Source organism: Engystomops pustulosus, chromosome 6, assembly GCF_040894005.1.
Source record: "Engystomops pustulosus chromosome 6, aEngPut4.maternal, whole genome shotgun sequence".
Taxonomy (NCBI): domain Eukaryota; kingdom Metazoa; phylum Chordata; class Amphibia; order Anura; family Leptodactylidae; genus Engystomops; species Engystomops pustulosus.
This window is the reverse complement of record NC_092416.1, coordinates 37,037,692-37,181,870: the sequence shown is the minus strand read 5'-3', so window position 1 is coordinate 37,181,870 and position 144,179 is coordinate 37,037,692. Positions and strand designations below refer to the sequence as shown.

The following is a 144,179-nucleotide window of genomic DNA, read 5'->3' as shown; positions in this document are numbered from 1 at the left end:
ATTAGTCCTTTGCCTGGAGCTTAAACATCTGATTGCTTGTATAATACACCATTACCAGAATTGCCAATAAGCAGCCTATCAGGCAATTGGTGACCTGGGGATTTCCATTATGCATCCAGCAGCCCCGCAATAAAGACGGAACATAACAATGTCGGGTGCCGGCAGAGGTAAGTGAAACATTATGCAACTCATTGGGGTAGATTTATCAGGGTTTGTGTGCCAGTTTTTGGTGTACAAGCTCTGACATCATTGCAATTACTGGGAAACTGCCAATATTTGCGATTATTTCCACCTTTACGCTACCTCCATGCCAAGTGAACGTTGAAGGGTATGAAAAGGACACAGCCAGAGTGGACCGGCGCGTTTCTGGACCCATGTCTTCACACTTACTATAACCTGCAAAATGTATGCCAGAGCATGCGGCGTATGATAAGATCCCCCCATTGTCGTTATGACTGCAGCATTGTCGAACCACTGGTTTTGATCTCCTAAGAGGCCCCATGCATTCTTCTAGCTTAGGACTAGCAGCGGTAGACTGGAAACAGAGGAAAAATTAAGAGCTACCTATTCACATCTTAGGAGGTTTGAGATCAGCTTACTGGGACATAGATAGGCAACAGTGGTGCCCAAAGGTGAAAGCCACATGTATATACATAAGAGAGCTTCTTCATCAGTATATAAACCATCATACCGCAGGTTCCCTTTAAGACCCATATTTTAGTGAATAATCCGATCTTGTTTGGAATTCAGATATAGAAATCTAAAAACTTAATTACCTAAGTAAATTCCTTATTGCATTCCACAGCTATAGGCAGGAAGTCACCAATGTTGTTGCCCGTCACCATTACAGGTAATCCTTGATCCTCATACCAGAAGATTGGCTTTTTTTAACATGTTTCCTTTGTACAATGAAACATCCATTTCCATAATACCGCTGTATGCAGCTTTTAATGGTTACATTAAATGAGAAGCCTTCAATTGGATCTTCTAGAAACCTGCAAGAGTGGAATGTGAATGTCATCTATGTAACACTATGTTTACCCACAGAACATTCATTAAGTAAGATATTCATAATAATAATATGGCTGTGGGTTTATAGTTATATACACTGAGAAATTACTCAGTAGTTGAGTAGCAGTGGTGTAACTTAAAGCTGATAGGCCCCAGTGCAAAGTCTATGCAAGGCCCACACTATAATGTACGGTTTATAGAACCAGCCTTCCCCATCCTTGGACCCGGTCGCGACCACACCCTCTACATCCCCTCAAGGTATGCCACTGTGGAGTAGTTATTATGTAGTATTGAGAAGTTATTCAGTTAATAAATTATGCCTCTGCCCTAAGTTTATTGTGACCTGTGCTGGGGCCCACCGGAGGATACTCCGATCCTCCGGTGGGCCAGTCCGATGCAGTACAGCACCATAGCAGAAAAAGTAAGGCAAACTTATTAACCCTGACTGTAGTAAAGTATGCCAGATGGAGTATGTATGTGGAGTTTGTATAAGGGGATACTAGTTTAGGCATAGATAGGGCAATACTCCACTCGTTATCTGTCTGTTTGCCCGCATTGTTAGAAGACAACAATTCTTTACATGATTTTTACTAAAGGCACCCCCTTATATGTACACAAATGGCTGGTACAGTTTGGGGCTTTTGCAAAGCAGGAATATGACAAATAGACTATCGTTGTGTAACACTTGGCCTTGTCAGTCCTCTGGAACACAAAGGTTAACAATATTTATAGCAGTGATGGGATATATGACGTCCAGCTATTAATTCTTCTGTCAGATTGTAGGCTCTCCAGCTCAGGAAGGCTGAACATATGTCATTTATGTTTGCTCTAACCTTTTCTATGTACAAGATGACAATCAGGAACACAACACAATTCCAGAGTGTATTACTCTCAGTCAGGTCATGCAAGGTGAAAAGAAGTAAGTTTATGAGGTTTAATAAATATCAAAGGTGAATCAGGCATTTTTTATAAGGTTCCCACCGGGCTGATGTATGATTAAAGTGTCTGGAAGGAAACCTCATGGCAGATCTTCATATTAACCTTAGTCCAATATCTTCATCCTCTAGTGAATGTAGACCCAATGCATTGAATATATAAACTCAGCACAGTTTGGAATGACAGCAAGTGTACGAGACCCTGGAGATGATATGATGCCGTGACAGTCTGTTTATGACAGGATGTAAATGAATATAATTGTACCTATGCATCACTGGCCAAAATATACATTTATAGTCATAAGTTGGCTGTATTCTCACAGGGGAGCTGGCGTTTTAGTCACCTACCTACATGCCCACTTTTACCTTTCGAAAAGATTTTGACAAGGACTCCATTTTGTAGTGTGGAAATAGAGGTTGCAGCAGTCTCAATCGCGACTGGGCCCCTGAGCGATACCAAAATCTGCTGTACTTGCTGAAGCAGGTGCCTCCAAATTTTCACAGAAGAGACATGCTATTGTATTTGTGATTAGAAAAACATTGATTACATGAGTGTAACATCACAGAGGCCATGGTCATTTGTGACCATGGTATCTTAGAGGTCATTATAAAGGCTAAGCTAAGCTAAGCTAAGTGACTGAAAAGAGTTTTACTTAAATGGTCAATAAATTTTAAATAAACCTTCAAGTAAATACAGGAATGCAACTCTGCAACATCCTCACCGGGGGGCGACATTGTACATGGGCAGCTGTAGACTAGGCTTAGCCGCAGGTGTCACGGTAGCTCAGTCTTAATGTATGCCTCATTCACACCCATCATGGGGAACCATGTGAAGCAAGAGGTGGTGAAGGCTGAGTTACACTAAGTGTCTGATCTCGGGCAGTTGCTAAGAACGAGGCCATTGATGGTAGTGGGTAGCCAGGGATGCCCACAGAAAGCAGATATAATATTCATACTCACGGTACCTTCATTAGGAGAACTCTAACAGCAACAGCTAACAGGCTGGTAAAAGCTCTTTCCTCTGAGGCCAAGCAGGGCTCTTATTTGGCTGGCTGTGGCAATCAGTTGGCAGGAACAGTGGCAGTACCTCACCCTGGATTAGTGGTCAGCTTGGCTGGAATTAGTCTCCAAGTATCAGCTCTGAATCATCATCACAGAATCAGTAAGCAGTGTGTAGTTCTCAGTACAATCTCAAGACAGAAACCCAGGTCCCCAGAATAATCTTGTATATATAGACTTCTGCACAGTCTGGAATGTTCTGAGCCTGCCAACCAATCACAGCTTGTTATATCTCAGGAAAGTTACATTTTATTGTAAACAAAACCATTAACCCTTTACATATACAAACATACAAATGATGCACATTGCAAATATATATTTGTGCCACTTGGTGGTGTTGTACCATGTAGCCGAATCAGGGGATCATATATGATGTATTAGAACCTGGAGGAGTATGAGTTGGAGCCTAAAATTAAGTGGTAACTGGGGTCACAGGCGCACCTGGCCCCTCTCTGTTCCCCAGGACCCCGACTGGCTCACTCAACTCGCCTCGATCCCTGCCCTAGGAGGCGGTGACGTGCGCAAACCTGTTTCTAAAGATTTAAAGGGCTAGCGCTGGGCAGTCACCCATTCTGTTTAAATTCCAGCCCCTTCCTGTATCACCTGATGGATCTTTGTGCTTCTATGCCTGAGAGTAAGCTTTCTTCCATGCCCTTTGTGATTATCATGTTTTCCCGTTTTGACCTCGATTCCATATCTGACTTCGCTCCCGTGCTGCCTGTCCTGACCTTTCGCTACGTCCCTGACTTTGATCCCGTGCTGCCTGTCTCGACCTTCTGCCTGTCCCTGACCACACTTCTGCCTCACGACTGACTTTTTTTTACCAGCGACCTGGTGGCACCACGCCGCAACAAGTCCAACCCGCTTTGCGTCGGGCTCTGGTGAAAACTGGGTGCCACTTAGACTCCAATATCAGGTGTCGGCTTACGTTATTGTCCGAGGTGGTCCAGAGGGTCCACTACCCCTGGTGCCTGACAGAAATAATTTTACTCCTCTTTTACTCTTGGATTTATTCAAATGTAAATAAAAGGTTAAGTATAATTTTATATTGTTAAAACACAAAACTATTATGTTCTATTGAATAGCTACACATAAACAATTATATAAAGTATATAATTCAACAACTGTAATATAAAAGACTAATACAACCATATAAATTTGACATGTATAAACTAAATCACAGATAAACCAAATTAAACAATTTTCCAATATACTTTCCTACAAGCCTTTGGCAGGTTCCCTTTAACATTGAATACACTTCTTATTTTGTATTGTATGTGAAATTAAAGTCAGCCATACACAGAAGGTGGTTGATCATTTATTTGTCGAGAGCTGTTCCCCCTGGTATGTTGAGCATACCGTAGGAAAAGAAGAGTAAGGACTTGGCAGATACATGTGGACACTCCCATTGACATTAGATCACTTCTGCCAAACTAGTGGGTTAAACCCACTATTCATACAGTTCAAATGGTCACCTAAAACCCTCCATACACATTTGAGGGAAATTTGATTTTGATTCTCACATAGCATTTTCTATTCTGGGCTAAAAACTATTTTCCTAAAAGGTTTTCTTTAAAATTTATGCTCAGTTTACCTGTTATCAATGCTTCTTCTATCACTCACTGCAGGCTGATTCTTCCCTTGTGCAGAAGAATCCAGCAGAGAAGTAGTCTTTTATCTTCCCTCTCATAAGTGGTTGGAAACACTCATTTAAGCTATATCCACACATGAGCTTAGTTGAGTGTTTCTAACTACTTAGTAGAAAAGATAAACACTGGGGATGGCAGGCTGCTTCTCTGATGGATTTCACTGCACTGCGACCTGACAAATCTACAGAAAGTGTGAGAGAAACATGTACAAAAGAGAAACCAAGCCCAATTCGTAAGGAATTTTATTGAATTTACTACGTAATGAATGAAAACTTATTGGGGAGATGATTTTAGCTGATAATAGAAGCAATGTAGGAATGGAAAACCAAAAAAACACAAAACCTTTGACACATTTTGGAAATTAGATGTAATGCTGTATAATGAATGCATAGTATGTCACTCTCTTATCCTTTTATTAGTTTAATTTTTCATTATTTTATTTAGATCGATAAATATTGTTAAATACTGAAGAATATTTAACTAAATGATAATACTATAAATCCACCTTAGGAAATAGGTGGCCTCCGAGAAGCTTGGAGAATATGCAGTCTAATTGAATCATTATTACATGGTGCCTCAAGCACATTTTAACAAATAGATTAGGCTGCATTGTCGTCTTCGGGAGAGCTTCATACTATTTTGCCAGCTTTGAATTACAATTATATACAGAGTGAGATTCTTCTTTATTTAGAGACAAAATCCCCCTCTGCTTTGATGCTAGGCAGACTTCAAAGCCAGGAGGATGTTGGATTATTATTCAGGAGCGCCCTCTACAGGTCAGGTTTACTTACACTACCCAAGAAATGTTATAGATTATTGTGGATTCCTCTTGAACTGTATTTGTGAAATAAAATAAGAAAAACACTTAGATGAAAATCATAGTCCATTTTGAAACGTTGCGGTCAGATGAGTCAGCGAGATGTAGTTTAGTAGATCGTCTTCATTATACATTGCTGGAAGAGTCTACAATGACAGATATACAGGCAGGATAGAAAAGTATTACACTGTTAGGCACAGAAGAACAAAGAGAAGCTGGACGTTTGCCCTTCAAGAAGTCAAGGATGAAAATGTAAACAGTTACTAAATGTTTTTGTAATAACATCAAAAGTCTATTAAAAAATCTATAACTTAAAGTAAGTTTAAATGGTAGATGAAAGAACCTCCTGTTCACACCCGCAAGAACTGAGGGGGTCTCAAGTCCATATCTACTGTCAGACATCTGGAGTAGTGGACCCACTGGACCACTCCGGACGATGACATAAGCCGATACATGGGACCGGAGTCTAAGGGGTACCCGGTTTTCACCAGAGCCCGCCGCAGCCAATTTGGTTGGACTTGCTGCGGTGTGGTACCACCAGGTCGTTCCACATGCGCAACTTTGTCCGCGGTGGCAGCCAAGGCGAGGTATACAGACGTTAGGCAGAATCGTAGTCGGGGACAGGCAGGAGGTCAGGACGGGCAGCGTGGGATCAGAGTCAGGGACGTAGCAACAGGTCAAGGCAGGCGGAACAGGATCAAAGTCAAACACAACTAGGCAAGAGTACAAGCTTTTTCAACTGCAAAGAGCATGGAGATCCGGCAGGGAATTCTGGGAGAGGCTGGCTTTTAACTATTTTCTGACATGGCCAGCACCAATCAGCGGTATGCTGGCCCTATAAATCTTCAGGAGCCAGCGTGTGCGCCCCATAGGAGTCAGGGATACGCGCACACAGCTGTGTCAGCCGGAACAGGAACAGGCACAGGTGAGTGGCATGAGTGGCTGGCAGAGCAAGAGGGGCACAGGAGCACCTGTGACATCTACACTGAGATGAGAGAAAGATAGCAGATAGATAGATACAGTGGGTACGCAAAGTATTCAGACACCTTTTAATTTTTTTTTTCACTCTTTGTTTCACTGCAGCCAATTGGTAAGCTCAAAAAAGATATTTATTTTTGCTCATCAATGTACACTCACCCCAACAAGAAAAACTGAAATACCACATGGTGCTGGTGCAGCCAGGAGTCTTCTTGGGAAGATGCTAGAAGTTTCTCACCCTTGGATTTGGGGATCCTCTGCCTCTTCTTTGCTGATCCTCTCCAGTTCCCTCAGGTTGGATGGTGAATGTAGGTGCAATCCATTCTTAAGTCTCTCCAGAGATCCTCAATTTGGTTGAGGTCCGGGCTCTGGCTGGTCCAGTCAGGAATGGTCACAGAGATGTTAGAAAGCCTCTGGTTTGTTATTTTAGCTGTGTGCTTAGAGTCATTGGGGTACATTTACTTATCCGGGCCTGTCACGATCCAGTGGCGCGTTCTCCATCGAGGAGTAAATGACCCCCATTGTCTTGTTGGAAGGTGAACCTGCAGCCCAGTCTGAGGTCCAGAGCTCTGCAAGAGGTTTTCATCCAGGATATCTCTGTACTTGGCCGCATTTATCTTTCCTTCCATTACAACCAGTGGTTCTGTCCCTGTCCTCATAGCATGATGCTGCCCCCACCATGTGTCACAGCTGGGATTGTATTTGGCAGGTGATGAGCAGCGCCTGGTTTTCACCACACATACTGCTTAGAATTAATACCAAAAAGTTCAATCTTCATCTCATCAGACCATAGAATCTTATTTCTCATAGTCTGGGAGTCCTTCCTGTGTTTGGCACACTGTATATGTACACTCATATGTCTTGCACTGAGGAGAGGCTTCCATCACCACACTCTGCCATAAAGCCCCGACTGGTGGAGGCTGCAGTGATCTTTGTGGAACTTTCTCCCATCTCCCTACTGCATCTCTGGAGCTCAACCAGGTGTTTAACCCCTTAAATGCCACAGTCCCTTGAGAAAGGCTTGGGTTCGTAAGAGCCGAAACATTGCCAGTTATAGATTAAAAAACACAGTTTTTTTCAACTTTATTTTTATTATTAGATAGATATGAGACAGATAGATAGATAGATAGATAGATAGATAGATAGATAGATAGATAGATAGACAGCAAAACAGATTTCAAATGAAAATTTTGGGAGAGGGAGTTTTGTATAGCCAGGCAATATTCTTAGTAAAGAAATCTCTTTCAAAGTATCTAATATCGGTCTATTACCCGCAGCATCTATCCCATTACATACATGAAACATTTGAAAGTGGCTGCGGAGTTATTTACTTGCTGTGCGGAGATGAAGTGACCCATCTGGGTGACCTCGAATATCACCCCTTATCTGGGTCACCTTTTTGCTGCACCAGATCAGTGCTCTCCTCATTTATTTCCTAGCAACAGGAATTGAGATTGGCTCAAAATGAAAGCGGCCTAATACGTCCGCCATGGGGATAAAAATGGGAAATGGAAGTTTGACAGGGCGCTGATATGGCAAATCATTGTTTGGAAAATCATATTTAATTTGTGATATTTTGAAGTGAGGTCTGGATTGGAGAGGTGTTCCTTATAATTTTTGGATTTGTAGGATGTGACAGAATGTAAGGGGCATTATACTGAGATATTATGTATTGTCACATTAGACAAAGTACCAAGAACACATCAGCGAAAGCTTCATTTAAGCTGAAGAAAAAATTACAGACCGATCTACAGAGCAACCGTATGCAGAAACAATGAAAATACTTCGAGAAAATAGAGAAAAATGTTATTCTATAGTTTACTATATGACATCTAAATTTTTACTTAAGTTTTTTGAAGATAATTATAGAGGCAAGCATTTTTGAGATGATGACAGAGGTCATTGTGCAGAGAGGGTGAGGTTGGGAGCTATGACCATCACCGATTGTGAAGTGTGAATTCTGTACATAGTTGTTATTTTGCAATGTAATTTTGCATATGATAATAGTGAGATGACACACTGGGGCTCATTTACTAAGGGTGGCACTGCTCACTTTCGTTGGACTGTGCACCGTTTTCGGGGATTACCTGGCTTGGACAGGTATTTAACAGGTGTCTGGGATTTTGGCGCACCTGACCCTTTTGTGTCGCAGCTGATTCGGACTGAGCGAGGGATTTAACTTTCAAATTGTGTCACAAGTCCAAGCACTAACATGCACCAGGAAAAAGAAGGTGAACACTGTCAGACCTGAGCGGGGAAGCGACACATTCATATTAGGCGCACGATCTTAGTGTATAGCTGCACGGTGTATTATAGTCGGACAATGCACTTTCAGTGAACTACAGCAGCCGGGTATGTAAATGAACCCATAGGGGGTCATTTACAATTCGCATTTTCCCGACGTGTTACCCGAATATTTCCGATTTGCGACGATTTTCCCTGAATTGCCCCGGGATTTTGGCGCGCGCGATCGGATTGTGGCGCATCGGCGCTGGCATGCACGCAACGGAAATTGGGGGCGTGGCCGAAAAAAAACCCGACGGATTCGGAAAAACCGCTGCATTTAAAAAAAAAAAGTGTCGCGGGACTCGCGCTTACCTTTACTCGGTCCGACTTGGTGAAGATCAGTGCGTACCGGGGAACTTCAGCGCAGCAGCGCCACCTGGTGGACGTCGGAGGAACTGCCTTAGTGAATCCCGACCGGACCCGAATCCACCGTAGAGAATGCGCCGCTGGATCGCGAATGGACCGGGTAAGTAAATCTGCCCCATTGGGTCTCATTCACTAAAAACAGGGCTAAATGTACTATGTCCAATTTGCCTGTGCAGGGGGCGCCAGATTCAGGATTTCTGGCTCCTGTTCTACATGAATCTGGCGTCCCCTGCACAACTTTTTTTTTTAGTGCATCTTTAACATGGAGCGCACAATACATTTCCGTTGGACTTTGCATGTTAAATTTGTCGCACGGTCTGACTGAGCCACATTCAGCGCAGAAATTTGTGTCGCATGATGACTAGTGCAGCCACGACACAAAATGGTTATGTGTGACACACACATAAATAACTGTGCAAGCAGTTTGCATTAGAAAGAACGTGCAAAGTCAGACCGAAAACTGGCGATGGGGCTTTAGTAAATCTGGGCCATTATCTTCTATGGAAGATGTGGGCATAATCCTTGAACCAAACAAAGGTCTTTGTGGAGTTGGTAACTATTACCATCACCTGTTGTAAAGTGTGGATGCTGTCTTATCTGTATCTGTATCTGACAGTTGTTATGTGACAATTTCATTTTCACTTATTAGCTTCTATGAGTGTTGAGGGCATGCTCTGTGACCCATGCAAAGGTGCAGGGAGTGAGAGGTTGGGGGCTGAACAGGGTGGGTACAGGGATCTGAACCCCCATGCTGGCACCAATCTCAGCTGTTGACCCTTTAAATGCTGGCAGAAGAGTTCACTATTCCCATGATTGGTGCTGACAGTGATCCCAGACAGCATTTAAATGCATTTAACACTTCTATGAACGGTATGGGGCAGATTTATCGCTGTTTTTGTTGGTGGTGTTTTTACAACTGTTCATTCTTTTCATGCATTTTTGCACCTAAACTGTGCCTTAAAGGGAACCTGTCACCGCTGTTTGAAAAAAATTAAGTTGCGGGCAGGTTCCCATAGAGCTCTTATATCATAAGGGCAACCTTTCTTCAGCTAATAAAATTGCTGTGCAAAAAAGGAAAAAATAACATTTATTCTCTGCCAGTCAGAGAGTCTAGCGAGTCGAGGTGGGCGGATACATACGTGCGAGTCTAGCGGCTTGCTCTCACCTGCTTTCCCTACACCATCTAACTGTCCACTGAATTATAAGACAAATGCCTACGTCGCATGTGCGGCTTTACTGCTTAGCTTAGCTTCCTGCTTCTGTGCATGGCAGCAGTAGCCATATGTGTTATAATTCAGCCGACAGCCAGATGACGTAGGGAAAGGAGGTGTGAGCATGCTGCGTGACTCGCACATATGTATACGCCCACCTCGACTCCCTAGACCAGTGGTGGCGAACCTATGGCACGGGTGCCAGAGGCGGCACTCCGAGCTCTCTCTGTGGGCACCCGGGCCATCACCCCAGCACACCAGACAGGACTCATAGAATTTTCCTGTAGTTCCAAGCAAAGATGCTGTTTTCAGTGATATTTTAAAGTGACTTGCTTGGCTACTTGGGACTGTAGGAAGAAGGAGAATGTGTAGACAGGGCCGAATTATCTCTGAAGGACTTCCTGCTAGCCCCATGATTCTTTGTGTACAGAGGGACACTAGAACGAGGCTACAAGGAGGCAAATTTTCCCTCCTTCTCTCTACTGTGTTGGTGTCCTCAGGAGACCAGTAAGATTGAACGTTGTTGAAGAACAGGGAGCAATAAGATACTGCTCTAATTTTGGTTGGCACCTCGCGATAAATGAAGGGGATTTAGGTTTGCAGTTTGGGCACTCGGTCGCTAAAAGGTTCGCCATCACTGCCCTAGACTCTCTGCCTGGTTACCAGCCAGAGAATAAATGTTATTTTTTTCCTTTTCTGCGCAGCGATTTTATTAGCTGAAGAAAGCTAGTCCTTATGCAATAAGGGCTCTAAGGGAACTTGCCCACAACTTAAAAACGTTGTGCTGCTCCAAAGTGACTGAAACCCTCCAGCACCAGGTTGTCCAGATGAAGGCTAAGGAGTGACTATATCAGCTATAGCAAGAATAGTTGGTCGTTCCAAGTCTGTGATCTGAAGAATATTCCTTCTTTACTACATCACAAACTCATTCCAGTCTTCCAAGTAGGTTGATCGGCCTCAAAAGACAAATTCAAGAGAGGACAGAATAATGCTGAAAATCTCCACGGGTAATCATTTTAACACTGCAGCTGGAATTGCTCGACAATTCAACACTGAGCAGGTAAGGATCTGTCTCCTCATGGAGTGTCTCAATGTTTCAGAGCATTTGGACAGAAAGCCTACTCTGCAGTCACCAAACCTCTCACTTGCAGAAAGAATCAAAAGGTTAGACTCCCTTTAGCTGAGGAGCACGTTGTGAGGACAGTGACAAGAGAAGTGGCCCATCGTTCATTATAGTGATGAAAGCAAATTTCATTTATTTGGATCTGATGGGAAACATTATGATTGTCGACAAACTAGGGAAACACTGAAACCAAAGTGTATAAAGAAGTCAGTGAAAGGTGGTGGAGAAGTGTCATAGTTTGGTGAATGTTTTCAGCAGCAGAGGTTGGGCCTCTCGTACAGCTACATAGCAGAGTGAATACAAGTGTGTATCAGAACCTTTTTCAACAACATGTGGTTCCTTCCTTGTGTTCTTCGCTCAATAAGCCAGCAGGTTTCATGCAGGACAATGCCCATAGTCACACAGCAGAAAGGGTAAAGCAGTTCCTTGAAACAGAAAACATTGAAGCAATGCCCATAGTCCTAATGTAAACCTAATAGGACCAGGCGTAGAAATAAGTGTTGCCCTGCGCACCCGCAGGATACATCAAGAGGCCAGAGCTGGCTGTGTCTGGAGGTTTGGCAGAAAATAAATTCTCCGCTTTATGTTTTAATACTTTGGTAATGTTGAAAAAAAAATGTTCCGGCGGTATGGTGACCCCTTACAAAAAATCCTTCAAATGCTTATCAATGAAGATGATATTATTTCCAAAACAAATCAAGTGATCACACATTGGGGAACATTTACTAAGGACCGTGCGCCACTTTTCTGTTGAACTTTGCACGCTCTTTTTAGTGCAAACTGCTTGCACAGGTATTTAAGGACTACCCAAGACACACTTGTGTCGCACGTGACCCTTTTGTGGCGCGGCTGCACTAGGCATCATGCAACACAAATTTCTGCACTGAAGGGGGCGTTCCGGTGCACAGACGGACCGTGCACCAGATTTAACATGCAAAGTCCAACAGAAATGTGTCGCACCACCGATGTTATAGGCGCACCAAAAAAAAAAGTGTTGCCCTCTGATGGGAAGTTCCGGGGGCGCGAGATTCATGCAGAAAGGGTACCAGAAATCCTGAATCTGGTGTCCCCTGCACAGGACACTGCACATAGTATAGACTGCACTGTTCTTAGTAAATGTGTGCCATTGTTCTCTAATTTAGATCTCAGGTATTTATATATATATGCATTGAAAAATGTGTCCAACACCGAAACGTTGCCATTTGCCTCAATAAAGATCACCAACTTTTGAATTCTACCTCTGGAGTGCTGCTCCCTTCTTCCAATTTGTATATATATATGTAGAGAGAGTCTGACTGCTTATGTATATACTGTTTGTGTGTGGCTATATATTGTATGTACTGTTTATGTGTGTTTGTGGTGTATATAAGTGTGTATATATAGAGGGTCTGACTATGTATATATGTGTATGTGTGTGACTATATATTGTATGCAACATTTATGTTTAATATAAATATATATATATATATATATATATATATATATATATATATATATATATATATAGGGTCTGCCTGTTTATGTATATACTGTACATGTGTGTGTATAGGGCCTGGTCCTGTGTATACATAGGTGAGTATGTAGGAGGAATGCTGCGGCCTGTAGGTGTCCTCCATGGCTGCTGTTTGGAGGGTGGAGTGTTACTAGGCAGCACAGGCTTTGTCTCTGTACACACAGCTATGCAGTCGTGTCATCTCTATTGGATTCTCCTCCCCTACACACTGAATTAAGTAACTACTGCTCCCATGGTCTTCATACAGTGAACACGAAGATCCATTCAAGCCCATGACACCACATCAATGGTCGGTAGACGCGTTTTTCGTGATTTGTGCTGTCGCCAGGTCTTGCATGCCCTCTCTCTCTCTCTCTCTCTCTCTCTCTCCCTCTCTTCTCTCTCTATCTACAGAATAGATTAGGAGGCTTCATTGAGATCTAGTGCTGCAATGTGTGGGCTGAGGGACCTACCTGCCTGTACATGGCCTCCTATCAATCATATCCAAAATATTACACATCAGGCACCTAAATATGAGGGGGGTCCCCCTCCTCTGCTCCCCCTCCACCCCATTACATGAAGCAGAGATATGGATCATGCAGCAGCGACATGATCTGTGCTAAGATCCAGCTTCAGGTAATGGAGGTTAGGAGGTGCTCATGATGGGGAACACCTCCTTAGGGGACAGCAGGGGGGGGGGGGGACCTTACCATTTGTATTTGATTCTGTTGATTTTATTTATTTTTGTGATTTTTTTGTATCACTTTGTGTCCTCATACAGAGCGATGGCTTCTTGTACTATCTCATGCATGTGATTCTGTACATGTAGATATTTGGCTTTGGTGATGATACAGTGAACTTTGTATGAGAAGATTCTGACATTCATCTGTTTAAATATTCTTTATTTTCATCTTATATTGGGTTGAGGGCAGCTCAATAATAGCTTATGGTGTAGAAGTAAGGGGAGGCAATTTCTGCTCCCATGTGCTCATCTACAGAGGCAAAATATAGGAGCCCCATGCATATCATTAGGAAAAGTGGGATTTAGGCTAAAAACATTATCCTGGGCCATATGTGATATTATACAATACAGAATGTAGTCGTACAAATTGGTTATTTTTTGATAATGAAACCTACCATTGAAACCTACCATTTGATTTGATGCAGTATGAAGCAAACATACCTTGAGAATGCTGTAGCTACACTGATGCAGGATCATATCTTGGTTAATCCCTGAGATGAGTGGTTTTCCTGAAAAAACAATTATACCATTCAGGACCATGGGAAAGCTGGGACAGACTGGCTTAGACATTATGGCTGCTAAGTAAAGTATGACTAGTCAAGCACTAATCAACCTGAGCTGGATCACTCATACACAGCAGCTGGGGGGGGGGTGCAGCAATTGATTATTCTGTCTGGCAGGAAGGGAACTGCAGGAGATGATCATGTAATCAGAGAGAAACTCTCCTGCTATGAGAAGCGGGAAAGCAAGCGGCAGAGCAGAGGTAAAAGGGATTGAGCTTCATTATGATAATGTTATATCTGTTTTATCAGCAAAACCACTCAGCTACAGGATTCTCAAGGTATGTTTGCTTCATAATGCATCAAATCAAATGGTAGGTTTCCTTTAAGGACACCCGATACAGACGACCCCTAGGTACAGACGGTCCCCTCTGCCCCCTGTGACCAGGGGGGCTGCAATGATCATCTGTAAGGTGTCTGTAATGAAGCTTTATTGATAATGCTTGTTCTCATGACAGCAAAAAAATTTTAAACTCCAATTGGGACAAAAAAATTTTGTCTGGAGCTACAATGATAAAATATACAGTTCTGACTTACCGTATTTTCCGGGCCATTAGGCGCACCGGAATATAAGGCGCAACAGTCCGATGCGCCTTATATATGTAATAATTCCATATATAAGGCGCATCGGACTATAAGGCGCAGGGTCGGGGGCGTGGCGGAGGTCCGGGGGCAGAGCGGAGACCCGACGGGACGAGACGCGACGCGACGCCGAGACGAGACGCAGAACGCGGGGAAGGTGAGCGGGGAAGGTGAGGGGGAGGTAAAGAATAGAATACTTACATAGATCCCCGCTACCGGAGACAGCAGATCTCCAGCGGGAACTGCAGACCACGCGGCAGAAGTTGTTCGTGCCGCATGGTCTGCAGTTCCCGCTGGAGATCTGCTGTCTCCGGTAGCGGGGACCTATGTAAGTAGGGTCCGCTGCCTCATATAGGGCGCACCGGACTATAAGGCGCACTTTGGATTTCCAAGGAAATCCAAGGCTTTTAAGTGCGCCTTATAGTCCGGAAAATACGGTACATACAAATTCAACTTGAGAAGAAACCTAAGGGATCTATCTTGTATGTCACCTGGGGACTGCCTGTGGCACTATTCACCTATGTACATACATGGCAAACTTTACTATGACACTAACTGCATCAAAAGGTTTGTACCAAGTCTGATTGATAATTCCTATCCATGGGATAGCAATCTATCAATCTGATCCATTGGGTGAGACTACTGGGATCACAACCTACCACAAGAATAGGGGTATCATTCTTACTAGTTGATGGAGTGACATGTCGAGCATGGACCCTACCTCTCCATTCACTACTAAGGGAGTGTCCAACATTGATAAGCACAGCATTCGGCTATCTCCAGCGCTCCAGTAGACAGTGATCAGTAGTGCCAGAGATATTTAAAGAGGTATTGCCACGATGACAAGTTTCCCAAATGTACTCAGGATAACAAAATATGGAGCTGATTTATTTACCCTGTCCCGAGAGATCACAGAAAGTGCATTGTCCGACGATAATACCCTGTGCCGCAATTCACTAAGATCGTGTGCTCGATATCCTGCATGTGTCGCTTCCCCGCTCAGGTCCGACAGAGTTCACCATCTTTTTAGTGGTGTGTGTAAGTGCATTGTCGAATCAGTCGGAGCGTCCGTCGGCATGCCCCCCAGCCCCCGACTTGTGTCGTACGGAAGCCAGCGCAGCTGAGCCACAAAAAGGGTCGCATGCAGCACGATCGCAACACACCTGCTACTTAAATACCTGTGCAAGCCGTTTTAGCCCACAAAGGTGCACATGCGACCCTTAGTAATTGAGCCCCAATCTTTAATTCAATGGGGGGGGATTTACTAATTGTGGCGCAATGACGACTGTCTGCATTGACGATCAGTCTCCAGAAACCACAGCCTGATGTATTTAAAGTGGCTGTTAGTGATTACTGGAGACGGGACTAATCAGTCGTGCGCCAGAAAAATGGTGACAGTAATGAAGTGTGCGCCCAAATCTTACATGCACTGCACCTTATTTTTGCTCTATGACCAATTTTTTCCTTGTCTATTCTGCGCCTAAATTTACGCCTAAAAATGCCAGCAAAATACACATAAATGTGAAAAAGTTAGGCCACCTCCACTTGCGCAAAAAAAAAGGAGGAGTCGGGATAGTCGGAAACATCTGTTCTTTCTGGCGCAAACTCATTATAAATGATCCGCAACAATTATGCGTAAACATAACAAAAAAGCGTAAAATCCCGGCATTTTTTGGGTGCAGATACGATAATACAAATCCACCAATGTTATTAACAAAAATACAGCATTTCACAGATATAAATCCAACCTGTCTCTATCAGTCCTGCTGTACAAAATTTTGGTTGCCCCTAGACCCAACCCTGGATTTTCTGAGTTCAGGTCGGGTAGACAAATTGTTCTCCTGTCTGATACTGCACTGAGCTGCTCTCTGCCTCTAGCCGCCAACCTTGTATTCCAGTGGATGCAGGATAACAATCACACTTTTTACAATTCCCTTAAATACCATACCATAATGTGTTGTGGACTGTGCCACCTAATTAGTTTAGCTTTGGCCTAACCCCATGGGTGTTATTCAGGTCTCCACATTGTTCTCCCCTTTTAACAACTATGCAGAGATCAGGACCCTGTTGTGTCGAGGACACAAGGCCTCTACATCTTAAAGTCGTCCTAGCAGGGGTGTAACTAGGAGAGGTAGTACCCCATAGCGGACTTCTGAATGGGGCCCACTTAGCCCCTCAGAAAAAAAAAATATATATATATATATATATATATATATATATATATATATATATATATATATATACTCACACATTTGTACACTTACACACATACACATATCTTAACACTTATGCACACACACTTATGCACTTACATATACATTTATATACATTTATACACTTAAACAAATACGTGCAAAAGAACAGGTAAAAATACACAATCTTTATTTCATATTTTAAAATACAGTATATACATACGTACATAACACAAACTGGAAAACTTCAAAAAAAGCAAAGCAAAACATGAGTTGGGGTTTTGCACACCACCCACTCCACCTTGGTCGGTATTTTTATGGTTTTCTTTATGTACCTGCATAAGTCTTGCTCCTACTTCCCTTTGAGTTGTATATTATGATGTGCAAAACTATCATGTGGTCTGTTTACTAGTTACTATGTGAGGTTTGGGGGGTGTACAAATTTCTTTCTACGGCATGATATGTATGTATTTTAAGACATGAAATGCAGATTGCATATTTTGTACCTTTATTTTGTATATATTTACTGTTTTGGGTTTTTTGGTTAGATAATGGTTATCTTTTTGTGTTTTGGTCTGGCTTGGGTACCATATTATTGGGACCCACCCTAAACATATCCATGAAGTAGTTTGTGCCATCCCTACTACTTTGGCTCCTACTGAAAATAATGTGGAAGTCCCAGTTTAGTATCAACCTTTGACCCCACGATGACACTGACATAACCTATCCTGTTCTTCTTACAAGGCCCCAAACAGCTGATCGGAGTAGGAGCCAATAGCCACTAAAAAGTTATTTAGCAAAAGAATTCTTACTGTTTTAATATAAGAATTCCATGAGTATACAGGCGGTCCCCTACTTGAACACTTGACCCCCAGTTACAAACGGACCTCTGGTAATTGGTAATTTACTGTACTTTAGCTCAAGGCTATCTTGGACGTAACCCGGGGACTGCCTGCATAGTTTGCTGGACATTTTGTTCTAAAACTTGATAAATACATCACTTATAACCCACATTTTGGATTGGTCCAGCCTTGTGGAATAATTTTGCAGACAATCTCCTGTAAATGCTACTAAAAGAGCGGAGCTATTTTGTTTCTGTCACCCACAGACCGAGCAGTCAGCGGGCAGGGATGAAAAGTGTAACTTTTGCTGATATTTATAACAGTTTCAGTGGTTACATAGTGTACGGCTCTCCCCCTGACAGACGCTGATGGAAGCCGCTGTTTTCCTGATGGCTATGTGACAGAAGTGGTAATGTTGATTTCATGTCACATAGACTCGCTGACTCGCTGGCATGTTTGCCTCTTTTTGCTTTTTGAGTGGATGACCGCTGGTATAGAGAGACAAATACACTCTGTACATTTGTTTGTCTTTTTAATGTCTTTTCAACTTCAAAATATGAACATTATTACATTAAGATGATGGAGAATTTTACAGAATCAAAAAATGTGCCGATTATTGAGCTGAAATTGCAGCAATAAACTGCAACATTTGTAGGAATTAGGGTACTTTATTCTATAAGTGCATAATACACCATTGCCAGAAATAGTACAAAACCCTTGTAGAAATCCATATTTGAGTGTGTGCAAATGCACAGGAGTATGTAGAGAAATATTACTACCATTTTATTGCTTGTATTCTGCCTTATTTAGCAGTTTTCTCCTCTACCGGCTCTATGGGGCACATTTCCTTAGAACAGTGCAGTTTGTACTATGTGCAGTTGCCAGTGTATAGTGCAGGGGGCGCCAGATTCAGGATTTCTGGTGCATATTCTTCATGAATCTGGGGCCCCCTGCACTACTCTGCCACTTTTTATTGGTGCACCTTTATCACAATTTTGTCAGACTATGCATGTTAAATCTGGTGCACGGTCCACCAAGCACCGGAACACCCCCTTCCGTGCAGAAATTTGTCCCATCGGTATAGTGTAGCCACGCCACAAAAGGGTCACGTGTGACACAAATATGGTGCAGACTTCTTAAATACCTGTGCAAGAAGTTTGCACCTAAAATAAAGTGCAAAGTATGACAGAAAACTGGTGCACGGACCTTAGTAAATGTGCCCAAATGTCTGACTCCCAGATGCCGGAGTGCTGGTGGTAGAGACTAGCTGTTATGATGTCTCCTATACACTGCACACAGAAAGAAAAGGAGAATCGGCTTCAGAATTCTCTCTCAAACACACACAAGTCAATGCTGATGTGAATTAAACACTTTGGGGGATGATCATCAGCGCTGGGAGTAGAGGGGTGCAGGCGCAGTGGACTGGGGTGGGGTGTTCTTGTCCCGTACCTGCGCACTTTCTAAAAAACTTGCAAAAATTCACCGCTGAATAATCACAGGTTTTTACGCAAAACTGCACCAGGTCAGACCTGCTATAGTTTTGTCCGCCAGTGCAGCACATCCATCAGATATATCAAGAGGTCTATGCTTCATGATGTATCCACCAACGGGAACGGGGCTTTATCAAATGCCAGCGCACAGAGTGTCAGCGTACAATAAATCTCCTCTTTTCTTGAGATAAAAACCTACTTTTATCTCCTACTACTCTTTTACTTTGCTTCTTGTTCATTCATCCCTCTTCCTTTCCATAGATTTTTATTTTATCAGTTACCTCTTTGAGCTGCAGTCTAGGCTTAGGCTACATGGAAGTCTGGGTCACATGACATAAAGATTGCAATTTCTCAACATAATAATAATTCCCTTATTTATATAGTGCCTACAGATTACGCATTGCTGCACAGAGCTTGCCAAATCAGTCCCTGTTCCCAACGGAGCTCACAATCTAATAAACCTACCAGTATGTTTTGGAGTGTGGGAGGAAACCAGAGGACCTGGAGGAAACCCACACAGACATGGAGAGAACATACAAACTCTTTGCAGATGTTAACCCTGGGACTTGAACCCAGGTCCCAGCACTACAAGGCTGTAATGCTAACCACTGAGCCACCGTGCTGCCCACATTTCATTGGCATTCCATTGGGAGTATGGACCAGTGAACACACACTTGTCTAAGAGTAGGGGAAAAATTTGCGGAAATAGGGGAAAGCTGTGAGGAAAATAGGAGATGAATCTATTGTAGTAGATTAGGTAATAAAGACACAGGTCCTTCACATTCAACCTATAAATCTACAGCATCAGTCCAGAGGAAGGTAAAAACCCAATCCACAGGAAGGTAAGGTCTATGGAAATTTGCCCGTATTGGGAGGAAAAAGATTAGAGATGAGCGAACATGCTCGTCCGAGCTTGATGCTCGTTCGAGCATTAAGGTACTCGAGACGGCTCGTTGCTCGGACGAGTATTTCCCCTGCTCGAGATCGAGCATTTAATTAAAAAAACACAGTGAAGAACAATGAAGAATAGAATAAAAACAGTGAACACAGTGAACACAGGATCATTTAAGTGAAAAACACAGTGAAGAACACAGTGAAGAATAGATTACAGATGTTCGGCACATCTGCTTACTTGTCGGAAGATACGCGCGGAACGGTGCGAACAAAATAGTATGTGAAGAACAATATATATGTGTGAAGAAGACATTGCAGAACACGGTGAGCAGGACGGAGACACAAGGGAGCAGCACAGAGACAGCGGGGAGCAGCACAGAGACATCGGGCAGCGGCACGGAGACATCGGGGAGCGGCACGGAGACATCGGGGCACGGAGACATCGAGGCACGGAGACATATGGGCACGGAGACATATGGGCACGGAGACATCGGGGCACGGAGACATCGGGGCACGGAGACATATGGGCACGGAGACATATGGGCACGGAGACATATGGGCACGGAGACATCGGGGCACGGAGACATATGGGCACGGAGACATCGGGGCACGGAGACATCGGGGCACGGAGACATATGGGCACGGAGACATCGGGGCACGGAGACATCGGGGCACGGAGACATATGGGCACGGAGACATATGGGCACGGAGACATCGGGGCACGGAGACATCGGGGCACGGAGACATATGGGCACGGAGACATATGGGCACGGAGACATATGGGCACGGAGACATCGGGGCACGGAGACATATGGGCACGGAGACATATGGGCACGGAGACATATGGGCACGGAGACATCGGGGCACGGAGACATATGGGCACGGAGACATCGGGGCACGGAGACATCGGGGCACGGAGACATATGGGCACGGAGACATCGGGGCACGGAGACATATGGGCACGGAGACATCGGGGCACGGAGACATATGGGCACGGAGACATCGGGGCACGGAGACATATGGGCACGGAGACATATGGGCACGGAGACATCGGGGCACGGAGACATATGGGCACGGAGACATCGGGGCACGGAGACATCGGGGCACGGAGACATATGGGCACGGAGACATCGGGGCACGGAGACATATGGGCACGGAGACATCGGGGCACGGAGACATATGGGCACGGAGACATATGGGCACGGAGACATATGGGCATGGAGACATCGGGGCACGGAGACATATGGGCACGGAGACATCGGGGCACGGAGACATATGGGCACGGAGACATATGGGCACGGAGACATCGGGGCACGGAGACATATGGGCACGGAGACATATGGGCACGGAGACATATGGGCACGGAGACATAGGGGCACGGAGACATCGGGGCACGGAGACATCGGGGAGACTTCAGTGGAAGAAGAGCAGCGGATCCCGGGACAGCGTATCTCCCGACAAGTAAGCAGATGTGCAGAACATCTGCAATCTATTCTTCACTGTGTTTTTCACTTAAATGATCATGTGGTCACTGTTTTTATTCTAGTCTTCACTGTTCTTCACATCTGTTAACTTGTCGGGAGATAATATACGCGCGGAACAGTGAAGAATAGATTGCAGATGTTTGCATACATCTGATAACTTATCAGAAGACATTCTTTTTCAATTAATTAACACATTTTATTCCCGAACCATGGTCCCTTTGAAAAATGCTCGAGTCTCCCATTGACTTCAATGGGGCTCGTTATTCGAGACGAGCACTCGAGCATCTGGAAAAGTTCGTCTCGAATAACGAGCACTCGAGCATTTTAGTGCTCGCTCATCTCTAAAAAAGATCTTTCCAATGCCAATAAATCAAGGAAAAATACACTTCAGATTTTTTTACTTCTATAAAAGACAACTGCACTAACTTTCTATTTTTTTTCCATTGTAGAAATAAGACAATGGCCACAATAAAATCAAGTAGGACCTGGGCGGACATCCAGGAGAGGTAATTGATTCATTTATGTAGATATCATACAATTTCCTGTTTTTCTGTCTGGCCAAGTGAAAAAAATGTTCAAAATTATTTATGTCTTATAATGTGGGTGATAAGTTATCTTTCAATATTTAATCTGCTATTGGAAGGAAGTCACGGGAGCCGCACTGGCTTATGTAGCTGAAGCCGTCAGACTGTGTTCACACTTGCATTGGAGGTTCCGTCAAAAATCATAATGAGACACCATGACCATGACAAGCCCAAATATAGTCATTGGGGTCCATTAGGTTTTGTTGATGTCAGTCATAACCAGAACTGCCTTGATTTCACCTATAACCTTATAGGAACCTTAGTTTAACATTTGTAATAGAATTTCCAATTTTTTTATATTGATGAGCTATCCATGAGACAGCAGCCAGTCCCCCTCCTCCAAATAACCAGTAATGCTGCTGATAGGGGATGTACAGCCAAAGGAAAATTTAAGAGAAGGCACAAACGGTAAATCCTCGTGGTAGACTCACCCAGCTGTCCCTACACACTGGCTGATCCATCCTTAGATTGTAGGCAACAACTGGGCCACTGTGCAAAAGCAAAACACGGAGACAACAGCAGGACAAAACAAAAACCAGAAGAAAGGTTGTACTAATACAGTGATGGGCAACCTTTTGAGCTTGGTGTGTCAAAATTCGCCAAAAAAACGAGCATAACTCGGGTGGTGTGTCACCTTGACAAAAAAAAACATAATTTTGTGATATTTATAGTTTAAATAACAAATATGTATATTTAACTTCTAGGGTACTTTAACCCTAGGTTGTGTGATTTATAGTATCATATACTGCCATACTACAATATGGCAGTATATGAGGATTTTCCACATCTATTACTATTTGCAATTTGCACATTGTAATAGATCGGTTACAATCAGACACGTGTGGAATTGCTTAGTAACCTGCAAACTTTCCGTCATGAAAGTTCACAGGTTATAGCAAGGGCGCAGGCGCCGCTGTCTGCATCTCCCTCATGATCTCTTGGCATGGAGCAGCCGTGAGGAGCAAAATAATCGCAATGTCTGGCAATTTGCAAGACGTTGCGATTATTTCAGGGCTTGTATGTCACAAAACTGACACACAAGCCCTGATGACTGTCTTCTATCATACAGTCACTGACATAACTCACTGTAAGATGGAAGTGGTTGTCCTCCCTGGTCCCTGATGTGGATATGCTCAGTGTAGAGGTGGCAGAGGTACATTGACATTACTCACTGTATGATGGGAGTGGTTGTCCTCCATGGTCCCTGCTGTGGATATGCTCAGTGTAGAGGTGGCAGAGGTACATTGACATTACTCACCGTATGATGGGAGTGGTTGTCCTCCCTGGTCCCTGCTCTGGAGCTGGTCAGTGTAGAGGTGGCAGCTGCTGGGACATTACACAGGGCCCGGGAGAGGAGGGGGAATGCTGGGAGCTCACTGCAATCTCTCAGCCTCCCGCTGTGTAGAATGTAACTTCTCACTCGGCAGCCGTGTGTCAGTGAATATGGCTACGCGTGTCAGCAATGACACGCGTGTCATAGGTTCGCCATCACTGTACTAATATGTAACAAAGATGACTACTCAGAACAGGAAAAGAGTCAAATAGGTTATCGGGAAAAAACATTTGTTTAATGCTTAAAGGTTAGACTTGATGGACTTTTTTCCAGTCACATATACCATGGTACTACTATGAAGGTAAAGTGGGGAGAAAGATCTGAAAAACCAAAATAAAGCAATACAGACTCAAATAAAGACTTATAGCAAACACTAGGAAGAGGGCAATTGATCTTATTATGGGAGGAACGTGAATGGAGAAAGCATCTGTCTTTCTCAACTAGTTTAACCGTCTGCAGCCCAGAACAAAATCAGCAGGAGACAGACAAGTGTTGTGGAATTCAATCACGGAGTGAAATAGGGCAGCATTCAGACTAGTGCAGGACAGAATGCAAAATGAGGGCAAAATCAAAGTCGATAAAGCTCCCTCTGCTATACTTTATGGACTGAGAATAGTGCTGAATTCAAATGTTACATCGCTTGAATCTGAGCTGCAGTTGGCTCTCCATCCACTACACAGAAAATGGAGCAGTTCTTTTGATTCACTGCATGTACAGGTCTGTCTTCTGAAGTTAAGATCTTTGTACTTTACAGCCTCAGCCGTGTGCGCCAACAATATGGCCTCTTACCTCGAGCGGAGTGGGATGATCTCATTGCCATGACCTCCTATGAAAAAGCTATGTCAGCAAAACACAAGAACAAGAGTCTGCCAAGGCAATATCTTCCAAGGTAAGAAACAATTAGCCATATATCGTCTTCATTCCGATTTAGCAAACTTTTATAAAGAAGCTTTGTAATATATATTATGAAAGCGAAGTGGTTCCTTGTCCACTTACTTTATTATTCCCATCTTTCATTGCCTATAAGTTTTCAAGATTTGAATGCTTTAACAAGAGACACTGAAGGTGATTGAGGCGTAACATAGCAGTTCTATGGAGAAGGGAGGGGGGAGTAGTGAGTCAAAGCTGCTAGGTCTTCACCCACCAATGCCAACCAAAAGTCACACATAGAGCCCGCAGAAGGGTACACAGAGTATGGAATAGTGTTATTCTTCATGCCCAAACATAGCTCCATTCATTTATATAAAGTAGAAGGTGAGATATTTGTTACATTCACATTAAAAAAAAACACTTACATCTTTTAATCAATCGAATAAATATGTTAACTGTAGACCCTGTTGTTCCCATAGGAAATTATGGTGGTTCAACAAGGTGGACATGCACTTTATGGTCCTTTATGTTTTGTTTTTAAAAGTTAGGGGAGTTTTAAAGGAAAACTGTCAGCAGGATTTAACATATTAGGTTAATAGCATGCAGCATGTTTCATTATACACAACACAAACATGTGTTTGACTAAGGATCTGGTTTGTTTTTGAGAAATCACATTTCGAAAATGTATCTATGTCTATTCAACTTTTGGAGCAAGAGTCATGTGGGCGTGTTTTCAATGGTGACTCCTTGGCCCACCCACATGGCATAGGTGCCAGAAGTTGAAGAGCGATTCTATATATGAGTTAAAAAAAAGACCTATAGATATCTTGATCAAATACATTTTTGTTTTAGGTATAATGTGACCTTCAGCCACTATGTGAAATATATAAAATCCTGCCGACAGGCTCCCTTTAACTTGAGTTTTTCCCTTACTATGTGCGCACAGCTTTCCAGATTAACTACTACAGCAGGGTGACATTGTAAGGTGGTAATATTATATATATTTATTAGTATTTGAAAGCATGTGTCAGTCGTAGAACAGATTTAGTAACAGATGATAAATGAAGCAGCCCTTTCTTAGCTTACCACAGCAATAAGTAACAGTAATACCTGCTGGACAGCAGCACAGGTCAAGACTAGTCCAGTCTGTCAAATCCAGACTTGAAAGAGAGTCTACCACCTCCTCAAATATTACAATATGCTAGTAGCATGTTGTAGAAAAAAGCGTCCCAGCATACATGTATCATTTCTGTGCAGAGAAATTCCCATTTTAATCTGTATGCTAATGAGGCAGATGGTGCACCTGAGATGTGTGCACTGAGGTTGCTACTATTCCTACCCAAATCCCTTTCCACACAATCTCCTTCTAATTTGATGGAGTGTGTGGGGGGAGGTCAAGGAAGCAAAAGGATTTCTCCGGGTGCTGAGGATACCCTGGATGCACCAACTGCCTCATTAACATACAAATTAAAAAGGATGTTTCTCAAAAATGACATAAAGGACAGAAATAATAAAGTATTTTGGAAATCTTCTTTCATTTTTTTCACTACAACATGCTGACTACAGGTTATAATGCTTGATGATGGTGGTAGACTCCCTTTCAAGGGAACCTGTCATTAGGAATGTGATTTTTAGCTGGTGACAGGTTTCAATAGCCTACGCTTTACTGATTTTTCAGCATTTTTAATCATTTTAGTAGTTTATAAAAGTTTATTTCACATTACCTGGCTCTCTGACAACAGTGAGTGGTGAGTCTCCAGGAAGGAGGCAGCTGCAGCCTGTGTGTCAGTCTCCTCTCCTCCGTACAAATCCAGCTCCCTCAAGCTTCACCACTCCCTTGAGCATGTATGGGAGGAAGGCTGTAGAGAGGGGAAGAATGGAGTCACAGGCTGCCATCCTCCCCCACTGCTGCTGGCAGAGAGCCAGGTAATGTGAAACAAACTTTTATAAAATACTAAAATGATTCAGAATGCTGACAAACGCAATTATAAAATCAGCATAGCATAGGCTATTGGAACCGGTCATCAGCTAAAAATGACATTCCTGTTGACCGGTTCCCTTTAAGCTTAGAAAGTTTAGAAGACACCCACACCTGCACTTGATATGACATATACAATGCTACAGAAGGGCAACAATCGCTTTAGTTGGAAAGAGAGGGAAAGAGATGTTCTTTTCTTCCGCCCCAAAACAGGTAATTGATGGGTGGACTTCTGATAAGTCAGCGCATCCTAATACTCAGTATTGCTACTTTTTGATGTAAAACCTTTCAAGCAGTTATCACAGAGTCCTGGACGGAACATAAACATTGGTTTGAGTCTGGATATATCCTTCAAATGTGGATCTGGGTTTGATATTTTGCAAAGTTTCCCCCCCCTGCTGTTTTTCTATGCAGTAGTGAACTTTGAAGAGAAAATGTATTTTATTTGTATTACTAAGCTGTCTGAGTGCGTCTTGTCTGCACATTGACATCTGCGGAGAAGCGCGCTGCCTCCCTCGTCTGACATTTTCATTATAGGGGCTTTCATATTGTGTAATTCTTTTACGCAGCGGCTCCTTGTTCTACCTTTGTTAACTTCTTGGGGACTGTATTTATTTTCGGGAAATTATACATCACAAAGACCATACGATAAGCGGAGTGCCCTGACATAGTAAATAGATGGCGAATAATGACAGTAATACAGGCAGATTGCTAATTCCTTCATTCTTATGTGTCTGCATGTTACAATGAATCCTTTCTCCAACCATTCGTTACAAATTACATGCTTGTTTCACATAAGTATTGTTGTCTAGACGCGCCGCGCGCAGATTTGCTCAATTTCCATCATTTGCTAAATGAAGAAGTTTGCAAGAATGATGAGAGCTGAGTGAAAAGCTGCTGAATGCTACATATGTGCTACAGTGGCTTCTTGTATGGCTTATATTGAGGCGGATTAATTATCTATTTAGGAAGGATGTCCCCCAGGGGTCAGGATAACAAAAAACTATTGAAGAGGCCCTTACCTCATGGATTCCTGCTTCCCTGTTTTCATCCCTTTCACTTTCATTCTGGTCTCTACTTCATGGCCCCTCCAGAAAGCCGATAGAGGCAATAAGGATGTTGTTATGTATATGCTGCCTGCAGACAGGACACTATGTACAATCTGCTCAGTACCTCCTGCTCTATAACATACAGTCGTTGGTGAAAAAATCAGGACCAATAATCGCGCTTCTCAGTGTTGATAAGGCTTTTATTTAAAGGAAACCTACCACCACAAATCTACCTATAAAGGTAGATCGGGTGGTAGGTGAATCAATGGGACGTGAGGATAGCCCTTTTAAGGGCTAATCCTCGCATCCCCGCACTTTTTTGGAAACTTTTATTACCCGAATATGTAAATTTTGTTATGCGGCTACAGGGCGTGGAGTAGCCGCATCTGAGGTTACACGAGGCGGCTACTCCACGCCCCGGTAGCCACTTTACCCCTCCTACTCACCATCTTCGTCCGACGATCCTGCCGTCTGCGCATGCGCAGAACAGCATTCCCGCGCCTGCGCGGTCACTGCTCCGAAGCCGGGGCTGCACAGGCGCGGGCCTGCTGTTCTGCGCATGCGCAGACGGCAGGATCGTCGGACGAGGGCGCGCAGCTACGAGCAGCTGCGCGCCGAAGATGGTGAGTAGGAGGGGTAAAGTGGCTACCGGGGCGTGGAGTAGCCGCCTCGTGTAACCTCAGATGCGGCTACTCCACGCCCCAGTAGCCGCATAATAAAATTTACATATTAGGGTAATAAAAGTTTCCAAAAAAGTGCGGGGACGCGAGGATTAGCCCTTAAAAGGGCTATCCTCACGTCCCATTGATCCACCTACCACCCGATCTACCTTTATAGGTAGATTTGTGGTGGTAGGTGCCCTTTAAAGGCATGCGAGGACGACGCATATCGGGAGCGTACCGTTCCCTTCCTCAGGTCCGTCCATCGTCCTCGCATGCCTTTAAATAAAAGCCTTATCAACACTGAGAAGCGCGATTATTGGTCCTGATTTTTTCACCAACGACTGTATATTTCCATTCCCGACCCGACCAGATCGGGAAACTAAGCTAAGTCTCAGCCGACGTATATCACCAATACTACTTGTTTTTTCACTGTGATTTATATTATCTGTTTTTTCTGGAACTCTGTTCTTTTTACTGTTTATCCACTAACTGCTCTATAACATGCTGCCTGCAGACAGGACACTATGTACAATCTGCTGAGCTCCTCCTGCTCTATAACATGCTGCCTGCAGATAGGACACTATATACAATCTGCTCAGCTCCTCCTGCTCTATAACATTCTGCCTGCAGACAGGACACTATGTACAATCTGCTTAGCTCCTCCTGCTCTATAACATGCTGCCTGCAGATATGACACTATATACATTCTGATCAGCTCCTCCTGCTCTATATTATGCTGCCTGCAGATAAGGTACTGTACAGAAACTGCTCAGCAGGAAGATAAATGTGTAGTAGTTAAAGACTGTGAAGTCTACTTCAGACCAACTAGTAGTTGATATTTTTTAGGACAGAATTTTCTGGCACACGGGATAGATATTTTTACTAATTTATTAAACAGGAAAAACAGAAATATCACATGGACATAAGTATGTAGACTCTTTGCTGTGACACTCACATGCTGTCCATTTCCATCTGATCCTCCTTCAGATGGTTCTACTCCTTCATTGGAGTCCAGTTGTGTTTAATTAAAATGATTGGACTTGATTAGGAAAGGCACACACCTGTCTATATAAGACCTCACAGCTCACAGTGCATGTCAGAGCACAAGAGAATCATGAGGTGTTAGGAACTGCCCAAGGAGCTTAGAGATAGTATTGTGATAAGGCACAGATGTGGCCAAGGTTACATTATTTTTTAAGCACTCAAGGTTCCTAAGAGCACAGGGGCCTCCATAATCCTTAAATGGAAGAAGTTTGGGACGACCACAACTCTTCCTTCACCCGCCCATCCAGCCAAACTAAGCAACTGTGGGAGAAGAACCTCGGTGATGGAGGTAAAGAAGATTCCAAAGATCACCGTGGCTGAGCTCCAGAGATACAATAGAGAGATGGGAGAAAGTTCCACAAAGTCACCGATCACTGCAGCCTCCACCAGTAGGGGCTTTATGGCAGAGTGTGGCGATGAAAGCTTCTCCTCAGTACTAGACTTATGAAAGCTGCATACAGTGTGCAAAACACATGAAGGACTCCCAGACTATGAGAAATAAGATTCTCTGGTCTGATGAGACGAAGATTTAACTTTTTGATGTTAATTCTAAGTGGTAAGAGAAAACCAGGCGCTGCTCATCACCCGCCAAATACAATCCCAGCCATGTTACATGGTGGGGGCAGCGTCATGCTATGGTGGGGGACATGACCACTGGTTGTAATTGAAGGAAAGATGAATGTGGCCAAGTACAGAGATATCCTGGATGAAAACCTCTTCCAGAGCTCTGGACCTCAGACTGGGCAGAAGTTTCACCTTCCATTAAGACAATTACCCTAAGCACACAACTAAAATAACAAAGAGTCTTCAGAACTTCTCTGTGACCATTTCTGATGGGCCCAGCCAGAGCCCTGACCTAAACCCAATGGGGCATCTCTGGAGAGACGTGAAAATGTCCTCCCCCAATGTTCACCATACAACCTGAGGGAACTGGAGAGGATCAGCAAGGAAGAGGCAGAGGATCCCCAAATCCAGGTGTGAAAAACGTGTTGCATCTTCCCAAGAAAACTTCTGTCTGTACTAGCGCCAAAGCTGCTTCTACTCAACACTGAGCAAAGGGGCTGAATACTTATCACCATGTGGTATTTCGGTTTTCAGAGGACTTGTATTTTGCTATTATTCATCGTGACTTTGGATTTTATACAAATGATACTAAATATATATATATTATATGTGACTCTATGTTTCAGCCTTACATCCAAATCTAACTGGGATCTGAGAAGAGCAGAGATGGAATACGCTGACGCAAAGAGACATAAACAGCAGGAGGGGTAAGTGGTGGGGTAAATGCTGCATCACAAGCTGGAGGTATGGAGACTATGAGGGATCCGGCACAGAAGTTTAACCACAACAGAAGCATTACATGAAATACTTCATATTTAATGCAAAATCTTAATAACAAAACCATCTTTACATGGAGTGTGTGTCAGAGGAACTATTGGGTGTGGACCATCTCACGTAGCACTTCGTACTGCGTATATAGTTATCAAAAAGAAATTACAGCAAAGAAAAACAGTCACAATACAGAGATAATACACACAGTGATGTCACAGTACAGGGATAATACACACAGTGATGTCACAGTACAGGGATAATACACACAGTGATGTCACAGTATAGAGATAATACACACAGTGATGTCACAGTACAGGGATAATACACACAGTGATGTCACAGTACAGTGATAATACACACAGTGATGTCACAGTACAGGGATAATACACACAGTGATGTCACAGTATAGAGATAATACACACAGTGATGTCACAGTACAGGGATAATACACACAGTGATGTCACAGTATAGAGATAATACACACAGTGATGTCACAGTACAGGGATAATACACACAGTGATATCACAGTACAGAGATAATACACACAGTGATGTCACAGTACAGGGATAATACACACAGTGATGTCACAGTACAGGGATAATACACACAGTGATGTCACAGTACATGGATAATACACACAGAAATGTTACAGTACAGGGATAATACACACAGTGAAGTCACAGTACAGGGATAATGCACACAGTGATGTCACAGTACAGAGATAATACACACAGTGATGTCACAGAACAGGGATAATACACACAGTGATGTCACAGTATAGAGATAATACACACAATGGTGTCACAGTACAGGGATAATACACACAGTGATGTCACAGTACAGAGATCCTACACACAGTGATGTCACAGTACAGAGATCCTACACACAGTGATGTCACAGTACAGAGATAATACACACAGTGATGTCACAGTACAGTGATAATACACAAAGTGATATCACAGTACAGATATAATACACACAGTGATGTCACAGTACAAGGATAATACACACAGTGATGTCACAGTACAGGGGTAATACACACAGTGATGTCACAGTACATGAATAATACACACAGTGAGATCACAGTACAGAGATAATACACACAGTGATGTCACAGTACAGAGATAATACACACAGTGATGTCACAGTACAGTGATAATACACACAGTGATATCACAGTACAGATATAATACACACAGTGATGTCACAGTACAAGGATAATACACACAGTGATGTCACATTACAGGGATAATACACACAGTGATGTCACAGTACATGAATAATACACACAGTGAGATCACAGTACAGGGATAATACACACAGTGATGTAACAGTACAGGGATAATACACACAGTGATGTCACAGTACAAGGATAATACACACAGTGATGTCACAGTACAGGGATAATACACACAGTGATGTCACAGTACAGGAATAATACACACAGTGATATCACAGTACAGAGATAATACACACAGTGATGTCACAGTACAGGGATAATACACACAGTGATGTCACAGTACAGAGATCCTACACACAGTGATGTCACAGTACAGGGATAATACACACAGTGATGTCACAGTACAGGGATAATACACACAGTGATGTCACAGTATAGAGATAATACACACAGTGATGTCACAGCACAGATATAATAAACACAGTGATGTCACAGTACAGAGATAATACACACAGTGATGTCACAGTGTAGAGCTAATACACACAGTGATGTCACAGTATAGAGATAATACACACAGTGATGTCACAGTACAGGGATAATACACACAGTGATGTCACAGTACAGAGATAATACACACAGTGATGTCACAGCACAGATATAATAAACACAGTGATGTCACAGTACAGAGATAATACACACAGTGATGTCACAGCACAGATATAATAAACACAGTGATGTCACAGTACAGGGATAATACACACAGTGATGACACAGTACAGAGATAATACACACAGTGATGTCACAGTACAGAGATAATACACACAGTGATGTCACAGTATAGAGATAATACACACAGTGATGTCGCAGTACAGAGATAATACACACAATGATGTTACAGTACAGGACTAAAACATACAGTGATGTCACAGTACAGAGAAAATACACACAGTGATATCACAGTAGAGAGATAATACACACAGTGATGTCACAGTACAGGGATAATACACACTGTGATGTCACAGTACAGAGATCCTACACACAGTGATGTCACAGTACAGAGATAATACACACAGTGATGACACAGTACAGAGATAATACACACAGTGATGTCACAGCACAGATATAATAAACACAGTGATGTCACAGTACAGGGATAATACACACAGTGATGACACAGTACAGAGATCCTACACACAGTGATGTCACAGTACAGAGATAATACACACAGTGATGACACAGTACAGAGATAATACACACAGTGATGTCACAGTACAGAGATAATACACACAGTGATGGCACAGTACAGAGATGATACACACAATGAAGTTACAGTACAGGACTAATACATACAGTGATGTCACAGTACAGGAATAATACACACAGTGATATCACAGTAGAGAAATAATACACACAGTGATGTCACAGTACAGGGATAATACACACTGTGATGTCACAGTACAGAGATCCTACACACAGTGATGTCACAGTACAGAGATAATACACACAGTAATGTCACAGTACAGGGATAATACACACAGTGATGTCACAGTATAGAGATAATACACACAGTGATGTCACAGTACAGGGATAATACACACAGTGATGTCACAGAACAGAGACCCTACACACAGTGATGTCACAGTACAGAGATAATACACACAGTGATGACACAGTACAGAGATAATGCACACAGTGATGTCACAGTACAGAGATAATACACACAATGATGTTACAGTACAGGACTAATACATACAGTGATGTCACAGTATAGGAATAATACACACAGTGATATCACAGTAGAGAGATAATACACACAGTGATGTCACAGTACAGGGATAATACACACTGTGATGTCACAGTACAGAGATCCTACACACAGTGATGTCACAGTACAGAGATAATACACACAGTGATGTCACAGTACAGGGATAATACACACAGTGATGTCACAGTATAGAGATAATACACACAGTGATGTCACAGTACAGGGATAATACACACAGTGATGTCACAGAACAGAGACCCTACACACAGTGATGTCACAGTACAGAGATAATACACACAGTGATGTCACAGTACAGGGATAATACACACAGTGATGTCACAGTACAGGGATAATACACACAGTGATGTCACAGTGTAGAGATAATACACACAGTGATGTCACAGTATAGAGATAATACACACAGTGATGTCACAGTACAGGGATAATTCACACAGTGATGTCACGGTACAGAGATAATACACACAGTGATGTCATAGTACAGAGATAATACACACAGTGATGTCACAGCACAGATATAATAAACACAGTGATGTCACAGTACAGGGATAATACACACAGTGGTGTCACAGTACAGAGATAATACACACAGTGATGTCACAGTACAGGGATAATACACACAGTGATGACACAGTACAGGGATAATACACACAGTGATGTCACAGTACAGAGATAATACACACAGTGATGTCACAGTATAGAGATAATACACACAGTGATGTCACAGTACAGACATAATACACACAATGATGTTACAGTACAGGACTAATACATACAGTGATGTCACAGTACAGGGATAATACACACAGTGATGTCACAGTACAGGGATAATACACACAGTGATGTCACAGTACAGGGATAATACACACAGTTATGTTACAGTACAGGGATAATACACACAGTGATGTCACGGTACAGGGATAATACACACAGTAATGTCACAGTACAGGATAATACACACAGTGATGTCACAGTACAGGGATAATACACACAGTAATGTCACAGTACAGGATAATACACACAGTGATGTCACAGTACAGGGATAATACACACAGTGATGTCACAGTACAGGATAATACACACAGTGATGTCACAGTACAGGGATAATACACACAGTGATGTCACAGTACAGGGATAATACACACAGTGATGTCACAGTACAGGGATAATACACACAGTGATGTCACAGTACAGGGATAATACACCCGCAGTATAAATAAATAAGAGTGATCCAGTAGATAATTACACATCCCTGGACTATACAGATGTATTTATATTCCAGGATTGTAGCCTACCAAGTGCAAGAGGATGTGTCCTCACACTGTTGTCTTCTGTGTCTGTGCCTTTGGCTCTCTACAGCCTCTTCCCTCCGGTAGGCTCTGGGTTAAATGCTGCTGCAGTCAATCAGCACAGTGCGGAGGGACTATGGAGCAGCTACATCCACAGGACTAAGAGCACAGCAGGGGTTGCAGAGGTTGCGGTCGCACCCGGGCCCAAGAGGTTTAGGGGGCCCTTATGGTCTTACTTTCCCATATGAGAAGACTATTACTATAAACCATACATTATAGTCGGGGGCCTGGCACAGACTTTGCACTGGGGCCCATCAGCTTCTAGTTACGCCACTGGACTCATCCAATTGCACTTAGGATGCTACAGTCCTAGTATTTACATCAATTTATCACATTCATGTTGTAAGAAGTACAAACATAAAGATATGTTACACAGATCTCCAGAGCTGCGACCCCACACTGTGTGCAGCCTCGTATGATCAGACTCCCTTAAAGGTTATTCGATTTTTTTCTCCTCCCGTTCGGCGGCGCAGCAGCTGTCGTAGACTTTGCGGTATGTACTGTAATAGAAACACATCTCATGGCTCTTGAACTGATTACAGGCTCTGCAATTTCCGAAAATGGAGTCAACCTAGGGCACAGTCTCCAAATAGGATGTAACATCTTTTGTTTAGAGCGGGGAGCCAAAAGCATAGATAATACTGCATAATTCTGAGATCAGTGTGAGCCGCCACAACATCTGCTCAGACAAGACGCAGGGAAGACTGCTGCAGCAGCAAGGAAGCCTTACCTGCTATACAGCGCTACATGACAAGAGCGGGGGGGAAATGGGGCAGCAGAGGAATGGGGGTCTTCCATACCGCTCTGCTAGAGCCACAGATAACAAACAGTATATATTTATCTAGATCCATAATAATGAAATAAATATGAAGATGTATACATTTAAATAGAGAAAAATATATATACCTATACTGTAAGATTTATAAGGGAATTAACAAGTAATAGGGGTAGTGAGAAGGGGACATGTTAGTGCCCTAACTCAAATTTTAAAAGACTTTTTCGGTGGGAACCCCAACCGGTAATACCCACTCCTGGCACCAGTTGTGGGTGGTAACTTTAAATGACACTGTTAAAGTCACAAGCACATATAGTAAAATGCCAGCATCACATGACTTTGGGGATGCTGCCCCCACCATGTGTGACAGTGGGGATGGTGCCACCACCATGTGTGACAGTGGGGACAGTGCCACCATCATATGTGATAGTGGGGATGGTGCCACCACCATGTGTGACAGTGGGGACAGTGCCACCATCATATGTGACAGTGGGGATGGTGCCACCACCATGTGTGACAGTGGGGACAGTGCCACCATCATATGTGATAGTGGGGATGGTGCCACCACCATGTGTGACAGTGGGGACAGTGCCACCATCATATGTGATAGTGGGGATGGTGCCACCACCATGTGTGACAGTGGGGACAGTGCCACCACCATATGTGACAGTGGGGATGGTGCCACCACCATGTGTGACATTGGGGATGGTGCCACCACTATGTGTGACAGTGGCGATGGTGCAACCACCATATGTGACAGTGGGGATGGTGCCACCACCATGTGTGACAGTGGGGATGGTGCCACCACCATGTGTGACAGTGGGGGTGGTGCCACCACCATGTGTGACAGTGGGGATGGTGCCACCACCATGTGTGACAGTGGGGATGGTACCACCACCATGTGTGACAGTGGGGATGGCACTACCGCCATGTGTGACAGTGGGGATGGTGCCACCACCATGTGTGACAGAGGGGATGGTGCCGCCACCATGTGTGACAATGGGGATGGTGCCACCACCATGTGTGACAGTGGGGATGGTGCCGCCACCATGTGTGACAGTGGGGATGCTGTGTTCAGGGGGGTTTCTTTTGCGCCAAACATATCATTTGGCATTGTGGCCAAAAAGTTGGATTTTGGTTTCATCTGAGCAGAGAACCTTCTTCAACATGTTTGGTGTCTCCCAGGTGGCTTGTGGCAAACTTTAAACAAGACTTTTTATGAATATCTATGAGAAATCCAAAGGAATCCTTTGTAGTCAATACGGCCATTTGATAACCATTGGGTGTCCTATTTGCCATCTTTCTTGAACTGTAACCAAGTAAGGAGATCCCTAAACTCATCATTTCCTTTGCAACATAAAGTAAAGTATAAGTACAGAAGTATACATACTCTGATTTCCAATGTCTTGCCTTCTTTCCATAATGTTTCTTCTTTGGCATCTGTGTGTTTTTTTAAAAAAAGACAACTCTGGTTGTGTCGTATAAATAGTTTTATTATTGGATCTCAAAAACCTGACTTCTTTTACAATAAGATGAGATTTACTTTATATTGTTATCTAGTGAAATAAGAATTGTGACTTCTGGTAATGGTGAATACAGCATCAAAAGCCATGACTTTAAAGAAAACCTGTCACCAGCAACCCCTCCCCACAGTACCCTTTAAATGTCTGTATACATGTTCCATGAGATTATAGCCACCATTGTTCTAAAAAAATAATTTTATAGATATTCTCTTTTCCAGTCATGCAGGTGGAGAGCTGCAGTATACAGTCCTCAACAATGATAAAAAATTCCCATGGGAGGGGTGAGAAGGGAAGTTGATTTCTCTTCAAATAGCCAAAGTTACTTTTAAGCCCCCTTCTTGAGAGAGTGGTTAATTATGTAGCAGAACTGAGTCACACAAATCCCTTAACTCCCTCAAATCCTCTGTACCCTTTCCTCAGGAATTCTCTTTAGCCGGTTAGCGTTGTCAGCATCAGTGAGGAGGGCAGGGTAGCTTGAGTGTACACTACAGCTTCCAGCCATCAATAAATGTCAGTGGGGATGGTGCCACCACCATGTGTGACAGTGGGGATGGCACCACCGCCATGTGTGACAGTGGGGATGCTGTGTTCAGGGGGGTTTCTTTTGCGCCAAACATATCATTTGGCATTGTGGCCAAAAAGTTGGATTTTGGTTTCATTTGACCAGAGCTCCTTCTTCAACATGTTTGGTGTCTCCCAGGTGGCTTGTGGCAAACTTTAAACAAGACTTTTTATGCATATCTATGAGAAATGGCTTCTTCTTGCCGCTCTTCCATAAAGGGCAGATTTGTGCAGTGTACGACTGGTTGTTGTCCTATGGACAGACTCTCCCACCTCAGTTGTAGACTCTGGCTGCATCTCTGATCAGTCTTCTCCTTTGAGATGAAAGTTTAGAGGGGACGGTTGGGTCTTGGTAGATTTGCAGGGTCTGATGCTCCTTCTATTACAATATGACGCTTGTACACGGCTCCTTGGGAGGTATAAAGTTTGTGAAATCTTTTTGTATGCAAATTCGGCTTTAAACTTCTTCACAAGAGAATCACGGACCTGCATGGTGTGTTCCTTCATGATGCAGAACCCCGAGACTATCACAGGGCAGGTGGATTTATGCAATTTTTACTGTAATTTTTTAATGGAAATAATTCTGTATATTTTTATCTTTCATATTCTAGGCGGAGAAGTGCTAAATATGATTATTTCTACCCTAAACCCGTGTTAGTGAAGAACACGGAGCGAATGAAACCAACCACAGTAAGTAAAAATCACCATGAACGCAGAGAAAGGATGTAGCCAAAAACCTATCAGATGGTGGAGCAATGCGAGGCACTGAATTGATTCGAATAGAGTTAAAGGAAATCAACCATCAAAATCCAGCATGGTAAACCAGGCGCCGTGACTATAGTAATCTTCTTATATTTGTTATCCATGGCCTCCTTCCTTCTAAAATCAGTGTTTAAAATTATGCTAATAAACTATAAGGACATTACCAGAGCCCCTCTAAGCAGTAGCTTCCTAGGATTTTCAACTTGCTCCCTCAGCACTTCCCCCTCCCTCTGCCTCCTATAGTCTCACACAGTGGGAGGAGGGAAGTGCTCCTGCACAGTTTGGCAACACTTTTAAAAATTGAGTTTAGAAGGAAGAGACCATGGATAACATATATAAGAAGATTACTGCAGTCACGGTGCCTGGATCTATGAGTAAGTGTCCCTGGTTTATCACGATGGATTTTAACCAAATTAAAATCTGATTTGGATGATTGAAATTATAATTACACTTTATCAAGAGAATCCTACAAGGAAAGACACAAGTTACTAAACCGCGGCATTTACAAGACAACCTCCTCACGAGCCGCTGACCTTTCCAGATCAATGAGCATAAAATATTTAAAACTTAGAAAATTGCTCAATAAATAAGTAATGCGCCATCTTATCACCACATTATAGCTGGGAGATTTTACCTGTTTTTTCCATTTTGTAGGAACACACTGCATATAGATATTTCACAGAAAATAAACATTTTGCCGGGGACTTTGTGGATTCCTTTATATTGGAAAATTTGACCAATGAGATTGTTCCAGATGTTCTTATAGAGGCATTAACTAATAATACACAGGTAAGAGCGGCTGCTTTATAGTTGACATTTTGATCACTGATAGTGAGAGTTTTCAGGATTTTTTGTATTTATGCCTCAGGAGTAAATCAGGGCCGTCAAACAACGGGTCCGCAGCTCATGAGTCATCACAGTGTGAGATCCATTCACGCACTGATGACAGAAGAAGAGACTGCCTGAGCCGCAAACACGGCAGGAACAGGATCTGCTCTGATTTTTGCAGCTCAATCGGTTGTTTCACATAACGGGTGATGGAAAACAGTGTCATGTGCCATAGAAATACATGGTTTTGTCCATTTCTGTGGCTAGCACACGGACAAAAGCAAATTTTGGGTGCATGAGAGCTAAAAAAGAACCTTTCACCCTAACAAATCTGCATAAACAAACCACTCACCGTACCTTTTAAATGTCTTTATGCATGTTCCACTGATGCCTCTTTCCATGAGATTAGAGCCAACATTACTCTAAAAAAGACTTTTATTGATGGCTGGGAGCTGCAGTGTACACCGAAGCTACCCTGCCGCCTCACTGAATTCCTGAGGAAAGAGTACAGAGGATTTGAGGGAGATAAGGGATTTGTGTGACTCAGTTCTGCTACATCATTAACCACTCTCTCAAGAAGGGGGCTTAAAAGTAACTTTGGCTATTTGAAGAGAAATCAACTTCCCTTCTCACCCCTCCCATGGGAATTTTTTATCATTGTTGAGGACTGTATACTGCAGCTCTCCACCTGCATGACTGGAAAAGAGAATATCTATAAAAGTATTTTTTTAGAACAATGGTGGCTATAATCTCATGGAACATGTATACAGACATTTAAAGGGTACTGTGGGGAGGGGTTGCTGGTGACAGGTTTTCTTTAAAGTCATGGCTTTTGATGCTGTATTCACCATTACCAGAAGTCACAATTCTTATTTCACTAGATAACAATATAAAGTAAATCTCATCTTAATGTAAAAAAAAGTCAGGTTTTTGAGATCTACCTTCCCAAAAAGTCTGTAATAAACTATTTATACGACACAACCAGAGTTGCCGACTGAACCATCTTTTTTTTTTAATACACAGATGCCAAAGAAGAAACATTATGGAAAGAAGGCAAGACATTGGAAATCAGAGTATGTATACTTCTGTACTTATACTTTACTTTATGTTGCAAAGAAAATTATGAGTTTAGGGATCTCCTTACTTGGTTACAGTTCAAGAAAGATGGCAAATAGGACACCCAATGATTATCAAATGACCGTATTGACTACAAAGGATTCCTTTGGATTTCTATTGGATTGTCCATTATTTTGCCATCAAATATTCCCTCCTTTCAAGACTTTTAGAAATCCCAGTGAAGATGGTAACGTAGCCTAAATCCATAGTATTAACAAAGGCTAGGGGACGGCACAGCAATAGATAAACCCACGAGCCAAAGATACATACACAAAAGAGAAAAAGTGATGCACATACATGGCAAAAAAATATTAAACTTTATTAAACATAATCCAACACGTCATAACAAGGTATAAAGAGACACAAACAAATAAAAACAATTAAAAATGTACTACACAGGGAACAAACGCCCCCCTTATTTAAGAGTGAGGGATCAAAATCCCAAACCCCGGGGTAACCCACAGCAATCTAAGAACCCTCCCTAAAAGATGAACCCCAGATATAAACCCGTAAGAAAATAATGTATGTATGATCAGGAAAACCTGATGGTAGCCATATACAATACCTCCAACCAGCAAGTGAGCCTGGAACAAAGAAGGCAGATAAGGTGGGGGAGGGAGGGGTGGATCGGCTGTGGGGAAGGAAACCCTACGCGTTAAGTCACGTATCCGTGACTTCCTCAGGGGTGATGTAGCCTAAATCCACCTACAATAATCCAAAGATGATATTTTTAGCCCAAAGGTAGGGCTTGAATCTTAGTCCATTTATCCGGCCCCTGGCTCCCCCAGTGGTCACTGAGAGGATGCATCGGAATCCTGTGCTCCTGGCCGGGCTGGATCATCACTATGGACGAGGATAATACCCTCTCTCTTATTGTTTGTTGTTGTAGTTGTATGTCAATCATTGATGTCTTTTTTTCACCCTAGTAATTTCAGAGGATCGTCAGGAACTTATTCAATGTCTCTTCTGGATGAGCTGTTGATAGAAATCCTGAGAGATCTATCTGCTCATGTTCTCAGGAGGATGGTGAGGGATTTTGTTGATGACCATCTGGTAAGGGCGGCCCTACATGACTGTATAGATGAAATTCTCACTAGTATCATCCAAACAGAACTATCATCAATGGTGAGTAACCCAGTGGACCACGCAACAGAGATGTTATACGTATAGATATCAGGCATCAGGGAAAATGTTCTATCAATAAAACAAAAAGAAGCAAAAATGAAAGAAAACATTAATAAACATAAACAAATTGTATGGTAAAGCTACAAAAATTACTTTAAAAACTCTCTCCTTTTCAATATTGATGGGCTAGCCTAGGGATGGGCCATTAATTTCAGATTGGTGAAGCTTCTAACATCTCAGCCATAAACTACAAATGACCCATCCACAGAATTGGAAATGTATAGGTAAATGTGAGGCACCTTGCGGATGGAGTCAAAATCAGACTCCGTAACATAGTGGGGCTTACTTACTAAGTTCCTGCGACCGCACTTTTGTCGGGTTTTCCGCAGTTTTTGGGAATTGCGCCACTGGGACAAGTATTTAACTGGGAAGTGTGCCACACACAATCTGATTGTGTTGCAGCGGCGCCGGCTTTCATGCGACAGAAATCATGGAGCGTGCTTTCAGACGATCCGACTGATTTGGACTGACTTTAAAATTGTGTTGCAAGACAATGCACTTACATGCCTCAGGAAGAAGAAGGTGAACTCCGGCGGACCTGAGCGGGGAAGCGACACATGCAGGATATTGGGCGCACGATCTTAGTGAATCGCTGCACAGTGCATTATCATCGGAACAACAGGTAAGTAAATGTGCCCCACAAACTTTTCCGACTCCTTCAATGGAAGACGCTCCTGTAGTGAACCAGGAAGTGTCTACACCATTTCAGGAGATGTCTCATTCTGGTTTCATCTGTACTGTGAAAGAGCTGACCTGCAGGGGTTGTGTTTTCCTTACCCCAATGATCGCCTACTAACATGAATAGGTCCTATAGATAGGTCATCTTTGAAGAGGCTGCAGTGCAAGGGCAAGTGCTGCAGCCTCTTCATAATTTACATTATCACCTAAAACCGATTGCTTCCAAAGAGGTTTCTGGTAAAAGATTGCACTCCGTATACCAGTGGTGGCGAACCTATGGCACGGGTGCCTGAGATGGCACTCAGAGCCCTCTCTATGGGCACCCATGCCATCACCCCAGCGCAGAGTTCGCCAGACAGGACCCAAGGCCTCTTGCAGTCCCAGGCAGCCCAGGACCCTAGAAGGAAGATACAATGATAATCAAACTTCTACTCCTTCCTTCTACTATATTGGTGTCCTCAGGTGCCTATACAATTTAAACATGTGACAGAGCAGGGAGTAATAAGTTACTGCTTGAATTGTTGCATCGGCACTTTGTGAAAAATACGTGGGTATTGGTTGTAGTTTGGGCACTCGATGTCTAAAAGGTTTGCCATCACTGCCCTATACTGTAACTACTCCCCTCTATTCATATATACATACTGTACATACAAGTCACTTCATTCAGATTCCAGAGTGTTAAAAACTGCACAAGGAAATAAAAGATTTTCTACATATGCAGAGCTTTCTAATCTATTATTAATGAAGTGATAGAACATGGAGCACAGAGGAAAGAGTGGAAGGTCAGAGATCATTAATCAAAACTAAAGTTTATGGATGTTATTCATGGTGGTACATTATCGATCTGTAAGACAAAATATTACAGAGGTTAAATGTTACAGTCTTAGAAACCGTAAAACGAGAAGCTTTTTAATTTTGAATAAGGCGATAGTTTATGTAACTGTCAGATATAATAACTGTGATTATTACAAATCTCTGGACAGGGAAGAAACTGAAATAGCCGCACGAAAATTGTCATGGCCAATTTAATTTAAGTCTATGGGGCATATTTATCACTGCTGTAGAAGCATGGAAATTATCACAAATTCTTGCGTAGTGCAAGAATTTGAGATTAAAATAGCGAATATCCTACCTCCACGCCATGTGTGCTTGGAGGGGGACAGAGGAGCACGGTGGCCGGTGGTTCCTTTGAAAACCCAGTGCACCTGGGTTCACTGGTTTTTACGCAAAACTATGCCAGGTCGGACCTAGGTCTCTTGATGTATCCAGTGCCACAAAGGGGTCTTGGCGGCTATGATACATTGCACCCTCTGTGTTTGTGCAGTGGTCTCTCCACAAGATGTCTACTTAAAGCATAACTGTAAAGTTACTGACAAGAAATAGTTTTAGCACAACTGGAGAGAGACTTTGATAACAATTCCAACGATACCTGTATCATGCTTCTGGCTTCTTCCTAGGCTGATATATATCTGGTATATAAAACATTAGATTCAGATTAAGGTTGTGACATCAGCTCAGGGCACTGAACCCAGAAGAGGACAGCATGTTTGTTATTGGCTGATCTAAAGCATGTGAAGAGTCACATGGTTGTGACATCACTGAAGGCCCTTTGCATCAAACTAAGTACTTTGAAATGATGCAGGCTGCTTGTTTGTAATTGGACGACCTGAAGCATGTGATGAGTCACATGCTTGTGACATCACGACAGATACTACAGCCCCTCCCAACATGTCTCCTGTCATCTCTAGCTGAGTGCAGAGTTAGGCAAATGTTTTTATACTTTACAGTTGTACATTAAACACGAAAGACTAGAGATGAGCAAATTGATTGAAACACATGGAATTCATGAAACCATTCATATCACCCAAGTTTTAAGATTTAAAAAAAAATTGGAGATTTTGGAGGATCTGATTCTCTAAGTATTCACCCCACAAAAATCCACGTAAACTAGGAAGAACTCAGGCTCCAGGCCAAGAAATAGCTGCAGGACCATGTCTAAGAGGACTGATATATAGTACCTATGGCTAGTATTGGAGACCTTGCTGAAGAATAAGTGGATGGTTTCTCTTAGACGTCCTACTAAGTACTACATTGACCAGCAAAGACCGGGATCCATGTCTGGATCAGAGTATCAGGGCCAATTATAGTGGGACCATTGGCTACCTTGAAGAGGTAGGTGGATGACATAAAGGTGACCAACTGTAGCCAAAATAATGTTATAAATATCATGAAAGCGAAGCAGAACTATTAATAGATGTATATTGATAGATTACCAAATATCCTGCCCCCCTCCCCACACATTACAAAAACAGGTAAAGGTAAACCAGCCAACCCTTTTAAGAGTTGAAAAAAGATATCATTTTTGCTTTTGAGGACAATTGGGACACTTTGGACTCACATCTAATTTATTCAGTCCCAATCAAATGAAGGGGTCAGTTCAGTAGAACCTGAAGATCTGAAGTGCATATTGACATATTTGATCATCTTTAGGGGTTCTTCAAGTAAATTTATTTGCACTATTGCTGTTCCCTAAAAACTACAAGACCTGCAGAGTGTCACCACACTTAGTGAAATATATAAAGCCCTTAAAATCTTCCTCCTAGCTATCACAATATAAGGGGATGAGAACATGAAAGGTGGATGAGAAAGAGAACAAAATGAATGGTCACGAGGATGTGCCAAAAAGTGACCCCTAAGTGTGAGTGCTACTACTGCCAGCAGGATGGGGTGGCACAGGCAAAGCTAATAGGAACAGGGATGGGTCAGAGTTTTGGTAAAAGTTGCAGGGATAGAGCAGTCAATGCTGCTGTCCTAGAGGAATGGCAAGGGGTTGATCCTGCCTTCACCAGAGGGGAAATAGTGGGAGTCAGGGCCGGCGCCAGCATTGGGCATACCTGGGCAAGTGTTGGGGCCCAGATCGCATAAGGTTTTACATAAAGAATCCATGGGGTGAGGGGGGCTTTATATAAAAATAATCATGAGGGGGCTGTTTGGGATGATAAACTAGGGTATATTTTAGGGAATAGGAAACTGTTTTAGTTTCTGAAGTTTTAATGCTGCCATGTGAGTTCACTGCAAAGGGGCCCCCTGAGGCTTTGTCACCTAGGGGCCTACTGTAATCTGGAGCTGACCCTGGTGGGAGGTCAGTGCTTCTGTAAAGGGATATTTCTGGTAAAGAGGGAGAGGTAGGGGCTCTGCCATAGGGTGGTTAATTGCTGGTGCCATTCGGAGACGGAGATTCAAGTACTAATATAAAATTCACTGTGGAATTTGTAGGGTATTTTTGTGGAGGTGTTGTCCGCTCTGCAGTCCTCTAACCTTCCGGCGGGGTTGTATTTGCACTGCATGTTAGTATTTGTTGAGTGCTGCAGGACGGTACTATGAGCACTATGTGCAGAGTTACGGTTTCGCTGGTTAATGTACGTTATTTACTGCACTATACTGACTATTAGATAGATGCACAGAAGCAATGTTCCCGGATCCGGATTTCTCATCGCCCACCTTTGATGGATTATTGCCCAGCTCACTAATGACTTTACTCAGCAGCTACCAAGGCTTAGAGGGAACACTGTGCACTTCGTGTTCTGGACAATGTAACGAGGCTGGTTGGCATCGGCCCTCCTCTTCCTGGCTCTGATCGATGTAGGCATGTGCCTAAACGTGTGTACCACACACCAGTCCCTGCAGCACTTGTAACACATCAAAACCCTTTCTGGTGCACCGGAAGGATTATTTATATGTCCATAAAACAGGATTATCTCTGTTATGCTTTAATCATTTGTGGTTCTCCTACACAGCCCTATTATGTTTAGGCATAAGACATGTAGTTCTGACAGATTCCCTTTAAAGGAAAATCTACCATCAAGCATGGATAAACCAGGGACACTTACTCCTAGATCCAGGCACCGGGACTGTAATAATCTGCTTATATTTGTTATCCATGGCCTCCTTCCTTCTAAAATCAACATTTACAATTATGCCCCTTTGTGCTCTAGTTTCCAAGGCTGTCACTCTGTGCAGAAGCACTTCTCACCCTTCCGCCTGCTCCCTCTGCACTAATGAGAGGGGGGTAGTCCTCCTCACACTGTAACAGCGTGTAATGCCCCTCAAAGCCCTTCTGTCTCATTAGCAATATTTTAAAAATTGATTTTAGAAGGAAGGATGCCATGGATAACAAATATAAGGAGATTACCACAGTCACGGTGCCTGGATCTATGAGTACGTTCCCTGGTTTATCCATGCTTGATGGTAGATTTTCCTTGATGGATTGTGATGGTAGATTTCCTTTAATAATTGACTTTGAGCAATTTTACAATATGCTTTCTGTATCAATTCCTGATGGTTTTCTAGATCTGTGTTTGCTGCCTTTCTATTGGAAACTTCACTGTTTACTTGCTGTGGATAAGAACCAGTCCCAGGTCAAGTGATGTCACACAGGTGCACCGCTCATTATATCCCTGGTCATGTGATGTCACACAGGTGCACCGCTCGTTATGTCCCTTGTCATGTGAAGTCACACAGATGCAGGGCTCTTTATATCCCTGGCCATGTGATATCACACAGGTGTACCGCTTGTTATATCTCTGGTCATGTGATGTCACACAGGTGCACCACTCGTTATATCCATGGTCAAGTGATGTCACACAGGTATACAGCTCCTATAACCCGCAACTTTGATTAATGTGCACCTGTATGACATCACATGACCATGGACTGGTGTTTATCCCAAGGAAGTAAACAGTGAAGCTTCACATACAATGACAGCAAGCAGAGATCTAGAAAACCTTGGGGAATTAATACAGAAAGCATATTGGAAAATTGTATAACTTTTCACTGCACAAACAATATAAAAAATGCTCTGGAAGTTGACAATTCATTTAACGCTGGCCATATCCTTTATATTCTGAAGTTGGTGGCCCAAAAGGATCGGACAACAACTATTCCTCCTGAATCCCCTATACACATGTACATTACAGTCCACCAAGAATGCATGTGTTCTCAATATGATGAGGGTAATAAATTGAATTGTGTCTTGTAATTTTTCCTAGGTTTATTGAGATAAAGAGTAGTGATGAGCGAGTATACTCGTCCGAGCTTGATGCTCGGTCGAGTATTAGCATACTCGGACCGGCTCGTTGCTCGGACGAGTATTTACCCTGCTCGATAACGAGCATTTAATTAAAAAAAAAGAAGTGAAGAACAGTAAAAAAATACAATTAAAACATTTAATTTAATCATTTAATTGAAGAAAACAGCGAAAGAACACAGTGCAGATGTTCGGGAACATCTGCGATCTGTTCCGGAGACACGCGTGCAGAACGGTGTTCTCCGCAATAGTATTTGAAGAACAATATGTGTGAAGAACACCTTGCAGATGTTTCCAAACATCTGCAAGTTGTTCTTCACACATATTGTTCTTCAAATACTATTGCGGAGAACACCGTTCTGCACGCGTGTCTCCGGAACAGATCGCAGATGTTCCCGAACATCTGCAATCTGTTCTGCACTGTGTTCTTTCACTGTGCTCGTTCAGTTTATAATTTTACTGAAAAATGCTCGGGTCTCCCATTGATTTCAATGGGGCTCGTTACTCGAAACGAGCACTCGAGCATTGGGAAATGTTCGGCTCGAGTAACGAGCACCCGAGCATTTTAGTGCTCGCTCATCTCTAATAAAGAGATGATATAAAGTGTTAGCTGCGTGTTCATTTTATATGAAATTTATTTTTTTCTATACTTTTTCAGGTGGATGAACTAAACACAGAAACAGAACATGACAGATTGCTAGACAATCTCATCCAGAGTGTAATTGATAAGGAAGTGAAGGACGCCCTCATCTCTGTTCTCACCGAATGCGACGATGAAATCTCTGAGTTGCACAAAAATCAGGTAAATATTTTATTATCAATATGTTTTATAATACCCAAAAACAATATTGTATTGGTCCTTTGGCTCAAATTCAGCAATTTTTATCACTAAAAACATTGCTAGATGGCTGTTGGTTTGATGGCTGGGGTCCTGGGTTCGAATCTCACCCAGGTCAACATCTACAAAGAGTTTGTATGTTTTCTCTGTGTTTGTGTGGGTTTCCTCCGGGTTCTCCGGTTTCCTCCCACACTCCAAAACATACTGGTTGGTTATTTAGATTGTGAGCCCCATTGGGGACAGGGACCAATTTGACATGCTTTGTGCAGCGCTGCGTAATCTGTGTGCTATATAAATAAAGAATTATTATTATTATTATTATTAAGTCCAACTGCTTGAACTTTGAGTGATCGCCAGATTGGGGGACCGAAAGTCCTCCTGATCTACTCTGTAACAGTGAGACTTCTGTAAACTATCCTAAAAAGTATCATGGAAGTGAATGGAGTGCAGAATGGATTTTTAGTTTCTAAAATGTTGTCTCCCTTAAAGTTAGTTGTTGTTTTTTTAATCAGATTGGCAACCCTGAGCCATATGTAATGTCCATGCCAGGCGTCCAGTCACTGCAGGTTGGCGAGCCATCAGCCTTGGCTCACGATGCCTGCTATGTGTGCCACATCTCTCTCTGATAACACAGTTTCTTGGACACCATGACTTAGACTATTTGATAGCTGTATGATTCATATAGTCATATAATACATAATTGCTTCTTATCAGATAACAGTGACGGCGAACAAACATATCGTAGACATGTTTCTTTTGGATCACTTACTGGGAATGATTGGAACACATGAGCCCCTGATGTTTGGGAAGGATCCAATGCAATGTCTGCTGGACAGTAAGTTTTCATATAAAGAACCGTACATCTGGACTCTAATCCAATGCTCTTATTTCCCAGTCTATTGTAGTCTGTTTAGGTTTTATGAAAGCCCTCAGTGACCTTCTAGGTTGTCCCCATCTAAATTGTAGATTGTATGTTGCTGTTACAGACATCGTTCTTAAAATTCTTGCTCATGTAACATTTTTGAATATACTCACTTTATATATCAGTATACAACTGTACAGCTTACGTGCACGACTACAGGGCTGCATGGGTCAGGGCCACTGTATAGCAGCCCCATCAATGCCTTGGTGTGGACCAATAGGTTACACATCTATTTATGCCATACATTAATAGATAGGAAAGAGTAGGAGATGAGAAGTGCTTGGAAATTGGTACTTTATCCCGGGATGAGTTATGCCGAGACTGTGCGTCATATTTTAACTGAGATGTGATGTAGAGTAAGGCCATAAATACATGTAAAATTGCTCCAGATAAAGGGGCAGATTTACTTACCCGGTCCATTCGCGATCCAGCGGCGCCCGGTGGATTCGGGTCCGGCCGGGATTCATTAAGGCAGTTCCTCCGACGTTCACCAGGTGGCGCTGCTGCGCTGAGGTTCCCCGGAATGCACTCAAGTTCACCGGCCTATTCCTAGTGAAGGTAAGTGCAAGCTCCGCAACACTTTTTTTAAAAAATGCGGCGGTTTTTCCGAATCCGTCGATTTTTCGTTCGGCCACGTCCCCCCCGATTTCCGTCACGTGCATGCCAGCGCTGATGCGCCAAAATCCGATCGCGTGCGCCAAAATCCCGGGGCAATTCAGGGGAAATCGGCGCAAATCGGAAATATTCGGGTATCACGTCGGGAAAACGCGAATCAACCCCTTAGTAAATGAACCCCAATGTGTGAATAGTGGTCTATCAAGCAAGGCTCTCAATCCTCGCCACTCAAAAAAAGACCATCCATATTGTATTTCTCCAATCTTTATAAATATTTCTTGAACATACAAAAAAAGGTACAAGTGCCTCACCATTTTTCAGCTAGATATGCCATAGTCCATATGCAGATTCACTCCAGTCTTAGTGGCTCTCACTAAGACAAGGAAAGCCCTTCCTGTGTATGACGGAGGAGTCTCTTCCGAAAAACGATACACAGGCTGGGCGTTCGTTGTCTCGGTGAGAACCATGAAGTGTATGGACTATGGCATATCTAGCCAAAAAATGATGATGTACGTGTAGCTTTTTTTGTATGTTCAAGTATGGCTGCCTGAAATAAATTGTATTGTGACTTCCCGGCATGTAGCCTGTAGTTGTGGCAGACAATTGGACAAGGGTGCTGGTATCTAAAAATCTACAAAAGGTGTCAGTTATCATAGACTGGGTTCCTTTGAAGTGAACCTATCTCGTTGAGTGACCCAGTAACCAACAATCGCTGAACATTTACCTCTGTAACCATTAGAGGGTTTGTCCTGTATTTAAAAAAATATATTATATGGTCGAGGGAGGGGGGGCTATCAAACAATAGACAACTTATACTCACCTCCCACCCTCCTCCCATTCTCACATGGCACCATCCGTCACTTCCACTTTCCCATCCAGAGTACTGTCACACTCCTGCTACACACTGAAACTAATGCTGTACCAGGTGTATGGAAGTGATCAGGAAGTGCCGGAGGAGAACAGGAGCAGGGAGAGAGGTAAGTATAAGGTATTGATCGTCTTATAGCATCCCCCCTCCCCCAATGTATATATAATTTTTTTTTTACATCCCAGACAATCCCTTTAAGCTTTTTATTTATTATCATCATTATGATTTATATATTATTATTGCCCCTTTCAAGCATTAAGCCCCATCTAGAATTTCAGTTCATCTTCCTGAGAGCAAGGCCCTAGTGCCATTACTGATTAGATCTACGATCCTGGGAAGGTTTCAACCTCTTCAAGCCTCTTGCTGTCTATAGTTGTCTATAGAATATTATCTTGGGCTTCTTTCTACTGTACAGTCATTAGCGATGTAGGTTTCTTGTATTCATGAAGTTCCAGTCTGTCTACTGTGTCTTCCCTAAGGTATGATGCTGGATGTCCTTCTAAGAGAGCAAGTCGGAATTCAGCAAGTCCAACAAAACACTTTGGAGAACTATCCTGCAATGATTTTTCACCAAAATACAGTCAGCAAAGTGGTACGTCCTCTGCAATATTTTCAGTGTTATGTTTATTTTACAGAATTGTACATTCCTATATTTCTGGTTGCGTTTTACACTTTAGCTGTATGAGAATCTAGTATTAGGACTACTGATGAGATTAAGGTAGGTCATATGTAGTAAAGAGCGGACCCATTAAAATTAGGATTCGGCCCAAGCCTGTTAAGTTCTGAGTTAACAGAACTTAACACCTATGATTGGTGCTGCCACCGATTGCAGGTAATAACTTTTTCTGCAGCCTGTCAGCAGCGTCGCTCTGGATGACATCATCAAGAAGTGACGATCAAGTTAGTGCCGTTGTATGACCCCAGCCATTTAATTGCTGCTGACAGGGGTTAACTGCAGGATGGGTAGTTGTATGTGGCATCTGGAGGACCTGAACCCACAAAAATCAGTACAAACCAGAACTTTGAGGTGTGGATCCGTTTAACAATATTCACATGTCAATGAGAAATGATGAAGTCTACAATAGGTGAGCTTTAAGACATTCTATGATAGATAGGGTGTTGAATCCATTTGAAAACTGAAACAAGGTAAGTTTAAGACCCTGATAGAGTCACCCATATTATATATATCATGTTATAGTTTTCTGGGAGCCGCAGGTCACATGACAGCAGGATTCAGGACTTCCTGTGATGCCCCATGTGCTGCTGGCTTTTGGTCAATGGAGGGAGCTATGCAGTCCGGGGCTGCTTCAGGTTTCCGTAGGCCCCTGCACAACAGAGCCTCAGTGGGCCCCTTTGCAGTGAACTCACGTGCTGGTATTAAAACTTCAGAAACAAAAACTGTGTCCTGTTCATTAAGATATTCCCTGGTTTATCATCCCAATCAGCCCCCTCATGGTTATTTTATAAAAAGCCCCCCTCACACCCTATGGATTCATTAGATACAACACCTTTAACCCCATGGATTCCTTATGTACAGCCTTATGTGGCCCCCTAGCAAGCCCTGTATGCAGTCATTACTGTTTGCATGCACCCTCTGACATAACCATTCCCATATCAGAAGTGACATGCCCCTTTCCATTCGCCGGAAGCCAGTAGGTTATGGGGCGTTACCGGAAGTCATGTGACCTGCCATACCCGGCTAACTCCATTAGGTTCTTTTACTTACCGTGTTAAAGTTTATTACAAGTGGCCAACCCCTTTAGTACCTTTTATGGCATATCTGATAACCACCCAATTGGTGGGGGTACGACAACTGTGCTACTTTTGGCCAAGTCACATGCACATGTTGGCAAGGTAAAGAAAAGATACCCATGTAGGTGATGGAAAATAATATTTGAGAGCATAATAATAAGAATAATATAACATATATGAATGTGTATGTACAGTGCTATACACATCACCTTTATTAGAATTTAGAAGGGAAAGGTTAAAATGAGAGGCCACTGAGCTTGTGTATGACTCAGTCATTAGCAAGTCCCATAAGCTTGCATATGGTATACCTAAACTTCCCCGGCACCCCTAAGTATGCCCTGTGTGGGCAAAATGGACCCAGGGACATAACTAAAGCTATAGTAGCCAAAGCAGCTGCTATGGGGCCCGCAGTGTTAGGGGGCCCCGGCATCTGGGGTATTGTTGTGTGTATACTGTATATACTGTACTATATGATACTGTATGCATGTGTGTACATTCTGTATGAGTATTGAGTATATAATATGCAGATTTTTTACAGGGGGAGGGGGGCCCCATTCAGAAGTCTGCTATGTGTCCTGCCTCTCCTGCTTGGACCCCCGTCCCTTAAATTACATTTGCATTATTCTATTTCTCTTCTGTCTTTCTTTCAGGCCCTAGAAGTTATTCTAACAGAACTACATATGATCCTGGTGGAGGATATGGAGGACATCTTTGAATATGAAAGAGACATAGAAATTGGATGAGAATCATCCCACAGTTTAGTGTTGTCTCAAGAATGGACAGACACAGAACAGACACTGCCCCCCCCCCAAAAAAAAAAAATCACTTAACTTTTGGAATATCAATAAGTTATATCTAGTGACCTACAGATATTGTAGACAACAAATAATACATTAAAGAATAATTTATGATTTGTGTTTATTTATTAAACTTTTCTGAATAATGTAACATTTTTATAAAATTTTACTACCAATCCTTCACATGTTGCCAGGCTGTTCTTAAAGGGGTATTCCAGGAATCAGCATAATTCATATACAAATGGGCCCTTAAAATTTAAGCTAATATGTAATTTGTTGTTATTTAAAATTTTGCTCCCCTTAGCAGAAAATGCTGGTGACATAGACTGTAATGAAGAAGTAAAATGCTACTGGCCCTTTAACCAGTCCATTGATTTTCTCCTCCCGGAGCAGACACAGGACAGAGGATGGCCGCTGGTCACATGTCCACATCACATGTCCTGCACCTGCCTGGGCAGGTCATGGGATCATCAATATGTTTGGTTGTAGTCAGTTGGTTGCAGTGCATCCCTGAGAACGAAAGGATCATGGGACTTGTAGTTTCCAGTGGCGGCCATCTTGGTGATAACTCTGCATACTTTAGAGAGGCCATAACATTTTGTGAATCATAAAATCAAACTAATTAATCTCCATTTTGTGACTAATGACATTAAGTTCTGTTATATTTGTTTATTCATGGGGTTTTTTTTATCAGACCTTCATATTCCCAGAATACCCTTTTAAGCTGGATTTGTATGTAAGTCAGAACAGGTGTATAATGTAAGTGTAACTCCAGACAAAGAATTTTGTTCCTTTGACAACTAGATTTTTTAAAATGTTGGGTTGTCATGGGAACAAGGATTAACAATAAATCTTCACTGAAGACATTTATAGTTGATCATTGCACCCTGGAGCTACGTTAAAGAAATTCTACCATCAAAGTCCAGCATGATACTTACTCAGGGACACTTACTCATCCAGGCACCGTCACTGTGTTAATAGCCCATGAAAAAAAACCTACCGTATATACTCGTGTATAAGCCGAGTTTTTCAGCACAAAAAATGTGCTGAAAAACCTCACCTCGGCTTATACACGAGTCAATTAAAGAAAAAACTTACATACTTACCCTCTGGCACTCCGATGCTCGACGCAGCTCCTGGCGGCTCATCTTCTGTCTTCTCTATGCTGTAACAGCCGGCAGAGACGCATCCATGCAGTCTGCCGGCTGGCGCACACTATGATGCGGTGGTGTCGCCGCTGTTATATAACACAGCAATACACGCAGTCCCATCTTGGATAGAGACTCTGTTACTCTGTTAGCAAAGAAATGTTGCATATTCACAGTGACTGTATCAAAACTATACAATGTGGATACCCATGGTACAGCAACTGCATGCAAGTCTTACATCACCTACCAAATGGGAATGGGATGGAGGAGGCACATTGGGGGTCATTTACTAAGGGTACAAATTGCGCATTTTCATCGGGCTTCCCAAATTTTTCCGATTTGCGCCGAATTCCGCCGGGATTTTGGTGCACGTGATCGGATTGTGGTGCATCGGCACCGGCTTTCACGCGACAGAAATCGGGGGGAGGTGTCCGTCAGAGAACCCAACGGATTCGGAAAAAACGCAGAATTTCAAAAACGAATTGTGTCGCACAATCAATCACTCACATGCTCCAGGAATAGGTTGGTGAACTCCGGCGGACCTCGGCGCAGCAGCGATACCTGGTGGAGATCAGGCACACGACCTTAGTGAATCGCCGGAAGACCCGAATCCTCTTCGGAGAACGCGCCGAACCCCATTGTGTTCAAAACAGGCTCTATGCCAGGAGTTTTGTGTGAGGCTAAAAGAGGACCTTTCTCCACCTCACACATGGGGATATGAGCATACCATGATGTAATGGCTGCTACACAATTTCAGGGGCACTTAGAATTTTCTTTGTAGCCCCCACGGTTGCTGAGATATGAGTAAAGATATCTAACCATTAGGAGGTGCTATCTCTAAAGCCTCGTATGTCCATCTGCACAAGTCTGAGTTGATAAAAAAGGTCCTCTTTAACAGTCTCTGCCCACAAAAGACCTCATGTAAGGGGCCCCTTTCGGTCAGGGGGCCCTAGGCAAATGCCCAGTTTGCCGCCCCCTAACGTCGTCCCTGGCGACACCATAACCCATTGTATAGAAATTCTTTGTGTTACATAACTTCTATATCTCTATAATAATAGGGCTTATTTTATCAACAGCAAGAAAAACACTGCAAAAATTATGTTTTTCTTTCCAAAGGAATCCCCAATTTCAAGTCAAGAGTAAAGAATAAACTTTACACCTGATATTTAAATATTTGGTCTTATCTACCACAAAGCAAAGACGTAAATGAACCCAGATGAGATATGCAATGCCGCGTTCAAAACACTCCCTTTCATTCCAGGAATCGATCAATGCCAACCCTCCCCGCTCGACATATTTATATAGTTAGTCCTGTTATTTCTGCAGGTAAACATCACGAAACATCAAAAGTCAACGTGTAGAATAATAAAGTACATTAAGTGGGAAAAAAAAAAATCACAAAAATGCCAAGGATGCAAATCAGGAGTGCAAATCTTGCTGATTCATCAGGAAAGTGCACGAGGTGAGAGGCTTCCATTTGTTTTCCCAGTTTAATTACGGATTCCGCATGTATTATTTATATTTAATTATACGATACATAATGTGTTCCTTTCACAGAAAAATGAAAAGGAAGGAAATCTTGTGGGGTGAAATATACGAAATAATGATCAAAAAAAAAAAAAAAATCACATATCCATCAACTTTATCTCCAAATTAGGATTATTTAATTCATGCAATATCCTAAATCGTGTACAAATTAACTAATAATTTAATGATATAATCCAAAAGACTAAGATTTCATATGCACAAAGATAAAACTGTATGGAACGCTTCCTGGTACCAGCACCTATGCTCCAGTTATGGGGTTTTGGTCCCATCGGACTGGAAGTAGTGACATCATGTTTTTTGTGCTTATTTGGCAGAAGCTCCCTATTAAAGGGTTCATCGCATGGGATAGGGGATAGATTTGTGATCCCTAGGGCCCCCCCAACTATGAACTAAATGGATCACTAGGTAGAGTACCCTAAGCCACTAGTTCACTATTCTGCGCTATTGGGCTATGGGGCTCATGGAAGAAGAGCATAAGCCACCGAAATTCATATACCTTAGATGCCCCTTTCTTTAAAGGGAACCTACCACCACGAATCTAGCTATAAAGGTAGATCTGGTGGTAGGTGGATCAATAGGACATGAGGATAGCCCTTTGCCTGTGCCTGCGCGATCAGTGCTCCGAAGCCGGACCTGCACAGGCGCAGGACTGCTGTTCTGCGCACGCACAGAAGATTGTTGGTAGGAGGAGTAAAGAGGCTACTCGGGCATGGAGTAGCCACCCCGTGTAGCCTCAGCTGCGACTACTCCATGCCCCAGTAGCCGCATAACAAAATTTTCATATAAAGCTAATAAAAGTTATCAAAAAGTGCTTAAAGGGGCTATCCTCACGTCCTATTGATCCGCCTACCACCCGATCTACCTTTATAGGTAGATTTGTGGTGGTAGGTTCCCTTTAAACGTGCTTACCCCACCATTAAAGGGAACCTACCACCACGAATCTACCTATAACTTTTGGGAAACTTTATTGACCTAATATGTAAATTTCGTTATGCGGCTACTGGTGGCGTGGAGTAGCCGGCACGAGGCTACACAGCGTAGCTACTCCACGCCCCAGTAGCCACATTACTCCTCCTACCCTGTTGCGTGCGGCGCGCAGCTCCTCGTAGCTGCGCGCCCTCGTCCGTCATGATGGCGTTCTGCGCATGCGCAGAATGCCAGCTGAGCAGTCCCAGCTCCGATGCGCAGTAGCCGGGTTGTCGGACGAGGGCGCGCAGCTACGAGGAGCTGCTCGCCGCACGCAACAGGGTAGGAGGAGTAATGTGGCTACTGGGGCGTGGAGTAGCTGCGCTGTGTAGCCTCGTGCCGGCTACTCCACGCCCCAGTAGCCGCATAACGAAATTTACATATTAGGTCAATAAAGTTTCCCAAAAAAGAGCTATCCTCACGTCCCTTACATCCACCTACCACCCGATCTACCTTTATAGGTAGATTCGTGGTGGTAGGTTCTCTTTAAAGAGGACCTGTCACCCTTAAAAACGGCTCTAGGAGCTGCTTACTAAAGTAAACTCCTAGTGCTACAACAGTCCCAGCAGTGTTACACTGATAGCGTTATCGGAAACCTCAGATGGTGCGGTCCCATTCAGAATTTTGTTATTTGGCCCTGCCTCTCCTAGTTACGCCACTGGCTCGGAGTTACCCCAATTGTGCTCTGTGCCTTTTTAATGACTTTTGCCATCTAGTTTTTGTCCCTTCCATTGATAACACCTCCCTAGCACACAACTGCAGAGAAGATGATGCTTGAAATACTGGACTCATAGAACATATTTAGGATCCTATTGCACATATTGAAATATTTCAGTTTCTTAAGGAAGTACATACAGGACCTGACCTTTTATTGGACTTTGTCACTATCAGCCGACCATTCAAGTCTATCATCTATGACTATGCCCGAGTAAGTGTGAACCTGTTCTACATTTTAATTGGCCCCCAAAATAAGTAAGTGGGACCTTATTTTATGAACTGTAGGGTTCACACATTTAGGTACAAAAAAACTGAACAAATAAAGAAATAAAGTAAAAAAAAAACATAAAGCATCATCAGGGGTCAATATGTGCAAAAAAAATTTTTTTTTAAGATTACAACAGTGTGAAAACATAACAAAAACTATATAAATTTGGTATCTCTGTGATTGTACCAAGACAAAGAATAAAGGGGATGCAACATTTGGAGTGCACAGTGAGAGTTGTGAAACAAGAGCCCACAAGAAAATTCGGATTTCAAGTTTTCCAATAGGTGGAATTCTTGAAGACTGGGGTTTTGAATGTCAGTCTTAAAATTACCCCTGCTGGTGGTCCTGCACCCATTTCTACTAAGAGACCTTTTAGAAAATGTGGGCGCAAGTTTTTTGCTACTGTCTTCACCAAAAATCACGTCCCTGCCCACCCTGCTCGCTGCCCCAACACCCCCAAAGTGGCATGCAGGTAGGAGAAGCCAGAAAAGTGGCACAGGGGGGGAGTCAGAGAGGGCAAATTGCATCACCCCCATTTTATAGAATGATGTGACTGGTGTCACTAAGAAACACAATACAACCCACGGAAAACAAGCCTCCGTACAGCTGTGTATAAGGCAAATATAAAAAGTTATGGTTTTTGGAAGTTCAGGAGTAAAATACAACGAACTGAAAAACAGAAAAGGGCCTGGTGATGAAGGGGTTAAATGCAATAATTACAGTATCCTAATAAAAAAAAATAGCTTAAGCCTAATAATAATGACATCAATATTCATTAATGAATACTAATAAATCTAGATTCATATAACGATACTGCGGAACAATGAATACACAATATAAATGTCAAAAAAATGATAATAAATACACAATAATGGATATAACGGTAATGCACAATAATAAAAATCACAAAAATTCAAAGGTAATAAATATCACCAAAGTATTCATAGTATAAATTACCATACAATAATGAATACACAATAAAAAAAACAATAATAGATATCAAATAAACTATATTACCTAATACATATAAACTAAATGACATCAGACACACTAATTAGCAATGCAATATATATTAATATAATATAATAAGTGGCATAATCCTGCATTATAATAACTCCACAATAATGAATATAACAGTAATGTACAAGAATTAATATCACTAAAATACAAAAGTAATAAATATTACTGAACTATTTATGGTATAAATTAATATACAGTAATAAAAACACAATAAAAATCTATAATCGATATCAAACAAACTACACTACATTAGATAATACATACTATATAACAATGCACTACTATAATAAATGGCACAATACTGCACAATAATAAATCCACAATAATGAATAACTCAGGAATATACAGACAGTGGGGGATATTTATCATACGCTGGCGCTCGGCCGGCCGCGGCAATAAGCTAGCATTTGCCATTATTTCAGGGCCTCTGCGCCACTGGCGGTGCGCAGAGGTCCTGATAAATACCCCCCAGTAAGTCCACAAAGCAATAATATACAAGCGTAGGTCTTACTAAATATTAAAATGATGCACAATAATACATGTCATATAACAGAAGCACATTGAGAGATTCACATTCCATATCAGCTTTAGTTGCTAAAATTCCAAGACATCATTTAAGATCCAACGCAGCAATAACCAGTTCCACCACTAGAGGGCTCTCCTATACTGCACTATATATTTATGTGCGAAACTTGTAACAGATTACCCAAATTTTTGACAATAATTTTCTAAAAACTAAATACAGACAGTCCCCTACTTAAGAACACCCGACTTGCAGACGACTCCTAGTTACAAACGGACCTCTGGTAATTGGTAATTTACCATACTTTAGCCCTGGGCTACAATAATCAGCTGTAACAGTTATCACAGGTGTCTGCAATGAAGCTTTATTGGTAATCCTGGTTCTTATGACAACCCAACATTTTTAAAATCCAATTGTCACAGAGACCAACAAATTTTGTCTGGGGCTACAATTATAAAATATACAGTTCCGACTTACATACAACTTCAACTTAAGTACAAACCTACAGAACCCATCTTATACTGCCTGCATAGGAATTTTTAATAAAATCTTAAGTTTTAGTAAATTCTATAAAACATATAAATTGGATGAAGCACCAGACTTAGCCTCTTATATTTTCTATACTGTTATGGTGATTGTGACCCTGCATCTTCTTCATACTAATCCTTATATAACAGTCACATAACCTTTAATTCGTGTTCTTTATTATGTGCACCCATAGAACATCACGGTTGTGTCAATACAGCCTTCCTTTGGGCTTGGGAGTCCAGTGGGCGGTCCTAATCCTAGCGTCAGCTATCTGTACGTCCTAGAAGGTTGTCAATCATCCAGTAGTTTACCTGCTGATGTCTCTACTTTCCCGGCCCATCGCATGTCCAGCAGGAGGGAAGTGACATTTAGGGTTTTGTCAAATGACTAAAAAAATATTACAATAGTTTTTTTAGGTAAAGTCATGTGCTACACTAACCCTTCACCTGCCAACATCTGCCGTGTGGGCTGGTAGTCGTCTTTAGGGATGAAATCAGGAGAAGACGCGTGTTGTGGGATCATTATTCCCTGCCAGGAACCACAGAATAATGATTCCACCTCAGGGGTCGGATATTCTGGTGGTCACATGAGGCGCAGCTTTCAATAAGAATCTTTGTTTCAGCTCCTTAAAAAAACGTGAAGGAAATCTACCATCATTATAAACCAGGGTCACCTACTCATAGATCCAGGCACCGTGACTGCGGTAATCTTCTTATATTTGCTATCCATAGCCTCCATTCTCAACTTTTAAAATGATTCCAATGAGTTGGAATTGTTACCATAGCCCCTCTGTGCGGTAGATTCACAGGCTGTTACACTGTGCAGGAGCACTTCTACCTCCAACTGTGTGTTGAAACTTCCTCTGCTGCGGTGAAATTATACAAGTGCTGATGGAGCAGGAGAGACAATGTAACAGTCTGCGAAGCTACAACACGGAGGGAGTCTTTGTAACGCCCACCAGAGCCCGTCAGGCTCATTAGCATAATTTTTCAAGTCGATTTTAGAAGGAAGGAGACCAAGGATCACGGTGCCTGGATCTATGAGTAAGTGTGCAGAATCATTTTGTGCCTCAAAATTTCCCACTGAGTGTGTTATTGAGTAGAGATGGTTCTGATCCACACAAGTCTCACCCTCCACTGAGGCCCCTTCACTCTTCCTCAGTGGGCATACCGTTGTGCGCTGGAGAGGAGGAAGAGGTAACCCCACCCTCTTCCATAGAGATAAGCGGCATGCTCTATCTTTTCCCCGTGTACGGCACGGATGGGTACCACACATGTGTGGCTCTGTACCGATGCCGGGCTGCCATTGCCGTCTATGGGGACGTATATCTGCGTGTGTTATTAGTAACAAAAAAGGTTAGAACAAGCCAAAATATAGGGTAAGGGAAAATGCAATGTATTATGCAATATATTGTATTGTAGCATGTAGCTGTTCTGTATTTGATGTTGTGACCCTATATAAATAGGCACCATGTAGCTATGTTGGTAATTATACTAACAGCCTATTGTACCTCCTAACATCTAGGAAGAGTGTGATCCAAACGAAAGCATGGAATAATGCAAAAATTGATGTGTATTCAATAAAGTTTATTTGGTAAGACAATTTACTGGTTAAAAAACTTGGCCCCACAACAGGGGGAACACAAGGCAAAAACAGTTTGAAATCCAGGCAAACAGATCAGGTAATTCAGACAATGTAAGTTAATGATGTTGCTATAATAGCCATAGAAGTACATACATAGTAAGGAATGGGAAACACAAAAAGGTAGCATGTGAGCAAAAGGTAACAATGTAATTGTCAACAGTATGAGAGCGGCTTACCCATATCGAACCTGATCGCTGCCTGGAAGTCAAACGCCCCGACGCGCGTTTCGGCTGATGGACAGCCTTCGTCTGGGGGTAGAGTCTTCAGGGCAGCGAGCCACATTAAAAATCTTTTTGGAGCCAATGAGCGCTTGGTTGTTGTCTGCTTAGTGAGAATATTCTAAAGCTCAACTATTGCAGATACAGTAATGTTATACTTCAGGCCATCGACAAAAGATAACTAGATGTAAAGCGAATTACTGCACAATTGCTATGTGTAATTTACCCAAATCATTCACAATTATTCAGCATCTCAATTCTGCAGCAAATCCACCACATGAAGACTACGATTAGGACTGCGTACACACGCATGCAGTATTTGATTTTAAAAAAAAGCATATGGCTGAATTCATTTACCTGATTTTTTATAGGAAATAAATGCATGTTTAACATTTTTAAAAATTACAAATTCTTAGGAGTTCTGGGGCCAGGAAGTAAGGGCTCTCTTTACAAAAACTATACCACTTAAAGGGGTTGGCCACCCTTTAATTAATGTCTTCCACAAGTAAACGTAGCTGCGTCTTTGTTTCCTTTCTTTGTTCATTGTGCTGCCCCCTGCATATATACAGCCTCCTCTCTCACACAGCTCTAGGCCGACCTTATGGCATCTTCCTCTGTATCCTTTTTCATGCTGTCCATCCACACTGAGAGCGACAGGAAGAGGGGAGGGGGAGGGAGTAGGATGAGTCATAACTCTGCTGCTACAGCTCCTCCTGTTCAACAGAGCAAGAACATGGAAACAAAGAATCACACAGAGTCTGCACACAGTACAAAAGTAAGTAGCAGGACTGCTGAATCACTTGAACATGCAAGGATTATTCACTTGGCATCAAAGGCACATGGGAAACTTATGTAAAAGAGTGACCAACCCCCTTTAAGGTCACATTACAGTTTTTGGTGCTCCACTTGAGGATCAAGTGAAAATAAAAATACATTTTATAATATGGGACAAGGAAATCATTACCTCTTTTGATACCTTGTAAGGCAACCCCCCTACCATCAAGCATGACTTTCAGGAAGCCTAATGACCTGATGTGGGATTAAAGCCAAACCAGTATATCTATTCCAGAAGAAACAGATTCCCATCTGTAGACAGTTTCAACTGCTTGGATGTCTTTGCATCTCGTTAGTACAGTGTAGGGAACTGCTACTAGCTGAGTGAGAGGCTTTTTTTGGACACTTACACCCATTGACGCTCCACAAGGGCATTCTGGGAAAGATGAAACCACATTGAAACATAGCTGTCTATATTGGCTTTAATCCAGCATCATGTAACTAGGCTTCCTGGAAGTCATGCTTGATGGTAAGGGTAGCAAAATAGGCATGGTTTTTCCTTATCGCATCCTGGAAAACATATTTGCATATTTTAAAGAAGTTCGATTTAGGCTTCATTCACATCTCGTTATATTATACAGCTCTGATTACTCTCTGTGATATAACGAGCCGTGCACCTGTATGACATCACATGACCAGGGATATAACGAGCCGTGCACCTGTATGACATCACATGACCAGGGATTTAACGATCCGTACTAGTACATGACATCACATGACTAGGTGTATAACAAGCTGTGCACCTACGTGACATCACATGACCAGGGATATAATGAGCTTTGGAACCTGTGTGACATCACATGACCAGGGATATAATAAGCCGTGCACCCGTTTGACATCACATGACCAGAGATATAACAAGCCGTACACCTGTGTAACATCACATGACCAGGGATATAACGAGCCGTGCACCTGTGTGACTTCACACTACCAGGGAACATAACGAGCCGTGCACCTGTGTAACATCACATGACCGGGGATATAACAAACTGTGCACCTGTGTGACATCACATGACCAGGGATATAACGAGCTGTGGACCTGTGTGACATCACATGATAAGGGATATATAAAGAGCCGTGCACCTGTGTGACATCACATGACCAGGGATATTACGAGCCGTGCACCTGTGTGACATCACATGACCAGGGATATAACGAGCCGTGCACCTGTGTGACATCACATGACCAGGGATATAACGAGCCGTGCACCTGTGTGACATCACATGACCGGGGATATAACAAGCCGTGCACCTGAGTGACATCACATGACCAGGGATATAACGAGCCGTGCACCTCAGTGACATGACACGGCGAGGGACCGGTTTTAATCCACAGGAATTAAACAATGAAGCTTTCTATAGAATGAAAACAAGCAGAGATCTAGAAACACGTGAGGAATGGATACAGAAAGAATATTAGAAGCCTTTTATTTCATTTTTATTTTTTGACGATCCCTTCTGGTCTTCATTATGTTGCTGCCTATGACACCTGGATTCAGATCTTGTCTGAGACAGATTATAAGAACTGCCAGACATATTTACAGACATCTCAAGTGTAGCTGGAAAGAGATTGTCTGGTCACACAGAAGGGAGGACATTTCCTGGTGTTGGGGAGAAGATAAGTGACTCAGTCCAATGACAATATATTGAAGGCATCAAGAAGACTGAGACACAGGCACACACAAGCTGCAGCTGCTGGTCGCTCCCCACTCTGGATGCCAGATGCCAGGGAGCCAGATAATTTGAAATAATCTTTTATAAAGTAGTGGTAGTAATCAGTGGCAGAAAACATAAAATCAGCATTGGCTATTGGAATCTCCTAAACATGACATTTCTGGTGACAGGTTTGCTTTAACCCTTTCTTTTGTGGTAGCACAAACCATATTTACACAGAGTGATCTGCTCCCGGCAAATAAAAGATGTCATGAGCCAACAAACAAGTGATTGTCCATACGTCAGTAGATTGTTGGAATATTTACATAGGACAATGGTCAGAAAGAAATGTTAGTATGAAGGTTCATTGAGCTGACTATCCATGTAAGAGGGCTTTAGTACATCAAGAGATAGAATGGAAAGTTATGGGAACATGAAGAAGAATAAGGCCCCTTCTACACTTGCGAATGTGGGGGACGCACGGCCTGAACGCTGCACACCGGGAGTGAACTCAGCATGTCAGTTCACTCCCGGTGTGCAGCGTTCGGGCCGTGCGTTCCGAGTAGCATGCGTTGCGAGTGTGATGAGAGTTCATCGCACCACACTCGCGAGTGTAGAAGGGGCCTAAAGCTTTAAAGAAAAGCTATGGACACAATGGAGATCATTTACTAAGGGCCCGATTTGCGTTTTCCCGACGTGTTACCCAAATATTTCCGATTTGCGCCGATTTCCCCTGAATTGCCCTGGGATTTTGGCGCACGCGGATTGTGGCGCATCGGTGCTGGCATGCACGCGACGGAAATCGGGGGGTGTGACCGAACGAAAACCTGACGGATTCGGAAAAAACGCCGCATTTTTTTTAAAAAAATGTGTTGCGGAGCTTACACTTACCTTCACTCAGCCCGGCTCGGTGTATTCCAGTGAGTTCCAGGGAACTTCAGCGCAGCGTCGGAGGAACTGCCTTAATAAATCCCGGCCGGACCCGAATTCAGCGCAGAGAACGCGCCGCTGGATCGCGAATGGACCGGGTAAGTAAATCTGCCCCCGTGTTGGTGAAAGAGAGGTCATGGCTCACAATCTCTATCCTAGTTCATCCCAAAGATGTTGACAGTGCAGAGGACAGGAATCAGGATCCTCCACACTACGCTCCTACAATCATACCTATGGACCCTGCTTTGTGCACTGGAGCACCGTCATGGTAGGAGTCAAGGGGACTTTCCCTAAACTGGTCCCACAAAGTGGGAAGCCCACGATTTCTAACATGTCTCAGTGTGCTGAAGCATTAGGTTTATACAAAAATGTTTAAAAAATATTGTTGTTTGACTCCTGGCAGAATTTAATGATCTCGATAGAAATGTCTTTTTAAGGCAGACTGCATGGTGAGTATATTGGACTACACAGGGGCGTAACCTGGAGAGGATTGGCCCCCTAGCGGTCTTTTGCGTGGGGCCCCACTTCATCTTAAAAAATATATATATATATATACATATCTGTACACTCATACATGTTTATACAATCATGTATATACACATTTCTATACTTACATACACACACAATTCTACACTCAGACACACATTTATATAGCATCGACGCATAATACACATATACTCAACTACAGACAGTATATACATCATACAAACATATACATATACAAACACATACAAACACTCACAGAATATACACACCATATACACCCAGTGCTGTTTGCTGTACAATGTGCAGTATAATATGTATATAATTGTGCATATCCTCCATTCAGGGGCGTAACTTGAGGGGGTGCAGAGGTTGCGGTCGCACCAGGGCCCAAGAGGATTAGGGGGCCCTTATGGTGTCACTTTTCCACATGAGAAGACTATTACTATAAACCATACATTATAGTCGGGGCCTGGCACAGACTTTGCTCTGGGGCCCATCAGCTTCTAGTTACGCCACTGCCCCCATTCTTTATTGTAAGAAGGTTGGGGGCCCCCTGACACCTTGGGCCCTCGTAGCAGCTATCATGGCTGCTTACACAGTTTTTACGCCCCTGGACCAAATCAAACATCTGAATACAATAATTAAAAAATTCTCTCCACAAAGTATATTGAATTATAAAGTTATATTTGACTAATGTCTAATTGCTGTAATTTATTTTTGTAGCTTGAAAGTTATGACGTTGTTAGGAGTAGTCACGTTTTTATGAAGCACAGATATGACTTTTGTGATTTGAGAGGAGATATATGAATAATCTTATACAAGACAAAGGGGCGGTAACATTTATTTAATAAAAAAGTTGAATGGACCTGCCGAACTGCAAATCCAATTTATTGACAATTCATTAGAACCTTCAAAGTGACATCCACTAAAACAGTTTCAAACAGGTGTACTTAACCACTTAACACTCCACGCCGTAATAGTACGGCACAGAACTGTTAACAAGATACAGGGTGAGCCCTCATTATACAGCGGTGGGGTTTGCTGCAAATTGCAGCAAACACCCACCGCTAACATCTGTGATATGTGCTAGCACCTAGCGCAGTTGTTAACCCTTTGATTGACAATGACAAAGCCACCAGTGACATTTAAAAGATTGCGGTGTGTGGGCATCGCCATCATTGTTTTGATCATCACTCCCATGACGTCATCGGGGAGAGGCGATCAGTTGCCATGAGGGCCTGGGGTCCTTGTAAGATCCGAGGCTGTATGGTTTCCGCAGATTCATTACAATATGCCAGTGGCACATTCTAATGAATCATGTGTAAAAAGCCATATAATGCAATACAGTAGTATCGCACCCAATAGCCGCACCCAAACAGTATTTAAAATTTTTTTTTGAAATCTTGAGTTTCAATGGGTCCGCTCATAAGGATAAGACCTACAAAACATATAACCCTAACGATTCCAAAAGAAAAATTAATTTAATTATAAAAAAAAACGACAAACACTACACCAGAGCTCAATGGAAACTGGTTATTAAAAAAAAGCAGGTGGTCAAAATACAATGGTCATGAAGCAGTTAATAGACTATTGTATTGTATTGTACAGGGTAAGCGCCGTGGTTTACATTAACCTCCCATTCCACAGAATCCCACTATCTTTATTATTCAACAGCGTCCTTCCAAAATATGATACCATGACAAGCCATTTGGCATCTGGGAAGTGCCATGCAAATAACGAGAGGCAAATGAGATGTCCTTGTCACACAGCATGAATACAAGCTCTATTCACCTGGATAGCAGGCGCAGCGTGCGCTGAACTTTCCACACTGAGCACACAATGGCCCCTATGTTTGTTTCTGTAAATGTGCCTCAGATAAAAGGAGACTCACTGTAAACCCCACATCGGCAGCTTGTTGTCTTCTCAGGAAATGTGAAATATCTATTTATAACATTTAGGAGAAGGGATAAAAAAAAAAACACTTTAGTTGGCCACATTACTTGTCCATAGTATGTCGGAAAATTTCAACCTCAAGTGGTCATCCCATGAGCACAAGTCTTCTGTGATCAGCTCTTAGTACAGAGCATGGCGAAACATGACAGCTATGCAGTGTCGGACTGGCCCACCGGAGTACCAGAGGATCCTCCGGTGGGCCCTGGCACAACCAGAGCCGGCGTCAGCACCCGGCTGACCCGGGCAAGTGCCGGTGCCCCAGAGCTCCACAGGGGCCCACCACCACCATGAACCAAAAAATTAAATTACATCAGCGACGGCATCCTTGTCACTGATGTAATTGAAACGCTGCCGCGATCTTACTGTGTCTGCGTGGGGATCCGACAGGGCTTGACAGGGGGCGGCACCAGGGTGGATCGTGGAAGAAATCAGTTCAGCGACAGCGCGTAGCTGAGCCTAAGCGCTCAGCGTTATAACTTCACTGCGCATGCGACCCTGAAGTCCGAAGTCCGCTGAAGTCCGAGAAGATCGTGGCAGAAGACTGGAGCAGACGATCATCGCTGGACCTGCGTTCTCGTGGTAAGTTAAAGTTTATTATTTTGCTGCCGCGCTGCCTGGCTGCATAATAATTAGAATAGGCTGCAGCCTGTCCTGGGCAATGGAGTGCATAATACCCTAATTAATAGAGACTGCAGCCGCCTGCCTGGGGCTTATAATTCATAGAGGCTGCAGCCTCTGTATAACAATTCATAGAGGCTGCAGCCTCTGTATAACAATTCATAGAGGCTGCAGCCTCTGTATAACGATTCATAGAGGCTGCAGCCTCTGTATAACGATTCATAGAGGCTGCAGCCTCTGTATAACGATTCATAGAGGCTGCAGCCTCTGTATAACGATTCATAGAGGCTGCAGCCTCTGTATAACGATTCATAGAGGCTGCAGCCTCTGTATAACGATTCATAGAGGCTGCAGCCTCTGTATAACGATTCATAGAGGCTGCAGCCTCTGTATAACGATTCATAGAGGCTGCAGCCTCTGTATAAGGATTCATAGAGGCTGCAGCCTCTGTATAACGATTCATAGAGGCTGCAGCCTCTGTATAACGATTCATAGAGGCTGCAGCCTCTGTATAACGATTCATAGAGGCTGCAGCCTCTGTATAACGATTCATAGAGGCTGCAGCCTCTGTATAACGATTCATAGAGGCTGCAGCCTCTGTATAACGATTCATAGAGGCTGCAGCCTCTGTATAACGATTCATAGAGGCTGCAGCCTCTGTATAACAATTCATGGAGACTTTTATTCATAATGGTTCATGTTTTCATATTTGGTATTTTAAGTTTCTCTGTTTTTTAATGCTGCCACATAAGTTCACTGTTAAGGGGCCCGCTGAGGCTCTATCGCCCAGGGACCCGCGGAAACCTGGAGCCGGCCCTGGGCACAACCCAATACTGAACCCCAGAGGTCCATCAGAAAACACCACAATTTGAAGGCTGCTAGAGTATATTTCCTAGTGAGTAATGAAGAGTAGTTTCCCAAACTGATTTTCTCTGGTGGACCTAAGGAAACCCAGTCTGATACTGCAGCTATGCCCCAAAGTGATGGAACATATAAGCGAAGGTCAACACTTTTCTAAACTTTGGGACCACTGCCGATCATGAGGATGGGACTTATGTTCCACCATCTAAATGGAGCAGTAGATCTATCGATATAATGGGGTCATGACAGTGAATGCTGTTCAAGCCCAGTGGCTCCATGTTCTGGCTTATAGAGTCAGGACATCTAAGACTTCTATAAGCCGTAACGAGACATAAGGGCTGGTGAGGTCATTCAGAGATTCAGCAGTTTTAATATGAACAGAAATATTTTGGGTTTTTCTTCAAAAACAGCTCAGAGCCTACACATAGCGTGGTCCTTGTTTGAATGGAGAAGTAGTCACTAGTGTGCACCACCACCTCTTTCAAAGTATACAAAACTGATTCTAGACTTGTACTAGAACTTGTAAGTGGTAAAGGCGATGGGGGTCTGGTGACTTAAGACCAACCACGTTCTGGTCTACACTTCAGTATGTGCAGTAAGCGCAGGGGCGTAACTTGAGGGGGTGCAGAGGTTGCGATCACACCCGGGCCCAAGAGGTTTAGGGGGCCCTTATAGTGTCACTTTCCCATATGGGAAGACTATTACTATAAACCATACATTATAGTCGGGGGCCTGGCACAGACTTTGCACTGGGGCCCATCAGCTTCTAGTTACGCCACTGAGTGAGCATGTGCTGGGGTGTACTCTGGTCACCAGGAATTTAGTGAATACCAACACCGAAAGAGGATAGGTAAAAAAATTTGGGGACCTTTAACCTCATCTGCAAAAAGGTATGTTAGCGGTTTAGGGGCCCCAAACCAACCAACAGTTTTCCTTAAAATAGTGGACACTTGAACCATATTATTATAATCAGATTTCATTGTGAGCACCTTATCGCCAAAAGAAAAAAATTCACAGTGTCATCACTGTCCTTTCCCAGCTAACTGATAGCAGATATATTTAGCCCTCTGTGAGCCTGAAAGAAGGATAGATGGTTAGCTGGGGCCCTGGGTTAAAGTCCCATCCATGTCAACATCTGCAAAGAGTTTGTATGTTCTCTTCGTGTATGGGTGGGTTTCATCAGGGTCCTCCGGTTTCCTCCTACACTCCAAAACATAGCTCTGTGCAGCGCTGTAAAATTTTTGTGCGCTATATAAATAAAGAATGATTACTATTTAGTAAGACAACCTAGAGGTAGCATAAGGAAAAGAAAAATGTCTAACATTATAGAGTCACTCTATAATGATAGGAACCACCTCCATCTTTGTATCTATCAATATCAGCCGCTCTAGTGATTCTGGCGATTTTTTTACCCCAGCCCCAACCATCCCCAAACTATCATTTCTGTTCATTTCAACGTTTAATATGCTACGTGCACTCTATACTGCCAGGTGGGCGATGCCAGAATGCCTGCTCTGATGCCACCTGACATTAAAGAACCTAATTAGCATATTGAGAATCAAAAGTATAGTCGCCCACTGAGGAAGGGTAGGCTCCCGTTTAAAGGATGCAGAGAGTTGGAGATGGTGGAGGTAGTGATATGTCCTCAGGCGTTGGGCCAAATCACATAGTGATTTGCTGAAACTTTTTAAGAATCTCTGTAAAATCTCATTCCACAGTTGTTGTGCCTTCCAAACAGAAATTCTATTTCAAATAAATTACATAGACATAAATATTTGAACTCCAGCCAAAATTTGGAGTTCATGTATACGTATTAAAAGCACAAACCCAATTTTTGTATGATTTTTGCATTGGTCATACTGGAGGGGTCAGTAACTGCAGACATGGCAATGCTGTATCTTCAGACGCCACCATAGCATCAAGTCTGTTTGTGAACATTCTTCTCTGTTATTTGTGTCGCAGTTTCAGTTAACCACTAAAGCAGGGGCACAGCTAATGACTCATGGGTTCATGAAAATTCGGGTTCATCGGGTTCATCCAAACATCGTAGAAAAAATCTCAATTAAAGTCAATGGGGTCCCAAATTTTAAAACTCATAAATGGCTGTAAAATGGAGGTACAGTGCTGAAAAATGGTGGTAATAACGGTAAAAAACAACATTTTAAAAAACGAAATAAACAAAGAAACAGTAGTTTAAAAAATTGCCGTTAATAGGAACTTGTCACCATCTCCCCACAGACACTTGTTAGGTTCGTCCTCAAAGGGGACAAGTCAGTATATTGGAGAGGAGCCAAATTCAGGATGTATAAGGGGATATAGAATGCATCCCTATCACACTAAACATCATAAGCAGGGTTTGCCCAGTTTTTATAAAATTCCTGCCACTTTAGGCTTAAAGGATCCCTTCGCTTTCACTACTTGTCCTTTACTTCCACTGCTTCCTGTTCTCGCTGACCACAGCAAGCGAATGTGGAATTTTCAATAAAATATATACTCGAGTATAAGCCGAAATGAATATAAGCCGAGGCGCCTAATTTTGTCACAAAAAACAGGAAAAACGTAGTGGAGCAGATTTACTTACCCGGTCCATTCGCAATCCAGCGGCGCGTTCTCCGCGGTGGATTCAGGTCTTCCGGCGATTCACTAAGGCAGTTCCTCCGACGTCCAGCAGGTGTCGCTGCTGCGCTGAAGTTCCCCAGAATGCACTCAAGTTCACCGGCCTATTTCTAGTGAAGGTAAGTGCAAGCTCTGCAACACTTTTTTTTCGGTATCCGTCGGGTTTTTCGTTCGGCCACGCCCCCCGATTTCCGCCGCATGCATGCCAGCGCCGATGCGCCACAATCCGATCACATGCGCCAAAATCCCGGGGCAATACAGGGAAAATCGGCGCAAATCGGAAATATTCGGGTAACACATCTGGAAAACGCAAATCGGGCCCTTAGTAAATGACCCCCATTGTCTTGACTATAAGAATATGGTGGGAAATGCATTGGTCACAGCCTCCCGCAACTAATCTAAATGCACAGCAGCCTCTCCCCAGTATATAGTGTAGCCCAGCACATGCTCGCAGAGTACAGGTGTTACAGCCCAAAATAAAAAAATTAACTGAAGCAACTGAAGCAAATAGTTCTAAGATTGGTAGTGTAAGGTTACACTGTCAAGTACTTCTAAAACTGGTAGTGTAAAGTAACACTGATGCAAATACTACTAAGACTAGTACAGTAGGGTAACACTGGTGCAAAAAGCTCTAAGAGTGGTAACTTAAAGAGAACCTGACATTCAAAATAACCCACCCAAAATAAATACTTCTTTAACCCCTAGGGGACACAGCCTATTTTGGCCTTAAGGACGCGGTCCCATTTTTCAAATCTGACCTGTGTCACTATAAGTGGTTATAGCTTTGGAACGCTATGAGATATCCAGGGGATTTTGAGATTGTTTTCTCGTGACACATTGTACTTCAAATTAGTTTAAAAATTTGGATGATATCTTTTGCGTTTAGTTATGAAAAAAAACAAAATTTGGCAAAAATTTTGAAAAATTCTTTATTTTCAACGTTCTAAATTCTCTACTTTTGATGCAGACAGTCATAGCACCCAAATAAATTCATAACTTACATTTCCCAAATGTCTGCTTTATGTTGGCATGGTTTTTTAAGATTCCACATATTTTACTAGAATGTTATGAGGCTCAGAATTTGGGTGCCATTTTTCACATTTTTTGTAAAATCGCCAAAACCCGTACTTAGATGGACCTGATCAACTTCTAATTGACACTGAGAGGCCTAAATAATAGCGAGACTCGTAAATTACCCCATTGTGGAAACTACACCCCTCAACGTATGAAAAACTACTTTTAAGAAGTTTGTTAACCCTTTACGTGTTTTATAGGGGTTAAAACAAAATGGAGGTGCAGTCTGCAAATTGTAATATTTTTTCACAATACACCCATTTTGGGTGGAAAATTAAACATTTAAAATGGATTAAATTAAAAAAGGCTCCACAAAGTTTGATACCCAATTTCTCCCGAGTACACGGATACTCTATATGTAGTGGTAACCTGCTGTATGGGCACACGGCCGGGCATAGAAGGGAAGGAGGCGCCATCCAAATCAGATTTGCTATGTCACATTGTACAGGCTATAATTTTTTTCTTTTTTTTAATGTGGACCTATAGGGGCTTATTTCTTTTGCCACATGAGATGCACTTTTCTGGTATGTAATTTTGGGGCATCTACAGCTAATTGGTGAGATTTAATTAACTCTTTGTTGGTGGAGGAAATGAAAATCATCAATTTTTAGGAAAATTTTTATGTGTTTTTTATTTGGCCGTTAACCATACCATAAAAATAGTATATTATTTTTATTCTATGGGTCGCCACGATTATGAAAATACTTCATTTATATATATATTTTATTTTTTACCATTTTTACTGAATAAAAAGTAATTTGGCAAAATTGTTGTTAATTTTAGCATCACCGTCTTTCATATGTATAACTTTTTTATTTTTCACCTCACAAATCTGTTTAAGGGCTTATTTTTTGCAAGAATGATAGCTCTTTTTAGTGGTCTTATTTTAGATTGCGTAACTTTTTAAAATCACTTTTTTTAGAGCATTTTTAAAGGGCATTAATAAAAAATCATCTTTTTCAGAGAGAGTTTTTTTAGGTTGTTTTTTACGGGGTTCACTTTGCGGATCTAATAACGATTCTGTTTTATTATGCAGATTGTTACGGACGCAGGGATACCAAATATGTGGGGGTTTTGTGTATTTTATTCAATTGTACTGAATAAAAACTAATTTGGAGAAAATCTTATTCATTTTAGCATCACCATCTTTTCATATGCATAACTTTTTTATTTTTTGGCTGACAAATCTGGTTAGGGGCTTATTTTTTGCGAGAACAGTTGTTCTTTTTAGTGGGCTTATTTTAGAGTGCATAAAATTTTTAAAATCACTTTTTAGAGCATTTTTTTATAGGGTATTAATTAAAAATTATCTTTTTTCGGAACGTTTTTTGCTTTTTTTTCCTCCGGCGTTTACCGTGCGTGTCCAGTAACAATTCTGTTTTATTATGCAGATTGTTACGGACGCGGCAATACCAAATATGCAGGTTTTTTTTGTGTTTTTATGTTTTTTATACTTTATTAAGTTTTTTATGGGAAAGTGACATTTTAGGGGCTTATATTTTATGTATTTATTTTATATTTATTATAATGTGTAGTGTTAACTGTTTTTGCATTTTTTTTTACTTATACATACTTGAACTTAAACCAGTGATGCTCTGATCACTGGTTTAAGTTCAATACACTGCTCTACAATACTATTTTATTGTAGAGCAGTGTAAACTGTCTGAGCAAGCTTGCGCATGCTCAGACAGTTTACAGCCAGACCCGGAAGGGGTCTGGCTGCCATGGAGACCGGGCAGCTCCGGGGCACATGCCAGTCCTCGGAGCTGCCCGGAAGAGGATCGGATCCCCCGGTAAGCGGCACGGGGGATCCGATCCACAGCAGGAACACCCTTACACGCCGCGGTCATGCTTGACCGCGGCGTGTAAGGGGTTAACACCCGCGATCGGAGCCGGCTCCGATCGCGGGTGTTACAGCGCGGTGTCAGCTGTGATAGACAGCTGACAGCCGCTGCTTCTGGTACCGGCTCCGTTCGTGAGCCGGTCCCAGAAGCTAGACGTTATACTACGTCCCGGTGCGCTAAGCATCTAGCCCCGGGGACGTAGTATAACGTCGTGGTGCGCCTAGGGGTTAAAAACTATGATTAAAAAGCATTGCCCTAAATGGGGCTGCAATGTTAAAAAATCTGTTTGTAAACTTATAAGCAACTCACCAGAGTCCGATAAAGCCTTCCATATTCAATGGTTACTGCACTGTCCTGCTTTCTTGTTCCTGATTGACAGTTCTCACTGTTACAGGACATGCTGCTATGTAGAACATTGAGCGAGCTCTGTTACATCATTGGCCACTTCATGTCATGTGACCAGGTTGACGTCATCTAAGCTCCTGTTATATTTGCACAGTCTACCCTATATACTGTATGTACTGTATCTGATCACATGAAATCACAGCAGCCTGCATAAACCATGGGGAGGTGTATATGTCCATGGAGGCGGCTGTGATCATGCCATGATACTGCCGTGTGATCAAATATATACATGGGATAGACAATGCAAATTTAACTGGGTAAAGGACCTAAGATGACATCACCCTGGTCACATGATGACCAGGCATGGGACATGGTTAGGTGTAGATGGGAGGGGCCAGCTGAGCAGGACACACCCCCTCTGATGCCAGGTAATGTAAGGTAAAGTTGATTTACGGAGATGTAAGTGAAACTATTTTTATCTAAAAGAAGGGTGTCCGTTAATTAATAGAGCTCTAAGGGAACCCAAACCTAGGTATATTTGTGAAAATGTGGTGACAGGTTCCTTTTAACTTTACAATGTATGACCCTGGGAATGTAAATAATACTACAACTGCTCATTTAAGGGATTGCTGCATGATGCTGAAACTAACACTGTACCTCTAAGATATTGCTGTATGATGTTGTATGATGTGCATAATACTAACACTGGTCTTTAATATATTGCTGTATGATGCTGGAACTGCAAATAGTATATACACTGGTCCTAAAAGATATTGCTGTATGATCCTCTAACTGCAAAGTGTACTAAACACTGATTCTTTAACATATTAATGTATGATGCTGGAACTGCAAATAGTATTAACACCGCTCCTTCAAGATATTGCTGCATGATGCTGGAACTGCAAATAGTACTAACACTGTACCTCTAAGATATTGCTGCATGATGCTGGAACTGCAAATACTACTGACAACGCTCCTTTAAGATATTTCTGTATGATAGTGGAAATGCAAATAGTAATAAACACTAGTTCTATAATATATTGCTGTATGATGCTGGAACTGCAAATGCTACTGACAACGCTCCTATGCTGGAAATGAAAATAGTATTAACACTGGTCCTTAACCCCTTCAGGACTGCCACACAGCTATATGGGCCACATTTACTAAGGGTTTGTCGGACGCATTTCCGTCGGGTTTCCCGAATTTCTTCGTTGAATTGCCCCAGGTTTTTGGTGCACGCGATCGGATTGTGCCGCATCGGCGCTGGCTTGCATGTGACACAAATCGGGGGGCGTGGACATCGGACAACCTGACTGATTCGAACAAACCGCAGAATTTAAAAAACTAATTGTGTCGCAAGATCAGCACTCACATGCACCCAGAAGAAGAAGGTGAACTCCTGCGGACCAGAGCGGGGTATTGATTCTTAGGGAATTGCGGCAGCTCCGAATCCTCGTCGGACATTCCGGATTGGCGGCGTCAATGGGACGGGTAAGTAAATGTGCCCCTCTATGTCCTATTTGCACATGCCCCATGCAGAAAGGACATCTATAAACGTCCTGACAGTGACCAACTTCAAATGATTCTATATAGAAGGGTTCAGAAGATATAGGCGTTTGAAGTGTGCCCCCCTCCAGCCTGTCAGCTGAAGGCAGAATATAGAAGAACCTGCAGGATACTTTCACTTTCACTTTGAAGTACATGCACTCTCTGCATCTGTAGCTAACCCTAGGAAAGGGGGATGGAATAATGCCATACTTATTTATAACATATAGCTACTACATATTTTTAAAAAAAACTTTCATTGGAAAAATGACAAAGAAGCTTATTTTTTTATTAGTAGTCAATTATTGGCAAATTTTATAAAGAAAAAAAAATATGTCATCAATAAAACAAGTTAAAGTCTCACATGTCATGAAAAAAAAACTAAGCAAAAATTGTTATGATAGGTAAAGCTTTTCCACAGAGATATCGCCATTTACAAAAGCGCATAGCAGAACGTCAAAAACTGACCTGGACATTCAAGCATCAATGACCATCAGTCATGAAGGGGTTAAAGATATTTCTCTATGATGCTGGAACTGCACATTGTGCTAACACTTGTACTTTAAGATATTGCTGTATGATGCTGGAAATGCAAACAGTACTAACACTGGTCCATTAAAATATTGATGTAGGAAGCTGGAAATGTAAATATTACTAATATGAGTAGTAACATACAGTTCTTCAGAGTGCCCTAAAAAGGGCAATTTTTTTAGATTTTTACTTGTCCCTAATCACAGCAGCCTTCTTCCCCTACCTAACTGCCATTAGTTTTTGCTAAGTCCCTGCTTGTCTGACTAACCCTATCCAAAGCCACAACCTCCCCCTAGCTCTGTTTCCTGTTTCTTATACACACTGCCTCTTAAATAGTAGGGTCAAAACATCACCTATTCCTTTTAAAACATAATGGGGCACATTTACTTACCCGGTCCTGTCGCGATCCCCGATCCGGACGGTCCGACGAAGATGAAGTCCGGCGCGATTTAAGTAGCTCGTGCACCCGAGTTCCTGCATCTGTCGCTTCCCAGCTGAGGGTCGCCAGAGTTCACCTTCTTCTTCCCTGTGCATGTGTGCGTCTTGCGACACAAATTGCTTTGTTAAATCCTGTGCGTTGTCCGAATCCGTCGCCCGACCCTCCCCCCCATTTGTGTCGCGTGAAAGTCAGCACCGATGCGCCAAAATCCGATGGCGTGCAACAAAAACCCTTTCTAAATGCAGCGCAAAATGGAAATTGCCAGGTATTCCGACGATAGTGCGGACCACGGACCCTTAGTAAATGAGCCCCATAGAGTCTATCAAGGGTGCAACCGGCCATTTCTTCCCCAGGCCCGGCTCGGGATAGAATTGTTCCCCTTCCATTTTTGCTTTTGTGGTCCTTGATGTTGTTTCCTTGCAGCAATGACCAGCGGTACATACATGTGACTGCTGCAGCCAACACTAATCTATAGGGTTTCATCTGAATGATATCTGCATTGGGAATGAACACTTTCAGTAGCTTAATAATATATATTTTTTTAATTTCCCAAAAAATGTTAAATTATCACCACTTATCCCTCTGTTAGGACTCCAGTTATCAGCTTTTATCTTCAGAGAAGCCAAGCGCTGCCATGACACGATATAATACGTATATCAGGAATACATTGTGCCCATTATAGTCTATTGATTGTCAAGATAATTTAATGACCGATCTGTGGCTTCATGTGATAACCCTGTATCTTCCATAGATGCATGGGATTTGCATATGAAGGTAACCGTTGGGATCTTCCACGTCTTCATTTGGAGCATTAACCAGAAAAAGTGCAAATCATCTATCAATGACCACGACTAGTCACAACACAGCGACAGCCGCCTCTTTGTTCAGCAGGTGACTCCTAAGACGGGACATGTAATCGCTGAGACGTGATGGCTGCCTGACATGTTATGCAAAGCAATGGATTATCTGAAAAGAATCCCACAAAATCATTGTAGTCTTTGTATATAACTCGACGTACACTTCCCCCGTGTATCCTATACTTGGACCTATGTTCTTTGTTAACATGACATTTTGGGGGTAGACACATTGGGGCTCATTTACTAAGGGTCCCGAATATTTCTCTTTTGCCCTGAATTGCCCCGGGTTTTTGGTACACGCAATCAGATCGTGGTGCACCAGCTTGCATGCGACAGAAATCGAAGGGCGTGGTTGTCGGACAACCCGACGGATTCAGACAAACCGCGGAATTCAAAAAAGGAAATGTGTCGCAAGATCAGCACTTACATGCACCAGGAAGAAGCAGGTGAACTCCGGCGGACCTCGCGCAGAGGCGACACATGCAGGAACTTGGACGCATGATCTTAGTGAATCGCGCCGGACCTGAATCCTCATCGGACAACGCACCGCTGGATTGCGATGGGACCGGGTAAGTAAATATGCCCCATTGTATACAGTCAGTCCTTGGGTTACGTACAAGATAGGTTCCATAGGTTTGTTCTTAAGTTGAATTTGTATGCAAGTCAGAACTGTATATGTTAGAATTGTAGTTCCAGGCAAAATTTTGAAATTGGAGTTTCAAAATTTTTTGCTGTAATGGGACCAAGAATTATCAATAAAGCTTCATTATAGACACCTTACAGATGATCATTACAGCCTGGGACTATAGTAATAGCATCCAGAGAGCTTCCCCAGAGGTCACAGTGGACAGAGGGTCGTCTGTAAGTCGGGGGTCCTTAAGTAAGGGACCGTCTTTATTACCAATTGACTTTTACTCATTTGTGATGTAATAAAAAATGGCAAAGAAAATTTTTGACCAAGATTGAATAAAATGGTAAATAAAATGGTAATTTAATCTTTTCACTTAATATAATTTTTTTTTTTTTCATTTTTCAGATTTTTTTTTCCGTATAGATTAATATTTCAATAAGGTGAATGCATGGTTCTTGTTAAGAGTTTACATTTACAATACACTGCATGCCAGTTTCCTAATGAAGAATAGGCTAATATTTTGCCTTATAGAGAGGTTTATATCAATGGGAGGAAATTATTAAAGGGGAATGTGAACGTCTGATACAAAACCCCTTGATGTTATAAATAAATAAATGTAACAAAACTCAATGTCATTAGTCACAAAATTGAACTTAAATAGTTTGATTTTATGATCCACAAAATTTTATGGCCTCTCTAAAGTAGATAAAGTTATCACCAAGATGGCCGCCAGTGGAAACTACAAGTCCCATGACCCTTTAGTTCTCAGTAACTCCTCCTACCTCTTCTTCTCTGCTCCCAGTAATGATCTAACAGGTTTTTTTGCTCTGTTACCATAGTAATGAGGTGTAACTGCCATCACCAAAACACTGGCCATACTGGATGCACTGCAACCAACCCACTACAGCCAAACATAGTGGTGAGTTTTTCTGTGTAAGAAATTGTACCTTCCAGTGACGGTATTGAATATTCCATGCTGTGTACTGGAAAGCAGGGAAAAAAGGCCAAATATAATAAAATTGCCAAAAATGCATTTGCACTATTTTCTTGTGGGCTCTATATTTACGACTTTTACTTTTTGTTCCAAACGACAGCCCCCCCCCCACACACACACACACACCTTTATTCTTTAGGATGGTACAATCATGGGGATACCATATTTATCTAGGCTTTTTTGTGTTTTAATAAATTTCAAAAAATTAACACCTTTTGTACCAAAAAAAATCTTCATTTGGCAACTTTTGATCACTTTCTATTTCAATTCTTATGAGTTGCAAAATGACAAAATAAAAGTGGCATTTCAGGCATTTGGGCGCTATATTCTGTTACGGTTTTCTGTTGGGAATAACCCTTTTTATATATTCATAGATCAGGATATGTTTAAGATTTTTACTTTTTATTTTATATCAGCTGTAGGGAAAGTGGAGTCATTTGAACTTTCATGTTTTTTTAATTTTTTTAACTTTAAAAAAAGAATGTTTTAGTATTTTTTCAGACTCCCTAGGGTACTTTAACCCTAGGCCATCTGATCGATCCTACCATATACTACCATCAGGGGCGTTGCTAGGGGCCCGTGCCCCAGATCTTTTGGCTGGAGCCCCGGATCTCCCCGGTTGTGCAGGACCTTTACCCCACTGCCCGGGCATCCTCCCCTCTCTCATCACGATCTGTGTCCTCAGGACATAGATCATGATGAGAAGCTGCGCAGTGCACAGTGTACACTGCTTCTTCTGCAAGACCTGTGATGATGTCACAATCACATGACCTGCAGGGGGAGGCAGTGCACAACGCTGCATCAGTGAGGTGAGAGGGAGGGATCTGTGTATGGGGGCACATTACAGGGGTATCTGTTTGGGGCACATTACAGGGGGGCTGTGTGTTGGGACATTGCAAGGGGTTGCCTGTGGGGACATTACTGGGGTCTGTGTGTAAGGGACATTACTGGGGGCTGTGTGTGAGGGACATTACTGGGGGCTTTGTGTGAGGGACATTACTGGGGGGACGTGTGGGGGACATTACTGGGGACTGTGTGGGGGACATTCCTGGGGACTGTGTGGGAGACATTACTGGGGGACATTACTGGGGACTGTGTGTGAGGGCCATTACTGGGGGCTGTGTGGAAGACATTACTGGGGGGAAGTGTGGGGGGCCATTACTGGGGGTGTGTGGGGGGCATTACTGGGTGTGTGTGGCGGACATTACTGGGGGATGTGTGTGAGGGACATTACTGGGGGCTGTGTGGAGGACATTGCTGGGGGTGTGTGGACATTACAGGGGGGACGTGTGGGGGACATTGCTGGGGGGACGTGTGGGGGACATTACTGGGGACTGTGTGGGGACATTACTGGGGGCTGCGTGGAAGACATTACTGGGAGGATGTGTGGGGGATATTACTGGGGGTGTGTGGGGGGAATTACAGGGGTTGTGTGGGGGACATTACTGGGGGCTGTGTGGGGGACATTACTGGGGGATGTGTGGAGGACATTGCTGGGTGTGTGTGGACATTACTGGGGCTGTATGGAGGACAATACTGGGGGCTGTGTGGGGGGCATTACTGGGGGTGTGTGGACATTACTGGGGGCTGTGTGGAGGACATTGCTGGGGGTGTGTGGACATTGCTGGGGGGATGTGTGGGGGACATTACTGGGGGGACGTGTGGGGGACATAACGGGACTGTGTGGGGACATTACTGGGGGCTGTGTGGAGGACATTGCTGGGGGTGTGTGGACATTACTGGGGGACGTGTGGGGGACATAACTGGGGACTGTGTGGGGACATTACTGGGGGCTGTGTGGGGGGCATTACTGGGGGCTGTATGGAGGACATTGCTGGGGTTGTGTGGACATTACTGGAGGGACGTGTGGGGGACATTACTGGGGGGACGTGTGGGGGGCATTACTGGGGGGACGTGTGGGGGGCATTACTGGGGGGACGTGTGGGGGACATTACTGGGGGGACGTGTGGGGGACATAACTGGGGACTGTGTGGGGACATTACTAGCGGTGTGTGGGGGGCTTTACATGGGTTGTGTGGACATTACTGGGGACTGTGTGGGGGACATTACTGGGGACATTTGATCTCACATTAGTTTCCAGTGATCTTTATGTGATGGATAACAAGCGCCTGGGGTCTATTATTTGTTTAAATGCAAATGTGTGAGCACAGCCTAAGGGTGATGCCACACATGGCGTTTTGAACCCGTTTTTGGTCCGTTTTTAAACAGTCTGTTAAAAAATGCATGCGTTTTTGACCAGTTTTAAAAAAATAATTGGTCAAACCTGTCAAAAACGGATGCGTTTTCAAAAAACGCATGCGTTTTCGTAAACGGATGCGTTTTTTTAACTCATGTGTTTTTTAACGGAGTGCTTAAAAACGGACCAAAAACGGGTTCAAAACGCATATGTGGCATCACGCTTACAATATTTTGGGAGACTGTTAGTGGCAGCAGCAGGATAATACTGCCAGGCTGCGTTCACATGTTGCAGTTACATCACAATCCGTTTTGAGGTGGTTTTAGGTGCAGTTTAGTTAATTTAACAAGTGAAAGACAAGAACTGACACGGCTGAATTTGAGTTTGAATGGGAAATCTGTTCCACAAATGTCTTTCACTCGTTAAAATAACAAAACTGCACTTTAAAACTGATTGCGCTGCATTTGTAACTGCAACGTGTGAACGCAACTTCGGAGAACCAAGATTTCGGGACAATGAAGGACATAAGATGTCTGTGTGGTGAACTCCACAGGAAGGAGACGTGGTGATGTCTAGCCTAAAGGTGGTGGCACACGTGGCCTTTTGAACCCATTTTAGTCAGTTTTTTGAAAACTCATCTGTTTTTGTCAGTTTTTAATTAAGATACCATATATACTCAAGCATAAGTCTAGTTTTTCAGCACAAAAAAATGTGCTGAAACCCCAAACTTGGCTTATACTCGAGTAAAAAAATATAGTTTTTACCAGGTTTTGGTGGTAAAATTAGGGGCCTGGCTTATACTGGGGTCGGCTTATACTTGAGTATATAGGGTAATTGGGGAAAACCTGGCAAAAATGGATGTGTTTTTTAACGGACTGAAAATGCATGACTTAAAACTGAGAAAAACTGGTTCAAATTACTCGTTACTCAATTATTTTGGAGTAGTGAAAGAGTTATGTTTCATATTTTTGTATCATAATAGCTCAGACTTTATGTTCTAGGGAAAGACGAGTGATTTAAATGTATTAAACGATTTTTATATTGTTTTAGGCTCTTTCCAATGTGTTTGAACCCTAAGGGTATGATCCCACAAACAGTACTTCTGTATTACAGTTCTTTTGTCCCTATACTGGATCCCTATTACATAACAATGTGTCCCCCCCCCCCTCATTATTGTTGGTAATGGCAAGTGCCTGCTGTATATGAAACAGCACATACCCTTGTGCTTCTCAGATGGGCCACTAAACCCCTGTCTGACATGGACCCGGGTTCCTTGGCCCACCCAATGGCCTTATTTTAAGGCCAAAGCTTCATCTTCCTATGGGAAATAGACCCTACTAGCCTCCAAATTAGGTTGTTTTAAGCTGTATCACTGTGATCCATTAGAGGAAGGAAGGACCCTCTCAAGTCATTTCTTTCCATTTTCCTTAAAGGGGCATTTACATTTAATGAAATTCATTTGCCTTATGTAAACATTTCTTCAATTGGATGTTATTAAAAAAATGTTCCTGTGTGAAGATAATTTCTCATAAATGTGGCCATGTTGTCCCTTAGAAACGAGATAGCTACCTCGGATATGACCACCTCACATTTTGGCAGCGGTGGCCAGACACCTGTATTTAGTAATCATTACCACAGGACGGCTGTGGGACATGCAGTAACTCCCGGACATTTCATATACAAAAACAATTTGTTTCTTTGTGCAATCCCTCCCGCATTCTTTGCGGTGGATTCGGGTCTTGCGGCGATTCATTAAGGTAGTTCCTCCGACGTCCACCAGGTGGCGCTGCTGCGCTGAAGTTCCCCGAGGCACGCCGGAATGCCCTGAAGTTCACCGGCCTATTCCTGGTGAAGGTATGCGCGAGTCCCACGACACATTTTTTTTTTCCGTCGCGTGCATGCCGGCGCCGATGCGCCACAATCCGATCGCGTGCGGCAAAATCCCGGGGCGATACAGGGAAAATTGGTGCAAATCGAAAATATTCAGGTCACACGTCGGGCCCTTAGTAAATGACCCCCATTATGTTTCTAAAGAGTAGTGAAAACATTTGGGAAAAATCTCATTTGTCAATCCATTTTTTTGCCAACAGCAATATTATTTTTCTTTTTGAATTCCCTCAAATTTTTTCAAACCGAATAAATTATGTTATTTCTCTTACCCCCGTCGTGCATGGCTTCCCAATCCTGTAAATTACAAACTGTATTCTTACAGAGGTCATACAGAGGCAGTCCAGGCAAAAACAGAAAAATAAGCCATTTTCTTTTACATTTTTAACTAAAGGTTTTAAGTATTCTGGTTGCAAATCAGCAGAAATACTCAGCATCAGGAGCTATCTGCAAGAGCAGGTCTTTTTATGATTAAAGGGGTTTTCCCACCAAATACGTTATCCTGTGGATAGGGCCTAACTTGTTGATCAGTGGGAAGTCTCCGTCGGCCCCATAGTGATAATTGGGGCAGCCCGGCCATGCACGACCGGCTGCTCCACTCGTCTTAAGCCAGCAACAAGTAGCCCGACGGGGGTACATCGGACCCCCTGTTCTTTTGATCTGTGGGGGTCTCATTACTGAGACCCCAACCAATCAGCGGTTAGGCCGTATCCTGTCAATAGGACCTAATGGGGCAGATTTACTTACCCGGTCCTGTTGCGATCCAGCGGTGCGTTCTCTGTGGAGGATTCGGGTCTTCCGGCGATTCACTAAGGTAGTGTGCCCGATGTCCACCAGGTGTCGCTGCTGCGCTGAAGTCCGTCGGAGTTCACCATCCGTTGCTGGGTGCAGGTCCGCACGTGTCAAGCGGCGGTTTTTCCGAATCCATCGGTTTTCTGACGGCCACGCCCCCGATTTCCGTCACGTGCATGCTGGTGCCGATGCGTCACAATCCAATCGCGTGCGCCAAAAACCTGGGGCAATTCAGGGAAAATCGGCGCAAAACGGTAATATTTGGGTAACCCGACAGAAAAACGCGATTCGGGCCCTTAGTAAATGGCCCCCTGTGTCTTCTAATGTCGTAAAATGCTTTGAGATGATTGTAGGGATGAAAATATTGAGTTTTTTTGTATCTAATATCAAATTTTTCATAGTACTACCAACCAAGGAAATCATTAAAAATGACTGTATAATTCTTAGCAGTAAGAAAGTTGAACATCACATGACCTACATAGAGCTCAATGCCATTCACGTAAATGGGGCCAAGCTGCAAAGCCAAGTGCAGCCACTTTACTGTGTCCAGTGCTGTTAGGAATTAAGAGAAGAGAATGCAATCCAATAGACAGGAGACCAATAAATAAATCCTTAACACCCTATTAATTCTTAAATCAGAAGTTTTCAATGACTGCCTTTACCTTGTATTGCTAACCAATTGGTTGCCTAGTTTCATAGGTTTAGGTTTATAAACACTTTAGTTCAACTTTATTCCAACAAAGCTCAGCTAGCCTAAAAAAGGCAAAAACAAACATATGAATTGCATAGATAATAACATGGGGTGGAAAAATGGTTTACTGAAATACACAAAGGTGTAGCTTACATTAAGGAGTGTAACAGTATTTATTTAATACCGCAGTATGACCACTTATATATATACATCTATGTTTTATTGATATTTTTTTCTATATTTTATATAATTTAACATTTAGCAATTTGAGTAGAAAAACCACAGACATTCAAAAAGTCCTATAGAATCTTGTCCATAGAGATAACACAGGTGTAATGCTCCAGCCTGGGAATGGACATTAAGGACAGACACGGACAGCGATCCCTAAAGCGAGACCCGTCAAGCGGTGCCTACATATTTGCCCATCCTACCCTAGATGGTGGGTGAGATCCAGTCATCATTGCCTTCTTGCACCAAACCGAAAACTCAAAGACAAAAAACAGGAGAAAACAAACAGAAGAATAATTATACAAGTATGAGTCAAAACCAATAGGACAATGCAGTACAGAATCAGGAGACAGTTGGTTGGTCAGAAAATTTGCATAGGTCAAAAGATCTGAAATACGGAAGTCCAGAAAACTCAAGCAAGCTCCAAAAAAGACTTACAGCGTCCTGGTATAGCGAGTGATTGGATTGACAACCATACAAAGCAAAGAAGGAATGTGAGTGGAGGAGGCATCTGTCCGTCCCAGCTAGAACAAAGGCAACAGGAGGCAGACAGATGTGGAGTAAATCAACTAAGACAGCCATGAATTAAATAAGGCAGTGTTCAGACTAGTGCAGTAATGCAATCTAAATACAAAATCCCGGTCAGCATTACATCTCCTGCCATACTTTACATGGAGAGTATGGTGCCGAATGGACATAGATGTTACAACAATTTATTTATTATTATTCATTTATCTTTATTCTGCACATTTGTACCTGTCTTATTTGTTTGGGGTGGTTGGGTTTTGGGCTTGTTTCATTCATATTAGAGGTTGATAAAACTGGGTTCCCTTTATTTTTGTTTTTGTGTGATTTTTCTTGAAAAAGTTAATAAAAGTTGATAAAAGTTGCAATTTTTTCATACACCAGTAGGGGACTGGAGGGTTTTTTTTGCACAAAAATGTGCTACTTTTTGCAGTCTTTTTTAAACATCAAAATTTGTCAATTTCCAAAGATAAATCAAATGCAACACTGGAAAACACTGTCACAGCAAATTTTTGATGGAAAAGACACACATTTTTTGTGCAAATCAACAAATGCACCCCAAAAAGTTGCAAAAATAACAGAACAAAAGAGAAAAAACTAAGATAAATGACCCCTTATGTGTACAAAGAACCTTTGGTAAGTAGAAAATAGAGCTCTAGGCAATTAAGAAAAGTAGTCCCAAGAACGTTCAAACTTTAGACAAGTTTTTTATTTGTACTTTTGGTCCACACAAATATTTATACTACAAAATTTTAATATGAAAAATACTAAACACATACTACTACCACAGCATTACCCTATATATACAGGTATTTATGCAATTAATATTATTATTATTATTATTATTCAAAAATCCAATAAATAATGAATCTTTGTAAAATGTTACGATTGAATATGATGATGTGACGGCATCTGTATTTCCGTAACATCTATTAAAGGGATTTTCTATTTACCGTAGTTCAAATAATGCAGTTTGTGTAGATAGCTTGTCAGTATTTCTAGACTGAAAACCATTTTTAGTCACCTATTTTTTAATATTTTTGTTTTTGTCAGTAATCGTACATGCCAGAATATAAGGAGTAGCAGTTTCCAAGCTTATTCAGGACATAAAAACTAAAAGGTGGGTGAAAAAAAATATCTGTAAATCCAATACAATGACATAGATAAACGTTATTGTCCCGTGTGTTATAATGTACGGCTTGTTAAGGCATCTGCTCATGGTAGCTCAGGATCACAGTCTACTCTGACAATGCAAATCATGGAGACAAACAAGCAAAAGAGGATTTGCATGTAAACAAATAAGGGAAAAAGTCATTTTGGACTCCCTACAAGCTGAGAAAATGTCCCTTTCTCTCCACCTTTGTACTTAGCAATGTGATCAGACCATATCCACAGTCAATTCCCTCCCGGGCTGCTGAGAGGACTCATGCTGACGGCTGACACTGAGCAGCAGGACGAGTAGCTGGGTGCAAATATGGAGACAGGTTAGTAGGCCATATTTATGGTAATGGGTTACTAGCAGCATGTGTGTGTAGTATGTGGCTACACCACCGGTCACTTTACAGGTTTCTCGGACTTGGGGGTTGTGCAATAATTTCAATATTTGAGATTTTTTTATTGAGGTCATAAATTAAATAATAGCATGCAATGTCAATCAGCTGCCTCTAAAGCCAGCAAGATCTTGTAATGTATCAAGAGTGGTCTGGACTCTCGGGATAGGGATGTAATATTACCACTATACAAGGCATTGGTTCGGCCTCACCTGGAATATGTTGTCCGATTCTGGGTTCTGGTCCATAAAAAGGATGCCCTGGAGCTGGAGAGGGTTCAACGAAGAGCCACAAAACTGATAAGGGGAATGGACGGTCTTAGTTATGAGGAAAGATTAAAACAACTAGATTTATTTAGTCTGGAAAAGAGACGACTACGAGGGGACATGATTAATTTATATAAATATATGAATGGTCCATACAAAAAATATGGTGGTAAGTTGTTCCAGGTGAAATCAAATCAGAACACGAGGGGGCACTGTCTCCGTCTGGAGAAAACAAGGTTTAATCTCCAGAGGCAACAGGGATTTTTTTACTATGAGAACTGTCAATCTGTGGAATAGCCTGCCTCAGGCTCTGGTCACAGCAGGAACAGCAGAGAGCTTCAAGAAGGGTCTAGATGCCTTTTTACACCTAAATAACATTGACTGTTATGTTATATAGAATTGTTTCCCTTCCCTTCCTTGGTTGAACTTGATGGACATACTATGAAATCAGTGGAAATAGTAATATGTTTTTTATTGAACATCACAAAAATATTTGGGTTATAGCCTAACATTGGAAACACCACTACTCACTGGTCATGATCTCATCAAAGGCCTAGATTTTTCAGTTAAACAATGCAGTCTCATTGGGCTATGAATAGTCTTTGCATTTTTTTTATATTATTGTATTGCACCAAATTTTAATAAAAATGTATATTTTATAATTAATTTGTACCAGGTTGCACTGCTCCAGTCGGAGAGAGGCCCATCATAGAATCCTTGACTCTTAGTCTTGTATTCTTTGGGGCCCATAAATGCTTATTTAATACGGATAACAAACTACCATGTATACTCGAGTATAAGCCTAGTTTTTCAGCACAAAAAATGTGCTGAAAACCCAAACTCGGCTTATATTCAAGTAAAAAAAATATAGGTTTTACCAGTTTTTTGTGATAAAATTAGGGGCCTTGGCTTATACTTGGGTCGGCTTATACTCGAGTATATACGATAGTCATATATTTTTTAGAAGCCCTTACAAAACATAGACAAGGGCAAGTAAATCAGACATCAGCTTTTCCATTGGACTTCTCCTTGACAGATCCGTTACATTGTATGAAAAAAAGCAAAGGCTGCAGAGTAAAAACCTTTGTTTTTTTTGTTAAAACCTATTCGGAAAATGGGTTTTTTAAACTAAAAAAGATGCCTTTAAAGGAGTAAATGCTCCCCTTTTAGTTGTATATTAGCTGTACATCTGATAGCTACCTAGGGCATCTTTGGGATGGATTTAAAACTGATTTTTGTTGAATCAGAAATGTTTACAAATGCAATAGGATGTAATGATTTATATAAAAATTTACTATGACTGGCCGACAGTAATAAAATTTTGTGGCAAATTCTTATACGAGTCATTTTCCCCAGTGTGTGTCAAAAATAATAAAATTCGCTTCAGTAAATATGGACTTATAATAGGGTTTACTGGGCTAAATGGACCCTCAATTATCTAGATGTTAGGATGAGATGTCAAATGAGGGTGTTATGTGCAATGGGCCCTAAAATTGATCAGACCCAGACAAAAACCCAAATTAATACAGACCTTCAAAGGGGTTATCCGGTTTTAAAAATTACTTATGGCCAGGCTGGGGTGGGCTATTTAAAAATAATAAACATGCACTTACCTCCTTCGGCGCAGCCGATGTCCCACGCCGCGGTCCCTTCGATCCGTGCCCCTGTTTGTTTACAGGGGCACGGAAGCAGCGCACAGGGAGCTTCTGGTCCGGTGCTGTGGCCGGCTCCACCCATCCGTCCCTATCTCTCACCTTTGTGCGCCCTTGTAATGAAACTGGCGCAAAGAGGAGACGGGCCGCGGCGTGGGACATCAGCGGCACCGGACGAGGTAAGTACATGTTTATTATTTTTAAATAGCCCACCCCAGCCCGGCCATAAGAAATTTTTAAGACCCGGATAACCCCTTTAAGTTGATTCAGACCTCAGGCCAAACCAGACCGGGCATTGACATAAATTTTGAGCTCAGACCAGAGCCCTAGTTAGTCTGTCCTAATCAATGCAGATGTTAGACCTTTTGATCAACATTGACCTAGTCCAGGCTCCCGAATTAATACAGACCCCAAACCAGAGTCTCCGTGAAGCTCTTTGGATACTTTTTTCATATCAAATTTATCATGGTGGCTCAGTAATATCTGGTGTAGACCTACAACTTTTTTTAAGATGCTTGTTTGGAGCAACCGGATGGTACGTCCTTTTGCTCCATTGAGTTTCCCTTAATATTATTATTATCCTATAAACATTTGTCCAGTGGACTTGGCTTTTTTAGAGGGGTGTAGTTTTACTCAAAAGGGTCTATTGTAAGTATGCTAGAGACAACTGTAGCAAGGACCACAAATTATTATCAATCGGCTGATTTGGTCTGATTTTCCAGTAGAATTCTAGAGATGAGCAAATCATCAAAGATTCAAGTTTTGTCTTATTTTTTTAAAAGATTCTGTTTCCGTCTAAATCTATGAAAAGCTCTTATCTCGTTTTGTTTATTTTTTTTTTTCATTTTCATGTTCCCTTAATGACAGTAGGTGCCAGCTTTATTAGTTGGAAGCAAAGCACGAAATATTCAAATTAATCTTTTTTTTAAAACGTATGAGGCCTAATAAAGGGGAACAAATATAAATTCCACTCAAATCTCTATTTCCTAGTTACCAAACGATTAAACTGATTTTAAATGGTAGTAAATATAATGCACACATTTAGGGAAACTATGGTCAACATTTTCTAATTGTCGATTTTTTGTACTATTTCCTGTATAGAGTTATGGTGGGCGCCATGTTTCTTGATGTTAACAGCATTTAGAGGTATGCTTTACAGCAGCCACTTGATACATCGGCAGTAACTGACTAGAGATGGTCAATAAGGTTTGGTTTGTGGTGGAGTGTTGTGGGCATGCTCTATGACCTGTGTAAAGGTCACTGTACAGAAAGGAGATTGTGGAAGAGTGTTGTGGGCATGCTCTATGACCTGTGTAAAGGTCATTGTACAGGAAGAAGATTGTGGTGGAGTGTTGTGGGCATGCTCTATGACCTGTGTAAAGGTCACTGTACAGGAAGGAGATTGTGGAAGAGTGTTGTGGGCATGCTCTATGACCTGTGTAAAGGTCATTGTACAGGAAGGAGATTGTGGTGGAGTGTTGTGGGCATGCTCTATGACCTGTGTAAAGGTCATTGTACAGGATGGAGATTGTGGTGGAGTGTTGTGGGCTTGCTCTATGACCTGTGTCATTGTACAGGAAGAATGTAAGATTTTGATTTTGAGTGTTGAATCCTATAACATTGTGATCCTCATTATAATTATCATTGCGAGGAAAGTGATGGAACTGCTGAAAAGTCACCACAGTAGTGTACAGAACATGAGTCAAGCCTACCATCATCTTCCAACGGATAAGAACACTGATAACATTTAAAAGTATCATGGACTTAGTCGTACTTTACTTTTGGCTTCAGATATGTGAGCTGAGCAGGGTTATTCGGGTTATTCTGTCATCATCAGCCATGCTACATGAATATGCATTTGCATTCGTGTAACCCTGAGGCAGCTTAGTGAGTAATAGATGCCGACCCCATAACGCTGCGCCCTTTTCAATTGTTCCCCTTTTTACTCCCTTAACCCAAATGCCACAACTTTTTTATTTTTCCATTTACAGAGCTGTATGAGGACTTGTTATCTGCAAGACAATTGTACTTCCCGGTGACAGTATGGAATATCCATGTAATGTACTGGGAAGCTGGAAAATATTCCAAATTCAGTACAAAAAATTTTAGGTCCAAATGGACCAGTGTGATTTTGGAGGCAACAAATTTATGCAGTTTTTGTTATTTAATACCTTTGAACTTTTGATAAAAAAAATCGCCATATTCTGATTTTTATATTTTATGCTTTGGTGTATGCAGCTGCATAAGGTGTAATTTATTTATTTTTCATTACGGGACAAGCTGACATCTTCATCGCTACCATTTTGGGGACTGAACAACCTTTTGGTCACTTTTAATTCAAATTTGTAAATGTGGTAAAATGGTAGAAAAAAAGTTCTGGTTTCAACATTTGGACTACAGAGATAGCTAACACGATTATGGGACAGATAGCTTCATGCTCATTTTTTGGTTGTGTTTTAGTGACTTTATGGGTGCTTTTGGGCATTTGCAACATTTTTGGTGCCTTTTTCCAACAGTTTGTTGGAGTTCGATGTGTAGCAGTGATCTTGGCTTGCGCCTAATTTGTCTTTGTATTTCTCCTGCTTCCAGATGTTTGGCCCTTATTTAACATTGCGCCTATACGGGCAGAAATAATTGAGCAGTAACACACCGATCCCGACCATGCTTAGGAAAGGCAATGGTATGAGTTACGCAGCAAAATTGCACCTTTTTTTTGATTTGCACCTAATAGGGCTCAAAAAAAAATCTGTATTTGACAAAGAACAAAAACTACAAAGACAAATGAGGTGCAAAAAGAGCGCAGAGAAGGGGGAAATAAGATAAATGACCCCCAATGTGTATAAAATTACACCTGCGCCGACAAATATGGTAGTCATTTTTCTTATCTCTGCTTGTTTGGGATTGTTTTTGCCTTTATTTTCTCCACCTGTTTCTTTGGTCATTTATCAATCTCACTTTTCCTTTGTGTTAAATGGTTTTTTTTCCAGATCTTTTCTTGCGACATTTGTTACAAATGTCTCCAAAATGTCGCACAAATGTCTCAAGTCACTTCTTTCCATTTTCTAAGTTTTCCTTAAGTATGATTTAGCCCAAATTTTAGACAATTTGAAAATATAAATGTCCCTTTGTGACATTTATAAGATCTGGAATAGAAGATAAATGGGTCTTACTGACGATAAACAAATGTCTGGAAGACTTCAATGCACATTTCAAAAGACACAAAAATTGCAATGTGCAAAAAAAAAAAATGTCAAAAAAGATGCAATACAAGGAAGAAAAATAAAGATATATGACCGCCTATATGTTAGCTGAGGAGTATATACATAGATATGTAGCTCAAGCTAAGATAATATAAGTTATATACGCAGGGACTTAACTGGAGGGTGTGCAGAGGTTGCGATCGCACCTGGGCCCGAGAGGTTTAGGGGGCCCTTATGGTGTCACTTTCCCATATGAGAAGACTATTACTATAAACCATACATTATAGTCGGGGGCCTGGCACAGACTTTGCACGGGGGCCCATCAGCTTCTAGTTACGCCACTGTATATACGATTACATGTGATAAGCTGATGTACTGTAGAAGCTTCTTATATAGAAGGTACCGGTGGTCCAGGGATAGGCCACTGCAGAACAAGTCCAAAAAACAACAAATGCTAATGTTCTAACTGTGTTATGTAAAAAGCAGATGTCTCTCAGGGTCCTTGTGAAGCTGGGTGTGTGTAGAGCGGAGGAGCCCCGGCCGGCAGCTCGACTCTGATACACTCCAAGTAAGGACCTACCAGAAGTGAAGTCACTTAGTCTATGGAAGGCTGAACAGTACATTCAACATCTCGAAAGTCTTTGATTTCCTTGTCAGGGACTGTCCAGCTCCCAACTAACAAAGACGGGATTTTGAAAATGATGGAAAACAATTGGTTTGGACTTTTTTTTTTTTGTGGTTCACAGCATGGAATAGTCATTTTTAGATTTTGATAGATGGGGCATTTTGTAGCGCAAAGATACCTAATATAGTCATAGTGTGTGTTTATTTTTATTTCCATTTTCCTAGGGGAAAGAATGCGATTTTAAATGTGATGGTTTTATTATTTTTCTTAACCTTTTTTTAGCGTTGTGATTGCTATTACTGTGTTGCACTATATTGGCAATATAGTGGATCTGTATTATCCAGTATCAGCGTCTACTACAGATCATATTAAAGCGGCCTTGGGAGGCACAGAGTCTAATTAGTTCCATAGCCATAGTTAATAGTTTCCATACCCAATATGCTAATTAGGATATCTACAGATGAGTGGACCCAGGAAGTCTGGCTCCACCCATCTGATATTAGATATCTGACAATAATAACATTGATTTACTCCAAAACAGTGGAACCTAGAGAGAAAATTCTGGAGATTACCATCATTTGCTTTATAGACGTGCCCGGGAAGAAGAAAGGTCCGTCTTTAGGCTTTGGACACGGCTGCCTGTAAGCCTCCGAAAAATTACACATTGGTTAGTTTTAAAACTTCACAATGCAGGGGCCAGATTTTGTGGCAACCAATTTTACTGTGTTCAATCTTTGAAATACAGACGTATGTCGGGCGTATGTCCTGAACTAAACACCGTTGGAGGACCTCGGCTCCCAGCATCATTCTCATCTATGACTTTAGATATAAAATATCATAGATGAAATATGTTAGTTCACATGGAGGCAATGGACACCTAGCATCATGGATGACTAGGATTCTGTAAGTCCAGATCCCTATAGGTGCAGAAATACCGCAGGCACATGAACTGTGTTTACTAGACCGAAAACATGTGTGAATGAGACCTAAAAACAGAGTAACTACAGGGGTAGTAGACATAATAGCTGCCAGGGGCATAACTTGAGGAGATGCAAAGGGTGCGGTTGCAACTAGGCCTATGAGGCCTAGGGGGCCCATATGGTGTACTTCTCCTATATAAGAAGACTAGTACTATAAGCAATACAATATCATTGCTGGCCTGGCACAATATTATTGCGCTGGGGCCTGAGAGCTTCAAGTTATGTCACTGACAGCTGCTAAAGAATGGAGGATACCTAGGAATCTATCAGCTATGTGTGTGTATATGATGTATATACTGTATGTGTGTGTATGTGATGTGTAAATACTCTATATATAAGTATATATGATGTGTATTTACTGTATTTGTATATCCTGTATGCATAAATATATTCTGTATATGAGTGTATAAATGTGTGTATGAGTGTATAAATGTGTATAAATGTGTGTATATAAGTGTATAAATGTGTGTATGAGTGTAGAACTGTAAAGGTGTGTATATAAGTGTATAAATGTGTGTATATGAGTGTATAAATGTGTGTATGAGTGTAGAACTGTAAAGGTGTGTATATAAGTGTATAAATGTGTGTATGAGTGTAGAACTGTAAAGTTGTGTATATAAGTGTATAAATGTGTGTATATAAGTGTATAAATGTGTGTATGAGTGTAGAACTGTAAAGGTGTGTATATAAGTGTATAAATGTGTGTATGAGTGTTGAACTGTAAAGGTGTGTATATAAGTGTAGAAATGTGTGTATATAAGTGTAGAAATGTGTGTATTAGTGTATAAACATGTATGAATTTTCAAATATGTAATTTAAGGGGAAGGGGGCCCCCGCCTATCCTAGTTATGCCCCTGCCTAAAAAGACACTCCTGTCAGTATCTGACCCTTTAACAAGCCTTGAAACATGAGCAGGATGCCTAGGACATAATGTAACCAAAAGGTAAAAGTCCTCTCACCAGTTGCTTTGACTAGTGGCGAGCAACCCTAATGAGCAGTCTGCAGATGAGTGTCTGGTTTGGTAGACATCCTGATCATGATAAACAATCTGATTTGACTCCTATAAAAACACTTCTTGCCAACAGGTAATTCTAGAGGGACAGCTCTTGCTTTATAAGGAATGTATGGGGGCAGCCATCTTGCCTGAGCTCTAGTAACAACATTCACTGATGTGTTATCAACTACCGTAATTGTGTCTGTCCCTTTGGAATAAGTAATTGCAACATCCCCCACCAGGACCTAGCCTTTTCTTGGGGCCTGGAGGCAGCCGGGGCCCAGAATACCGTAGTGGCTGGCGATTGCGGCTGAAGGCGCACTGATGTCACGGTGCTTGGTATGGGGACTGGAGGGCTGTCCTACAGCCTGGCAGGTCTCCAGCAGGTGGTGTGTGCAAGAAATATGGATGGAGAGGCTGATGTACTGGTTCTCCCTGGGGCAATCCCTGATGTCTGTAAGATAAGTCCCTGGGTAATGGATGGGGAACCCGTGGTGGTTGACAGCTGTATCCAGGGATCAGACAGAGGCAACATTGTGCAAAGTAACTCACAGTTCTTTATTGAACAGGTAGTAGGCAACGGGCCAAAACAGTCCAACAGCAGAATCAGATTCTGGTACTGGAGTGGTTGTGGAGAGTAGTCCGCAGGATAAGGCACCAGCCTGTTGGTATATGCAGGCTAGGATAATGGAGATGGAGCTGTGTCCAAACTGTGGAAGCTGCAGCTCTGGATTAGAGTCTCCTGACTCAGTTCATGGGATTAGTTTCTGTGACAGCACTAAAGGTGTGCTGAACACTTTATCTTTCTCTTCACTCTGACAGCAGATCTGACTCCCTGCTCTATGGAAAGACCATGGGGTCTGGACTGGACCATGTGCTCCCCCTGCCCAGGGGTTTTATACTCCGCCTGGTCAGGTGGTAGCACCTCTCCAATCACACTCCAGCTTACAATACAGCCACATAATTGGATAACATCTTACACCCATTTAACTATTGCCTTTCCAAGAAGAGGCTCCAGCTGCAATTACTTAATGTCTAGGTTCTAGAACCTTCATAGATTTTTCACAACTCGCCCTAACAGCTCCTGACCTGGATAGACGCTAATCGCAACTAGCAGCCTGCCTATGTATTGGTAGGGGTGTTGCACAAGGTTCAGACTAGAGGTCGAGTTTAAGGATGTATTATCTTTAAATTTTTTTACCCTTCACTACTTTTGCACAAAACTCATTGGGGCAGATTTACTTACCCGGTCCGTTCGCGATCCAGCAGCGCGTTCTCTGCGGTGGATTCGGATCCTGCCGGGATTCATCAAGGTAGTTCCTCCGCTGTCCACCAGGTGGCGCTGCTGCGCGGAAAAGCATCTGAATGCACTCAAATTAACCGAGCCGGACCAAGTGAAGGTAAGCGCGTCCCAAGCGACACTTTTATTGTTTAAAATTTTGGCGGTTTATCCGAATCCGTCAGTTTTTCGTTCGGCCACGCCCCCCCCGATTTCCGTCGCGTGCATGCCGGCGCCGATGCGCCACAATCCGATTGCATGCGCCAAAATCCCGGGGCAATACAGGGAAAATCGGCGCAAATCGGAAATATTCGGGTAACACGTCGGGAAACCGCGAATCGGGCGTCATCAGCGGTAACACCACCGCATCATAGTGTGCGCTGGCTGGGAGATCACATGTACATGACTCTGCCGGCTAGAGAAGAGAGAAGAGGAGCCCCGGGGAACCGCGCTGAGCATTGAGAGCTGCATCAAGGATCCTGGCGCCGGAGGGTGAGTATTAAGTTTGTTTTTTTTTATTGACCCGTCTATAAGCCGAGGTGAGGTTTTTCTGCACATTTTTTGTGATGAAAAACTCGGCTTATGAGTATATACAGTAATTCTACTATTGATTCTACTACTGCATTCTATACAATCTACGATGGCTTCTATTATTATTGCTTTGTTGTTCTTGCATAGGTGTTTTGCTGTTCAATGTATAAAATAGAAATAGGAACCTAAATACTACACAAGTAGCACATTTTATCTTGGATCTCAATGAGGATTTATCATCCTCCTGACATTTACGTGAATTAATATCATTCACATGAAAGTGAATACCTTTATCGCGCCTATCAGTATTTCCCATTTAAAACCAATTTAACTGAGGCGTCTTTTCTGATAATACTGTGTTGTAATGCTACACTGTCATTTTTGGTGTAATAAATAAATTGACAACTGAGTGTGGCCATTGTCCCTGTCAAAGATGGTTGTCCAACCATAGTCGGATTGCCATGACCCCTGGACTTTATGAATTGTTAGCATCTTCCTACATCTGGTACTAGAATCAGGCTTCCTGGAGAATGGAGGATACATCCCTTCTGACTGCTTCGAATCGGTGGTTTCATCACCTTTGGTGGACCTTAAAAGGTCCTTAAATGGCTGTTGAGTACATGTGTATTGAGAGAATGAACAGATATACAAGGAATTCATGGGTGAAGGTTCTTCTTAGTGTCACATTTTTGGTTGGTTTGGGTGGTCATGGGCCCCCCAGAAGACTTGCTAAATTGTCATATTATAGTAAAGGCAATTTTAATGAAAGTAATATTATTAGCATGTTACCCCCATTGTTTTGAGTAAAAAGAGGTCCAGTGTGTGATGCTTGATATCTCTAATACCCCATATCATACTCTATAGACTTAGCCATTATGAAAACCCTGGAATCATATTACTTGTGTATTTCTGCAGCAAAAGTAGGTTCGACTTCACTCGCCTACATGGTGGGCTTAATTGGCAGTCTCCATAAGGAGAACTCTTACTTCCCGACCCTAGTCACAAGCCTAGTCCCTCTCACTCAGCCAAACCAGTTCCCTACACTGTACTGAAGAGACCCAACCAGGTCCAAACATTGCTGTCTACAGTTGGGAGTCTGTTCCTTCTGGAATAGATATACTGGTTTGGTTTTAATCCCACATCATGTCATTAGGCTTCTTGTAGGTCATGCTTGATGTCAAGGGAGCTGCCTTACAAGGTATCTAAAAGAGGGGTGGTTTTCCTTATCCCATCCTCGAAAACTTTGCATATTTTCACAAAAGTAGGTTCAGCATTCCAGATTTTTGGCTGAAGGCCCTTCTATATAAGAAGGAACCCTCAAGAAGGTATCTCATCCACACATATCAGGGCCGGCATTAGGGGGCAGCAAACTGGGCATTTACCCAGGACCCCCTGTTCTAAAGGACTTGTGGTCAGAGCATGTGGACTTGTGGTCAGAGGATGTATTGTATTTTTTAATACCCCTTGGCTGAATATGCTTATCATCTATCTCCTGTCTATATATCTATTGTCCATCTGTTTAGTTATCTATCTATCCTCTATCATCTATCTAGCTATCTATATATAATCTACCTTATATCTATAACTCATCTATCTATAAATCTATATCATCTTTCATATTGATCTTCAATCATCCATCTCCCTATCATCTGTCTATCTCCTATAACAGTCTCCTACAGTCCCATATTACAGATACTTACCTACTACTGGGTGTAACTACAAGGTGTTATTATTGTGTAGGGCTAAAGGAGCCTCTTACTGACTGTGACTGTTGATAAAATAGTTTTATTTTTGGGCCGCACTTTTAGTTTTGCCCAGGGCCCCACTTTGTCTAGAACCGGCCCTGGTACCGGAGGCACTGGACTGGAATAATCAGTGTATTGCATCACATTGTGATCCTCTAAGACCCTGGGACAAGCCATTGTTGTATAATAGTGCTGCCGACATCTATATTCCGTAATCCAATCTTCTTGGCACAGGGAGCATTTGGCAGAAAGCCTCGATTATCGAGAAATAGAAAAATGAGGAAGCAGCTTTAGGAGCTTAGGTGGAAAAAACAAGACAATATAACCCAGGTTCTCTGAGTTCTTTCATGAGCCTCAGTGATCTGGTAAAAGATCCAGATATAACAGAATATTTGGGAAATTTACAAATTCCAAATATGAAGATTTTACTTATTTCTAGTTTCAGTTCAATTCATAAAAATACACCCTAGTTCCATGTAATTTATGGTTTAAAGGAAATCTACCCTCAAAATCCATCATGATAAACTGAGGGCACTTATTCATAGATGGGAATTTTCTTCCATTTGTTATCCTTTCATTCAAAATCAACTTTTAAAATTATGCTAATGAGTCAGAAGGGCTCTGGGGAGCATTACTATATTATTTCCGAGCTGTAGCTTCACAGGCTGTTACACTGTCTCCCCTCCCGATTGCTCCCTCAGCACTTCTCCCCTCCCTTTGTCTGCTCTAATCTCATACAATGGGAGGGAAAGTGCTCATGCTCAGTGTAACAGCCTGTGAAGCTACAGCACGGAGGGGCTCAAGTAATGCCTTCCAGTACCCTTCTGTCGCATTAGCATAATTGTAAAAACTAAATTTAGAAGGTTAGAAGGCCATGGAGAATAGAATAGAAGAAGATTACCACAGTCACGGTGCCTGGATCTATGAAAAAGAGTCCCTGGTTTATCATGATGGATTTTGATGGTAAATTTCCTTACATAATATGGAACTCGGTTGTATTATTATGGATTGATCTGAAACATTTTCCCAAATATTCTGACTTTGGAAAATTAAAATTTAAAAGGTCTATGAAAGGTTCAAAAGGAATACTAAAAGGAAAACACCTGCTAGTGCTGGCAAAATCAAGCTGGCAAAATCAGATGATGGCATTCAAATGGCCTAACCCGGACCTGAATTCTTAATTCATGGTAGGGATACCATGTCCATTTCCCCATACTTGAGGTCCTAGAACTCTAATCTCTACTTTTCTCCGTATTTCTATTTCACGTGATACACGTCATACACAACTTTTAAAGGCAATCAATTTATGAGAATATGATGATCGATTCCATAGAATCTGAGCCAAAATTTTTCCAAAATTTGCCCCTTTCTTCCAGTCTAGTTATTTACAGGTGGCCAGACATTCTAGCTTGGAAACCTTTTATCTTGGCCCTTTCCCCCATACACATGTACTTATATTTTGGGTAAGCAGATCTTAGGTCCAAGAAGGCACCTACCTGAAAACTGTCGGTTCCTTACAATAAGATTTGCAAAAAAAAACAGAAATGGACAGATTTAAACCAAATTTTAATAAGCCACAGTATCTGCTCTGCACCATGGAAGAAGTTTGGATGGTGGGTGCCGGCTCATTCTTGAACTTTCCGTTGTATTTATCTTACGACTGCGTTGAGCAGAGCACCATTAGGGTCCTGAGGGGCATTTATTAATTTTGGAGCAGGGTGGCGCTAGAACCACGCTATATTTTTCAGCGGGATGTAAGTTTGCAGCACAAGGGATTAATGAATTGATTAAGTTATTAGTTGCTCTCATTTTGCACCACAAAAAAAAGTTTTGGAAAAATAGAAGAGCCAGAAAACTGTTGGATTCACAAGTGGCGCCAAAATTTTGTGGCCGAAAATAGAACAAGTAGAGAGTACAGGAAAACAGCAATATTGTAGTGCGAAAATTTCATAAATTAAGCTGCAAGAGGTACAGAAAGGAAAATAAAAAAAAACAAAAACACCGATTGAAAGGCCATAATAAATAACCCCCAGCGTCTTTGGGAGAGGTCTTGGATGCATGTCTCCTCACGGCCGCTCAGGCTGCTAATGTTCACCGTTGTTACTGCCCTTGCCCTTAGTAACTACTATCTTCTTTGAAATTCTTGTGTCATTTCGGCAAGGCTGGTTGTACCTGCGCGGAACCTGAGGGGCCGTGCCCATGCCTCTACTGTGCTCAAAGTTGGCTGTAAATGAGAACGGCGTCAGCTGTGTTGGAGAGCTAGCTCGCTCACTGTCGTCATCATGTCCAGCACTCTTGCATCTGCGGTGCAACTCTGGAGCTGTGCAGGGAGGAACTGCCCGGCACCTAAATGACAGACCTACCGCGCATGTCACCGTAGATATGTCACCATTTTTAGCAGCTTAAGCAGCAGTGAGAAGGCAGGGGAGCTTAATTGGACCAAAGAGCTCTTCCACCTACTTGACTGGAGCAAGAAAAAAACTGTGGCATAAAACTCTTTTTTTGGGCTGGAGCACAAATGCAGAGAAGCCACACTGGCACCATAAAAATAATTTACAGTTATCAACAAGGTATTGTTAGTGGTTTAATTTGGGGTTTTGAGGTGACAGGTTCAAGGTCAAGGACATCTTTAAATCCACCAGGATGAAGGAGTGTAAACCAAGCACACTTACATGCTGGTGTGTGCCCCCTCTGGCAGGGGATGCACTTTTTTTTAGCTTCTTTTGCCCTGTTTTTTTTTTTAAGGCATTATAAATTATACAAATGAGTCCGAGGGGCTCCATGCTCCATAGGAGCCCCTCAGGATCTTGCATAATTTTTAAAATCTTTTTTTTTCGTAAAAACCAGGGCAAAAGAAACTAAAGAAAGAGCAGATCCTGCCAGAGGGTGCACACACCAGCATGTAAGTGTGCTTGGTATGCAATCAAGGAAGTAGGGCTAGTATCTGTTCCTCATATATCCAGGTGGTCTGGAGTCCTTGGGAGGCATTTATTAATTTGGGCACAGGTGTGCTATAATTTTCTGTGTGATTTTAGTTTGTGGCGCAATGGATTAATGATTCGGGCGCACAAACAAAAAGGATTAGAACTGTCTAATATAGAACTCCCTATACTTACTATTAGCTGCTCAATTTTTGCGCCACACCAGAAAACGAGTCGGATATATAGAAGCACCAAAAACTTTTCCGCCCAAAAACAGAACAAGTCGTGAGTGTCGGAACAGCAAGAAAATCTTGGCACCGCCTCTTCATAAATAAGGCGCAAGAGGCACAGCAGGAGGGGGGGGGAATGCTACGCTAGTTTTCCGTTTGAAAGTCGATAATAAATGCCCCTCCTTGTGTTCTATGGGAACTTGACTAATAATGAGGATATGCCATGACATTTTAGGATGAGAATACTCTTTTAAAACTCCTGTAACTGCCTATATGTTACACAGTGTTGTACTAGGATCACTTACCACATGATAGTTGTATGTAAATGTACTTATTTCATGAATGACCCTTTTTGCCGTGAGACACTTGTATATTTGTTAGGCAAAATCCTGTCTGGTCCATCTCTGGTCTGTACAGAGATTTGCTCCCTTGTAGACATAAAAACAATAGAAATGTGATTGCAAACAAGACATTGTGAATTACAAGCAGATTCCAAAAGAATAGAAAGCAATTAATGGAGCATTTGTACCCTGCCCGTCTTTATGAGGGACATCCATATGTTTGTATAGAGCAAAGATACATCAACATATTATTTGACTGCAGAAGCCATAAAGAGGCGGAGGCCACGGGAGCAGGTGCTGCTGCTTCAGGCATAGAAAAGAGACCTCGTAAAACAAAAGTGTTGTCCTCAGGCAAAGCCCCAGACTATGACAATTATGTGGATCACATAAGCAAATAGAGACACCAGGGGAATTGATTCCAGAGCTTACAATGATCAGTATAGATATGTCATAGAGAATAATAGCAAATACAAATGGCATACAAGATAGATTATACCAAGAGTGATAAAACACAAACATAGAAAGATAGATAGATAGATATAAGACAGATAGATAATTGATAGATAGATAGATTATCCCCAGTAATTCATCTACATATAGCAGCCAACCCCCCAATAATACATCTATATACAGCCGCCCGACCCCCAGTAAAACTTCTACATACAGCCCCCAACCCCCCAGTAATACATCTGTATACAGTCGCTTCACCCTCAGTAATACATGTATATACATCCATCATCCCCCCAATAATACATCTATATGCTGCCGCCAACTCCCCTTTAATACATCTACATACAGCCACCAACCCCCCAGCAATGCATCTATATACAGCCTCCTCACCCTCAGTAATACATGTATATACATCCATCATCCCCCCAATAATACATCTATATGCTGCCGCCAACTCCCCTTTAATACATCTACATACAGCCACCAACCCCCCAGTAATGCATCTATATACAGCCTCCTCACCCTCAGTAATACATCTACATACAGCCATCAACCCCCCAGTAATGCATCTATATACAGCGACCTCACTCTCAGTAATACATCTATATACAGCCTCCTCACCCCCAGTAATACATGTGTATACAGCCATCATCCCTCCAGTAATACATCTATATGCTGCCGCCAACCCCCCATTAATGTATCTAGATGCAGCCACCAACCCTCCCGTAATACATCTATATACAGCCGCCTCACCCTCAGTAATACATCAATATATATATTGTGTGTATTATCCCTGTACTGTGACATGACTGTGTGTATTATCCCTGTACTGTGACATGACTGTGTGTATTATCCCTGTACTGCGACATTACTGTGTGTATTATCCCTGTACTGCGACATCACTGTGTGTATTATCCCTGTACTGTGACATCACTGTGTGTATTATCCCTGTACTGAGACATCACTGTGTGTATTATCTCTGTACTGTGACATCACTGTGTGTATTATCTCTGTACTGTGACATCACTGTGTGTATTATCTCTGTACTGTGACATCACTGTGTGTATTATCCCTGTACTGTGACATCACTGTGTGTATTATCCCTGTACTGTGACATCACTGTGTGTATTATCCCTGTACTGCGACATCACTGTGTGTATTATCCCTGTACTGTGACATCACTGTGTTTTATCCCTGTGCTGTGACATCACTGTGTGTATTATCCCTGTACTGTGACATCACTGTCTATTATCTCTGTACTGTGACATCACTATGTGTATTATCCCTGTACTGTGACATCACTGTCTATTATCTCTGTACTGTGACATCACGGTGTATATTATCCCTGTACTGTGTCATCACTTTGTGTATTATTCCTGTACTGTGACATCACTGTGTGTATTATCCCTGTACTGTGACATCACTATGTGTAGTATCCCTGTACTATGACATCATTGTGTGTATTATCCCTGTACTGTGACATCACTGTGTGTATTATCTCTGTACTGTGACATCACTGTGTTTTATCCCTGTACTGTGACCTCACTGTGTGTATTATGTCTGTACTGTGACATCACTGAGTGTATTATCCCTGTACTGTGACATCACTGAGTGTATTATCCCTGTACTGTGACATCACTGTGTATATTATCCCTGTACTGTGACATCACTGTGTGTGTTATCTCTGTACTGTGGCATCACTGTGTATTATCCCTGCACTGTGACATGACTGTGTGTATTATCCCTGTACTGTGACATGACTGTGTGTATTTTCCCTGTACTGCGACATCACTGTGTGTATTATCCCTGTACTGTGACATCACTGTGTTTTATCCCTGTGCTGTGACATCACTGTGTGTGTTATCTCTGTACTGTGACATCACTGTGTATTATCTCTGTACTGTGACATCACTGTGTGTATTATCCCTGTACTGTGACATCACTGTCTATTATCTCTGTACTGTGACATCACGGTGTATATTATCCCTGTACTGTGACATCACTGTGTGTATTATCCCTGTACTGGGACATCACTGTGTGTATATACCCTGTACTGTGACATCATTGTGTGTATATACCCTGTACTGTGACATCACTGTGTGTATATACCCTGTACTGTGACATCACTGTGTGTATTATCCACATTACTGTCCATGTTCTGTGATAGATTTGCTTTGGATCCCCAAAGTTGGATAATACAGCCCCAAATTAACACTAAAAGAAATGATCTAAATTGTATCATATTTGACACAGCCTGAAGGAATCCTGCTGTCAGGGTCTCTTCATGCCAAGTTATTCCGTATCTAGAATTATTCCTCCTTTTTTTCTACATCAGGTCATAAATATTAAACATGAAAGAAATGTTTGGCAGGAGATCAGGGTTTTTTTTCCTCGCTTTTTGTGTTTTTGGCCAAGACCGCATTCTCCATATTCAGGTGATTCCAGTCGTTCTTGTCAATGAAAACTAACAACATGCAGGTGTGAAAATCTTTTTTTTGCTGTCTCGTAAATTAGATATTTGTCAAGTCATTTGTAAATCCTTTGCAAATATAATCAATAAAATCAGGACACAAGCGACAAAGGAAATCCACGCTCTGTTATACTGATTGATTCTATAATTATATAATTGATTCTCACACACATAAGTGGGGCAGAGTTTTCTGCTGCAGGACTCTATATTGTCCACTAGGGGCAGTGTGGCTCCTGGAAATCTATCACAGCACAAATACTTATTTTATACTTATACAGCATGGATTTTTTTTTTAATGCAAACCCTGAATGGCACAGCCCTTTTCCATTATGCACTCCCCATCTTCCAAAAGCCATAACTTTTTTTTATTTTTATATTTACAGACTTGTTATCTGCTGGATTGTACTTTCCAATATCAGTGTAGAATATATATCATGCACTGTACTGGGAAGCTGGAAAAAAATTCTATGGTGGCTTAGTGGTTAACATTACAGCCTTGCAGCGCTGGGGACCTGGGTTCAAGTCCCAGGTTCAACATCTGCAAAGAGTTTGTATGTTCTCACCGCGTTTGCTTGGGTTTCCTCCGGGTCCTCCGGTTTCCTCCCACACTCCAAAACATACTGGTAGGGTGATTAGATTGTGAGCCCCATTGGGGACAGGGACTGACAAGCTCCGTGCATCACTGCGTAATCTGTGTGCGCTATATAAATAAAGAATTATTATTAATTATTATTACAAATGTAGAACAATTGACAAAACACATGGGAATTTGCTTTTTATGGCTTTCACTGTGTGGTTCTTAGGGAACAGTGTCTGCTGAGCCTTCTTCTGGTTCAAAACAAAAGCGTTATAGGTTGGACTTGAGTTTAATCTCCCATTAAAATCCATCATGATAAACCAGGGACATTACTTATAGATCCAGGCACCGGGACTGTGGCAATCTTCTTATATTTGTTATCCATGGCCTCCTTCTAAAATAAACTATGCTGCCGCTTCACATGCTGTTACACTGTGCTGTCTCACCATCTTCCTGCTGTCCCCAAATCGCTGCATTTCCCATATCTTGCTTGACAACACAAGTAACACTGATGTCTTAGCCAATCACCAATTAAGATTGGTGACTACTGCAGTAATTGCCTATTTCCATCCAGTTTTGTCAGAGAAAACCAGGGAACAGGTGCAGTGAATATTTTTATATCAGACAATAAAGGGGTTAGCCAATTTTTTTTGTAATGGTGCAAGAGATTAGTTAATTTACCAATATACATCTATTAATAGTTCTGCACTGTTTTCTTGATATGTAAAGTGAAGCCTCCTGTCGTTTACCCCATTAGACAGAGATTCCTGTCCATAAAATGGCTACAGATAGAGGGTTATGTGATCTTATGTGTCCATGAGCAATCACCCTGCCAGGACCTTATGATAGTGCAGGAACAATTACAAATGAAACATTTAATATAAACAGCCAGAACATTAACCCTCTAAACATGTGGCAGCTGCAATAAGGTCACCAGAAGGTAATACAAAAAAAAACATATAAAGCTATTACCAAAATTTGCAATAAAACCTTTTTATCTTTATTAAAGAAAACAATAGCTACACTAAAATATGTGCTATGTAGAAAGAATACAGCATTTAAGGCACGTTACAGCTGGACTTAATAGGTTTGTGCTTTTTACAGCCCTATAAGTGTAAATATGTAATCACATAAACAGCCTGTATGCTATATGGTCAATTTATAGTATATTGAACACCCTATAGAAAATATACCATCCTGAAGTAATGTATGAGTTCCCTGTGCTATCACACAATGTTCTGCCCCAACGACCCCTTGGAAGAAGACTGGATTAACTAATACATTACTTTAGGATGGTATATTTGCTATAGGTTTTTCAATATTCAAGTGCTGTTAGCAAAATGTATAGTATGAATTGACCATATAGCATACAGGCTATTTATGTGATTACATACATACACTTACCCTCTTGTATCTGCCATCCTGTGTTTGTATTCATACTATTATGTATATTTATTAATACTGGTACTGCGTAACCACGGCGTGCCTTAAATGCTGTACTGTTTCCACATTTCACAAATTTTTGAATAAAATCATGAATAAAGATTCAAAGTTTTATTGCAAATTTTGGTGTTAGCTTCATATGTTCTTTTTTTGGTATAAACAATTGAAGGGACACGTAATTTCTGTGTAATTTAGCATGGTTGCCATTTGCGATATTTGGTTAAGTCACAAGATGGTAGTAGAAGATAAAAAATGGGGGATGGTGTCCAGTAGAAATATGTAAAATTACCTGAAATAACATACAGAGCTGGGCACACTTTTCTAGCTTGCCAGGAATGGGTTTGGTTCGTAATGCCCCATCCTGCGGGCCATTACACGTGTTATGACAACTACTGAGACCATGGATTAGATGCAGTGGTAAACTAAATGGGCTGCATAAATAACACTAGGGAATATTCCTTTTGGTGCCTGAAAAGCTCTTAGCTCTTCTTTTAGAGATCTTGCATCGCTGCCTTATGACGTATACATTGCTTAAACTAATCTTCACTCAATATTGTACTAAAGTAATTTTGGAAATGAAGGTCAACTAATTAATAAATGTAATATTGCTACTCAATATTTTGCTTTGTTCCCCAGTGTAATGGGCGATTTATTCAATGAGAACTAGATATTTTTTTTGCATTTGAACTGTTTTTACTATTGCCTACTTATATGCAAATTTTAGAAAACTCTAGAAAGCCCCTTTAAAGGCGAGTTCATTCGCCTTTCTTAGCGCTAATGCATTTGAACTTGTGTTGTTTTGTTTACACGGACATCCTCCATTTGAGGCGTCGTGTTAACTTGTCTTTACTCATATTTACTTTCCTATACTGGATGCTGGGTCCTGAATGGTAGACAAATTGCTCGTTTCCAAAGAACCCTTTAAAGTGATCACAAATCACGAGGCCGAGTCGCGGCATGTCTGTGGGCTCAATGCCGAAAGCCTATTGTCTCAAGTCAATCCGCTAAACTGATGGGATCGGGGGGGACAAGGACATGACCAGAAAGGGAAGTTATTGTAGCAATGGTATTACTAGGGGCTGGGGTTCTGCATTGTATCAGGGCGTGTGTGAACAGTCTCCAAACTCCCTTTGTTTTTGTGGTATACAAGGTCGGATCTTGTGTGTAGTATTGTCTCTTTATCCTGAGTAAAGCTGGAGGGACTTATAATGGACGCTCTACCTTTCTTTCATATGTTTCTTCTTCATATGTTCGGGACAACAATGGAGGAAGCTTGTTAATGTTATTAGAAGAATATGAACTAAACAAACCAAAGCTGAATAGTGATCTTGTATTGTACCTCCTGACCTGCTCACAAAAGCCTTATTTGCCATCATACCCACACACAACAGCTGCAGCCCTAATACCTCCGCCTCTCTACATAGGTTACATCTCCATTGTGCATCAAGAAAAGATACAAAGTAAGATTAATGTCTGCAGGTATTATGGCAGGACTATTGCACATGCTATTTTACGCTTCTACTGGATATTTTTGGCACGCTGGTGGATTAAATACTCATCCCAAAGGGAATCTATCACCAAGACAAGTCATGTACTAAGTCTTAAAGGGATTGTTTAAGAAAACCCTTTCTCTTATTCAGGCTAATGATCAAATTGATCAACTATTGTCTGGAGCAGGGGGTTTCATATTATTGACCGACCACTTGCAGAATATTGGGTCTGTTCAATCTGCGTCAAAATCCATCTGTAATCTGCCACCATTGATTTGAATCTAAGATTCTCACTTAGGTGAATGGGCTGATATTTTTCTAACATCAAAAGTAACATCCAAAACCAATTCTGTTCTGGTGGATATGTAGTTTAAAGGAAATCTACCATTTGATTTTATGCATTAGGAATGAAACAGACCTTGAGAATGCTGTAGCTACACTGATGCAGAAACATATCTTGTTTAATACCTGAACTCAGTGGTTTTGCTGAAAAAATAATTAGAAAACTGTGGACCTTGGGAAAGCTGGGTGATTACATAAACACATTACATATGGAGCTTCCTGAACTGTCCACAGGACTAATTAACCTGTGCTGGATGACTCATACACAGATGGTGCAGCTATTGATTACTTCTGCCTGTCAGGGACAACACACTGATGACGCATTATCATAAGCTCTCCTTATGCTGGGCAGAACATGGCTGAAGCTGTGCATAATTAGGGTAAGGAGAAGTGCCGGGGCAGACACAGAAGCAAGATATAACCACTATCATAATTTTATAATAGTTTTTTCAGCAAAACCACTCGGAGCAGGGATTAAACAAGATGTGTTTCTACATCAGTGTCACTACAGCATTCTCAAACAGGGCTCTTCCCCAGTTTTCCCAACTGGCCTCCTAGGATCCCCCATAGAACCTATCATCATGCTCACGGGTAAGCAATAAATGATTGTGTGTTTAGTGGGAGCCGGTTGGTACCCCCGGTCCCCACTGCACATAGGACTGCATTGAGGAGACCTCCTCTCTCTTACACTCCCGTTTGCACCATTTACTATTATCTATCAGACCGTGCAGTCTGTAGCACTAGTTTTCCTACATTAGGTTCAGGGGTTTCTTTTAGGGCGCTTATGTTTTCGATGGTTGCCCCATTTTCCATCAGGGGCCAAATTGTTCCCCTCCCATTTCTGTCCTAATACATGTTTTTGTAATGTGTGCATTGTCACTTTAATAAAGTACATTGTTTATTTTATTCATTTATTGAGGTTTTCTTCGGCTCTCTTTTGGGTTGTGTATTGCTTAGTTTTTTTGGGAGTTGCGGTGACATACTGCTGTACCAAATTGGGCTGCCTCTTTCTTTTTTGGTTTGTCTGGCCAAAAACTAGCCTGTTTTTGCACATATTCATGTGCATGAGACCTAACTTGGTCACAGTATATACAAGTATAAATAGATACATACATAAGGACCTCATTGTGTGTGTGTGTGTGAATATATACATTTATGTATCTCCATGTTTACTACTATAAACTCCTTTCTTTCCAAAATCCTACATACTGGTTATTCATTTTCACTTCTGCAGCCATGGATTTATTATTACATGTCAGTCATTTAAAATGATGAGTATAAAGGAAGTTTTTGGCAAGCCAGTGTAAAAGCCTTCACTCATAACATGTTGCTAGGGTTATATTTATTGCATTTAAAGGTGTTGGCCGCTTCACCTGATATTTTTTGTAATGTGCGTGTACAGGGTAGGGTATTAGGTAAAATACCAATATACATTTATTATACATCTGCTCTGCTTTCTTGATATGTAAAGTGAAGCCTCCTCATCAGCCTGAGATTTCTGTCCATAATATGGCCGCAGATGGAGGGTCATGTGATCTCTATCTGCACACAATCTGTCCCGGCAGGGCGATTGTTCATGAACAGATAGAGATCACATAACGACAGATCACTGACTTATACTACAAGCATGTACAGAACGAACTAGAGAAGTGTCCTATTCCTCTCTTAGATTTTGTTACAAATCCGAGGAACAGCACAACAAACAAAGTTGAAATTTGTTGCAAAACCTGTAAGGGCTTGACATGTTACTAAATATGTTTACTGCAAGAAACGCTGAATAAAATGCTGTGTCTTATCTACAGATGACTTACATTATTAAATACTTGCACGTTTCATAACATATTAGAGGATCTTTGCTTAGAATATCAACATGTAATTCCTCTATTATTCCTCCCGGAGATATAGGAATAAGTTAACTACTTGGTGCGATATTCTATTGCTGTTTCCCAAAGATAGGTCACATTGGTTCCATGTGTGAATACCTTAAGGATAGTAAATTGTTATAGTGTATAGACAATAGGAGATGTATCAGGAGATATATATATACAACTAGCTGTACAACAAAATAGAATGGGTTAACAGAAAATATATTATATGTATCTAAAGACTGTCTCAGACTGTCTCTTTCAGAGACTGTCTGTCGCCGACACTGTCATTCTAGTGACTGTCTCTGTCACTTTGTCTTTTGGGAGATTTATCAGAAATGTCTGAGAGCAGAACTGCTCTAGTTGCACATGGGAACCAATCAGAGCTCAGTTGTATTTTTCCACAGATGTTTGTAAAATGACAGCTGATCTCTGATTGGTTTCCATGGGCAGCTGGAACAGTTTTACCTCAAACATTTCTGATAAATCTCCCCCTATCTCTGTCTCTATCCATCTTACCTCACACATAATGGTTTTATACTCATTACTTGTAGTAACCAATCACAGCTCAGAGCTCATATTAATGACCTGTGGCAGAACAGCAGCCAATCACGGCTCAGCTTCCAACTGCCACAGCAGCAGCAGCAGCAGACAATGGTTCCTGTATATGGTGGGTAATAGGTAGATTTTGGAAAGCGTGGGGTGAAAATTTTGGCTCTAACCATATCTGCCCAAGCGTAAATGAATAAAACTGTCACAAATTACAAGACTAAGATACATCTGCCCCTCTGTCCGAGCACATGCTTTTCAGGGATCAGCAGTGAAATATATTGCGCCACAGATAGTAGATGTTTTATATTACTTTTTGCTATGTTTTTATATTTTTAGTACACAGCTGTCCTTTTTAAGAGATGTTATAAGGAAACCAGTAGCAAATCAATAAGAAGACACCAACGGTTAGCAATATATATGATTATATATGGTATAGGGCCCCGGCACACACTTTTACTGTATGTGACAAACGTGGAGAACATAAAAATGCTGTATATAAAAAAAAAACCTTCTTGTATTTATTTTTTTCTTTACAACTTTCCTGAATTACTGCAACTTTATTACTTTCTATAAATGTATACTACCGCTCATAACCAAGAAGGAAAAGTATATAATACGTGTCTACATCTAAGTATATTGTGACCTAGATGTCCTGGGACCCTGCATTGGCTTTAAGGACAGAATATTGCAAGGAAAAACCTGGTTGAGAAATATTGATGAGCAAACATAAGAAGTAGAGAAGAGTGGGTCCGACATTCAAGTTTGGGTTCGGTTGCCTGACCCGGATGGTTTGGATAGGCAGCCGAACAGCCAATCTGGTAAATGGACATCCCCTGACAACAAGCAATGGCTATGATTGGCCCGGAACATGGAACTTCTAGTAACGAGAGAAACAATGTAGCAAGAACCACTACTTACCATATGGCATTTATAGTCATGTTTACTGGGGGTTTTGGACTCCCTATGACAGCAGAGCCTTAATGAGACCACCATGTCCATATAAAAGGGAGTCGTCTTGACAGTTCTCCATCTACACGGCCCCATGCACCACAAGCTGCCATTTACTGTGTGTTATGACTCTATCATAAGCGAGCAGTAACCAATTTAGCTAATCTGTGGGATTGGAGGGGATGGGCTCGCCTACTAATTGGGTCTTTGCCCATTCAGCATTTTCCCTTTTCTGCACCTCTGTATGCCAGGGATGATCAGACCAAGCCATTACTAGTGTAAAAGTCACTCAGATGGTTAGACTTACCTATTTGTCTCTTATATACCACCACTGGACAGGGGCAGTAAGTAAGGTATATATATTGGTAGTCATCGGTCATTGATTTGGTATGGGATCATAGATTTGGACCATCTATGCTTTATATGTTCTTCCCTTTATGATCCAGAACTGGTTTTGGCTTCAAAACCTTCACCAAGAAGCCTGAGTGTGTTAACCCAGTCTATAACTTGATACTTTAGGCAACTTGTTTCCATTTACCCCAATGGTGTTTAACAGTGAGAGGTCAGATGATCAGTATCCCCCTTAGGCGTAAGGCCAACAACTGCACAGGCGCCATGGGGGATATTAATCATACAATTTCCGGTATATAATTAAGTCCTCGCCCCTCCGGATCCATCAGGAGGCTTCAGCCTCCTATAGTGGTGGCCTGGCTGTGCAGTGTACAAATGTACAGAAGGCCCTGCCCCTGTCACGGAGGTGGCATAAAGGGGACAATAACGGCAATGCCTGGCAGTTTGCTGGTAATTGTGATTATTTCATGAGCTGTATGCCAGAAAGCTGGGGTACAAGCCTCAATGAATCCCCTATCAGTGTTTATGATTTTATTGCAGCCTTGGACAGAGGTGATATATTGTTATTTGGGACACCAAACCCTTGGCCCTGTGGATGGTGCCAAATTGCCCTTATAAGTTTCTTTTAGAAGTGTTTGTTTGGAGGTGTCTATCAGGGCATCTGCATTCAGTCAGTATTTGTTCAGTATTTTGCATCAGTATTTGTTTCAGTATAACTTTTCTCTGTGTAGGTTCCATTTTTGGTTTTGTGTTACAAATTCAAGTACAACATTATAATGAAATTCTGACCTCGTACGGATATCTTTAAGGATCTAATGGATGAATTCTGGCATTGATCGGAAGTAGAGTTCATCTGGCCAATCATACAATCATAGCCATAGCTAGTAGCTGGGAGTGTTCATCTGCCGGATTTGCTGTTCAACCACCAATCCAGCAATACGTCCGGCTCAGGTGGACAAACGGAGTTGGACAGAACCAGGTCAAATCCAAGATGGCAGCAAAGGTACAGAATCGAATCACTACAGAGAGGTTGAGTAGCAAAGCTGACGTTGAATACACAGAATAGCAAAGATTGCAATAGCAAAGACAAAGAGAAGGATTGCAATAACCAGCAACCAATGATAGAACTAGGCAGAATATAATGGGAGCACTGACTGGTGCAGCCGTCCATCACTTAAGCCATAGCTGCACACAAAACAAGCTCAAAGCAGCACCCAGCTTTCCCTAAGGAAAGATCCTGAAAGGGAGCTGTCAAACAGTGCAGCCCTGTGTGTGGTTTTCAAGCACAGAAGCCTGAAATCTGAACCCAATCAGAGTAGATAGCGAATTCTGACATACAGCTTAAAGGAAATATACCATAAAAATCAAGCATGGATGAACCAGGGGCTCTTACTCATAGATCCAGGCACCGTGACTGTTGTTATCTTCTTATACTTGCTATCAATGGCCTCATTCCTTTTAAAATCACATTTTAAAATTATGCTAATGAGCAAGAAGTGCACTGGGGGTATAACCAGAGCCCTTCCATGCGACAGCTTTACTTGCTGTTACACTGTGAAGGAGCACTGCACCTCCCACCTCTCACTGTGTAGGATTACATCTGGCAGAGGTAGGGGAAAGTAAGGGAGCAGGGGGGAGGTTGAAATGTGGATGTAGAGGGTGGATAAAAAATATAAGAATATTACCACAGTCACATTGCCCGGATCTATGAGTAATGGCCCATATTTGATTTTGATGGTAGATTTCCTTTAACTTGTATTAATATTAATGGCAGATAAGATGTAATACCACAACATAGCCACTGTAGAGTGTAAAGAGCCATCTGTTTCCCACTCTGTACACTTATATTTGTGGTCTCAGACTTTCATGGATCTTAAAACTTGCCATAACTTGCTAATCATGGGGGTGTCGGTGGGGGGACCTCAATGGATCATAAGTATGGGGGTCTGTTGTACCCAAAGTGAAAGGAGCGACAGGTTTCACATGCACTGACACTTTATTTAATATCTAGGACTATCTGTGTTGGCTTTAGCGGTGCCATACAGATGTACAGAGCAGAAAGGTATATGTGCATCTAGCAGCTTGATTTACTTGAGGGTACAACAAACCCTCATTTTCAAAATTCTTCAGGGTCCCCCCGCTGGACCCCGGCAGAACAGCAATTTGCACCCTATTCTATGTATAGGGGAAAACGTGCTGTATAGAATATCCCTTTAATTATCTAACCTAAGCAATTGTCAATCCCTGACAACCCCTTAAAGGGAAATATTGATAATTTGCGAGCCCTCCAGCGCGGCTCAGCGCACCTCACACAAGTCCTGCAGATGTGTCTGGTTACATAGAGGAATCCTATAGAAAGCATCAGAGAATAAGTTGTTTGTACAAGGGACATAAGTCAATGTTCTCAATCACCAGGAGGATGTATTTAATCCATTGTTTACTAAGGAAATGGGAAATGTCTTTGTGATTATTTGGACAGTGAATCTAAGTTGTATAGAGATGTATTGAAGCTTATCATACACCTGCCGCCGCACATTAGCATCTCCTCATTCAGCGCTGGGTAAGTGCACCGCTGTTTGTGTACTTTGTGTGTGTTTTTATCCTGCTCATCCCATCCGTGCGGTTTTCTATGCCCTTTATTTGTATGTTTACACCCTATAAAGTGCAGCGTCACCTCCAGAGAATGATCTGTCATACAGGCGATTTCCACTGAATGAGATGTTCCCATAACTAAAAAATACTGGGGAAAGGGGGATTTATCCGAAGGGAATACTGGAGTCTCTGCTACCATTCTCCTCTCCAAAGTTATGAAACTATTAGGGCAGAACCAAATAAAAATGTTTGTTTTTTGCTTAAAGGAAACCTACCATTTGATTTGATGCAGTATGAAGCAAACATACTTTGAGAATGCTGTAGCTACACTGATGATGCAGAAACATATCTTATTTAATCCCTCTGCTGAAAGGTTTTGCTGAAAAAACAATCATAAAATTATGATAATTAAGCTCTGTTGTTTCTGTGCTGGGCTCCGAGCTTTTCCTCTTACATTAGTTGTGCACTGCACCATAGGATGATGTAATCACTGTATGATGTATACACGGTGACAAAGTTAGGCCTCATGCGCATGAATATGGCAAGTTTTTGGCCAGGTGGAGAAACTGGGAAAGAGCCCTGCTTGACAATGCTGTAGCTACACTGATTCAGAAACACATCTTGTTTAATCCCTGATCTAAGTGGTTTTGCTGAAAAAAAAACTATTATAAAATTATGATAGTAACTTTCACTTGCTCCTGTGGATGCTCCGGCACTTCTCCTCAACATAATTATGCACTGCTCCAGCCTTGTCCCGCTTAGCATAAACCGAGAATACGTCATCACTGTGTTGTGCCTGACAGGCAGAAATAATCAATCGCTGCACCATCCCCCAGCTGTTGTGTATGAGTGATGCAGCTCAGGTTGATTAGTCCTGTCTGGACAGTGCAGACAGCTTCGTGCAAAATGTAGGCTGAAGGCAATCCAGCTTGACCAAGATTGCTTTTGCTTTTTCAGCAAAACCACTCAGCTCAGGGATTAACCAAGATATGATCCTGCATCAGTGTTGCTACAACATTCTCAAGGTATGTTTGCTTCATAATGCATCAAATCAAATGGTAGATGTCCTTTAACAAATTTTGTATAATAAAATAGCATTTTTGCTAAATAGAAAAGTTTCTTTTTTTATTTTTACACCAACAGAGCAATGCGAGAGCTTGCTTTTTTTGCTATTTTGTTTTTTTTTGGAAGTGGATGCATAAAAAATGGTGATTTTGCTTTATTTAAATTTTTTCTCAAGCAGTTCACTGTACTAGACAAATAGCACAATAGTTGATTTTGTCTGTATATTATGTTATCACATGCTGGGCTTTATTTGGAAGGGGGTGTATCTGCTGTATACTATATGCTTTTTGCCCCTCCACTTATTCTCTATGGCTCCACCAGAGATACCTGAGTCTTTCCCATAGGCCAGTGGTGGCGATCCTATGGCACAGGTGCCAGAGGCGGCACTCAGAGCCCTTTCTGTGGGCACCCGGGCCATCACCCCAGCACACCAGACAGGACTCAAAGAATCTTCCTGTAGTTACAAGCAACTTAAAAGATAATGCTTTCAGTCATATTTTGATACTTATTTTGCTACTTGAGACTGTAGGAAGAGGGAGAATGAATAGACAGGACTGAATTATCTTTGGAGGACCTTCTGCTGGCCCCATGATTCTCTGTATACAGAGGCTGGAAAGAAGCTAAAATGATGAAAATTTTCCATCTTTCTACTGTGTTGCTGTCCTCAGGAGGCCAATATGATTGAAAGTTGTTGAACAGGGAGCAGTAAGTTACTGGACCTCATGATAAATAAGGGTTTTGGGTTGCAGTTTGGCACTTGGCTGCTAAAAGGTTCACCATCACTGCCATAGGCCCTTACTCTGTGGATAGAGGATTTGAGTGAAAGTTATGCCAAACCCTGTAAACAGTTTAATCGATGAGTGTCCGGCTGTGAATAAGTCCACCTGAATAAATATTTTATGGTTTTGTGTACCATAAAAAATGAGCTGTTGGAAAACACAGGGGGAGATTTATCAGAAGTGTCTGAGAGGAGAAGTGTTCTAGTTGCCCATGGCAACCAGTCAGATGTTTCAGATGTTTATAAAATGAAAGCTGAGCTCTGATTGCTTTCCATAAGCAAAGAGAACAGTTTAACCTCAAACACTTTGGATAAATCTCCCCCTACAGTGTGTCTTTGTTTGGAGGAATGGTGGCCAAGAGTAACCTTTTTCTTACAAATTCTGCAATTCTTCTGTCTTGTTGCTAGCAAGATGGAATGCAGCCGAAATTTCAGATTGGAAAGAAGGAGGAGGGGTGATAAAAGCCAAAGGAAAGAAGGAAAGAAGCACTTACCTCAAAATATACTACAAAATCTCTTGTATTTGCTTGTACTGTCGATATAAGCAAAGTTTTATGGAATGTTATTGACCATGTCAAGCCTTCGCTGCTGGTAATGAGAAATTTAGCAGTTAGTATTTCACGTTCAGTGGATATATCACTGGATTGAAGATTATAACCCAGTTCAACAAACTCACTGCCTTTACAGCAGCTGCCTGACTTTCCATTGAATGGACAATGCTGGAACTTTTCATAGGAGACAACATATGCCATGCGCTCACACTTAGTATTTGATGGGGCTCAGCCGCAGAATTCCACATAAATGGAATATGAAGAGACATCCGAGAGACAAATGAGTCAGGACATGTAGAGAGTACTCTAAGGAGAAATTGGAAAAAAGGGAAACTTTGATCAGTAAAACAGGAGTAAAATCAGGAGATGTCACAGCTAAAAATATGTAAAAGCCATAAAATGTAAATGCCATCAGTATATAACAAGTAAAAATTCTAAAAAACAAAACAAAACAATGGTGGTCATTCCACAGATTTTTTAGGCTTTTTCTATTTCTATGAAACCATGAGAGTTTGCTAAAATAATATGGTGGGGAGTGTTACCCAACTTACTTGGGAGTACTTTAAAGTGTCACTAAGGTGTGCCATTAAAGAGTTTTCTATCAAGTATAAGGACTTGTCACTTCTCCTGACACCTGATCTGAAAGGTGCGGGACTATTCAGACAATATTATATAATCTCTTCTTATAACTCTGCATTCTTCCGAATTAATTCACAAGAGGGTCTATTACCAGTTGGCAGCATATCCCTGAATACTCTGACATTATCAAGTGCTGTAAGTACCAGACTCTGTAAGGACAACCCCTTTGACAGGTATCCCTCATATGTCAACCTTTCCTATACTTTCATGTATTGTACAGGCTCTGATCCTACCCTGACAAACAGTGGTTGCTCCTGCGACCCATGTCCCAGGAAAGTCTTAGTGAAACGTGGTACTCACACGTTGAACTGAGACCACGGAAAAGAAAACTAGTGCACTCACTTTAAGCGCGATTGGCGCATGCAGGGTGTTCCTGGTTATTTAAGACCATTCGCCAGTCTTCAATAACCTGACACACTCTACACATTAGTGTGGTTCACCTCAATATTAACAAACCTGTCCCAATGTGTTTGCACCTCAAAATACATCTGCATTATTTTACTATCATTAAGACCGATCTGATTTGCGATGTGTTTTTTGTGTGATGCATTTGCATCAAGAATGTACTGGGGATATTTCCATGTAGCATTAGGTGGATCCCCAGAATCAATTTCACTAGAGGGCCTCAGGCTGAGTGAGAGGCTCCGGTCGGGAACTTAGGGATCTCCTTACAGAAACTTTGCTGATTAAGGCCCACCAGCTTTAACATGGACAAGCACATTGTAGTATGCTCTTAACACTAAGGTGTGGTATGGTGTCGGCAAATTTTGTAATTTCTTTGAATTACTCTTGGTTGGATGCTGTTCTTCTCTCTTCATTGGTCCCCAAAGAGTAATGGAAATTGCCCCCTTATTATTTCAGATTATGAAGCAATCTTGGGAGAGAATGGACACATCCTTCAAATGCACGCAACTAGTGTTGTTCCTCCACATAGAGACTCTAATATTGGTTCACTAGCACATGATGACAATATGTAGTAAGGTTTCTTCTCATTTTGCAGTTTAGCTGTACTACATGGTAAGCATGGTAATTTTTCATATACCTGGTCTGGGCCAGTTCATGGTAAGAGGGACTTTGACCCAACTGAGGTGGATGTGATGACAACATAGCACCATCTTGGCCCCCAGATTTTATACTTCATATTGCCTGTAGTATAATAAACAGCAAAATAGTTACAGGCTCCGAACCTTCAGTAAACACACCCACAACATTATTGTTCCCCACCATAATTCCCACCTTTGCTCCACCTATTGGCAATGACATATCTGTTGGTTGGGTATAGAAGGGCGGACAAGGGAAGACCAAAAAAAGCGCCCATGGAGTAGTAGGGTTCAGACTTGTGGTAATGGTGAGAACGGTTAGAAAGAGGCTCACCAAGTCTGGTTGTGCTCTGATAGGCACAACTCTAATGTTGGCATAAAAGGTCGGGTGGTAGGCGTTATCCTGGTGCTGCCTGTGAACAAGGATCGTCAAGACGCGGTTGCCAAACTGGTCTGGAGTCGAATTTGGGTATAGCAGAAGTAGTACTTGTCGCGGTCGGCGCACACGGATTTCTCACATACACAGAGTGTTAGGTGAAGGATATTTATTCGGTATCTCTGGTACACAACGCGTTTCGGAGCCTAAAATGACTCCTTTATCAAATGGAAAGATACTGCAGCGCGGGTGAACAGCTGATTACCCTGTTGGTTGAACATTTCCTTGGTTAATGGTTACTGTACCTTCAACAGCTCTGCCATATTTATGGTGGGAACAAAGACAAATACTTTATTCTAGGGTAGCTCTTCAGGATCCATCCTAATTCATCTGTCTCCATTGTACGTGAATTCACATAAATGATATCTCTGGTATCTTCTGTATTTCCTCAGTTCCCACTGACTTCAATAAGCGGGTCTATCAAGGCGTCCGAGTGAAGCACACGGTCAAGGATCTCCTGGCAGAGAAGAGATCCCGGCAGACAACAGGATCCAGGTTAAACGTAAGTTCTTACAAAACCTACTGCTATAACATAAAGTAAAAGTAATGGGGATCTACTAGGTGGACCTGAAGGAATTACTTGGGCCTTCATGATGGGTCTGTACAGAAGACTGTAGACCTTCTTATTCAAATGAACTAAATTTCCATGCCTCAATTTAATTTTTAAAATATAATCTCCATTTAAGGTATTCTGTATTTACTATTTAGGCTATAAACTCTGTCAATAGCAGTACCAAAATTATAGGGCGGGACGGTGGCTTAGTGGTTAGCATTACAGCCTTACAGCGCTGGGGACCTGGGTTCAAGTCTGCAAAGAGTTTGCATGTTCTCTCCGTGTTTGCGTGGGTTTCCTCCAAAACATACTGGTAGGTTGATTAGATTGTGCGCCCCATTGGGGACAGGGACTGATGTGACAAGCTCTGTACAGCGCTGCGTAATCTGTGTGCACTATATAAATAAAGGAATTATTATTATTATTAAATAATGTTCATCTATAGACTGTATAGTGTGTCCTGGGCAGAATACGGGGAGCTGGTATTACAAGCAGAGGAGGCCCTATAAAAGGTCGTCCTAAGATGGGAATTAATTTTTTTAAATTTTTTCTCTACCTTCTCTAAACTTTTTGATCTACCGGCGTATAAGACGACCTGGTGTATAAGACGACCCCCCTACTTTCCTGTTAAAATATAGAGTTTAAGATATATCCGCCGTATAAGACTACCCCTTTTCCAACGCATACAAAACACCGGTAAAAATTAAAAAAAAAAACTGATTTGAATTTAACATGGTCCTTTTTTAATTTAAATTCTTATGACATGCAGGTATATAGCAGGAAAACTGTCGCTCATAAACATAAGGCATACAACAACAACATTACCATCGTCCATTTTACTGTAAATGTTACCATACTGTACCTTAAATTTTTATTTTATTAAATATTCCATGCCACGTACTCGGAAGAGGGAAAAAAATTCCAAATGCAATGAAAATGGTGAAAAAACGCATTTGCGGCATTTTCTTGTGGGCTTGGATATTACGTCTTTCACTGAGCGCCCCAAATGACATGTCTACTTTATTCTTTGGGTCGGTACGATTAAGGGGATACCAAATTTGTATAGGTTTTATAATGTTTCCATACATTCCATACATGAAAACCTCCTGTACAAAAATAATTTTTTTGATTTTGCCAACTTCTGGCACTAATAACTTTTTTATACTTTGGTGTACGGAGCTGTGGGTGGTGTCATTTATCTTTGCGAAATTTGATAATATTTTCAATTATATCATTTTTAGGACTGTACGACCTTTTGATCACTTTTTATAGATTTTTTTATATTTTTCAAAATGGCAAAAAAGTGCCATTTTCGACTTTGGGCGCAATTTTCCGTTAAGGGGTTAAACGCATTGAAAAAACGTTATCATATTTTGATAGATCGGGCATTTCCGGACGCGTCGATACCTGACTAGGTGGACATTTACCTGCTACAAAACAGGACCTGCCACTTATAAATTGTGTCTTCATACCATTCACCATTGGTATAGGACACTGCATGGAGAACCCATTTACTAAATGTCTCCTTGCATCCTGACAAAATCCTCAGTGTAGTCCCCGGGGTTCCGCTTTGGTTTGGATGCATTTCATAAAACAACACGTGACTTGTGTGTGCTGCAGACTCCTCAGCTCTCTCGGCTCTTTGTGCACCTGTACAGCTCCTCCCTCTTCCACTGATGTCAGCTCACCAGTCTGTGACCTCTGTGAAGGAGGGAAGAGCTGTACAGGAGCACAAAGGTGGGAGTCTGAAATGCATCCAAACCTAAGCCCAACCCCTAGGACTACATAGAGGAATCTGTCAGGGTGCAAGGTACGTTATAACACACAATTATATTGTAATGCGAAAGCAGAAAGGCACATGTGCACTGCAGGTGTGATGTGCTTCTGTAACCTGTCTTTAGTGAAAATGAGATCCCTGGTGACAGGTTCCCTTTAATCATAAGTGTACAGGTGCTTGCTTGTTGAAGGCTGAGTTGAATTTTTAACGGCACCATTTTGGGCTAAATAGAATTAATCGATAAACTTGTACCAACTCTTATATGGGGGTAAGTGTAAAAATTGCTGTTCGGTCACTTTTTTAGGGTAAATAAATATATTTTTTAGTAAAAAAAAAAATTCAACTTTAGAATCTTCTACAATATTCTGAGCAGAAAAATGGAACAAAAAATGCTTTAATTGTGAGAAATGTCACCCCCCCCCCCCCCAACACACAAGGCAATTCATGACGTGCACTCTTGTGAAATGAAACATGCCGGCACAATGGCGTGAGCTCTTCATTGAGGGAGGACAGGCTGGGACTCATTCCCATGTGTTACACTGTGTGGTAAGAGCGCCCAGCAGCTTTATGGAAATCACTCCGGCATGTTTGTTTATGCTTACCTGATAGTAAGGACTCACCTACCTGGTCCCATTGTCATCCTAATCCCTTCTTTACAAAGTCAATGGATTTCTTTTGGATACAAAAACTGTAGAAAGGGAAAGGTGGCGTCCCGTGCACGGATTCATGATGGAAGCTCTTCAATGAACAAATCACAGTGACGAGTTATAAGTTCTGTCAATAAGGCTCAGTTCACGGCTCATTTTTCTAAATGTCAGAGCGCTCTACAGTGAGTCTATTTACAAGAAACACTGGGTCCATACTCATCGGCTTATGTTCATATATTGGAATGAATTGTCTTCTATGCATTCCCATACAAAAAATAGATGCCCCACAGCATCCCCCCATTACTTATTCCCATGACAGCCTCCCGTGTGTGTAATTGTGGATCACTGTTGTACCCCATTAGGTAATAGTGCTCCCTTGTACCCCATATGTAATATTGCCCCTACCCCTTATAACTTTAATCTAATATATAAAGCTGAATGCAGGGGCGTAACTACAGTGGTAGCAGGCATAGCAGCCACTATGGGGCCCGCAGTGTCAGGGGGCCCTGGTTTCTGACCTGACACTAAAGAATGGAGGATGTTTATTATTATACACATATTATGCTGCGTGTTGTATAGTATAATATGTATATATGCTGGCTGTATGTGTGTATCTGTGATGTGTATATGCTGTATCTGTCTATGGTGTATGATGTGTATATATTGTATGTGTGTAGATAGGCTATACATCAGTGTGTGGTACTTTATCTGTGTGTATGTGATGTCTATATGTTCTGTATGTGTGGAAGAGTGTATAAATGTATGTGTGTATGAGTAAAGAACTGTATGTATATACTGTAGTTATATACGTAAATGTGTGTGTATGTGTGTGTATATTTTTAAGCAGGAAGGGGGGCCGCATTAATATGTCTGCTATGGCTAGGGCGTGTGTGTGTGTGTGAGGGCGTGTGTGTGTGTGTGCGCGCGCGCGTGTGTGTGTGTGCGTGCGCGTGTGTGTGTGTGTGTGTGCTAAAGGAATCCGCAGCGTTGCATTTGCAATCACTGCATTTTGCACAGTCGCTCTCTGTGACTCAGACAACGACATAGATTAGGCTTTGAGACAAAATTTTCACCCCGCTCTTTCCAAGATCCACTTATTAACCACCATATACAGAAGCCATTGTCTGCTGCTCCTGTTGCAGTTGGAAGCTGAGCCGTGATTGGTTGCTGTTCTGCCACAGGTCATTTATATGAGCTCTGAGCTGTGATTGGTTACTATAGGCAATGAGTAGAAGACAACTTATTTGTGAGGTAAGATGGATAGAGATACAGAGATAGGGGAAGATAGAGCAACTAGAGAAGTTCTGCTCTCAGACACTTCTGATCTCCCCATAGACAAAGTGACAGAGACAGAGACTAAAGGAGCCGGTCAGTGACAGTCACTGAAAGAGACGGGCAGAGAGAGAGTCACTGAAAGAGACGGGCAGAGAGAGTCACTGAAAGAGACGGGCAGAGAGAGAGTCACTCAAAGATACGGGCAGAGAGAGTCACTGAAAGACGTTCAGTGACAGCCCTAAAAGAGACGGTCAGTGTCAGTCGCTGAAAGAGACGGTCAGTGGCAGTCGCTGAAAGAGACGGTCAGTGGCAGTCGCTGAAAGAGACGGTCAGTGACAGTCACTAAAAGAGACGGTCAGTGACAGTCACTGAAAGAGAAGGTCAGAGACAGTCGCTGAAAGAGAAGGTCAGTGACAGAGACAGCTAGTTAGAGACAAAAATACAGTCAGAGAGAGAGATAGACACATATAAAATATTTTTTGCAAACCCATTCCATTTTATTATAGCTAAGAGCAGTTATTTCCTATCCCGGGCAGCGCCGGAATCTACAGCTAGTAAAAAATGTAATCAAGTGCTAGTTCACACTGATGATTTTGTCACAGATTTATCCCACTGAAATCAAAGTGGGGCCTTGGAGTCTTTATTTGTTGAGCTTCAGGGAAGAAGAAGCTTGATGCCCTATATCCCAAGCAGATTCAAAACATAAGCCGTGTCAGTCAAATTCCAAGTCAGACAGTCCACTATTGGATTTTGACCAAGAAGTACCTTGTTAAAGGGGTGGATATAAATATATATAAATATGATATATTGCTAAAATGTACGTCACTTAAAGTGAAGCTACTTTCTGCAAAGTCAAAAGTTTACATACACTAAGATAACTATGCCTTTAACCCTTTAATGAGACAACCTGAAAAGGCTTTAAAGGGCATCTACCACCAGGATGAAGGACTGTATGCAAATGAGCCTGAGGGGTTCTAGGCTCCATAGGCCATAACTGTTTTTTGCATGCTACCTTAAAAATATCAGCTTTTTTTTCGGGATACATAGGGCTAGTTAAAAGGTAATAAAAGTTTAACTTTTTTTTCATTTTTTGTTTTATTCAGGGTTAAAAGTGGAAAAGGGCTTTTTTTTGTAATTTATTGTATATATTTTTTCAGTTTTCAAATGAACTCGAAATGAACATTAAAAATGAATTTCCTGTTTTGTTTCGGTCGTTTTGATATATAATATGTATAGTCTCGGGCAAATGGGGCAAATATGGTGATGTCTTTTATAGTGTAGTAGGGGATTTTTTTTTATTTTTATAATGTTGTGAAATGTGAATGTATTTTTCTAAATATTTATTAATTTTTGTGTGTGTGTTTTTACTTTATATGTCCCCCATGAGGTCATAAAAGATAGACCCCTGGGGACATTTTCACGTTTTATTTTTACATTTTTCAGTTTTACATTTACAGTTTTCCAGTGTAACTTTCCAGTGACAGTGGAAAACGACCCAATGTGGGGGCTGATGCTGATCAGAGCTGCACTAAGTCTGTTCAGACCCAGCAGCTCTGATTAACCCCTTTAGACCCGGTGGTCACATGCCGCCTCTGCTCCTCTTTGCATCGTGCTACTTCAGTGCAATGCTGCAAGGACTGGAGAAGGGAGAAGCGGTAATAAACCACATCACCTTTATCCCTAGGGTCGTAGACACCCGGAGACCCAGTCCTGCTTCCTCAAGATGTAAAAAAAACTGAAGCGACGGCTTTGTCTGTCTAAAGTCAGTAGGCAGTCAGAGAGCAGTTAAAGAAATTTGGGGCAGTCCTTTCAATGATGTCACGTCTTTGGAGGTTTCTAATAGGTTAATTAGAGACACACCTGTGAGTGTAGTTGAAGGCACACCAGTAACACACTGCTTCTTTGTGTTACATCATGGGAAAGTCAAATCAGCTAAGATATCAAGAAGAGAATTGTGGACTTGCACAAGTCTAGTTCATCTTTGGGTGCAATTTTCAGAAACCTGAAAGTGCCTCTGTACAAACAATTAAACTCAAGTACAAACAGGATGGGAATGAGGCTTAGGAAGGAGACAGGTTCTGCGTCCCAGAGATGATTTGATCTGCAATGTGCATATCTAGCCAAGAACAAAAACAAAAAGACCTTATGAAGAAGCTGCTGAGGCTGGTAAGAGTGTGTCATAATGACCATGGTTACATTTGGCGGAAAAAGGAAGAAGCTTGCAATCCCAACTGTAACATAAGGTGGCATCAGCAACATGTTGTGGAGGGACTGGTGCACTTCACAAAATAGATGCATCATGAGGAAAGAACATTATGTGATAACACTGAAGAAACATCTCAAGACACCAGCCAGGAAGATTAAGCTTAGGCTCAAATGGGTCTTCCTAATGGACAATGACCCAAAGCTACTACCAAATTGGTTACAAAGTGGCTTAAGGATAACAAAGTCAATGTCTTGGAGTGGCCATCACAAAGCCCTCATCTCAATCCTACAGAAAATGAATGGGCAAAGCTGAAAAAGCAGGTGCAAGCAAGATGGCTTCACACATTGCACAGATACACCAAATTCCTACCAACTATTGTTAGACGCTGGTGGAAGAATATCCAAAACGATTGACCTAAGTCATACAGTTTAAGAGAAATGGTACTGTGACATTCCACACCCCTTATTGGATATTGTTTTTCATAGACACTCCCTGAACGCATGGGTTTCAGGATGCAAAGGAAGGGAGATAGAGTTGTTTACACAAGCTCCAGTATGGCACAACACATACCCATAATCCAGAACGGCGACAGTCTACTTTCATTCGCCTCAGTGAAACAGGGCCATGGATGTGGAGATTCGTGTATCGAGATATAAGAACCACACAGGTTAAATTTATATATTTAATTGCCTTAATTGCTTTAAGGGCATACTAGACAAAACTATGCACCCAATCACAGAAATCTGGCTGGTGTGGCCCATAATTCTGATATGAAGTTATTAGCCATATACCATTTTTCAGTTCTGGAGGAAATCCAATGAAAAGTCTAATTTTTGGTGCCAATTAGTCTGCTCGAGGTGTGAGATGGCTTGCACTCCTCCCATGGGGTTACAGTACTTACCATATCCTATTGAGAGCAATGCTGCGGGAGGTGAGGCCATAGAAAATTGTTGTTAGATATACAAAGAATACCTAAGACCCATCAAGTAAAGTGCCCAACAATGGCCAAGTGATGACATATCCAAATAATTTTCCTTTATTTTTTTACTTAATAATTTTTGGATGTTGACTTAAGGTTGATAGGATAGTTTATCAGCTCATTATTACTACCCCACCTCCTCTTTCATACACATGCATCCTTGACTGTTTTCTCAATACATGTACCCCATTTTTTTTTGTATTTGCCACACATCTCTTAAAGACAGATTAGATCACATTTCGAGGAAGTTTACCCTCATTCCATTCCTTGTAGTACAGATTCCGTAAAAAATGTCTTTGTATTGTAACTAACGGAAGAAGGAAGTGTCGAAGTGAGAAAGGGAAGGCGAAAAAAAGGGGAAAATACTATCTCAGTATATTTTTAAGTACATCACTCCTATCCGGATCTGGTATTAAAGGAAACCTACCACCTATTAAGGTAGATCCGGTGGCAGGGTCCTCTAATGTAGAGTAGTAGAGCCCTTTTTAGGGCTAATTCTTTTGTGGCCCAGAACTTTTATAAATTTTAATTCCCCCAATATTAAAATTTTCTAGAGGCTACTGGTGCGTGGAGAAGCTGGAGCTGAGGCTACACAGCATGGATACTCCACGCCCCAGTAGCCTCTTGCGTTCTGCCTATCAATGCGCAGACGAGTGTGCGCAGCTACCAGAAGCTTTGCGCTAAAGACTCATTGGTAGGAGGACGCAAAAGGCATGGAGTAGCCGAGCCGTGTAACCTCAGCTCAGGCTACTACACACCCCAGTAGCCTCTTTAGGAAATTTGAATATTGGGGGACTTAAAATGTATAAAAGTTCTGGGCCACGAAAGAATTAGCCCTACTCTACATTAGAGGAACCTGCCACCGGATCTACCTTCCTTTAATTGGAATGAGGCTGAGCTGCAATACTACACATCACCTGTAGCATGATATGGCGCGGTTTCTTTAAAAATAAAATGTCAGCATTCTTCTTTTTTTTTTAACATACTGTAGACAATGCAGAGCACAAAATTTTTCCATTTGTGTAGGTTGCATGTAGACAAATACTTTTTCTTCTCTAGAACTTTGAAGCAACCTTCGTATTTACCATCTTAGACAAAGCCAAACACAGTTTATCCCCTGGAATTAGATTGTCCATCATCCCTACGATGGCTAGACGTTCATCTTAAAGACAACCTTAGTTTTAAGTGTAGAGCTTTGAGGGCGGTGTGAATAGGTAGATTGAGTTGATGTATTGTTCAGTTTTACGCTCATCAAAGCCGCTCTTGTGTTATTGCATTAAACCCTTCCATTATCTTTCATCGACCCTTTAAGCTGCCAAATGGTAAACACTCTGCCTGTGAAGGATCTGCTTCCATGCAGGATTTCTTCGCTCCGGACAGCTGCTACTCCAGAGGAAACCTCGGATGGGCAAATGACATTCAAATTTTAACCTCTGAATTTGTCTGCCGTACGTAACAGGAACCCGCTGTTTGCCGTATGCAAAAATGACACCGTTTGTCATTTCCCGAGTCTCACAAAATTTGTCACTGGTCATATGTGAGGCCGCGGGTCTCCTTGTTTATTTTGTCATCGCTGTTTGTTTTACCATCAGTCAATGGTGTAGGTTGTATTGCTGTTATTGTAAGTCCTATGGGCTGTTGTATCTACTATGCGTAAATGTGCTTACCATAATTTACTAAGCTCAAAATTGCAATGGAACTGATACAGATTAGTAAAATTTGTAATTTTATCTCAAAGTAATAAATAAGATAGATTTTTATTTTATATTCTTTTTTGACGTGGTAGGGTCAAAAAAATGTGGATGCTCCTACATACAAATGCAAAGTCAATGTCTGGCGGCTGTATTATTTATTGTTTGGTCTGGGCCTCTAATATTATTTGTTGTCTGCTGTGGGAACTGTATTGTTTATTGTCTTGTCTGAGGGTCTGCAATCTTGTAATTAATTGTTTGGTCTGGGGTCTCTAATATTTATTGTTTGCTCTGGGAACTGTATTATTTATTGTCTGGTCTGGGGTCTCTAATATTTATTGTTTGCTCTGGGCACTGTATTATTTATTGTCTGGTCTGGGGTCTCTAATATTTATTGTTTGCTCTGGGCACTGTATTATTTATTTTCTGGTCTGGGGTCTCTAATATTTATTATCTGCTCTGGGATCTTTAATATAATTTATTGTCTGTTGTGGGGTCTCTTAATTATTTATTCTCTGCTCTGGGTACTTGACACCTCTAATATTATTTATTGTTCGCTCTAGAAACCTTATTATTGATTGTTTGGTCTGGGGTCTCTAATATTATTTGTTGTCTGCTCTAAGCACTGTATTATTTATTCTGTTATCTTATACAATCTTGTAAATAATCATCTGGTCTGGGGTCTCTAAAATGTATTGTTTGGTCTGGGCACTATTATTTTTTGTCTGCCATTTGAGCTATAATATTTATTGTCTGCTCTGGGGTCTTTAATATCATTTTTGTCTGGTTTTGGTCTCTAATATTATTATTAACTGCTCTGGGGACTTATGGCCTCTAATATTATTTGCTCTGGGAAATGTATTATTTATCGTCTTGTCCGAGGGTCTGCATTATTGTAATTAATTGTCCTTTGAGGGTTCTCTAATATTAGTTATTGTTTGGTCTGGGGACTGTAATATTTATTGTCTGGTCTTCGTTTTCTAATATTATTTATTGTCTGCATAGGGATCTTTAATATAATTTATTGTTTTGTCTAGGGACTGTATTATGTATTGTCTTGTCTGAGGGTCTGCAGTATTGTAATTAATCGTATGGTCTAGGGTCTGTAGTATTATTTATTGTCTAGGGTCTCTAATATTGTTTGAGTTTGTATTATTTAATGTCTTCTCTGGGGTCTACACTGTTGTAATTAATTGTCTGGTCTGGGCACTCTAATATTATGTATTGTCTGGTATTGGCACTGTATTATTTATAGTCTGATATGGGGTGTCATATTATTTATTGTTTGCTCTGGGCACTGTATTATTTATTGTCTGGTCGGGGCACAGAATTACTTATTGTCTTGGGGGTCTGCATTATTGTAATTAATTGTCTGGTCTACATATAATCTATTGTCTGCTCTGAGTACTGTGTTATTTATAGCCTGATATAGGGTCTCTAATATTATTTATTTATTGCTTTAGGCACTGTATTGTTTATTATCTGGTCTGGGGTTTGAATTATCATAATTAATTGGTCTGGTCTCTAATATTATTTATTGTCAGGTTCCTGGTTTCTTTTCTTTTTTCATGCTGTACTGTGGTATTTATTATTTTTGGGTTGGCATTTTGTGCTGCACTGTGGTTGTTGGTGTTCCTAGGGTGCTGGCGACTAGGGCGACCCCTTGAACTGATATGACAACGTAGCCCCCAGAGAAATAAAGGTTTTCCATCCCTGAGGTAGAGGAACATATGAGTAATTTAAAAGATGCTGCTTTCCATCATATATTAAAGTGATACTTACTTCGCTACTTGGGAATGTAGGAAGAGGGAGAATGAGTAGACAGAATTATCTCTCGAGGACCTTCTGCTGCCCCCACAATTCTCTGTGTACAGAGGGACACTAGAAAGAAGCTAAAATGATGCAAATTTTCCATCTTATCATCAGGAGGCCAATATGATTGAAAGTGGTCGGCACCTCACGATAAATAAGGGGGGGTTTTGGGTTGCAGTTTGAGCACTCGGCTGCTAAAAGGTTCTCCATCATTGGTCTAGGGTGTCGGACCCCACCGATCTGATATTGAGTATAGGTGTAGAATTAAAACATCTCAGAGGACCCTTTTAAACTTCTTAGATAGGGACATGCTAACAGTTACCATTAATGGGGGTCCCGGCGCTTAGACCCCAACCAATGATTAGATTGAAGGGCACTTTCATACCCGGGGATAGTCATCTGTAAAGGTAGCATGTAACCTGAGTAGATCAGCCAATGCAAAAATAAGTAAAAACTAATCCTTGGAAACCAGGACTTACATAATTTGTTCTATTTTTTTTAGGTGGATGTTGAACAAATTGTTTCTATTTCGCATATTTTCTGTACTTTGGTATTTAGGAATGAGCTGATCTATTGCCTGTTTTACCATTTTGTTCTAAACTTGGAATGAAAAGTTTGAAACATGTCTTTCATTTCCAGGGCAGTACCAATGTCTCCCAGACTCCATTTGTCCAGATGTCAAGTAAGTATTTTCTTTCGAGATAATATAAATCAGAGAAGGTCTAGTACCTGGCAAAATAGTTTTTGAAATGTTCTTTATTTAATTTTGTTTCTATGACTACGATTTTCTAGGGTTTTTTTAACTTAGAGATTATCTTACAATGTATTTAAAGGAGTTCGGTCACAAAAGAAACTATTCCATATTTAAAGGATAAGGAAATACTTATGTAAACATTGGGGGTCCAACTGCTTGGACCACCAGCAATTATAGGAACAGATAAGTCCTTGATGTAGATGTACCGAAACTGGATACAGCAAGTGCATGTTCCACCAGTGCTCAATTTACTTCCAGAAAATCTGTGTCCCAAAAAACCCCATAAAAGTTTTGAACTTCACCGAACCCCCCAGTATTGTGACCACCACTCCTTTACCCTCTAAGTGCTATACTAATTTACTTTCATTTCTGGTCTGGTGATTTTCTACAGGTTCTCCTGTATTGTCTGGATATTATGGAGTAAGAAGATCCTTCCTTCCTGAATCTGAGTTCCACCCTACAAAGCAATACTCCACCGATATCTACTCTACATCTTTGGGGTCAAAATCTATAGGATGTGATCCAGGGTCCATTCAGAGTTACCCACCGTTGCTGGATCCCTATTTCTCGGATACCATAGGTGACTACAGGAGCTCATCAATTACATCAGCCGGTAGCTCACTGTTCAGCGCTTCATCACTCCCTCCTCTTCTACCTCATTTCTCCGGAGATCCATCACATTATTTACTGGTAAGAAATAGAGAATAGTTACCAATTCTTTATACATATCATATTTACTTCTGTCCAATCTCACTTAATATAAGGCATTATGGTAGATTTCAAGTGTTACGAGGGGAACTAACTAATGCACAGTGGACTTCCGAAGAGATGGTAAAAATGTACTTAAATTGGATTTGCTGAAAAGTAGAAAAAAATTTAATCCAGAGAGGAGGCAGGTCTAGAAACCATAAGTTTGCGCTAGTTAAAGGAAATTCAGCATCAAAATCCATCATTATAAACCAGGGACAATTACGAGATCCAGGCACTGTGACTGTGGTAATCTTCTTATAATTGTTAATTATGGCCGCCTTCCTTCTAAAATCAGCTTTGAACATTATGATAAAGAGCAAGAACGGTTAATGGGGGTGTTACATTTCCCCCTGCTCCCTCAGCACTTCCTCCTCCCTCTGCATGCTGTAATCTCAAAACAGCAGAGGAGGTTTCAGCACATAGTGGGAGGGGGAGTGCCATAACTGTGGTAATCATCTTATATTTGTTATCCATGGCCTCCTACCTTGTAAAATCAAATTTAAAATTATGCTAATTTGAAGCCTGTAAACCAGCAGCACAGAGGAATTCTGGTAACACCCCCAAAGCCTTTATGGTTTTTTTACATAATTTTAAAAGTTGATTTTGTTATTTGGATAACAAATAGAAGTTAGTGTCCCTGATTTATCATGCTTAATTTTGATGTTAAGAAACATTAGAAATCCAGCAGCACCAAAAAACATGAAAAAACTGTGGGTGCAGATCCCCAAAATACTGGTCTTGACACACCAAACAATAATAATCCACAAAGAAAAAGAGACTGCACAAATTGAATGTGAACAAAAGGATTGGAAGCAGAGCCTGTGAGATCACTGCAGGAGCCCGACTGTATGTGACAGCTGGGCTCCCGCACTAACAGCTGGGATCACAATACTCGCGATCCCAGTTGTTTAATGCTAGCCGCGCTACGGTCATGGTGACATAGTATTGCTATATTACACTGAACATATGATCAAATTATCACTTGTTCAAGTCCCAAAATAAACAATTATAAAAGTTTTTTTTTTTTTAAAACACAAAACAAAATTTTTAAAAAAGTCCCCAAATTCCCCAATCCAATGTTAAAACCTACACTCACCGGCCACTTTATTAGGTACACCTGTCCAACTGCTCGTTAACACTTAATTTCTAATCAGCCAATCACATGGCGGCAACTCAGTGCATTTAGACATGTAGACATGGTCAAGACAATCTCCTGCAGTTCAAACCGAGCATCAGTATGGGGAAGAAAGGTGATTTGAGTGCCATTGAACGTGGCATGGTTGTTGGTGCCAGAAGGGCTGGTCTGAGTATTTCAGAAACTGCTGATCTACTGGGATTTTCACGCACAACCATCTCTAGGGTTTACAGAGAATGGTCCGAAAAAGAAAAAACATCCAGTGAGCGGCAGTTCTGTTGGCGGAAATGCCTTGTTGATGCCAGAGGTCAGAGGAGAATGGGCAGACTGGTTCGAGCTGATAGAAAGGCAACAGTGACTCAAATCGCCACCTGTTACAACCAAAGTAGGCAGAAGAGCATCTCTGAACGCACAGTACGTCGAACTTTGAGGCAGATGGGCTACAGCAGCAGAAGACCACTCCTTTCAGCTAAGAACAGGAAACTGAGGCTACAATTTGCACAAGCTCATCGAAATTGGACAGTAGAAGATTGGAAAAACGTTGCCTGGTCTGATGAGTCTCGATTTCTGCTGCGACATTCGGATGGTAGGGTCAGAATTTGGCGTCAACAACATGAAAGCATGGATCCATCCTGCCTTGTATCAACGGTTCAGGCTGGTGGTGGTGGTGTCATGGTGTGGGGAATATTTTCTTGGCACTCTTTGGGCCCCTTGGTACCAATTGAGCATCGTTGCAACGCCACAGCCTACCTGAGTATTGTTGCTGACCATGTCCATCCCTTTATGACCACAATGTACCCTGTAACATCTGATGGCTACTTTCAGCAGGATAATGCGCCATGTCATAAAGCTGGAATCATCTCAGACTGGTTTCTTGAACATGACAATGAGTTCACTGCACTCAAATGGCCTCCACAGTCACCAGATCTCAATCCAATAGAGCATCTTTGGGATGTGGTGGGACGGGAGATTCGCATCATGGATGTGCAGCCGACAAATCTGCGGCAACTGTGTGATGCCATCATGTCAATATGGACCAAAATCTCTGAGGAATGCTTCCAGCACCTTGTTGAATCTATGCCACGAAGAATTGAGGCAGTTCTGAAGGCAAAAGGGGGTCCAACCCGTTACTAGCATGGTGTACCTAATAAAGTGGCCGGTGAGTGTATATTATTTATAAAAATGAAAATCACCACAAAAACACTACATAACTGGTATTGCCGTGTCCGTAAAAACCTGTAAATAAAATATAATTGTTACTGAAACCGTACAGTGAACACCATTAAAAAAAAAGGGAAAAAAAATTACACAAAAATTACAATATTTTCCCTCCCATCCTTTTTGATAAAAAGTGATCAAAAAGTAACATTTACCCCAACATGATACCGGTATAAGGGACAGCTTCTACCACAAAAAACAAGCCCTAAATAAAATTTAAATGTTATGCCTCTTAGAACTTGGCGATGCAAAAACAAGTGAACAAAAAAATAAAAACCGTAAGCCAGAAATAATGATTTTCTTACCCCCAATAAGAAAAAGTTAATAAAATCTCACCATTTAGCTATTGAACACCCTAAATGATATAACTGAATAAGTGGATCACATCTGGGAAAAAATAAGCCCCCATATGTCCACATTAAAAAAAATAAACATTTTATAGCCTGTAAAATGTGATAATTCAAATAATAATAATAATAATAATAATAATATAACAATCTTTATATATATACAGCACCATCAAATTCCGTAGTGCTTTACAACTCATAAGGGACATATACTTATTACATTACAGAGTACACACAGTCATATGTGCTCTGAATCAAACTATCAAACTTTGTGGAGTTTAACATTATTTAATCCATTGCGAATGTTTAATTTTTGGGCCAAAAATGAATATACCGTCCAAAAAAATTATAAATGTTAAATTCCACCTCCATTTTGTTTTAACACCTAAAGATAAACAAACTCCTTACAGTTGTTTTTTTCATACATTAAGGGGTGTAGTTTCTAGAATGGGTAATTTATGGGGTTTTGCTATTATTTAGGCCTCTCAAAGTCACTTGAAAGCTGAGCAGTTGCCTGTAAATACAAGTTTTGGCGATTTTCACAAAAATGCAAAAAAATTGCACCCAAAGTTCTAAACCCCATGACATCCTAACATAGAGCAGACATTCGAGAATGTGAGTTATGAAGTTATTTGGGTGCTATGATTAGCTGCATAAAAAGCAAAGAATTTAGAACTTTGCCCGAAAGCCCTAAAGTGGCTTGGTCCTTAAGGGGTTAAGCATACGGAATAGAAACAGTATCATACTTGGAAAAGGCTCAGGCAAAAGGTCGGTATAGGGATAAATACATCTAAAAGACAAGAAACATCCCAACAGGGCAGGTAACCACCTACCAACTCTAAAGATCTGAAGTTGTATTCAGCACATGGCAGCCAATGGAGTGAATGCAAGCCAAGTTGCGGTTCTCCAGCATGGCCGCTTTACACTATGTGAAAAGCCTATGCAGTGGTTGGGCAGATCTAGAAGTATGTGTAGAGCAGCTATAACCAATAATTGGTGAACGATGGAGAATCACAAAGAATAGCTCAGATTTTTTTAAAAATGGTTCACTCTGACCTCTGAACCATACAACAGACTGATACCTCCCGTTCTGTAACAAACTCTCAGCAATCCTCTCACAATCATCACAGACAGGGTTACAATTACAGAATTAAAGTGAATATATACTACACTGGATCCACCAGTCACAATCTGTGATGGTTGCCCCTCCCTCTTTGCATTACGACCTCTAAACAGGTCACAGAGCATGCCCACAACACCGTTTTTTTTTTTTTAGGGCGGCTGCTAAAGACAAAAATAGATGAATAATGTACCATAAAACATGGTTGGAAATAAATTAATAGATTTCTTTTGTAGCAGAGGCTTTGTTTATTATATTCCATTCTAATTAATGTTCAAGATAAATATCACGATATGCAAAGCTATAGATAAGGAATTCCATGTACAATAATATCTCCCTTGGTCTGGATACTGGCCGTATTGTTTTCTGTATCACCGCTTTCCTTCCTGCTGCCCTAGATGGTTCCTCTGATTCCTATCATCAGCTTCACTGACTACACAGTGTACATCGTGCTTTGGTTGGAGACAACCCCCCACCCCTTGTATTTGTATGGGCCTGGACTGATGACGGAAAGGTTGTCTTAGATTAGTGAAGCACAGTGGGGGCCTTTTTCTGCACCTCATTGCCTGTGTAGTTTGGGCTCTTTGTGAAATACAGTTTTTGTTGACTATTAGGCGCAAATTTTTAAAAAGGTCCACATTTCTTCTCAACTTACACCACTGTCTTCCCTAAGCATGGTCGGGACTGGAGTGGTTTTTGCGCAATTATCTGCTCTCCTTCAGTTGCAAATCAATGTTAAATCATATACAAACATTTGGTAGAAGGAGAAATACAAAGACAATGGTTTACTGCTACATGGGGAAATCCAGAGCACTTGAACAAGTCACAAAAAGTTGAACAAATAACCCAATGCAACCAAAAAGTTACTAAAATGAGTAGGTCCCTTTATCTCCATCATTAGTGCTAGAGAAAGATAGACTGCACAAAACTAACATCATGGTCTACGGAGACAAGAGAGGGAAGACTAAGATAAAGATAAGTGGGTTCCCCAAGTTTGGACTTACATTGTACAAAAGTTTTGTTTGGGAGAGTTTCAGGCACAGACAGAGGCTGCTGGAGCTAAATATTAAGGTTCTATCTTTCCCCAACTGCTTTACATCAATACAAGTAAGTACTACCTCTATAATGTCCTACATGACCCCACAGCTTGTAGAGTTATCAAGAAGATAATGGGGGTCATTTACTAAGGGCCTGAATCGCGTTTTCCCGACGTGTTACCCGAATATTTCTGATTTACGCCGATTTCCCCTGAATTGCCCCGGGATTTTGGTGCACGCGATCGGATTGTGGCGCATCGGCGCTGGCATGCACGCGACGGAAATCGGGGAGCGTGGCTGAACGAAAACCCGACAGATTCGAAAAAAACTACGCATTTAAAACAAAAAATTCTCGAGGAGCTTGCACTTACCTTCAATAGGAATAGGTTGGTGAACTTGAGTGCGTTCCGATGCTCTTTAGCGCAGCAGCGCCACCTGGTGGACGTCGGAGGAACTGCCCTAATGAATCCCGGCCGGACCCGAATCCTCCGCAGAGAACGCGCCGCTGGATCGCCAATGGACCGGGTAAGTAAATCTGCCCCAATGCTTTACTTCATATGCAGTGTAGGACACTTCCAGCTGTAAGACAACTGAGCATAAAAGGTTGAGCCTGCAGAAGAAAAATTATATAATTTGCACAATAAGTCATATCAATACTCCCCTGTGCTATTGATTTACGTAAAAACTGTTAAAGGTCTAAGTCTACTTTAATTATTGAGTTTGTCTATTCCTGTTCCTTAGCGAGAATCTTGGGAGCAGACGGTTCCTGACTCCATGAACCAATTGGATGCATTGTGCACAGACACATCACAAACTGTATCCTCTTCGACAAATTGTCTGTCCTCGGAAAATGGAGCTGTCCACTATCGAAGCTCAAGTCGAGGGTCTTCAACAGCACAAGGAGCTCAGTCTTACTCATTGCACTCTCTGGATGATGTACATTACTCCACCAACTTTCCAACCACATCTTCGTACACATTATCACCATTTATGACAGTGTCCAATGAACTGACCCCTAAAATGGTCCATCATCTTTCTCCCGAGGACTCAACCGAGACAAATTCTATGCAGGAAAATTCTTGGCCAAAGGATGATGTCAATACAGTATGGGGACCATATGAACTTCGGAGAAATTACTAATAAAAAATGTATTACTTGTTCCTTTAAGTAATGTTTTGTACTGAGATAGTTCTTGGAGTATGATTTTAGGATGTGGTTGAACTGGACTTTTATATTGGTGTTGAAATATCTTCCAGAGATATTCGAGACGGCAGTGGAGGTCAAGCTTCACATCAGTGATATTCATGAATTTTGTTGACTTTATTTGGATACAAAATGGATGTATCTACTGGTTTGGAAAACGGCCAATACTTCTCAAAAGACAAGTTTTTTTAAAATTTTTATGAGAACTACACAAAATTTCAGCTATGACCTTTCATGAACTTTCATGATTGCAAATCTTTATGGATATTTCTGTTTTAATATATCTTTATTGTGTTTTATGTATTTTTGTATTAAAACAAATTTAGAAATGTACTTTACATAGAAAGAATTACACTAGAGAGTACAGTACAAATAAGGAGAAATTACATGTAAAAGAAAAGAGAAATATCTGGTTCATTGAAAATATTACCGTACATACTCGTGTATAAGCCGAGTTTTTCAGCACAAAAAATGTGCTGAAAATCCTCACCTCGGCTTATACACGAGTCAATACTAGAGATGAGCGAACATGCTCGTCCGAGCTTGATGCTCGGTCGAGCATTAGGGTACTCGAAACTGCTCGTTGCTCGGACGAATACTTTGCCCGCTCGAGAAAATGGCAGCTCCCGCCGTTTTGCTTTTTGGCGGCCAGAAACAGAGCCAATCACAAGCCAGGAGACTCTGCACTCCACCCAGCATGACGTGGTACCCTTACACGTCGATAGCAGTGGTTGGCTGGCCAGATCAGGTGACCCTGGGATAGACTAGCCGCTGGCCGCGCTGCTCGGATCATTCTGTGTCTGGATGCCGCTAGGGAGAGAGCTGCTGCTGGTCAGGGAAAGCGTTAGGGTGTTCTATTAGCTTACTGTTAGGCAGGAGTGATTCTCAAAGAACCCAACAGCCCTTCTTAGGGCTACAATAACGTTCTACTTTTTTTATTTTAATTTGCATCTTTTACCATTTTGTGAGGAATTAGCAGGGGGACTTGCTACCGTTGTGTTTAGCTCTTAGTGGCACACATATCCATAGCAAAGGCTGAAGTGGCAAAATTCAGTAGGGGTTGGATTTCTATTAGGCAATAACTCAGTGTCATCTCATCTGGCATAGTAGTGTGCTTCCTTTGATACTTGGCTAGAAAATAGCCATAGGAGAATACAAATAGCTTCTTGAAGCCTACAGTAGCGTTCTATATATTTGATTTCTGGTTGATCTGCTGGTGGCTGTAGTTTCTGCAGTGCATGTACTTGCCAATTCTGAGCAATTTGTAGTGAGACTTGCGACCGCTGTGTTCTGCGCTTAGTGGCGCACATATCCATAGCAAAGGCTGAAGTGGCAAAATTCAGTAGGGGTTGGATTTCTATTAGGCAATAACTCAGTGTCATCTCATCTGGCATAGTAGTGTGCTTCCTTTGATACTTGGCTAGAAAATAGCCATAGGAGAATACAAATAGCTTCTTGAAGCCTACAGTAGCGTTCTATATATTTGATTTCTGGTTGATCTGCTGGTGGCTGTAGTTTCTGCAGTGCATGTACTTGCCAATTCTGAGCAATTTGTAGTGAGACTTGCGACCGCTGTGTTCTGCGCTTAGTGGCGCACATATCCATAGCAAAGGCTGAAGTGGCAAAATTCAGTAGGGGTTGGATTTCTATTAGGCAATAACTCAGTGTCATCTCATCTGGCATAGTAGTGTGCTTCCTTTGATACTTGGCTAGAAAATAGCCATAGGAGAATACAAATAGCTTCTTGAAGCCTACAGTAGCGTTCTATATATTTGATTTCTGGTTGATCTGCTGGTGGCTGTAGTTTCTGCAGTGCATGTACTTGCCAATTCTGAGCAATTTGTAGTGAGACTTGCGACCGCTGTGTTCTGCGCTTAGTGGCGCACATATCCATAGCAAAGGCTGAAGTGGCTAAATTCAGTAGGGGTTGGATTTCTATTAGGCAATAACTCAGTGTCATCTCATCTGGCATAGTAGTGTGCTTCCTTTGATACTTGGCTAGAAAATAGCCATAGGAGAATACAAATAGCTTCTTGAAGCCTACAGTAGCGTTCTATATATTTGATTTCTGGTTGATCTGCTGGTGGCTGTAGTTTCTGCAGTGCATGTACTTGCCAATTCTGAGCAATTTGTAGTGAGACTTGCGACCGCTGTGTTCTGCGCTTAGTGGCGCACATATCCATAGCAAAGGCTGAAGTGGCAAAATTCAGTAGGGGTTGGATTTCTATTAGGCAATAACTCAGTGTCATCTCATCTGGCATAGTAGTGTGCTTCCTTTGATACTTGGCTAGAAAATAGCCATAGGAGAATACAAATAGCTTCTTGAAGCCTACAGTAGCGTTCTATATATTTGATTTCTGGTTGATCTGCTGGTGGCTGTAGTTTCTGCAGTGCATGTACTTGCCAATTCTGAGCAATTTGTAGTGAGACTTGCGACCGCTGTGTTCTGCGCTTAGTGGCGCACATATCCATAGCAAAGGCTGAAGTGGCAAAATTCAGTAGGGGTTGGATTTCTATTAGGCAATAACTCAGTGTCATCTCATCTGGCATAGTAGTGTGCTTCCTTTGATACTTGGCTAGAAAATAGCCATAGCAATAGGATAGGATTGTTTGGTTCTAAAAACTCAAAAAAAAACAAAAAACACAAAAAAAACAAAAAACACAAAAAAACACACAAAAAAAAAAAAAAAAAGTAAAAAAAAAAAAAAAGTTATAACTCTCATTTTAAAAATGTTTAACCCCAGGGCTAGGGGTAGAGGACGAGGGCGGGGACGTGGGCGTCCAACTACTGCAGGGGTCAGAGGCCGTGGTCCTGGGCGGGGTGAGACACCACCTGCTGATGAGGGAGCAGGGGAACGCCGCAGAGCTACACTCCCTAGGTTCATGTCTGAAGTTACTGGGACTCGTGGTAGAGCACTGTTGAGGCCAGAACAGTGCGAACAGGTGATGTCGTGGATTGCTGACAATGCTTCGAGCAATTTGTCCACCACCAGTCAGTCTTCCACGCAGTCCACCCATGTCACCGAAATCCCCACTCCTCCAGCTCCTGCACCTCAGCCTCCTCCCCCCCAGTCTGCCCCCTCCCAGGAAAATTTGCCATTTGAACCGGCATACTCTGAGGAACTGTTTTCTGGACCCTTCCCACAGTCACAAACCACTTGTCCGGTTGCTGCTGAGCAATTTTCCGATGCCCAGGTTTTCCACCAGTCACAGTCTGTGGGTGATGATGACCTTCTTGACGTAGTGGAAGTGTGTAAAGAGGTGTCCGACGATGAGGAGACACGGTTGTCAGACAGTGGGGAAGTTGTTGTCAGGGCAGGAAGTCCGAGGGGGGAGCAGACTGAGGGATCGGAGGATGATGAGGTGACAGACCCAAGCTGGGTTGAGAGGCCGGGTGAACACAGTGCTTCTGAGACGGAGGAGAGTCCTCGACCTGAACAGGTTGGAAGAGGCAGTGGTGGGGCCAGACGGAGAGGCAGGGCCAGAGCTGGTGCATCAGCGCCACTGTCAACTAGTGAAGCTCCCGTGGTGAGGGCTCTTGCGGCGAGGGCTAGATCTTCAGAAGTGTGGAGGTTCTTTAAGGAAACACCGGATGACCGACGGACTGTGGTGTGCAACATTTGCCAAACCAGGCTCAGCAGGGGTTCCACCACTACTAGCTTAACTACCACCAGTATGCGCAGGCATATGAATGCTAAGCACCCCACTCAGTGGCAACAAGCCCGTTCACCTCCGGCCGTGCACACCACTGCTCCTTCCCCTGTGTCAGCTGATAGTCAGCCCCCTGCCCAGGACCCTGGCACAAAAACCCCATCGTCGCCTCCACGATCCTCCACAGCATCCACCAGCGTTCAGCTCTCCATACCCCAGACGCTGGAGCGGAAACGCAAATATAGTGCAACCCACCCGCACGCCCAAGCCCTTAATGTGCACATCTCCAGATTGCTTAGCCTGGAGATGCTGCCCTATAGGCTAGTAGAGACCGAGGCCTTTCGCAACCTCATGGCGGCGGCCGCCCCTCGGTATTCGGTCCCCAGCCGCCACTACTTTTCCCGATGTGCCGTCCCAGCCCTGCACCAGCACGTGTCAGACAACATCATCCGTGCCCTGACCAACGCCGTTTCTGACAAGGTCCACCTGACCACGGACACGTGGACGAGTGCTGCCGGGCAGGGCCACTATATATCGCTGACGGCACATTGGGTTAACTTGGTGGAGGCTGGGACCGAGACTGACCCTGGGGCTGCTCATATACTGCCGACGCCGAGGATTGCGGGGCCTACCTCGGTCCAGGTGTTTCAGGCCTACTATGCCTCCTCCTCCTCCCACCCCTCCTCCACCTCCTCCTCCGAACTACCATCCGTGGGCACGGCGCCATCAGTCGGTAGCTCTAGGCACAGCAGCAGTGCCGTCGCTAAGCGACAGCAGGCGGTGCTCAAACTGCTGAGCCTAGGCGACAAAAGGCACACCGCCCAAGAGCTATTACAGGGCATCACGGCGCAGACTGATCTGTGGCTGGCACCGCTGAACCTCAAGCCGGGAATGGTTGTGTGTGACAACGGCCGTAACCTGGTGGCGGCTCTGCAACTCGGCAGACTGACACATGTGCCATGCCTGGCCCATGTGTTAAATCTGATAGTGCAGCGTTTCCTCAAGACATACCCCAATCTGTCTGATTTGCTCACGAAGGTGCGCCGCATCTGTGCGCATTTCAGGAAGTCCAGCCCAGATGCTGCCACTCTCAGGGCAGCGCAGCGCCGCCTCCAACTGCCCGCTCACCGACTGTTGTGCGACGTGCCCACGAGGTGGAATTCAACACTGACCATGTTATCCAGAGTTTACCAGCAGCGCAGAGCGATTGTAGACTGCCAGATGTCAACTTCCACCAGAACTGGTAGTCAGGTCAGTCAGCTTCCTCAAGTCTACAATGAGGAGTGGACGTGGATGTCTGATATCTGTCAGGTGCTGAGTAACTTTGAGGAGTCAACACAGATGGTCAGTGGCGATGCCGCCATCATCAGCCTCACCATCCCGCTGCTTGGCCTGTTGAAAAACTCTCTGGTCAGCATGAAGTCGGAAGCTTTGCGCTCGTCACAAGAGACGGGGGAAGAATATTCCCTTGTTGATAGCCAAAGCACCCTGAGGTCTGTTTCTCAGCGCATATCGGAGGAGGTGGAGGTGGAGGAGGATGAGGAGGAAGAGGAGGAGAATGTTGGCGAGACACAAGAGGGGACCATTGTTGAGTCCTTCACTGTTCAGCGTGTATGGGCAGAAGAAGAGGAGTTGGAGGAGTTGGAGGAGGAGGAAATGGACAGTCAGGCCAGTGAGGGGAGTGAATTCTTACGCGTTGGTACTCTGGCGCATATGGCAGATTTCATGCTAGGCTGCCTATCCCGTGACCCTCGCGTTCAAAGAATTTATTCCAGCACCGATTACTGGGTGTTCACTCTCCTGGACCCACGGTACAAGCAAAATC

The 144,179-nt window shown here is 42.0% G+C and overlaps 2 protein-coding genes across 6 annotated transcripts; both read left to right on the top strand.

Moving 5' to 3' along the window:
* The first annotated feature begins 13,078 nt into the window (after window positions 1-13,078).
* Window positions 13,079-53,300, top strand: LOC140134926 (uncharacterized). 3 transcript variants are annotated; one of them, XM_072155755.1, is made up of 12 exons: window positions 13,079-13,237; window positions 22,163-22,219; window positions 24,385-24,519; window positions 30,424-30,504; window positions 38,351-38,429; window positions 39,156-39,290; window positions 40,353-40,402; window positions 41,372-41,570; window positions 48,053-48,196; window positions 48,947-49,067; window positions 51,117-51,229; window positions 53,040-53,300. In XM_072155755.1, exons 2-12 carry the CDS (start codon window positions 22,173-22,175, stop codon window positions 53,130-53,132), a joined length of 1,197 nt encoding a protein of 398 aa, XP_072011856.1. In that variant the 5' UTR covers window positions 13,079-13,237; window positions 22,163-22,172; the 3' UTR covers window positions 53,133-53,300. The 3 variants fall into 3 exon arrangements, with proteins under 3 accessions (XP_072011856.1, XP_072011857.1, XP_072011858.1); XM_072155756.1 differs by lacking the exon at window positions 13,079-13,237 and adding an exon at window positions 13,492-13,563; XM_072155757.1 differs by lacking the exon at window positions 13,079-13,237 and adding an exon at window positions 18,829-20,177.
* Window positions 53,301-80,756: 27,456 nt separating this feature from the next.
* POU2AF2 (POU class 2 homeobox associating factor 2) lies at window positions 80,757-139,036 on the top strand. 3 transcript variants are annotated; one of them, XM_072155760.1, is made up of 7 exons: window positions 80,757-80,785; window positions 87,350-87,416; window positions 87,667-87,780; window positions 120,592-120,701; window positions 131,779-131,821; window positions 132,285-132,583; window positions 138,242-139,036. In XM_072155760.1, exons 3-7 carry the CDS (start codon window positions 87,771-87,773, stop codon window positions 138,638-138,640), a joined length of 861 nt encoding a protein of 286 aa, XP_072011861.1. In that variant the 5' UTR covers window positions 80,757-80,785; window positions 87,350-87,416; window positions 87,667-87,770; the 3' UTR covers window positions 138,641-139,036. The 3 variants fall into 3 exon arrangements, with proteins under 3 accessions (XP_072011861.1, XP_072011862.1, XP_072011860.1); XM_072155761.1 differs by lacking the exons at window positions 80,757-80,785; window positions 87,350-87,416; window positions 87,667-87,780 and adding an exon at window positions 105,482-105,538; XM_072155759.1 differs by lacking the exons at window positions 80,757-80,785; window positions 87,350-87,416; window positions 87,667-87,780 and adding an exon at window positions 111,839-111,917.
* The last annotated feature ends 5,143 nt before the right edge of the window (window positions 139,037-144,179 follow it).

Coding starts and splice junctions, on each gene's coding strand:
- POU2AF2 (XM_072155759.1), top strand. Junction 131,822..132,284: donor TCCATTTGTCCAGATGTCAA/GTAAGTATTTTC, acceptor GATTTTCTACAG/GTTCTCCTGTATTGTCTGGA. Junction 132,584..138,241: donor ATCCATCACATTATTTACTG/GTAAGAAATAGA, acceptor CCTGTTCCTTAG/CGAGAATCTTGGGAGCAGAC.
- LOC140134926 (XM_072155755.1), top strand. CDS start 22,173: ATGGCCACAATAAAATCAAGTAGGACCTGGGCGGACATCCAGGAGAG. Junction 48,197..48,946: donor CTGAGTTGCACAAAAATCAG/GTAAATATTTTA, acceptor GCTTCTTATCAG/ATAACAGTGACGGCGAACAA. Junction 51,230..53,039: donor AAAATACAGTCAGCAAAGTG/GTACGTCCTCTG, acceptor TCTTTCTTTCAG/GCCCTAGAAGTTATTCTAAC.